Genomic DNA, 121896 nt, shown 5'->3' on the forward strand with positions numbered 1-121896 from the left:
AACTTCGAGTCTAGTGATAAAATACAGCAAGCGTTTATCAAAGAACCTATGTTGCTCGGACCCTCCAAAAATGCTGCCTCACTTGTATGCTTTTTTTGAAGGATCTGACACATAACTGACAGTATTTTTTAAGAGCCCGAGCAACATAGAAAAGAAATGCTACAAATATGAGCAGCAATTATAGAATAACACAAGATATAATTACTTTGGCCACAAATTTAAGGATGCTCAGATATACCTGGCAGATTTTTGCTTAGTAAAAGACATGGTGCTCTGGCTACACTTTTTCTGAACTTAAATTTGGATTCAATCTGTATAGAAGTAAAACAACGGAAATGTTAAAGATGGACTTGTTTACTTTGATTTGGCTTATCACAGATGATATCTTTCTTGAGTACTGCTTAACTTGAGTAATTGTTGATAAATCCAATATTCACATTAGTTACTGCCATTTCAATAGACTTATCCATATTTGGACCTTAGCTGCATGGGAGAATATGTTACTGCTGAACACGGAAAAATTGAAATCTTATATCAGAACACTATGTATGGATGGTATGAACTGTCTAAATAAGAATTCTTGAACAGAAAACTACTAGTTCAGATATTCAAGGGCAAGAAGTACAGGATTCTCTCTTAGCTAGGCCCTAAACTAATGAGGAAGGCCGGAATGTTGACGGGCGTCTATTATATTGGATTTATCTAATAGCCCCCATTTTGGGAACGTCTAGTGCTAAAGTCACTGAATGAGTGTCATTGTGCTATATGATACAGTAAGACCAAATAGAAAAAATGGTGTTAACCTAAAATAAACAATCCAGTCTATCCAAACACTGTATTCACAAAACAGTAAGGTACAATAAGATACAGTACAAAACGATACATCATTGAACGATGAGAAACAACAATCCAAACAGAGCGAAAGAGCGTAATAAAGGGTGGATGGAAGGAAAAAAGAAATGTTATTAAAAAGTACTTAGATAATACTGGTGTACTGCTTCAAACATATCAAATATATTCTTCTACTCTTCAACATACCATAGAAGAATTACAAGTTGACGTTGCATTTAGCAGTGATCATGAGTGGTGGTCTTAGCAGTCATATATTGCTTGGAGAGTTGGTACTAAAGAACAAATAACGGAATTTATGTGAGAATATTGCAGCAGCCTTGTATGTTTGTTGTTGTTTTTTTTTTTTTTTTTTTGGTAGAAAACAACAACTTTTTATGTCACCTTATGAACATTGTTATGGCATTTGAACTAATGCCCATTGCTAAGAATCATGTAACATTGACAAAATTGAGTATTTGCATGTACAATTGAAGGAATTTTGACAGGAAATTGAGTTTTGCTCTAATTCTATTTGAATTTCATTTATCTATATTTGCAGAAAAAGACAAAGTAATGGATCCACCTCCATTTTCAAACTATATATTAATCTTATTAGTGACTGTAGAATTGTATGTTGGAGTAATTGAAAAGTGTTCCCTTTGACTCAATTCCAGGTGGATGAAATCAGCCTTCATGTAGTATTAGACAAGAAAATAAAATTTAGTATTTTGTTCACTCTTTCTTTTATGAATTACTCTTAATTTGAGTAGAAAAGCAAACAGATGAGACATGATCCCATATATACTCATTCGAGAAAAAACGAATTATTAGCACCAACAGAGGACTTTGGACTGGATGGACAATATCAGGTCAAAGTGGAAATAATTTACAACTGTAGCAAGTCTCACTCGGTATAAGAGTTAAGTTATATACATTGTCACAGAATAGAATTTTTTAGCTATTAAGTCATTAAAAACTATTTACAGGTAATTTTTTTTAAAATGTGGGATTTGGAATCTTAAAAGTAAGGCAAGTTACGTACTTTAACAGATACAGTAAACCTGATGATGTAAAAATTTCATATACTAACGTTATATATAACTTAAAGTCGAGAATTAATTGATCATGAGTGCAACCAATCAAGAAATCAACTGTGATTCAAATTCAGAAAATTTTAATAGTTCAGTTGATTACTACTTGTAGTTAAAGGTTTGATTCTCCATCTTCCCCTTTCTTAACCCATGTATAGTAAAAAAACAAAAACAAAAAAGGAGTTAGTTTGGACTTCTTAATGCTCAGGATTGCGAACCATTAAGATTGAACTCTTTTATTTCTAACAATGGAGTCCAGATCAGCTTGCGTATATCTCAAATATTTCAACTTGTACCATTAAATATTATTCCTATTTATTTTAGGGAAAACAACATAAAATACCCCTAAAATGTAAAATATTTACCCCTATGCTCTCTCCTAACCTAATTTCGCTTAGGTTAGGAGAGAGCATAGGCGGGTAAATATTTTACATTTTAGGGGTATTTTATGTTGTTTTCCCTAAAAAAAAATAGGAATAATATTTAATGGTACAAGTTGAAATATTTTTTTATTTTTTTTTTAAGCGAAATTAGGTTTTTATGAGAAAAATGTGTCTTTCAAATCAATGAACATGATACCATCTCAGTATATTTATATACCATGTTGGTATCATAATTTGGGGGCATTTCGGGTAAATAGTTTCAGGGGCATGAAAGTAAGAGGGCTATGGGCGGGTAATTATTTTGTTTTCAGGAGGCAGCGACGTTCTTTCCCCTTTTTTTACTAGTCCGGTATTGGCTTTGTACTTTCTTTAAAAAAAAATTATTAAGTGTTTATTTACTATGTTATCCATATTAACTATGCTTTGGAATTCTAAATATGATTATTACTCCCTCCGTTTTATAATAACAGGTATTTTTAGTTTGAGCATGCACCTTAAGAAAACTACTCACTCCTAGAAAGTAAAAATTATATTTACTAACTTACCCTTAATCAAATGCCTTGAAAAAAAGTAGCTCGTTCATGGTGTCTTGGTTATATATAAAACTCCAATATTTAAATAAGGGTAAGGTTGGAGAGAAAAAATTAATGTCTTCTTGATTTTGAGAAACACCATTTATTTTGAATCAAAATGGAAAAGTAAAAACATCACTTATTATGAAACGGAGGGAGTAGTACTCTAATTAGTTTGAGAAATTTCTATTATATATAAGTGGCTAAGGAGGAATAACACCACATCAAATGCTTGTGCCAAAAGTTGTACAACTTGTAAACGCAATGAATGCTTGTACCAAAAGTTACATAACTTGTACACTTTACCCAACTACCTTTTTATCCCACGTGGACATATGTCATAGTACTTAATATTTATTCCCTTCTCATGTATAGACGTATGCACTTCAATTTTAATTCCCCGACATATTTATTTTCTCCGTGCACTTTTACTTGTTCACTTTTGACTTTTCACATTCTAGCTGAATATTTATTCTCTTCTCATGTATAGACATACGCAAGTTCAATTTTAATTTTCCTAGACAAATTTATTTCGTCCGTGCACTTTTACTTGTTCACTTTTGACTTTTCACGTTCTTTGAGTGTTAATAAATGAAGTACTCCTTCGTCCCATATTACTTGGCCACATTAAACGCCCAAGGTGGACAAACACAGTAACAATAAGTTGTACAAAAAGCAACTGAAATTGTACGCTAAGCAGGGACTAACATGTGTACATTTCAGAAGTTGAACATTAATTTTACCTCTTGTGTGTTTACTTTTTAAGTCCCCACGGGTTCGCAGTGTCTTAATTGTCCTTTCATTTCCTTCATTTGGCATATACTCCCTCTGTCTCAATTTAAGTGTCTACGTTTGACTAGATATGGAGTTTAAGAAATAAATATAGACTTTTGAATCTTGTGGTTCTAAATTAAAAATGTGTATAATATAATAAAATATCCTTTGAATCTTGTGATTATAACTTGACATGTAGGATATTTGAATTGTCAACTTACTAAATATAAAAAGAGGCGGACATAACCAAAATAAGATAAATTTTAACAACAATTGAGAAATTAAGGGGGGAAATAAGAAGAAATGAAAAAAAAATATAGAGATTCACTGAGGAGAATCGCAGTATACTTTGCAAAATATACAAACCATAAAAACTAACTAAATTGAGTAATCAAATTAATCATGTTGGGCTCAGTGCATCGCACAGGCATAGTTTGCCAGTAGTTACTTAATAATAAGGATAAAATTAAAATTAATAAATAAATCTCTCTTAGTTTGCTAAACTAGATAAGTAGAAGAATTTTCTTTTAATATATCGTACTAAACGAAAAGAAAATAAGAGGACTAACCAGCGAAAAAGATATTTAAAAAGTGTAAAGGACTAATAATGATTTGTCTTTTGGAGAGGACTCAAAAACATTAAGGGCTTGTTTGGAAAGCCACCCAGGTAATTGGAATTGGGTGTAATTGAGTGTAATTACAAAGTTTGACTTGTTTGTTTGATCAAGTAATTACACAGTTAGGTGGGAATTGAGTGTAATTGAGAGGGTAAAATTACACTCTCCATATATCAAAGGAAGCTATATATTGGGTGTAATTATATATACTGTAATTACTTATATACTTTTTAGTTTGTTTATTTTTTTTAATTTAATTTATTTTAATTTTTAATTTATTTTATTTCTATTATTTTAATTTTTTTGATTTTTAATATTTTTTATTTCTATTATTTTAATTTCTTTTTTATTTTTACTTTTTTATTATTTTTATTTTTTAAAATGTATTTTTCTTTTTATATTATTTATTTTTCATTTTCTTTCTTTTCATTATATACCTTTATATTCTTATATATTGCGTGTAATTGCTATATAGTATTTTTTTATTTTTTTATTTTATTCATTTAAGATAATCGTGTTATTATTCTAATATTTGAAACTACACCTCTTAATATTGGAAAGAATGAGTTATTATACAAACTTGACATATATATATATATATGACGTTATTAAAGTAATAATATATATGTGAATGGGGTTATAGACTTATATTTTTCCTTTCTTTTGAATTATTTAATTAAGTTATTATAACTTACCTATGTAATGTTAGAATTTGACATAAAAGTATTATGTTGAACTTTTTCTTTGGATTTTAAATTTAGGTTATATTTTCAATTTTAAGTTATTTGCTTTATATTGCATGTTGTTTATTTTTCACTTACATTTGATGGATATTTTTTGTGTCAAACATTTGAATAATGTTATGGCATTATATTTATTAATATTATTTTTTGTCAAACATCAATCCATGACGTTCTCACAAAAAAAGTCTTCTTTTAAGTTTTATAATTAATTAAAATTAAATATTAATTTGAAAAATATATATCAATTATTTTTGTTACAATATTAGTTACAAATATATGATTATTAATTAATATATTTTTAAGAAACAATGTGTTATTAAATAACTAATTTAATATCATTTATAAAGGCAACATTTTTAAAATATTAATTTTAAATTTTTTATAATTAAATTTTATTTTTAAATTAAAGCGATCGTGTAATTACACTTGTGCAACCAAACAAGACGCTTGTAATTACAATGTAATTACGTTATGACAAACAAAAAAGTGTCGTTGTAATTACCACCGTGTAATTACTAGGTCTTTATGTAATTACTACCCTAGTAATTACACCAATTCCAATTACCAGGTGGCTTTCTAAACAGGCCCTAAACCTAAGTTGAATAACTTTTCCGAAAAGCAAACATTTATGACTTCAAATCAGATTAATCCAATACGTAAATATTAAAAATCATTTACCCAAAAAACTTTCCAAAACCAAATGTATTAAGGATTGCAAGTTCTCGGATTGAGTTCTCTCCATAAATTTCTCCATTTTTAGAAGTTCATCTTGGATTAGAGACACATGTTAGCATGCATTATAATTAATGGCTAAGATTTAATTGACTAAAACAAGGCCCTAACCATGATTAAATAATTAACACTCAACTATCCATAAATGTATTAGAATATTTTCTCTCTCTTCCTATTTATTTTTCCTACTAAAGTAAAATATATTTTCTAATTTACCCGATTATTTTTTGCCACTTAATTTTTCCCCCTAATAGACCCATTATTCAATTGGTGATATTTTTCATTTTTCAATTATGATACTTACTAATTCACATAATATAGACCCCATTATTCAATTGGTAATTGTATATTTAGAAAGAGTTGTCTATATTATGAAAAATATCACCATTAAAGAGTTATAATGATTGAAAAAAAAAAGATGGAATATTAAATAGGAAGAGAGAGAAAGTATTTTAATATATTTATGGATAAGTTATTAATTATATAAACTATGGTTAGGGCTTTTGTTTTAGTCAATTAAATCTTAGTCATTAATTCTAACCCATGCCATGACATGCTCTAATCTAAGTAGTAATTGGGGAAAATGGGAGAAGGGAAATGGAAGCTTCAATCCGTTCCACGAGAATAATGATTTTTCTCTATTCCTATGTATACACACTCATACCTTAAGCCTAAAAAATACATTCAGCAATAGCAAGTTTACTCATGCTTAATACCATCCTAGCTTTTGGTCAAGATTTCTTTTTATGAATCAAATGGAGGAGAAATCAACAACGTTGAAAACTACAAACATTGATTCCACAAAAATGAATCAAATGGAGAAATCAGGTATTAAGGATAAAACAAGAATTGATTCCACAAAAGAGTCTAAGTACAATCTGGCATTACAGATCTTATTACTTGTATTAGTTGTAACACTCGGTGTCACTCTAGCTTTTCACATGTTCTATGTTCATGAGGATACTGCGGTGCTTCATGACCCCAAGTTCCGAATTGAGATGGTGTCACACTCTTCATTTTCGGTATTAACTGATGGTAATGTTGATTTTGCACGATCCTGACAATTGGAACCTCACTTTCTCAGTGCTGAACCCTAACAGTAATTACGATTTCTATCACGATGATCTCAAGGCTAGTATATCCTACTACAACACCCTTCTTTGGAGCGCTAATGTAGCTGGTAAATTCTATCAAGATGCAAGAGCTCAAACCTCAATCGATTCAACGTTTGGAGCTTTGCCTGAGCCATATGTATATTGGATTGGTACATATATCGCTGGTGATTTTGCTTATGGTCAGACCACAACATTTTATGTAAGCCTAAATGGAAAAATTGAAATAAGTGATCATAAATCACCTTCTCACAAAAGTTGTCGAGAACTCCACGTGTCTTGTGATAGTTTACGAGCTGAGTTTCCAGAAGATGCTCAAATTGAAGTTTTAGCTGTTGATTCAAAAGCTTGTGCAGTTATCTCTCAAGATTCCAAGTTGTTGATTGAACAAAAAAGAATGTTGATTATCACGGCAGATCATTTGGAGAGTAATTAATGGAGGCTTCTTGCACGTAGGGATTTAACTTCATTGTCTCTTTCAGTTCTTTTGTGTTTTTTTGTTAGTGTAACGTAAACCCGTTTTAGTAGAGAAATTTATGCACATTGCAACCAATTCCTCCGTTCACTTTTACTTGTCCACTATAGCAAAAATAAAAATAAATTTTCACTTTTACTTGTCCACTTTAGCATATCAAGGAAAGACGAACTTTTTTTTTTCTTTTTCTTGTTTTACCCTAAAAATTAATTACTCATTTCTAAATCATTCTCCAAGTTCAATAAGACTATACACCAATTAATATGAATATTATAATAAAATACATACTTCGTTTATTAATTCTTAAGAGGCGTGCAAAGTCAGAAGTGGATAAGTAAAAGTGAACCGAGGGAGCATTTCATTAGTTATCACTAAAGATTGAACTTTATCAATTGAAGTTCTTCTGCGAGTTCCAGAATGGCAAAGTTTATTTGAGTGGCGCTGGCTGCATTATGAGCAAGAAATGCATTCCAATAACGTATCTTATGAGCAAGAAATGCATTTCAATAACGTATCTTATCAAATTGAATAATACAGTTATAAATAGTCATGCAACCTAGGAAAATTTGATTACTACTACTACTACTAAAATTTTTTTAGCTCAACACCCGCCAACTCCTCTGTTGGTGGCCTGGTCACTCCACGCGAGGAGTTGGGTGGCCTGGTCACTCTACGCGACCAGCGCTACGCCACTTCCAAAGGCAAAATTTGGCCTGGTCACTCTACGCGACCAGCGCTACGCCACTTCCAAAGGCAAAATTTTAGATCGTAGTTTGACGACCTATCTTCATAAGGGTCTTTAGTCTTTTGATTAGAGTATGAGTCAACCTACCCATCTTATGGAAGGCAAAATTTTAAATCATAGTTTGACTTCATAAGGGTCTTTAGTCTTTTGATTAGCGTATGAGTCGAACTACCTATCTTCACAAGGATCTTTAGTCTTTTGATTAGACTATGAGTCGTAAGAGAGTAGAACTTAGGAAAAAGATACTCTTTAGCCTAAGTGAGTTTCTGTTGCATAGCTACTAGCAAGGACAACCATGCCAACCATTGGAACCAGTAGCGGAGATACCTCAAGACAAGTCAATTCACATCCTTTCGCAAGAAAACCACACTGTATAAATAGGCTAAAAAAACTTATATGTTAAGACCCCCCTTAACAAAAAATTTGGCTCTGCCCACAACCCAAAAGCAGAGTGTCTGGGGACTTACCTAGACATGCAAAACTTGAATAGCGCTACGGACTCCTGCCTCAACCGGTCAAGAAAACCCTTGCACTTCAACATTTAGAGCAAGGTAAAGGCATACGCACGATAAACACAAATCCTGCTAATTCATTTGTAGAACAAGAATGCTGCTCACTAAGATATATTTCAAAGAGCATCAAACTTTTTCGTTGTCTCGTCTGTCAACAAGTGATGGATATAGCATATTACAAGGATCAGAATTTTTTTCCTGAGGCAATTTCAGAACGTACATTACGAAAAGCTAATTTACTTGAGAGCTCTATTTAGTCGACAAGCAGAGAGTAAATCGTCCGCACTAGTTTAGGATAGATGTTGCAGAGTTACTAACTCATCATTTCTGCAACTATCTTCATCTCCTGGACCCTGACATGCAAATAATTACATTCTTATAAGCAAAATCATATATTCACTTTTGAAACTTGAAAATAACGACGACTGCCAAGTAATGAACGTTTTAGGTATAAATACCAAATTCACTTGGGTTGCTAATCACAAGACAACTGAACATAGAGATTGATGCATTTCAAGATACTAATTCTTAAAAAGAGTAGACAAGATGTTTACCCCCAGCCTTTTCTCGGTCAAAAAGATGTTGGTTACAACCTTCAGAATTGACGTCTGGGTGGGCGAGCTTCAGCAGGGCTAACACGGATGGCCCTTCCATTTAGGTCCTACACCATAAAGTTTAACATGGAAAAGCAATCAAAAGCACGATCAATAAAGTAGTAAGAACATAAAGTAAGATACATAATTTAGCAGAGTAAGAAAGACTTACAACACCGTCCAAGCTTTCAATTGCACTGTTGACCTCCTCAGCGGAACTGTATGTTACAAATCCAAAGCCCCTTGATCTGCCACTATCTCTATCATAGACTACTTTAGCATCGACGACCTTTCCTTGCTCACTGAACAACGTCTCTAGTGCTTCTTGGTCAACACCCCATGCAAGGTTTCCTACATAGACTCTATTGGAGCTGTCCATGCTTCCCCCACCCCTGCTGCCTCCACCGAAAGAGGAGTTGTCTCTGAAAGAACCCTCCCTTTTGGGTGGTGGTGGCCCAGAGTTCACCCTCAGTGCCCTCCCCTCAATTTCCTGACAAAAAGAATCAAAACATTTGGTTAGTGTCTAAATCAAAATCTAAACTGGTCAGGAACTTCAGCAAAAGAACTTTTGCATAGAGAGATCGTTAACAACAAGAAGTTTTAGGTTCCACAAATGATGGTTGAGAATGAGAGCTGAAGATAATTTCAGCGGCAAATTGCCAAAATGTTACTCCCTCCGTCCCAATTTATGCTAAGGTGTTTGGTGGCACGGAGTTTAGGAGAAAGAGAGGACTTTTGGAACTTGTAGTCTAAGATAAATCATAGAAATTTACGTGGCTATAAATCATTTCATTAAGGGAAAAATGGGAAGTTTGAGATTATTGTTACCAAATATAGAAAGATATCATTCTTTTTGGGACTGACTAAAAGGAAGAGAGTGTCACATAAATTGGGACAGGGGGAATAATTATTAAAAGGGAGTACTGGTCTTCCATTAAATAATTTTAAAAACTGTAAACTGAACACATCAGTTGAATTCCAAAAACAATTTAAGATATCCAAGGCCATAGGAATTTAAAACTTCTGGGAATATTTGGACATGTGCATTAAAGCATAATATATCCAAGAAAGATAACAACGAAAAAGACTTTACATATCCATTAAATTGTTGGCAGGCAGCTTCAACTTCCTCTTTTGAGGACATTGTCACAAAGCCAAAACCTCTGCTTCTTCCTGTAAGCTTGTCATAGATAACCTGCAAAAATTAGCACACAATAAGATAATCAGATAAGAACCTTAAATGCTCAACCATGATTGGTTATTCAACCATTGCCAAGCAAAATTTCAACTTAACAAGTTCATTAGCTTCCCATCAAATCCTTAACAACTTAACAAGTACACCAAAACATCAATAAGGCAAAACAATTTCCTTCTATAACACCTAAGGCCATACTTCCCAAGTCATAAATAAAGTTATCCGTGAGAACCTTATTCTAATTGTGAAAGCAACCTAATCTTAAAGTTTAAGTTGTTAGGAGAAGACACTTTTACTTACTACTCTTAGATATGCAACTTGTCCTCTCGTGTACTCTGATAACATGTTGAATTGCGTGAACATCTTATCTAACAGATTAAACTGTCAGACATAGCCACTTTAATGTGACTACTTTTACATTTGCACATACCTCAAACATTCAAAATTCACAAGTAAACTTATTCAAAATAGCCAAACAAAACGTCAACTTACCTAAACAAACAAACCCCACAAAAAATATTAAATCTTTACTACTTCTTGGTTAACGAAGACCTTAAACATTCAAAATTCACAAGCATAGTCACTCTCAAAATAGCCAAATAAAACCTCAAATTACCTAAACAAACAAACCCCACAAAAAAAAATCTTCATATTACCTCAACCATCTCAACATCTCCAGCTTGCTCAAAAATCACAAGGGTAGTTAACTTTAACATAGCCAAACAAAACTTAAAATTATCTAAAACCCACTAAAAAAGATTAAATCTTTACTACTTTTAGGTTTCCACATACCTCAAACATTCAAAATTCACGAGTAAACTTACTCAAAATAGCCAAATAAAACCTCAAATTACCAAAACAAACAAACCCCACCAAAAATATTAAATCTTTACTACTTTTTGGCTAAGAAAGACCTTAAACATTCAAAATTCACTAGCATACTTGCTCAAAATAGCCAAACAAAACTTAAAATTATCTAAAACAACAAAAAAGATTAAATCTTTACTACTTTTAGGTTTGCACAGACATTAAAGATTCAAAATTCACAAGGTAGTTACTCAAAATAGCCAAATAAAACCTCAAATTACCAAAACAAACAAACCCCACAAAAAATATTAAATCTTTACTACTTTTTGGTTAACAAAGACCTTAAACCTTCAAAATTCACAAGCATAGTTACTCAAAATAGCCAAACAAAACCTCAAATTACCAAAACAAACAAACCCCACAATAAAAAAAAATCAAATCTTTTTATTACCTCAACCATTTCAACATCTCCAGCTTGCTCAAAAATCCCAGCAAGTGCAGCACTATCAACATTAAATGGCAAATTACCAACAAATATCTTAAGGTCAGGATTGTCATTTCTCTCTTCTCTTCCATATATAGGAGCATCATCACTCAAAACCTCATCACTTAAACCTTCATTATTATCAACTTCTTCTTCAATTTGGTCAAAATCAGAAAGGGTAACTTTAGGAAGAAAACAAGAATCAGAAAGGTTTCTTGAAGTGGACAAAGAAAGGTTTAAGGAAGATGGTGGAAGTGAAAAGAAGGAAATTGAAGCTGTTTGTGAAGTTGGTTTAGGGAGTGTTTGGGGTGTAAGTTTAAGGAAATGAAGTGAAGATGATGAACAAGCCATTGGAGAGAAGGGGTTTTCAAGATAAGGTTTTTTTTTTTATTTTTTGAAGTGAAAGAATTGGGAAGATAGGTGTGTTGTAGATATGGGGATATATAATGTCAAATGTGGATATTTATTTTTACTTGTGTAGAAGAGATGTGATGTTTTGAAGAGATATTTTGGGTCCATAATAATGGATATTTTTAAGTTTGAGTTTTTAGAGGATTAGGCCCATGGGCCATGTTTGTTTGAGGCCTGATATAATTTAGGTTGGAAAATTTACATAAAGGGTAAGCGATCTAGTTTATCGGAAATATATAAGTATATAATTTATCAAGTTATATAAGTAGTGTATAGGTATGTATATTATATGTACATATAGGTATGTATATTATATGTGTATTTAGGTTGGGGTGTTATCTTCTTGTTTTTTGTAAATTTTATGTTTCTGGTATGGGAGTTGAGATCATAGCATGTTACGCGAAAGCATCACTTTCTTTGTGGTGTTGTTACACTTACATTGTTGTCTGCCTAGAAGAAAAACTCGCTTTGTATGTCGCAGTTATTTTTTGGTCAGTTATTTCATACGGTCAAATGCAACAAAAAAAAAATGTGTAGAATCACACTACTCACGAATTATTGGTGTGCTTCCTACTCGCAAAAAAAGAAAGAAGAGCCACAAAGTTCAGTTCAAATGCGATTGTTAGCAACATGAAAGCAGATTCCCTAAAAGAAAAACCTCGTGAAGATTCAAGGGTGAACAATTGTCCAAAAGAAAAACCTCGTGAAGATTCGAAAACAGAAAAAACTTATTCGCACTTGGTGTTTACACCAAGTCAATAAAAGCATGGCATGTGTTTAATTTGTACATAGACCTGGAGCACTTAACCATAATTAATTAACATTCATTCTCATCTCATTAAATAACTTTATAATACTTAATAAATTTGCACGATTTGGTATAAACACTTGTTCCAATAAATATTTACCTAGCTTCTTTTGGTCAGTAATCGTATGTATAAATGTGATTTTAACAGAACTATTAAGCCAAGAAGTTGATTAATGTTTACGTTGAACAATAGTACTAATATTTAAATGAAGTGAAACTACTTTTTGGGGATTGTTTATGTTATTTGTTCAAAGGCCTCTCTTAGGACCAACTTTTTTTCTTTCTTGCTTTTTTTTTTTTAAAAAAAAAAAAAAAAAAGTTCCAACTAAATGTAATGAAACGGTTCCAGTCTGTAGTTTTTTTTGTTTTGTTTTTGGTATTTCAAAGATAAGAAAACAGTTTCCAGTTGTAGATTATGTAACTTGTAGCGTTTCACACTAATGATAGCCATATGGGATAGGAAAGCCAGTTGCCACTTGCAAAGGCACAGCTGCAACCTGTTTGAAGAAGCCAAAAGACAACATGGGATAAATGGACCACAGATATCTTTCTTGATTCAAATAAAGGACTTATGGTTGGTACTGCACCACATAGAGACACAGCTTTCACACAACTTCATTACTCAAATTGTCCACAAGTTTTTAACTCTAGTTGGCATTTGCATAGAGATAGACACAAGTGAATCAATACGGATTAAGAACGTAACTCAAAGAATGTAAGAGGATATCAACTAATTGGGATAAAGATTTGGTCATTATCAAGGTAAAATTTACAAATAAAACTTCAAGACATTATCACCGAGTTTCGCTTGTAAAAATTGAAACTTCATTAAGTGAGTATTTTTCAAAAACAGAATCAAGAAATGCTCAGAGGCATTATTTTTTCGTCATTATTATTGCACTTGCCTTAGAGCAATGTTTTTCAAGATTTTAATTCTGGTTAGAAACATGTATGCCCATGTAAGGATAAAGTTATAGAGAATCCTCAGTCTTCCTGAAAACAACAAATTACTCTTATTTATAGCCTAGTTGTCCAAGCTTTTGGAAAGCTAGAAGCTAGAAGCATTTATTCGAGAAAAGAAAAATAATACGTACTACTTTTTTTGAAATCTGTGTTTGGCCAAAGTAAAAATTTGCTTTTAGACAATGCAAAAGCAAGTTTTTCTACTGTTCTCCCTTTGCTTATACGGAAAAGGCTCAAATATGCCATCGAACTATCGAAAATGACTCATTTATGCCACTCATCAATAGTTTGGCTTATTTATTCCATCGTTGTTACCAAAATGTCATGTCATTTTTCATTATCGTCGGTTTTACAATACCAGATATGATACGTGGCCTCCAATTAGAGGTTCATGTTGTTTAATTAAACCAACCCAATTTTTAATCCCAAATTAATTAAAAATCCAACCCATTTTGTAATGGCGATGACATAAATGAGCCATTTTGTAACGTCGATGGCATAAATGAGTCAAACTATTGACGAGTGGCATAAATGAGTCATTTCTGATAGTTCGATGGCATATTTGAGCCTTTTTCGTTGTTTATATGTATCTTATTGATTAAAACCCTTAATAAATATTTTTCAACTTACATTTTAACTATAGAAATGTAAAAACTTGCAAGGCTTTCTTACAAAATATTTAAAATCCTTCTTTTGTTCAAACTATACTAATTCCAAAATGAACCTTAATAATTCCTTTTTCATAATTTGACAATCATAAGCAATTTTTGGAAACATTCGCTAAACACAATCTGTTTATCAAATACTTTTAAAATTGGTCAAACATAAACTGTCATTCTCCAAAAGTATTTTCTCTAAAAGCTACTTTGACAGAAGTGGTTCTCAAAATAAACACATTTTAGAAGTTTGACCAAATAGACGTTTAGTATCGGAATTAAATAAATCTAAATAAACATATGTAAAGTATCGGATTCACATAATCAACCTCAATTAATTGAATTTGAGGCGTAGTTGATAAATTTGATATGATATACATAAGCAAGTATACCGGATAAGAGAAGACAAAAAGTACAAAGTAATAAACATGCCTCTGTGTGCATGTTATGTTTGTATGCATTTCTTTTCATGGCTTTTAGATAAAAACTGGACATTCTGCTCAGACTGTCCAAAGATACAATCAATACGATTAATACAACAACAACTACACCTCGGTCCCAAACAAGATGGGGTCAGCTACATGAATCCCCACTTCTACATTTAAGCTCAATGCGATTAACATCTAAATGGATGATTCACAATCCAGAGGAGGCTGCAGTTGTTAGATCACATTCCATTTGATGTCAACATGTAAAATCCCATCTTTAGAATTGATGAGATGGTACTTCTCGTTAATACGTCCATTGTAGATCACATCCATCAGTTGGATATCTACATAGCCAAGCAACTCCTACGGACGAAAAAGGAAATTAAAATGCAACAAAAATCAATTTTTGTACTCAACAATTGGAGTAATGATTAGTTGAAGAGATATGTCGATGATGGTTCATTTACCTTAGACCGAAAACCAAATCTTCTCTTCTTGCTCTTGACTTCAATATGGATTAGGTCCTTTAATGGAGCCTCTTCCAACATAAACTGGAATTCTTCTTCCCATTTCGGATTCCAGGTTTTGTTCATTGCCTACAAGTCGTCGTTAAATAAAGGTTAAGGCAACAGAAGCAATTCAATAAGATGGTTAATTAAGTCCTTTTTTTTTCTTGTTTCTTCTTGAAAATGAAAAAGAAACCATCCGTACTCTCATAACTCAAGTTGGATAACTTTCAAACCGTTCATCCAGAGGCGAATGTAGTGCAAAATCACTTCAAGTTTCAACATATATTAAATTTTAAACCCATGATTTCAAAAGTACAAGAAGTTCAGTTTTAAGAACCTTCAAGGCTGAACCATTAAGTTCAAATTATGAATCCGCCTCTGTGGTTAACTGTAAATAAGAGTGCAAGAATCACCTTAGTTTTCTTTTTTTCTCCTCTAAGAACAACCACTGCATAAGGATTGGTATGGTGCTTCCCTTCAACATCTTCTGCAGCGATAACAGTAACCAAAAGCAAACCTGCTCCACGCAAGGAAATGTCATCCGAAAGGCTTGAAATACTCTCCTTTCTTTGGTGAAAACTCAGAGGTCCGCTAAACTTTACACTATCTTCTTGGAAAGGAATGAAGGACATCTCCAACATAATTTGGCCTCGTGGCTTCTTGTTCTGAGGGTCATTTGGTTTTGTGCTATGGACCAAATCAAGAATTAGTTCTTTCTTCTCATATGGGTTGAGCATTTTCAGTGGCACTACTTGCATTCCCAACTTGTCATGTGCCCCGATCTGTGAAACAAAGTGAAAATTAGGAAACAATGGCTCTTACTCTTGATGAAAATTAATCAAAATCAACAGATGAAGCGTTTCTAGTGATTCGAGTTTTTAAGGAGAGAGTTGCAATATCTTTTTTTGAAATGTACTTGTGCTAACCGAGTAATCACTATTGAAAAAACAGGAATTAGCACAGGACGAATTCCATAGCTAAACAGCAAATCCGTCATTAATCCTATTTGACGAAAGATCAAATTATCATAAAATTTTGTTAGCTATAAGCAATTTAGCGACAGAATTTATAGCTAATTCAAGTTTTTTTAGTGAATTTTGAACACCAAGTTGGCAATAAACGTAACCCTTTGCATTTTACTCCTCCAAGGATTCAAACTGATGTGAACTAATACTTCTTCATAGTACGCAAAATTTGATGTCATATCTTTCTAACTACTCTAGTTTTCAAAATCGTAACGCTTTTGTACCAAATTCCATATATTCAAACATTGTACTCTTGAACTCCAAGCAAGTAAATGGGGGTCTTTTGAAATTTCATATGGATGGTGTACATAACATAGTTCCCTCTCAGCAGAAAATCAGAAACCAGAATTCTAGCCATCAGAAAAAATCTACGAAAAAGTTCCATAGCTTTAAACTTCAAGATGATGCCACAATATCATGAGAAGTCAAGATTCTTACCTTTTCCCAGTCATATAGATGCAGCTGCAGAACTTGAGCCTCGGGATCCTTTACGGTCAATTTGAAATCCTCGTCCCACACAGGATTTAGAGTGTTCATCTTTACAGTAGTCTTCTTGGCTGGAAGCCTGTCCCCACCTAAACTGAGTTTAACATAAGGATCTGATTTACTCAAAAAGTCCATGTTCAAAAGTTTCTGTGCTCTCAGAACCTTCACATGTAGTATTCCAACAGGCTTCTTCACAGCTCCTCTATTAAAATTACAAAAGGCTAATGTTAGCAAATAATGAACAAATTTGAGCTACCAACCCAATACCTTAAGGTTGAACCACTTTGGATGCGTTTTGATATCTGATAGGGGAGACATCATATATTTATGAGACTTCATCTAAATCTAGAAGATCTCCAAAATGTTGCCGTACCCCATATTGGATCCTTCAAAACTACACTACTTTTGAAGGATCCGACACGAACTTGTCGACATTTTTGAATAGTCTGAGCAACACAGAGTGACTCGATACGGTGAGTTCATAGAGGAAGCGTAGAGTTTTAAAAAGGCAGAGACAGAAATCAGTTGCTGAAATCAATTTTACCCGAAATTGATTTTAATACCACTTGAAAGAATCTAAAAATTCTATCCGAAAATTTGCAATGATTAGAGGACACTAAAATCTTTATAAATCCCTTTGGATGCCCTTGTATATTTGTTGCATATTTTAACAGTAGAAATTTTGAAATTTTGTAGTACACAAGGAATGGCAAAGTACATGAATAGTTCTTTCAAACACATGGACAAAGAAAAAAAAATGAGGAAGAGAAGAAGGAAGACAATTTCATTTGAGAAACCCAAAGGTTAAGAAATTGTGTTAGGCTATAATCCTTATATTCATTGAAACTACAAACAACGGTGCACAAGTATCACGACATAAAAAGTGCAAGTGGCTCTCAGGAATTAGTCCATTGCCAATATTTGGACAGTACATTATTGGACAACTTACATTGAACTGTCAAGAATTGGTATGTCAAGTGTTTGTGGCCAGAGGTAAAGCCTGGCGACTTGCTTGCTTATAGTTTCCTGCCACCAAACGGATATGGCCAATTAAAATTAACTGAGAAGGGTAACGTATAAAAGACTCCTGTATGTTAATAGACGGTTCATATCTAAAATGGAAGAGATAGCTGCAAATTTATTCAGATCTATGTACTTTTGAGTGTATGTAACCAACAATGGCCAAACTGAGCTACAATGGTATCATAATGTTTAAATGTTTACAAAGGAAAACTAGGTATAACAGACTCATCCGAGAGCAATACCTCCTAAGCAGATAAATCATGCTAATTACCTCTTTTTATAAGATTTTAAGGTGCACTTTCGACGATTATTAATCTGCAGTCAGGAAAGCACTCAAGCCATTTCTATAATGTACAGTATTAAGTATTCCTATCTTACTATAAAATTAAAAGACTCAATGTGAATTTACATCTCATTGTGAACAGATATCTTCCAGCTTATTTAGTTTCTTTAGGAACTGTATTGGATTGGGCTGTCGGAGTAACATAATTAACTCAAATTGTAGATGTTTTTTGTGGCAGCGCCAAGTTGAAAGTGTTGTTCAGTAAATTCCTTGATGCATGCTAATGAACTCACTTCTGCATATCACACATGGTTTTTGTTTCCTTGTTGTTACAACAGTGGTGTTCCGGCCAGCTTGCGCGCACCTCGACTAATTCCACGTGATACCTGCTACCTCCCACCAACAACAGGTATCAGGTAACTCTACCCACCAAGGCTTAGACAGATGGGAAGAAATCATTTCTTCATAGGTAAAAGAAATAATCTTTTTGATTCAATCCTTGGATTCACAGATCAAATTGGCGAAAGTTCACAGAAATGATTACAGTATCATATGAGCTTTGATCTCTCTCTCTCTCTATATATATATATATATATGCAAGCTTAGCCATTGGAGCTTACTACTTAAGAAGCACATCTAAAAGAGGAAGTGTACCTGAACAAAATGGTGTAAACCAGGGATTGCCATTAAATCTCCTCCAATTACTTTTAGCCCAAAGTCTACCTCTGGCTACATGTATGATTGATATTTTTAGTTAGAGAAGTTATGCAGAGTCAATTACCAGATTATACATTGCAATTTTCAACTCATCAGCAGGATTGAAATTGTTGAAAGCCACAGATATTTTGCAAGCTTACGTACCTTCTTCATCAATGATACTATTATGCTTGAAAAGCACGGGAAGGTTGGGACAAAAGGCTTCAGTGCTGCCCTTGCTGTAGCAGCCATTTGGAAATCGACCAACTGAAATAAATACAGCAAACGTTGGTAAAATTTCTCATTACGAGTTACACTATTAACATCACCCCAAAAGTTCAGTAAAAGTTCGTTCTCTATGTTAATTTTATTGTTCTTGAAAACACGTCTCATTGAAGAAAATTAATTAATCGTAAGATACACTAAAAACAATTATCTGTCATGATCTACAACATATATAGCCTTGTGCCTAAAAGATCATCCACGGATATTAAGCTCTATTAAAGCAATCAAAAGAAATGATGTAAATCAGAAAAGTTACACAAAAGCAAATTGCACAACACATTTATTTGACGATCATGTCAATCTATCCTTCATAAGAGGAACAGAAGGGAAACTAATCATACCTGTACCGAGATTTGTAGAGATAATAACTTCAATGCCACAACTATATTTGGATTTCCAGCCCATCTGACTGCAAACTCAAATACTAGCTCCTTTTCATTGGAATCATATATTTTAATACCTGCCAAATTGATCGAGATATTATAGATGATGGCCTGTCACAACATTTCATGTGCTTGATGAAAATTGGTGCTCACCATGCAATCTAGGAGGAATTGTTCCAAGAGTGAGTTGCTCAAACTCAATAGATTTAATCTGATATTTGCCAATATACTCTGCAAAAATAGGTTCGCATGTGCTTTTAATAATTCCACAAATTGCCTGTAAAGGAAATAAAATCAGGCTACACTATTTAGGCATGCTGATATACTTCAGACCATTTCCATGGCACAAACAAGAATAGATTCCAAAGATGATATGAATGATATGTCGGAAATACCAAGTGAAGAATTCGGAATTACCTTGTCAAGATAAGGCCACATATTGGCTATAAACTCATTGAACCAGTCAACCTACACAACGATATGAATAAAATCATTACCTAGATAAGATTTTGACTTGGGATATTAGAATGAAAAATTTTAAATTCAGAAGAAGGACAGTGCTTACCCGCTCGTAGTCTGGATTCATCACCCATAATGGGAGTTCAGGTAGAAGATCAATTAACGAGTCTGGCTCGATTTCATCAAGTGGTGTACCTTCTGGATAATCCTGGAGAATTTGTGTTCGAGAAGTTCAGTTCAGTTTCAAATAAGTTGGTTGCCATTTGTTAAAACTTATATGGGAGCAGAAATTTGCTCAAGATGTATCTCTTTCAATTTTATAACATATCAACATGTCTATCTGCACCTTACATAAAAATACTGGATATAGGCGGATTCAGGGAGCGTTATGTAGGTTCAACTCAGTGGCGGAGCCAGAAATTTATACAAGGAGACTCACAAGTAGCGAATTATGAACCCCTACCACTTCACTAAATTTTCTCTTATATCAAGGGAATTCAACAACTCATATATGACCCAAAAAATCGTTTGTTCCCTATTTTCACCATTTAAGTTATCAATAAACCAACCTAGCTTCGCCATCACTATTACATGTATCAAAAAAAAAATTGTGACATTTCAGTTCCTACAGCCTGTGTATCGATTATTTTTTATGTAGCAAAATAGTCGATTCCATCTATTATAATAAAAAAGAAGACTCACAAGGTTTAACTGAACTCATTACTTTGGACTCTAACTATGTGTACGTAAGAAGAAAAAAACTAAAGACGAACATATGATAACATCCACTCATTCTGAATTCATTGACTCTAGATATAGTGAATCGCGCTATGATCAAAGGTTCATCTATGATACTAATTGAATTAAGCTACCAATTTCTAGTGAAACATCATTCAAGACAACAACAACATATGAAACCAGAACAACTACAAGAAAGTATGATAAGCAAAGTCATTCTAGCTGAAATCTTCATCACATGGTTACTGTCCTATGATGATCAAATAAACTTTAAAAAAAAAAAAAAAAAAAAAAAAACAACTTTTCATTGGAATGTGAAATAGTATAAATATAGAAAAGAAGTGCACGTACCTTAACATCTCTGGGCTCGAAGTATATGAACAAGAAATAACCTGCAACCAAACCTATAGAAATTCCAACTCCAAAACCAAAAATTCCTAATAAACTTCCAAGAAATCCCATTTTCTTTGATCATTCACATAATTCAACGAACCCCATTTCACCAAATATTAATAAGGAGCATTCAAACCAAAATCCATTTTCTGATTTCCATAATATTGTAACATGCCAGCCATGAAAATTATAAAGAAAGAGAAAAATGTGAAAGAAAGAGATTTTTTTGTAGAGCTGGCGCTTTGATATTGACGTTGAGATTTGAAAGCGTTGATTCGTTGAAATTATCAACATATAAAAGATCAAAAAAATACAAGACGTGGCTTTATTGAATACTACTTGTGCTTAAGTTTCTTGTTGCACATGGCAAACACCACAAAATAGAATTTTGACGTTGGGCCCAAAGACTTAACAGCATTTGAAAATGTTGCTGTCTTTCATAAATAATCATGCAAACTTTTTTTCTTTTTTCGATTTTCCACCCGATATTTGATATTCATTTTGAGACTCGATTAATTTAGAAAATTCCATTTTAGAGGTAAAAAGCATTCTATCAAAGGCAATGTCATTTTCAAGGCTCGAATCAGAGATCTCTCATTAAGAATAGAAAAGTATTTAACGCTTCGTCGTAAATCACCTTACAACTGCTAGGAAAATTACTATTCCCTCCGTTCACTTTTACTTGTATCCACTATGAACTTTGCACATCCTTAAAAAAAAAAAAATATGAAGTGCTTATTTTTTATAATACACATATTAATTGGTGTATGACTTCTTAATGAATTTGAAAAATGATTTAGAATGAGTAAGTAATGCTAAGGGTAAAATAGAAAAAGTAAATTATTTTTCTCTTAATATGAGAAAGTGGACAAGTAAAAGTGAAAATCTATTTTAAAAATAGAGTACAAATAAACTAAACGGAGGGAGTAGTCCATTTGTCGTATACTACCATATTTCTCTGTCAGAAATAGCCAATATATCACGGTATTACTTTTAGATGGTTAAATATCTTTTTCTAATATAATTAAATAAAGAATAAGAATTTGTTCTATATATTTTTAGTAGTCTCTGAATATGACATTTATTTCAAAAAGATTATTTGGGAGTATACAATCGATTCCATGAAACTTTTCGGACGGAAAATTAATTAATATTATCCGCAACAAATCTTAGGATTGAAGGCTTCTTTCTTTTGTTGAATCAAGAATACACACTATCATAAGGGTATTGTGGAGTGATAAGTACTTTTCACCCTTAATCAGTGATTTTAAATTTGAGCCTCGAATCTAAATTGACTTTCATAGAGAACGTTTTTCCCCCGAAGTATAACTTCCTGATATGAATTCGGATTAGTCGAGTTACAAAGCGGATGCCAAACGAAAAATTAAAAAAATCATGAAGTATTGACTAGTTGCTTAGAAGGGATGATCAAAGAGAATTAGCACGGTAGTTGAGTGGACTAAGTTTCCTCTGGTACATTCGTATCTAGAAAGTCTGATTTTTTTTAATTTTTTTTTTTATGATTTCATCGTGGTAGTTGTTACTCTTGTAAAAGCCAAAGTGGTTAGCCTATCTTGACAATGTCTGGTCCTAAATTTTTTTGACAATTTTTCTAGACAACTGTTAAATTTTCTTGTGAATTTAATAAGTTTTTATAAATAGTTTTTAATGATGATATATGTCGACGTGTATTTATATCCACGAGCACATATGATAGATAAAGTAACTTATAGCCTGTTTGGTCAAGTTTCTAAAATCAGCTTATTTTAAAAAGTGTTTTTTTCAAAAGTAATTTTCAAAAAAGTATTTTTAACTAAAAGCAGTTTATGTTCATTAATTAATTTAAAAAGTATTTTTGAGCAGCAATTAGTGTTTGGCCAAACTTTTAAAAACTACTTCTAAGTGTATTTTTTATCAAAAGTACTTTTCAAAAAAGTGCTTTTGGGCAAAAAAAAAAAAAAAATTTTAATGAAAATCAAGTCACATTTTCCAAAAACACTTATTTTTAAAAGTTTTCAAACACCTCACTTTTTTAAAATAAGATCTTTTAAATTAAACTTGGCCACTATTATTCATAAACTTATTATAAGTGTTGTGATTGATATTTGAAAAAATCTATAGGAGTTAAATCACTTCACCATCCTTTTGGAAGACTTCATAAGCTTAATTATTATTCTTGTTGATTATTAAATTCGTAATTATAATTGGATTGTCCTTTCTTTTCTTTTCTTTTTCTAAAGTGGCATGTCTTAAAACACAACACGTTTTTCTTTATAAATCAGATTAATTGAATCAAGAAGAATTAGTGGAAGAACAATGGGGCCCAAAAAAATAATTGTATAGATGAACTTTGCTCTTAGTCTATTTTTCAAATTTGTCGTTTTTACTAATTCGGCAAAAAAAAAATTAGGAAATGGTCATAACTAGCCAACAGTAGAAAAAATCTAAAAACAGGGTAGGATGGACGGAGAGGAAATTTCTGTTTTTCCTTCTCAAAAAGAAAAAAAAGTTTGATTTATGATTTCGAAAATATATATTTTTTGATATCGAATTAATTCAGTGAATTAGAGCGAGTCAACTCGATAAATATCGGGCAAGCAAAATAATTTTTTATATGAGATTTCTTATATTTTGACTTTTGAACAATGTAAAAAATTAAACTCATTTGATTGGATAAGTTTATAAGGGAAACAGTGCAATAGGTCAAATAAGGTCTTCCAAGTTCATAATATATAGGTTCAAGACTTTTACTTTTTGAACTTGTATTTAAGGATAATGGAACTACATATTGCAGTCTTTTTAAAACCACGGTTAGATATGGAACCCCTCGATCTATAAGTTGCCTCTCTAATCTATTCGTTATTATATTATAATATGAATAATTATTGTTATTTTTTTTGTAATAAAAATATCCATCTTTACTTTGATCAATTTAATCTCATTACATTCCCCCTTATCAAATGATATAATTGTATTGTCAATAATGTTTGCTCTTTTTCAATATCCTCCGGTCTCGCTTAACTATTGATGTCGATACCATGTTGTGCCATTTTGCCAAATCTGAATAAAATCTTATATCTTATCGAGAAAATGCTATTACTATAATTAAACCTTCAATTTTAATAATAGTGAACTATAAAATAAATATTATATTTAATATAAGAACTGAATTAGAATCCAAAACAATACATAATTTTGTATGTATTATTGTAATAATTTTGTAATCTTATGATATAATATCAGTTTCATGAATAACAGCGTAAAAAATGTTCAGCACATGGTTTAGTTTATATCTTTTAAAATCTTTGTATCATCCTTTTGTTGTTCTTCTTTTATATTCATAGAATTAGATTTGCAAAATAAGGTAAGATGAAAATGAGAGAATTATAATTTTTAAAAAACTAAATAAAAATTGAGAAATTCACTTTTAAATATTTTATAAATAAACGGTCAACACATAATTTAATTTTCTATGTATTTAAATAATATTTTTGTGCTTATACTATAATCTTAATTTCAAGAATTCAAAATATAACCAATAACAAATAGTTACGGGAAAAAATATAAAAAATAAGGCTATCGTTCAGAAGACTTGCACTATTTCATAGCAAACCACATAATCCATCATCCCTAAAAAAAAATAAGAAATAAGTGATAGTCTTAATCTGTAGTTCGCTCTATTTAGACATTTTTAAAAAAACAAATCTTTAATCAAGCCTATTTTCTTATATATATTCCTCCAAAAAACTCTACAAGTCCAAATAATAGTCTTTTATTTTATAATATATATACTTTTTTTTGATAAATCCATGAAGATAACAAACATATTCCTCCAAAAGAATGATATCATCAAGAGGAACCCAATCACATATACCTCTCCACTTGAATTGCAATGAAAATATTCAACTACATGTGCATCTTGAAGATACATGCATATAACTTTCTGTTAAAATGTCTGAAAGTTTCACTGCTAATAAATCATACATATTCAAGAATGCAAACACACATAATTTTATAAGAATAAATTAATATAATATATGTAATAGATAATATGCCAATGCTTTTGATCTTTGTGGGTTTTTCAAATAACATTCTCAAAATACGAACAAATAAGTTTATGTCCAAGTATTACTATCGCATTCAACATTAGGCCAAAATAACTACTTTAAGCTTTCAAGCTTTTCTAAATTAGCGCACTCTTACAAAAAAAATAAACACACACACATTTATTACGGACAAAATGCATCACATATTACAAATAAAAATAAAAATGAAAGAGAAAATTCATAGCAGTAAGAACATAGAAAATATGAACCTCGGTGGACTTGAATTGAACTTTGAGATCATATCCTTTAAGTGCCAAGAAGATACATATGCTCTAGAATTCACAATGCACAGTTGAAGCAATACCGTGTGGATTATATAAGGCTTAGGTTATTGTCTTTTTAGTTCCAACCATTACTACATGATTAATACTACACATTCAATAAAATTAATTTAAGGGAGAGGAGAAGAACCATAACATCTAGAGAATTTAGTAGAGACTTTAAGGCTGCATATTTATTTTTAATATAAGACAAAGTAATAGGATGAGTTTAAGAAAACAAAAACTGACAAAATGTTATAAATAATACAATGTGCAAGATGTAACATTTGTCATAATTAAGAAATTATAAAGAGAGTTAAAAGAATGACTTTTGGATTTTTTTTAACATAGCATGTAAATAGAAAAAAATGAGAAAAATTCAAAAAAAAGGAGCAAAAGATAAATAGGAATGGTGGTATAGAGATGGCATACAGTCTAAATATATACTTATATTCACTATCTTTCAACTAAAATCGCTTTTTAGATTCACGGACACCTCTTGAAAGGAAAGTACTAAAATTTTAGCACCTTGTCAAAAACCACGTAAGTGTTTGTCTAAAATTGAAGTGACATCATTTTCTAAACTTTGAACATAAAAGGTTATACTTTTCTCGAAAGTAATTTTTCGCAGAAGTTGGAAACCATGAGAATTTGAAGTTGGAAATAGCTTAATTTATTTTGCGATTAAGTTTACTTTTTTTGAAAATCTATATTTTTAAAATTATAATTTGGTTAATTATTTCAACTTTAACTACAAATAGAACATTTCAAGTTGAAAAACTAGTTTGACAAATATTTTAAAGGAATAATAATTTTTTTTACTCACAAAACTTCAACGCTTCTTTTTTGAAATTCATATATAAACAAAACTCAAACTTCTAAATATCTTTTTTCAATCTCTTTGCTTACCTACCAATTACCAAACAATAAGTTAGAAAACCAATGTATTCCCTAAAAAACAATTGTACGAGGGGTAGTCATTTGCACTTTTGGCCCTCTTTTGTGTGAAAAACATTTTTCTTTGTACGAGGGGTAGTCATTTGCACTTTTGGCCCTCTTTTGTGTTGGTCTTTAATTTTTTCCCTTCAAATCAAACTAATGCATTAAAGTAAGACAAAGACAGTTGTGCATCATAATATCAAAGTTATCAGGGCTAAATTTATTCGTAAATTGTTTATTTTTTTTTTTTATAAAGAACTTATGCCCTGTTAGGCATAAGTTCAATTTTGAAGGACATAAATTAAAAAGCAATCCATTTGAAGGACAAAAATTAAAGACCAAACCATTTGAAGGGAGAACCGTGCAATTACTTGAAAAATTTGCGCGGATTGTCATAATTAGGGATATTAATACCGGACTAATAACTAAATAATTTTTTAACTAATATAGTTACATTCAAATCTTTTGCCTTGTATCAGTTTATTTTTTGCCTTAATTTTGTATGAGGGATTTTTCATTTAAAAAAATTAAAGACCACCCCAAGATAGGGACAGTCGTGCGATTTGCTGTAGTAGCTCCATTTAAATGAGTAGGCTTGGTAGCAAAGTTATCAGGGCTAAATTGTCCCAATTGGATTCATTTTTTTTGGCTGTATTCTTTTTTTTTTGCGGATTTTCTTCATTTTTGTGTATTTTTTAATTTTTCGTTCTTCAAATACATGAGTGCCAATATTTGTGTATTTTTTCCTTACATGTGTGATAATACCCCGAGGTTGTAGGTTCGAACCCCAACCAGTAGCAAAACTTAAAAAAAAAAAATCGCAATCCTTCAGAGATTTTGCAAAACTGGTTTGATTGGAAACTTAAATTTTGTCTTTATCAAATAAGGATAAAAGTTAAAAAGACCACCAATTTGAGGGACAAAAATTAAAGACCACCCCAGCGAAGGACAATCCTGCAAATTATAGGGCTAACTCTTACTAGCTAAGCAAATCAACGGCCCACTTCATCATCCTCCATCTTAAAAACATATTATGAAAGCCCAATTCAGAAGTACAAGAGATGAGATATAAATCTTCTATAATTGCTAAAAAGATTGTGCGAAATACAATTTTTAGATAAAATTGCGACTCCAAAATGACTTTTATAAGACATTATTACATTAAAATATATCCAAATTTTCCTCTTACAAATTATGTATGGAGTTTCCTGTTAACTCACTTCCTTGAGGAAAATATCCCATCAATTAATTTCTGTTCTGACGTTTGAACAGTTTTTTGATGAAGATTGAATTTTAGTATTTTACTTAAAATGACATATACAATATTAATCTCTCCGTTTCAATTATTTGTCGTGGTTACTAAAAATAATTATCTCAAATTATTTGTCATTTTAGAAATACAAGGTACAATTAATTATTATTTCTCATTTTACCCTTAATAGAATTTTGTCATTAATGGAAATGACACATAAATAGAATGAACATTTAATGGAGAGAGATTATAACTTAAACATAAATAAGAGTAAAGTAGTCAAATACCCCTCCTAATTAATTTTTCTTAAGGGACGTGTAGAACAAAAAAACGACAAATAATTTGAGGCGGAGGGAGTAGCGTTTCAGATTGTCTTTCAGAAACAACCTCTCTACCTCCACGAGGTGAGATAAGGTCTGCGTACACTCTATCCTCTCCAGACCTCATTTGTGGGGTTACATTGGGTATGTTGTTGTTGTTGGAGTAGCGTTTGAACTTCCAATGTAATTTTGACACTTAAAATAATAGTATCGTTTGATTGTAAACATAGATAGCTAGTAGCGATTCCATTGTATTTTGATAATTCCGATTCATAGTTTTCTGTGCATTTAGAATGTTGTGAAAATATTAAGAAAAACTTATCAATTTGACCTTTGGATAAGACCAGAAGAACAAGAGATCATGTCCCTCTCCATTGAAAGCTCCTAGTGCTGCAATTATCACCGGTTTAGTGACATTGGATTAGTTCGAGAATTAAATAAAGTTGCAAAACAATTAGGTCAATACCTATTTGTTGTGATTAATTAGATGTAAATAAGTGGAAACAAAAACCTAATATAATTTCCCTTTTTCCACTAGTGGCGATACTATATATTTACATACTATGGACATGAGACGAGTTTATGTACATAGAACAATAATCCGTGAGAGATCATATAGCCGACTCCAATTTATTTGATTCCAATTTAATAATAATAATAATAATAATAATAATTATTATTATTATTATTATTATATTATTATTATTATTATTATAAAAGTTTCTTTTAGCAATGGCTAGTTAAGATCTTATTTGTTCAAAATAATACAAAGCATATGAGCATGTGGACGCCCCACCCCCTCTCTTCATTCTCTCCCCACCCGCTCAAATATACCAACCCAAAATACAATAAAGAAATTGAATAATTCTTAAAGTCCGTGTTTTTTGGAGTAAATGAAGTCCAAAGAAGAGGAATAAAATAATCACTAGAAGTCATCCATTGTACATTTTACATTACAATTTCAAATAGACAATGAGTGTCTCCTAAGTCAGAACATGTATAATACAAAAAGGGCAGCTTGTTAAGGGAGGCAGAGCCAAGATTTAAAATTTTTAACTCTGAAATTTTAGTTAAAATTTGAATATATATATATATATATATATATATATATATATATATATATATATATATATAGACACACACAGATATAATTAAGTTGGATCAAAAGTTTCGAGTTCAAACCGAACCAATAACCTCGACTCTCCCTCTTTACTGGTAGACAAAGTATTCCATATTCACATCAGGAAATGGAGAAGGATCACCCTAAGGAGGTGTAATAAGACAAGAGAGGAACCATGGGGGTGGGTGCGAGGCGTTTATTTGAACCCCTTCGAGGGAAATATGTATAAGGTGAAAATATTTTTTTTATGTATATAGTAGATGTTAAATTTCCTTGACTTCTTAGTGTGTTTCTTTTGTCATATTTTGAATCCATTTACTATAGATCTTGACTCGTCACAAAATATAAGCAGCATATTCTGACGCAAGTATCTGATTTCACGGCTCAAACTTGTGACTTATAAGTCACACAAATAAAGTTCTACTGCTCTGAGGCTCTTCCACACAAGACCAGAATGAGTATAGGTGCAATGCAACCAATCATAAAATGAAACAAAACTATTCAATATTCACTAGAGAAAATTTGTTCGAAACCCCAAAAATCTCAATCCAGTAGCATATGTTTAAAAAAAAAAAAAAAAAAAAAAAAAAGTTACAAAACTAGGTTCTTGGAGCTATCATGTTTGGTCATAACGGCATTTAACTGCCCAAAAGGGATGGATTAACAGTAATTTAATTACTACTACTTAGTTTTTTAATATTTATAAAGAAACATTTAAGTTATAGAATCAGAGTTTTCTGAGTTTTATAGGATTTGTTCACTAAAAGGTTCAACGGTTCAATGAACTTGGCTTATTTTTGTATACTTGGCCGGTGCACTTAACTAGTCTTTTGGATGTAATATTTTATACTATTTTGTGTCCTAATAATGTTAAATCATACATTAAATTATACTATCAAATTGTATTGTTGTTTGGATGTAATGAAAAGCCAATGTGTTGATTCTAGCATGTGCGTAATAGACAAAATCCAAAAAATAAAAAAATAATTCGATCTTGTGATTTAATAACAACCTTATGAAATAAAAACCAATTGCTTATTAATTAAGCATTTTCTTTTCTTATCTTGTGTTTATTCGCTCTTTGGGTTTAGTTAATCTTAAACCCCATGCATTTGGAAATGTTCTTCTTACTCCATCCTTGGTAGGTCAATGCTTGTTAAAATATCAAGATTATCTATTGATTTTTTTTAACTTAAATAAATAACAAATGTGTTGACTTTAATATGGTATATGCATGCAAGACTTTGTTTTGGGGAAGATACTCGGATGCATGATATGAAAAAAGAAGACATGGAAACCATTGTGCTGAGGAGTTTAAAAACAAAATCAATTGAAAGTGCATAATGACTCTCTTGAAATTATTAATTTGTTATATACAAACTCTTCAAGATATACTGCTATTTTACATACTGTAAATCGTTGATCGATAAACCAGCTAGGAGAGCCGAAGATTAGGCACTCCTTCAGAAAACGAAATGCTAAATATAGACATATATAGGTTAACAAACATGCAAGTTTGAGATGAAAAACATTGTGTTAAAATTATTTAGAAGTAGCTATTGACTTTACTCGAATTATTAATTTGTTATATACAGACTCTCTACTATATACGACTATTTTACATGACTGTAAATCGTTTATAGATGAACGTAATCGGCTAGGAGGGCCGGAGATTAGGCACACCTTCTGAAAACAAAATGCTTAAAATAGACATAGGTTAACAAACATGTAAGGTTGAGATGAAAAACATTGTGCTGAGGAGTCTAAAAACAAAATCAATTAAAAGTGGATATTAACTCTACTCAAATTATTAATTTTTTATATACAGACTCACTACTATATACCGTTACTTTACCTACTGTAAATTGTTGATAGATGAACGTAACTAGCTAGGAGAGCCGGAGATTAGGCACACCTTCCGAAAACAAAATGTTAAATATAGACATAGATTAACAGACATGTAAGGTTGAGATGAAAAACATTGTTGGGTAGTTTAAAACAAAAACCAATTAGAAGTGGACAGTGACTCTGCTGAAATTATTAATTTGTTATATACAAACTCTTCACTATATACTGCTATATTTACATGAATGTAAATCGTTCGTCAATGATTAACCACTAGAAGCCGAAGTAGGCATGCCTTCCGAAAATAAAATGCTAAATATAGTTGATCTACTTCCAATTAAGAGGGACTTAAAGAAGATGTTATAAAAACTTATGTTAACCTATTTTATCCGTTAATGTCTATTTTACCAACCCTACTAGCCTATAGGGTGGGTACGTACTAATACAAATTTAGTTTTAATAAAAACAAAATCGATTAACAACTTAACTTGATTAAGCAAACATATCCACTACAAATTTTGAGCCCTTACCTTTTTTTTTTTTTTTTAAACAGTAGAGTGTGTGCAAAACCGTCAAGAACTATCAATTCTAACCCAACAAACTTTGAATTGGAACCTTCTTTTTTCTCTTTGTTTCTTTCTTTTTTATTTTTATTTTTATTTCTAGTTTGTGGCAGTTGCACGTAGTCTCTCACATTAATATTCTCTTTCATATTTTCTTTTGGCTTCTTTTCTTTTTGATTTTTGAAACTTTCTGTGTGTTAAGTTGTAAGATAGTAACAACTAATTATTTTATAAAGGGAAAGGTTATTTTTTCTATAGATTTGGTTAAATGAGATATATAGTGTGGCTGAGGTAGGAATGGTGTTAATTTAATAATAATATATGCAGAATATACGAAAATCATTTCCACATGCTAGTAGATGTAAATCTACAATAGAGCACAGAAAGAAAAGTTAGCACTCATACTCTAATATAATTAAATTATTTTAAAAGAACTTTTATATAGTGTAAACTAAGTAGTGCCTTTTAAAATCAGCTCAAAGTTATAGAATATTAAATAAGATCTCATCGAGGTCAAAGTTGGTTGAGCTTGTGTAGAAAATATGACCTTAATGTAATATTTAAGTTTACCCACTGTATATTTATAATATTTTTATTATACGTGTGTAATCTTAACCATTGTTTAAAAAAAAAAAAAAAAGGTGTAATTGAAATTGTTACAGAATCGAAAGAATCTTGAGTCAACGTTTAAGTATCATCAAGATAATAAGATATTTTTCAAAAGAATTTCCTTTTAATTTTTGAAACTCACAATTAAAATTTGTGAAATGATAGTTTAAACTGTTGATCTTATGCATGAGAAAAGACATCGAGAACCACCAAAAGTTGTAGTATGGTCAGTAGTGGTACGTAGCCTTCCATCTTTAATTAGAGGTCTTGAATTTGAGCTATAAGCCTAAAATCATTTTTGATAGGAAGCGCTTTATTTTCAAAGTAGAATTTTTCGACGCAAATCTTTATTAATCGGATCCAAATTAAATACCAAACATCGAGATGAGGGAAAGAGAGTATATTATAATCTGGATCAAATATGATCCCTTAGCTAAGACTGGACACTTTTCTCTAACTGATAGAAATTATCCAAATGAATTCTTACAAAATCACATACATTGCACGTATAAAGCAGGTGAGTCGTGATCGTAACAAAACTGGTTTGATTAAAATTTATTTCCCTCCTGTGGGTAAGCAGCTCGGCAAGACGAAATTACTTTTGTCTGCTATAGTCATTCGTTGTCATATTTGCCTTTTACACGTAAAAAGGAATAAAAAGAATAATTTGAATAAACTATATATTTTGTATTCTTTAATCTAAATTTAATAAGGTTATTCTTCCTTTAATCACATTAATTTCTTTCCACTTAGTAACAAAGGTGATAATTAAGTTTATCTTATTTTTTTAAAAATAATAATATTTTAGTCCATTTTTATTTAATAATTATGATAAGTAAAATAAATTAGAGACTACTAATATTTCCAAATCCATTGGCTAATGCTCTCCATAATCCATAAACCAAAAAAAAAAAAATACATTAAAAAGTTTTTTTTTTTTTAATAAGAGAAAAGATAAAGAAAATGAAACTATCTTTGTTCACTCCTCTCTCCTCTCTCCCTCGCATAACAATAAGACCCCACCCGCTTCCTTAATGCACCCCCTCGTTTGCCCCCCATTCATGAGCTTTTGCGTAGTTTATATAAATACAATTATATATATAAATAATTATTTTTATTCTATCCATGAAAGAGTTATCACATTTTATAATTATAGTTTATTGTGACATTTATATTTATTCGTTTTGGCGAGATGAAGATTGTACATATATAAACAAGTGATATCTGAAGAGAAGTAAATAAGATTTTCATATTACAGATTTTCATATTACTACTATATATATAGGGAAAACTTAGGGATATCCAAAGAATTTCCAATTTTTTTAAAAGGTTAATTACTTTTAGGTCCTCAAATTTTTTGTTTTTTTGAAGAGACATATTATAATCTAGGTGATAGCATCAATTAATGATAATTCGCATTGACGGCCGTCCATTCTGGGGGGGGGGGAAGTGCTCCTCCAAAGATTTTTTTCCATATGGAATTAAACCAAAATTACTAATCCAAGTTAAATTATATATTTGTTTTAAAAGTTTATTAACTATGTATAGATTATTTATTTAGAGCTAAATAACTTTAGAAAATTAGGATACATAACTTATAAATGTCAAATTCGCTCCGCATTTATTTAAATAAATCATCAAAATGGAAGTTAAAATATTAAAAGTGCAATTAAAGTTTTGCTTTCATATATTGAAAATATATTTATATGAAATTTAATTATTACTAACGTAATTCTGTGGGACTACAATAGGTATATATTTGTACACCTGTACTAACACAAATTATATTTCTTTAATTAAAATATCTATTTTTATGCATATTTTCACACTAGTATTATAAATATAGATAAATGGATATCCAAAGACAAATAGGTTAGACTTTCCTCCAAAGAGACATATTATAATCTAGGTGAGAATGAAACTGACCGTTACTGTTGGAATTAAACCAAAATTACTAATCCAAAGTTATTTAGGTTCGACATTTGGTATTTATTTAATTAATATCTAGTTGGAATTTATTTATCTAATTCATATTGGAATAGATTTTTCTACTCCTAATCTAGTTTGATTTTCTAGTATTATAAATAGAGGCGCTCTTTCACATATTTTATTGTTGTGAGATACAAGAACTTTTGAGTTATTGAGTAAGCTTCCTACCTCCTCTCTCTAGTTTGAAAATTTTTCTTCTATATATCCATTGTTGGGTCTTTCACTTGTGCTTATATTATTTCTTTGAGTATTTTTATTTTATTCAGTTACAAATACATATATTATATATTTACAGAAGAAATAAATAATCCTAGGACATATATGATTATTGAGCTAAAATTAAACTCTTTTTATCAAGCTAATGGGAACCTAAATGATCCTTACAAAATCACGAACATCGCACGTCTAACGCACGTGACTGTAATAAAAAGAGTAGCTTGATTAAAAATAAGATTCTTATTCGGTAGTAACAAACAAAAATTAAACAACATTTATTGAGATACACTGATAACTATAGGTTTAGTGGACTTTTCTTAAATTTGTTTTAGTTTTTATACTTATTTGTTTCTTGATGTAAAGTGTCATATATTTAAACAAGTGATATCTGAAGAAAAATAATCAAATAAATAGGATTCTCCATCCGTTATAAATATAAACACCTAATATCCTAGGAGAAATAAGTAAAAATTTCTACTTTTGTATAATATATTTTTTCCTTCAATTATCATTGGACCATGTATTCTCATGTAATTACACAACCGATTGATTAAAGAAAAAAATCTCTCAATAATCCAATCAATTTTTTTAGGACTTAAAACTCATTATAGAAAAATAGAGAGAGACATGGAGAGTAGGACAGCGATATTAGGATAAAGAAGATGAGAATCCACCACCACAATCCACAGATGTTTATAATATATATACCTCAAGGGTAAATTGGAGAAAACACATGCTAAACAAATAAATATCTTCAGCCCTAAGTCGGTGAATGGGTTGAATGGACCGTGTGGGCCGTGCGAGGCTTGGATCAGGCAGAAATGAGATGTGGCTCAACAATTAAGCCTAGAAAGTTAGCGAAAGTTAAGTAACTGCTTGTTCTCTACGACAAATTTTTTTTGAAGTTCTACAGATCAACTAGACGTTTCACTATGGAGCATCTTAAATTAATTTTTTGTTTTAATGTAAAAGAAATGTATCAATCAAAACATCGAGAATATTTTGTATTAGTGAAGTGAAACTCCCTCATCTTTTCTCTCTCTCTCTCTCTCTTCGAGATAGCTTTAAAACCCCATCCACCCACCCAAAAAACCCAAATTTGGTAGCAACTGGAAAAAAAAATCAAACAACCTCTGTCTAGATATACTGATAACTATAGGTTTAGTGGTCGATTAACTTTTCTTAAATTTGTTTCAGTTTTTATACTTATTTGTTTCCTGATGTAAAATGTCACATATTTAGACAAGTGATATATGAAGAGAAATAAATAGGATTCTCCATCTGTCATAAATATAAACAGTTGATATCCAAAGAGAAATAAGTAAAAAATTTCTACCATTCAGTGAACAAGCCACCAAACGGAACTACTTTTGTATAGTATATTTCTTCCTTTAATTGGCATTGGACCGTGTATTCTCATGTAATTACACAACCGATTGATTAAGCAAAACTCTCTCAATTATCCAATCAATTTTATTTTTTTAGGACTTAAAACTCATTATAGAAAAGTAGAGAGATACATAGAGAGTAGGACGGCGATATTAGGGTAAAGAAGATGAGAATCCACCACCACAATCCACAGATGTTTATATATATATATATACCTCAAGAGTAAATTAGAGAAAACACATGCTAAACAAATAATATCTTCAACCCTAAGTCGGTGAATGGACCATGTGGGCCGTGCGAGGGCCTGGAGCCAGCAGAAATGAGATATGGCTCAACAACTAAGCCTAGCATACTCTAAAAGTTAGCGAAAGTTAAGTAACTGTTTGTTCTCTACGACAAATTTTTTTTAAGTTCTACAAATCAACTAGATGTTTTACTACAGACCAACTTGATTTTTTTGTGTTTAACGTAAAAGAAATGAATCAATCAAAACATCAAGAATATTTTGTATTTTTTTACCTCACCCTAGGAGCTCCCGCCTTTTTTCTCCATTGGTGACTCGAACCCACAATCTTAAGGTTGGACGTGGAGATGCTTACAACCTGAATATTATTATTTTATCAAATTGAAGATAAATTGAATTAAATCTTCAAATTATATATAAACAAATGATATGTGAAGAGAAATAAGTAGAACTTTCCATCTGTTATAGATATAGACAATGGATACTCGAAGATAAATAAGGAAAACTTTCCTCTAGGAGTAATTATGGCCTAAATGAGAATGAGATTGACCGTTATCAATATAGAAAAGTTATATTTGTAGAAATAATTAAGTACTATTTTAACCTTAAACGATTCATGAAGGTACAGTATAATCTAGATCACATATGATCCTTTAGATAAAACTGGCTAATTTTTGTTCGACTGATAGGAATTATCCAAACGGATCCTTACAAAACCACATACATTGTACGTATAAAGCACGCGAGTCGTGACCGTAAAAAAAAATAGCTTGAATAATATTTATTTTCCTCCTATATATGAGAAACTCATCAAAACGTAGCTACGTTTCTGTTGTACTTATTCCTTTAATGTTTTGTTTGGTAATAAATTATATTTATTTATTAAAGGATAAGGTAAGTAACCATTACAGAGGGGTGCATACCACTAAGGTTCCCAAATTTAGCAAAAATTATTACAAATAAAAAAACGTTTTAGTAATTTAATGTTCTTCTTGGTCTCGTTGTCGCATTCCTTGCAACCAAAACGGTAGATCCCTCAAAAAGACTTGTTGGTTGTTTGATGATGATTTTGCTCCTTGCTATGAAAAAATGTCAGCCACTTTGTTGCAATCCCTGAAGTTGTGTCGGATCCCTGAAGCTATTCCTTGTACTTTGATTTAATAGATGTTCTCACCTGATTATACAATAACTGAATAAAAGAAGCAAACTTCCACGGAAAATATTGTATGTTTAAGACACTATTTAAGAGTGTATTTGATTGCGACACAGACACATGATTATCATGCTTTTTACAGTATTTTGTCATGTCTTTTATACTGCTTTGAATTGTTGTTCTTGTGTCGAGAGTCTACCGGAACAACTTATCTACCTCTCAAGGTAGGGATAAGATACAAATACACTCTCCCTACCAAGACCCACTTTGTGGATTTCATGTTGTTGTTGTACCCTCCATTCCATATTATGTTGTTGTTGTATTATTTTCGTCGAATTTGAAGATAGACTAAATTAAATCTTTAAATTATATTAGACAAATAACATGTGGAGAAAATAAATAGTGTTTTTCATCAATTATAAATATAGACAACGTATTCTGGGAAACTTTCCTCCATTGATTTATCTAGATGAAAATGAGATAGGTCGTTTCTAAAATAGACAAGGTATATCTGTATAAAAAAAAAAAAAAAAAAAAATCAAGAAGATCTATTATAATCTAGATCAGATATGATTCCTTAGCTAGATTGGACACTTTTTTTTACCTGATATATAGAAATCATCCAAACAATATTTGGACACTTTTTTTTACCTGATATATAGAAATCATCCAAACAATATTTTAACAAAATCATGTACATTGCACGTATAAAGCACGCGAGTCGTGATCGTAAAAAGACTAGCTTGATTAAAATTTATTTCCTGATGTGGATGATCGCAACTCACCAAAATTAGCGAAACACGATCGAAATCAAGAAGAGGTTCCATCACAAAAGTTACTCAGAGACTTGCTCTCATCAGCAACAACTGTCGATTCATGAACAATCTCAAAACTATTCAGCTTCAATTCACCATCATTAGCATCATCGAGCTCAAATTAGGACAAAGAAAAAATGTTGCAAGCTGGAAATGGACACAACTTTGATCTGCAGCAATGGGACTTTTGTCATGACCCAACTCGTGGGTCGAGTAGGCCACTCACACTAACCCTCTTGGTGGGCGAACCCTTCTCTTAACCCACATTCATTTTAAGCATACCAAAAAGGAAATAGATTTTTTTTAAGCAGTCTCAATATGTAAATAAAATACTAAGTGCGGAATACTTATACAACATACCCAAAATCTGATCTAAATACAGTACAAGAGCCACTATAAACTACATAAGAGGTTGAAATACTTTCTCCAAACAGAAGGACATATATCATAAAAGAAAAGTTTTCCAGGTTGCGAATCTGGAACATGGCTCACCCTGGAAACTCGTACAAGAAGCCTCGGGAATCACTCATGAGGGGCTGACGTGGATCCTGTAGCAAACTCAGCACTCACAAAAGAGTACAGCAAGGTAGCATCGACAAACACATGTCTTGGTAGGTATCATAGGCCGACAATAATTAGTTCACATATATGAAGAAAGAATCAACAAGTAGACATATAAGCAATCAAGAAAGTTCACGAAGCAAATCAACAATGAGATCAACTCAATATCAATGCCATGTAAAAATCAACAATGAAGAATGGACGTAAGAGTGAATGCCTATGCAATGCAATGCACTGGCCAAATACCTCAAACCTGTACACACATGCTACAGACGGAAACCTCTATGTCTCAATAGCCATGACCCATGGGGGACCCGCAGAGTGCATGTACACCCTCATCCTGGAAGAAACTCGTGCAGCGAGTATAACACATTTCGCTCCGATAACAACCTCGGATCACGAATTCTCATCTCTTTTACACAATCCGGCAAAGACCTCGGATGTTCCTTTGTCTTACTTATCATCATCAGTACCAAGTCACAGTTCATATCAATGCATCGTATGAAATGAGAGTGTATGCCATGCAAGATATCATAATCAACAATATATCATAATCAAAATCTCATTTGTGTCTTATCATAAGCACACATCATAGTTCAAGCCTAATCTCATGATTCTTCCTTTTTCCAATGATAAATAATATAACAAGAGAGAGATGAATGCAAACTCAAGTCACAACATAGCAAATAAGGCGACAAGCCCAATCATACAACAAGGCGACAAGCCCACAAACCACAATAACCAACCTAATAGAATTCCATCCCAACTCCATACCTGAAAGCCTAGCATGCTTTCCCCGTCAATATCTAACTTCTACGTATGCTTCACTAATTAGAGTCTAACCGAAAGGTAAACCGTAACCTACCTCGATCGGCGGGTTCACGAACTATCAACACGAAGCGCTTTTGCCATAGGAGAGCTTCCGAATGTTCGAACTCTATTCAACAACGCATTCTATATTAGAAAAGAAGACTAACGATACCTATATTGCAACAATACTATTCGAATCGGAGGTAACCCTTTTAAAGAGGAAAATCGGGCCCACAATTTTCGAGTAAAAATTGGTTAATCAACACTTAGGAAGTATAATACTATCCCTCAATTACTAGCTAAGCTCAATTAATCGTCAATTCCAACATTTAATTAAAAAACGCCCAATTTAGAGAGAAACCCTAACTTTCCATATTCATAATCCAAGAAATTTAAAATGATTCAACTTAGTAACTACTGAATCTAAGAATTCCTGACTAGATTAAACAAGATTTACCAACAAAAACTCATTTCCAAAGCATAATGATTTTAAGATGACAACTTAGAGTTTACAACTCACTTTCCAACTAACCCCTTTAATTCATCATAGATTCTAACTTAGACAGTAAATAAACATAAATTAGGGCCAAAGAAACTTACCCAAAGATGATTCAACTCTAAATGCACTTCTAATCACCTCTAGAAGTCTCTAGGTATCCAATTTAGTGAATTGGAGAAGAATGGTTTGAAATGGAAAAATAAGGGAATTTTGTTCAGCGGTTCCCGCTTACACGGAGAAGAACCTGCTTACGCGATCCCGCCTCGGCGAATAACCGTCCATTGAGGCGGACCTCATTAATTGACTTAGCACTCGCGTCTGCGGGCCGAGTCTCCCGCATGGGCTGACTCGTAGAGGCGGAAACACTCTCGCAGAGGTGGAAACACCACAAAACTAGAAAATCTGGTTTCGCAAGTTTCCTCAAAACCCGAGCATCCCCGGGACCTCCCCGGATACAAACTGAACATGCAGACACATGTAAAAACACGCTACGAACTCAACCGTGACCTCGGAATCTTCAACGGAGGTCACGCCGGCTCGATCGCCCCCGACGGCTAAAACGAGTTTCCCAACCAAAGGTACAAAACGCTCCCGAATGCCTCGGGAATCAAACCAAACATCCCACCAAGTCATAATCGACCCTCCGGACCTTAGGGAATCGACGGAATTCCCAAGAAGGTCTATTTACCCAAAAGTCAACTATTGGTCAAATATTTTCACTTTAAGGTTCTAACTTCTTCACATCCTATCAAAACTAGCCCGATGACCTCGGGAACCGTGTCGCCCATCCCTGCGAGTCGAAAGCACTCTAGCGCGGCTAGGGAGAGGGTCAACGGGGGAAAAGGGTCAAAACGCACGTAATGACCAAACGGGTCGTTACAACTTTACTTTCTAATCTAGGGGTTTTTAGCTTTCCTTCGTTATTTACTAGACTAGGATTTCTTTTTTGGTTTTGTTGCAAGACATTATGTTTTTATTGTTTATAAAATAGCCCCTTGAGCTGTAATTTTTTAAAAAACTAAATGAAATTACTTTTGTCCGATACACTTATTCCTTGTCATATTTATCTTTTACATGTAAAAACGAATAAAGGGATAATTTGAGTAAATTATATCTTTTTTTATTCTTTAATCTTAATTATTAATATTAAAGTAATAATAAAGAAAACGAAACTGTCTTTTAGTTGTTCACTCTTCTCTCTCTTCTATAACTTTTAACTCACATTAGTGAAGTGAAATCCCCTCATCTCAAAATAATAAAATAAAATACATTGATACATATAAAATGAATTATTTTCATTTGACCCATGAAAGAGTTATCACATTTATGATATTTAACTTTCTTGAAATCCGTTGTAATATTTATTCTTATTCGTTTTGAGGAACTGCTGATTGTGTGTGTGTGTCTATATATATAAAAACAAGTGATATTTGGAGAGAAATAAACAGGATTTTTCTTATGTTACAAATATAGACAAATGGATATCCAAAGACAAGTAGGTTATAGTTTCCTCCTAGGAGATATATCATAATCTAGGTGAGAATTAAACTGACTGTTATAATTATAAATACTATATCTATAGCAAAACTAAATAAGCCTAAGCCATAATAGGGGTGACGTTTGGTATTTTCAAAGTTCGGGTTCGGTAATTCGGTAATCGGTAATTGAAAGTAGATATCAAATATCGAACTTTCAAACTTCGGTTCGGTACGGTATTCGGTAATACCATATTGAAGTCAAATTCCACCGTATTACATTACAAGAACCTCACTGTATTTCAGAACTCAACTCAGAAGAAGAAAGATTAAAACATGGATAGCCGCTTTAAGTTGGGACACACAACACTGAGTCTTCCTTGCAAAACTATTTTACTAGTAAAAGTGGTGGTGTGCACTAAATTAAAATTAAGTTCTGCATAACCAGAAGCCAAAGAGATATACTGTGCAAATTACCTCTAAAAGAATATTTCGATTCACAAAACTGAGTCCAAGACAGTTTCTTCAATTACACACTAAACATAATGACTATGGTGTGAGTAAATAGAGAACTGAGAAGTGAGAAGTATAGTGGGCGTTTTTATATAGAGAAGAGTAGTAGAAGAAGGGTTCTTGAATGTTATACAGAGGAGTATGGTGGGTGTATTGTATATGCTGGTTTGGTTTGGTTCCTTATTTTGGCTGAACTTATGATGGGCATTGATGCATGGGCTATTATTAATGGCCTTTAATTTAGAATATTACCAAATTCGAACGGTATTATTTTGTAAAATCGAATATGAGTATTTTTTCCAAGACAGTTTCTTCAATTACATGCTCAGCCCTACATATATGATCATTGAGCTAAAAATAGACTCTTCTTATCCAGCTAATAGTAACCCAAACGATCCTTACAAAATTCACAAGCATTGCCCGTGTAAAGCACGCACGTGACTGTAACAAAGAGAGTAGCTTGATTAAAAAAGATCCTTATTCGGTAGCAACATATATAATTTAAACAACCTTTTGTCGAGATATATTGATAACTACAGGTTTAATGGTTGATTAACTTTTCTTAAATTTGTTTCGGTATTAGCTTTACATCAATAGTAATTGCATTCTAAAAAAACCTAGTTTCGTTTGGATCTTGAGAATGCTGAGAAGAGAAAATTCAAATGACTCACCTTGTTCACTCGAGAGGTCCTTTCTTGTTGTCTGGACAGATGATAGGAGTGTGGTTGCAGTCTGTAAACTCCTTGGTGCTATGTGTTCATTTGAAGTCACTGATCTCGAATGATATTAAGACTTTGTTACATTTCTTAATCATTTAATTCTATTGAAACTCATTATTTAAATAATTAAGATTAAGACGTTCATTGTATAGAAACAAATGATTACTCCATTGTATCCAAGCTTGGAGTGATAGGTTGGTATTTTGATTATTTTAATCTTTGACTTTTGACTAGGTTAGTGCATTTAATGTCTTTACGGGTTTTATGTGATTTAAAGTGATCAAAAACCAAGTAAAAAAGATGTCAAATTGAAGAATGAGAGAAAAGTGGCTAAAAGTGCAAAAAATAGCCAGATCTGTAAATAGGATAATTAGGGGCTTATTTTGTCATATTTTGACTTTCGAATTATAAGAGGAAGATTGAAATTTCCCCCATCTTTTGGGAGTCTCGAAGCTAGGGTTCATCAAGTACACCATTGGAGGGGAAGATTGATGCAATTTAATGATAAATTTCTTAAACCTTTCTTCAATTCCTTGTTTTGTATTGAATATTTAAGAGTGCAGTATTTCATTCCTTTACTTGAAACCTGTTTATAGAAATATATATTGTTAAAGTTTGGACTGAAACTCTTATTATGCTTATGTATTGAATGATTTTTATTTCTAATGAAAGTGGGTCATTGTTTCTTTAACTAATCTCGTTCTTTAATCTTCTTAAGAGATTAGCTAACCCTACCTGAGCTCGGAAGAGGTATGAGGTTGGGAAAGATTAGTTAACAAGGATTTGGGGCTTTTAACCCATCTAATAACTTGAGCTAGGAATAGGAAAGTTAACTTGAGGTTAAATTGATTGTGCTAACTACACACTCTAAGGCTTGGAAGAGCTTAGAGTGAAATTTATTGATTTATTTGGAAGACTTTCAATGAGATCTTAGAAATCATTACCTACTAGCGTGAACTTGCTCTTAGTTGTAAAATCGTGAAATACATTGGATCGTTACTTGAGTGTAAATTTTCTTGTATCCAAGCTTGTGGCCTTTGATCATTTTAATTGCTTTCTAGGTTAGTTTTGTCTTTGTTAGTTTTTAAATCAAAAACCAAATATTGAAAAAGTGTTTGGCTTAGCGTAGAAAGTGATAATTCCTTACTTGCTTGATCGCCCAGTATATTGTTCCCTGTGGGATTCGACACCGACTCATAATTGGGTAAATTATATTGCATACGGCTGTGTACACTTTCTCACTTTGAGGAGTGGATTTGGACGTTACCATGGAGTGCAGGAGGGTAGAATATGCAAGCCTACAGCTTGGAGGTATATAGAAGTTTTTATGGAAGACCCTCTACGAAACAAATTACAGCAGTTATGAAAAAAGGAAATATGATAGTGAAGAAAACATGACAACTAATAAGGAAAGCAGTAAAGAACATTCAGAAAAGGAACAATAATAACAACGAAATAGTACATTAATCGAAACACAATAAACAATAGAAGGTAACAGTAATCAAAAAGCAAGAAACTACAAGAATAATGCTAGGACTATGACAGACACGATGCTCCAGACTATCACCAAGCCTACCCTGCCAAAAAGCGAGACAACAACTTACCCCTAACCTTCTACCCTAATCTACAATCTCTATATCCTCATATATAAGGTCATGTCACGACGTGCATCTCTCGAAGCCAAAAAAGATAAAGAGCTAAGCACTATTAGTTTCTTCAAACAAATAAGAAAACCAAAAAAAGTATAGAAACTACATCAAAAGAAATTACAAAGAGAAATAATAAAGAAAAATGAAACTATCTTTTAGTTCACTTTTCTCTCTCTCTATCCCAATAGTTTTTGACTCACATTAGTGAAGTGAAACCTCCTCAACTTTCTCTCTCTTCAAGATAGATTTAAGAACCCCTGCCCACCCCGTAATACACCCCACCCCAAAGCTCTCCCTCCATTAGCTTGATACACACACATATAAATATATGTTGTATAAATATTTATATATATATATTGTTTCTCTTTCTACAGTCCTCACAAGTCACACACCATAACTCCCCATCTCTTTAGGATATAACTTATTGAATTTGAAGATAAACTCAATTAAATATTTAAATTATATATAGATAAATGATACTCTATTTGGAGAGAGATAATAAGAATTTTCCATATGTTTTTGATAGACATCGGATACTCGAAGATAAATAGTGCTGATACCTAAAGCGTAATTCCCCCTAAACAATAAAATATATTCGTGGGGAGGAACGTAGTTATATATAATCTAAAAGATAATGAGATTGACCGCTACCAATTTAGACTTTTTTGTCAAAGTCACTTCTTTTTTTGTCTAACTCATTTCAATATTCTTATTACTTCAATCGAAGTTCTTTTATATTTGAGTAGAAATAAAAAAATAATGAAAACAATTTAGACAATTTATATTTAGAAATTCTTCTAGAAGGTATATGATAATCTAGTTCACATATGATCCTTTAGCTAAAATAGGACAGTTTTTTGTTTACAGATAAGAATTATCCAAATAGATCCTTACAAAAGCACGTGCATTGCACGTATAAAGCATGTGAGTCGTAATCGTAAAAAAGAAACTAGCTTGATTAAAATTATCTTCTTCATATTAGTGAGCAACTCACCAACGAAGCTACTTTTATATGTTGTACTTATTTTTTCACTTTTGTTTTTGGTAATAAACGATATCTATTCATAGATCAGAGAAGTAGTCATTATATAGAGTGCATAACACTAAGGTTCCCAAGTTTAGCTAAATTATTACAAATTAAAGAAGAATTTTTTTAGTAATATAAGGTCCATCTTGGTCTTGTTGTAGCATTCCTTGCAACCAAAACAATGGATTCTCAAAAGGACTTATTGGTTGTTTGGTGATGATTTTGCTCTTTCCTGTGCCAAAACGCCAACCACTTTGTTTCTATCCCTGAAGTTGTGTTTGATCCCTGAAGCTATCCCTTTAACTCTGATTGAATAGATGTTCTCATACGATTATACTATTGACTGAATAAAAGAAGCAAACCCCCCAATGAAAATATTGTGTATTTAAGATATTGGTTATTGATGGTGGTGATTGTCGGTAGAGATTGATGATTGTTGTGGTAAGGTGATTTGTGGTGGTGATTGTAAGTGTGGCCAGTAATGATAATGGCTATTACAGATATATTTAATGACTTGATCTAAATAACTAAAATTAAGATGTTCATTAAGTGCATGGAGACCTTAATATCTCCCAATCCATTGGCTAGCTTACCATAACTCAATAAATAAAAAATAAACAACAAAACAAAAAAATACATGAAGCACATTAAAAGAAATTACAAAGAGAAAACGAAAATGAAACTATATAACCATAGCTTTTGACTCACATTAGTGAAGTGAAACCCCCTCACCCTTTCTCTCTCTTCGAGATAGCTTTAAGAACCCCATCCACCTCACCCCAAAAATCCATATTCGGTAGCAACTTGACAAAAACTAAACAACCTCTGTCGAGATATACTTAAAACTATAGGTTTAGTGGTCGATTAACTTTTCTTAAATTTGTTTCTATTTTTATACTTATTTGTTTCCTGGTGTAAAGTGTCACATATTTAGACAAGTGATATCTGAAGAGAAACAAATAGGATTCTCCATCCGTTATAGATATAAACAACTGATTTTTAAAGAGAAATAAGCAAACGTTTCTATCATTCAATGAATAAGCCACCAAAACGGAACTACTTTTGTATAATATATTTCTTTCGTTAACTATCATTGGACCATGTATTCTCATGTAATTACACAACCGATTGATTAAAGAAAAAATCTCTCAATAATCCAATCAATTTTATTTTTTTAGGACTGAAAGCTCATTATAGAGAAGTGGAGAGAGACATAGAGAGTAGAACGACAATATTAGGGTAAAGAAGATGAGAATCTACCACCACAATTCATAGCTATTTATAATATATCTCTCAAGGGTAAATTGGAGAAAACACATGCTAAACAAATAAATATCTTCAGCCCCAAGTCGGTGAATGGGCTGAATGGACCGTGTACGCCGTGCGAGGACCTGGATCAGGCAGAAATGAGATGTGGCTCAATGGTTAAGCCTAGCATACTCTAAAGGTTAGCGAAAGTTAAATAACTGCTTGGATTCCAGCTTCACTAGATTCAGCAAGCAGCATCGGGAGGATTTCAACAACCAAAACCCTCAACAACAGCAACAACCACAGAATCGGAGTTCACCGATCAATGAGAACTCACTGTTGTGATATTTTAAAGATTTGGCCACATAGACAGCAAGTGTCATGCCAATAATGTATGGTGGCATCTTCTTTGATGAGTGTCAAAGACACTAGTCATTTTCTCAACACTTGAAAAACACTATAAATAGCCCCTCTAACAGCTTCAACCTTAGACACCCCAACATTTTCTCTTCTTCAAGTATTTGTCCCCAATATTACTCTACTTTCTCATATCTCTTTGTTCAAATTTTTTAAGAAATATTTCTCTTTTGTCTAACTTGCTGGTATTAATTTAATTTTGTTGATTTTTGTATCCTCTAACTATAATATTAGAGATGGGCATGTTTAATGCGAAACATTTGGCATTCTTGAAATAGTTTTTTAGATGATCTTTAAGACGACTCAAGTCATATTTGCTAAACATATTATTGTAGTAATATTTATTTTCAAGTGTTGTTATTTTACTTTGCTAAATATATAATATTTATTATTATTATATATATTGGTTTTATTTTGTGGTTTTCAAAACGAAACCTTTATCATTGTACTTATTCCTTTTAACTTTTTTTGGTAATAAATTTTATTTATTTATTTATAGATAAGCTAAGTAATTATTGTGCAGGAGTGCATAAAACTAAGTAGGTGTTTGGCCATAGAAACTGAAAACATTTTCACTTTTTTTTGAAATTTTGAAGTTGGAGTTGTGTTTGGCCATAGTTTTTGCAAGTAGTAATTTGTTGTTGAAATATACTTTTACAACAAGGTTTGGTTGTGAAAAAAGTGAAAAACAAGATTTTGGTTGTTTTTCAAATTTCATTTGGAATTTTCACGGTCAAACACTAATTTTTGAAAAAAGTCAAAAAAAATCTGAAAAAAAATGAATTAATTCTTATGGCCAAACGGGTCCTAAGGTTCCCAAATTTAGCTAAAATATTACAAACCAAAAAAAAAAAAAAAATTTAGCAATATTTGTTCTTCTTGGTCTAGCAGTAGCATTCATTCCTCAAAAAGACTTGTTGGTTGTTTGATGATGATTTCTATCCTTGTTGTGCAAAAACGTCAGCCACTTTGTCGGATCCCAGAAGTTATTCTTTTCACTTTGATTGAATAGATGTTCTCACTGTACAATGACTGAATAAATGAAGAAAATCTCCCAATGTATATTTAAGACACTATTTAAGAGTAATATTATTTTCGTCGAATTTGAAGATAAACTAAATTTAATCTTTAAATTATATTAGACAAAACACTATGTGGAGAAAATAAATTGAATTTTTCATCTGTTATAAATATAGACAACGTATTTGGAAAAACTTTCCTCCGTGGATTAATTATAATCTAGATGAAAATGAGATTGGTTGTTACTAAAATAGACAAGTTATATCTATAAAAAATTCATGCGGTATGTTATAATCTAGATTACATAATCATCCAAACGATATTTTACAAAATCACGTATAATGCACGTATAAAGCACGCGAATCATGACTGTAAAAGGACTTGCTTTATTAAACTCACCAAAACGAAATTACTTTTGTCTAATACATTTATTCCTTGTCATTTATCTTCAACATGTAAAAACGAACAAAAGGAAAATTTGAGTTAACGATATATCTTTTTTATTCTTTAATCTTAATTTATTACTATTAAAGTAATAATGAAGAAAATGAAAGTATCTTTTAGTTTACTCTTCTCTCTCTCCCATAGTTTTTAACTCACATTACTGAAGTGAAGCCGCCTCGTCTATTCTCTCTCCAAGATAGCTTTAAGACCCTACTCACCTCCATAATTCACCCCCTCCTTTGTCCTATTCATGAGCTTTTTCTCTAGCATATATAGACACAACAATATATATAAAATGAATTATTTTAATTTGAACCATGAAAGAGTTATCACATTATATGATTACAGTTTATCAGACATTTAAACCTTTTTTAATCTGTTGTAATATTTATACTTATTCATTTTGAGGAGCTGCAGACTGTAGATATATAAACCAGTAATATTTGGAGAGAAATAAATAGGATTTTTCATATGTTACAAATATAGACAAATGGATATCCAAAGACAAGTAGGTTAGACTATCCTCCAAGGAGATATATTATAATCTAGGTGAGGATGAAACTGACCGTTACAATTATAAATATTATATCTATAGAAAAAATAAATGTAACATCCCGTAAATCCGAATTAGGTATGAATGTATGAATCTAGTATAAAGGTTATATTTTAACTATACGAATCTATTTGGGATGAACTCCGGTGACAAATAGTCGTTTTGAAGTCAAACCAAAAAGTAAAGTCTTAAGAACTCAAATTGCCTAAGTCAAATTCCGATGTGGTACTTATGGCCTGTTTTCTGGTACTAACGTTAGGAATTTGTGAAAATTTCCTTCTTGAAAGTTGTAGCCCTTTGAAATACCTTTCCAACGGCATATTATGGGGTCAAGGGGACATCTGTACAAAAAGTTATGGCCATTTTACTGAAGGATTACAGAGCAGTCCGTTCACTGGTCATGTTATACGAACTTGTTATACGGCCCATATAATTTTATATGGACCGTATAACTCGTCCTTACTTCATGAAACTTGAAATCGACGTTCTGTTGTCAGACATGATAAAATATGGTCATATTATACGGACCGTATAACTCGTCCTTGCTTCATGAAACTTGAAATCGACGTTCTGTTTTCAGCCATGATAAAATATGGTCATATTATATGGACGGTATAACTTTATACGGACCGTATAATATATCCATATAATTTCCGCCTCACTTTTGTATAAATTCAAGTCTTGAGTTCTTTTATTTCATTATTCACAATTCTAAGCCCTAGCAACAATCCAAAACATCAAGGTAAGTCAATCCAAACCCTTCCAACTCAATTCTAACATATACTCTAATAATCTAAGCAAGAAATCATTGTTCCTAAACTAGAGTTTTCAAGAAAACCCATCTCAAGGTTCAAGAATTCAAGATTTTGGAAATCTTCTTCAAAGTTAAAATCTTTAATTCAAGTTTGGAGCATTACCTGTGTATGTAGTTACTATATACGTGTGGGAACATCATTGTTCTTCCCCACGCCTCAAAATCCATAAATTATAATTCTCTACTAAACCTAGTTCTATACCATGCTCATGATAACCCTAGGTCCATGGCAATGATTATATTATGTATGAATTGCTATTATTCTATCATTGTGTTCTTAATAACTCCATATGATTATTGAGAATCAGTCCGTAATCCATGAAAACTCATATCTTGTATTCCATGGGTTCTTGCATGCATGTTTTAGTTAAAATGGTTATTTCATGAAACCACGTTTACAAGTTATTTCATGATATCCATGTACAAGCAAGTTATATTCATGAAAATCATGGGCAGCAAGTGCCACTTATTTTACATGTTCATGTTTTTGGGAGTTGCATTAATTACTGAGAAGGCTTCAAACAGCCTGAAACTACGTAGCCACCGTAGGATGAGGATTGCTCCACCCATGCTTAGGACGATCTCTCATAATGACTGGATCCTTTCATAATATTATTAAATCTCATGTCCCTAGCAAGGTATGAGTGTTCTGCTGGTAGGACGCAAGTGTACTCAAGGCACCATGTTGTCGGTTATATTTACTGCTCTCCCTACTCACGATACTTTACACATGTTATATATGTATATGTACTCATGTTCATGATCATGTTTCAGCTCAGTCTCTGTTATGTTATTTTCATGTCCCATGTTAATTCTTTCAGTTGCTTTACATACCAGTACATTCAATGTGCTGACGTCCCCTTTTATTGCCCGGGGGCCTGCATTTCACGATGCAGGTACTAATTTACAGGATGACGCATCTGCTCAGTAGGACAGCATTCGTATCAGCTTATTGGCGAGCCCCATCTCATTCGGGGTTTAGTCAACTCTTTATTTTATGATTAGCTATGCATCTAAGGTATGCTGGGGGCCTTGTCGCCGAGTATGTTTTCCATGTTCAGACTTATGTTAGAGGTTTCATAGACTAGATAAGTCAGTTATGTCATGTCACACTTTCGAGTCGTATAGCCATTTTGGCTCATTCATGTTATTTCCGCACTCATGTTTAAACAAGTATTTTGATTAAGTATTATGACTTATTGCATTTTATAAAGGCTCATCATGCATTCACGTTAAATTCCGCTCATGTTATGCCTCATGATGATTCAGCAAGCCATGTTGCTCGCTCGGTCACATGTAGTAAGGCACCGAGTGCCGTGTTTCGCCCAGGCTATGGTTCGGGGCGTGACAATAAATAAGACTAACCCATATATGATCATTGAGCTAAGATTAAACTCTCTTTATCTAGCTAATAGAAACCCAAACGATCCTTACAAAATTCGAGAACATTGCATGTGTAAAGCACACACGAGACTGTAATAAAGAGAATTACTTGATTAAAAAAGATCCTTATTCGGTAGCAACAAATATACATTAAAAAACCTTTGTTGAGATATACTGATAACCATATGTTTAATGGTCGATTAAATTTTCTTAAATCTGTTTCAGTATTAGCTTCACATCAATATTAGTTGCATTCTAAAAAAACCTAGTTTCATCTAAATCTTGACAATGCTAGGAAGAGAAAAATCAGATGACTCACCTTGTTCAGTTGAAAGGTCCTTTCTTGTTGTCAGGACAGATGATAGGAGTGCGGTTGTAGCCTGTAAACTCCTTGGTGCTATGTGTTCATTTGAAGTCACCGACCTCGTTTTTATCGCTCACATTCATTATATTTTGTGAGCTTCATTACATCTTAAAGTAATGTCATACTTAATGCATGATGAGATGACAAAATCCATGAAATATTACTCTACGCGCTCAAGAAATCCATGAGGGCCCTACAAGAAATTTGAATTTCATGATAATCAAAGCGCCAAAAGGAGAATTTTTTCCCTTTGTTTCTGTGGGATAGGAGAGCATTGGCATTTTCCTTTTGTCTGCCTTTTGCTGTTGTATTTTCCTTTCATTACAGGTTGGATTACTTCCTTTGAGCCGAGGGTCTATCGGAAACAACCTCTCTACCCACAAAGGTAGGAGTAAGTTCTGTGCACACCTTACCTTACCCAGATCTCACTTGTGGAATTACACTGGATATGTTGTTGTTTCCCGATATGCAAAGTGTTATACATATTTAGATAAGTGTTATCCATGAGAAATAGATATGATTCTCCATATATTACGGATATAAACAACTGATATCCAAAGAGAAAAAAGTAAAACTTGTAAGATAATTAATTCATAGCCATAATAGAGATTAAGACACAATTATAAACATAATCTTGAGACAGAATAAAGAAAGCGTAACATTCATCTCCATTGTTGGTGTAGCGGTAGCAATCAACGGTTAAGCCTAAGACTAACTTCCATGATCCACTAACTATCTCGACCGATAGGACGTCAACCACTATACCACGTATTCAAAAACATAATATGTTAGGGTTTTCTCATAGCTAGGGAGGGGGATTGACCTAAATTTATAAAGAGTGCCTACCCATCATAGGCCAATAGTTATTGGGCCCAGCTTATCCACACACATAACAATTTAATATTAGGTCTTTTATTAATCCACCACTTGAGCCACGTCACTATCCTTTCAGGCTATAACCAATTAACATGAGTCCAAATTCCAACAAAACTTTCTTTCATTCTATAAGAAGCCATCAAAACAAAACTATTTTTCTTTCTTCCATTCAATAAGAAGCCATCAAAACGAAAGTACTTTTGTGTGATATATTTTTTTTCCTTTAACTTTCATTGGATCATGTATTCTCATTTGATTACACAACCGATTGAATAAAGAAACAAAATCTCCCAGTAATCCAATCAATATTTATGATGTCTATACATTTTATATTTTTAGGACTTAAAACTCATTATACTCTAAAAGTTACTGAAAGTTAAGTAGCTGCTTATGTTCTCTACGACAAATAATTTTTAAGTTCTGCAGTTTAACTACACTTTTCACTCCTCATCACAATTTACTATTTAAAAAAAAATATTTTCTATTTTTAATATAAAAGAATCGAACCAATCAAAACATCGAGAATGCTTTATATTTACAAGACTATTTAAAAGTAACACTATTTTATCGAATTTTGAAGATAAATTGAATTAAATCTTCAAGTTATATATAGAAAATGATACTCAGTGTGGAGAGAAATAAGTAGAATTTTTCATCTGTTATAAACATAGACAAAGGATACTCGAAGATAAATAAGAAAAACTTTCCTCTAAGAGTAATTATAATCTAAAAGAGAATGAGATTGGCCGTCACCAATATAGACAAGTCATATTTATAGAAATAAATAATCATTTTCTTCAAGAATGTATATTATGACCTAGTTCACATATGATTCTTTAGTTAAATTGGGACAGTTTTGTTCGAATGATAGGAATTATCTGAACAAATCCTTACAAAATCACGTACATTGTATTAAGGGCTGATGGTCGTGATTATCAGTAGCGATTTATGGATTTTGTTGTCAGGTGGTTGGTGGTGATGATTGTAAATGGTAGCAAGTGATGGTGGCGACTATTGTAGTGGTTGGCAGCGATAGTAGGTGGTGAGAGTTGATAATGGTTGGCAGCAAAAATGGTGGTTGGCAATGGCGGAGGTAGCAGTACATGGATGAAATTGGTGAATTATAATCTTTGTAGAAATTCTTAAATAAACGCCTTAATAATATTAAGACTTTGTTACATATCTTAATCATTTACTTCTATTCAAACCCATTACTTAAATGATTGAGATTCAAACATAGAAAACCAAACAAACTTAATGACTGTGATTTAAATAATTAAAATTAGGACGTTCATTGTATAGACACAAATGATGCCTTAATCTCTCCCAAATTCATTGACTTGCTTTCATAACTCAACAATATACCCAGTAAAATTTCATAAGTGGAGTAAAAGGGTATGCAAACCTTACTCCTATCTCATGGAGGTAGAGAAATTGTGTCCGAAAGACCCTCGACTCAAATGCAGCAAATCAAAACAGTTATGAAGAAAAGGAAAGATGCAGTGAAGAGAACATGAAGCAGTAAAGATCATTCAGAAAAGAAACAACAGCAAAAACGAAATAGTGCGACACATGAAACACAATAAATAACAGATGATAACAGTAATCAAAAAGCAAGAAACTACAAAAATAACGCTAGGACTACGACATACACAGTGTTCCAGACTACCACCAAATTTCCCCAACCAAAAAACGAGACACTGCTCAACTATTCATTAACCTTTTATCCTAATCTGCGACCTCTATACCTTCCTATGCAAGGTCACGTCACGACGTGCATCTTTCGAAAACAAAAAAAGGACAAAAAGCTAAGCACTATTTAGTTCAATCAAACAAGAAAACCAAAAAAAAGAAAGTACATGAAAAGAAATTATAAAGAGAAAAGATAATTATAAAGAAAATGAAATTATCTTTTTAGTTCACTTTTCTCTCTCTATCAATCTTCCTATAACTTTTGACTCACATTAGTGAAGTGAAACTCCCTCAACTTTTCTCTCTCTTCAAGATAGCTTTAAGAACCCTACTCACCCCCTAATCCACCCCCCTCCATGAGCTTAATATATATATATATATATATATATATATTGTATAAATATTTATAATATATATTCTCTTTCTACAGTCTTCACAGCTCACATACCATAACTTCCCATCTCTCTAGGATATGTATTATGTAGATACAGGTTCTTTTTTATCTTTGTTCTATCTATATCACTAGGGGTTTCTTTTTAGTATATATATAGATATTAGTGCTTCTGTAAAAGCCTCTGATCTGAACTCTGTGCACTGAAATATATATAGAGAACAACAACAAAGAAGGAAACTATTTTACAAGGTATAGAAAAAAAAAAGGGATAACCCTAATGGTCTATAGCCACTTGTCTATATTTTTTATGACATGTATGTTATATATTATTATTTCTTTATTTTTCAGTTATGGGTATGTTTAGTTTTATGTATAGGGATTATCTGTTTTGAAATCTTGAAATTTTTTTTTTGGTCTTTATAGGTCAAGTTTATATCAGATCTTGGAAAAAAGAAATCTGTTTTTTTAGCTTGTTGTTTTGATTTCTTGAGATGGTTTGTCACAAAAAGTATTGTTTTAGGTTTTTTTTTTTTTTTTTTTTTTTTAATTTAAGATTAATTTGATGGTTTTTTTGTTTGTTTGTTTGTGTAATGAAGATCTAGATGGTTGTAGAGGAGAAGGTGTTTCATTTGTACTTCTCTTTCTTTTCTTGAAAAGTATTACTTTTGAAGTCAAAATGAAGTTTTTTAATTTTGTTTTTAATTTTATTTTAAAACTTGTGTGTCAAAATGCAGGAGATTTTTGTTAAACAAGCATGATTAGCTTTAAGATGCCAGGCTGTAACTTGTACATTTGCTTCCCTTTTTTTTTGGCAAGTTGACTTTTGTTTACTTCTAATTAAGTTTTCTTTATTTTTTGAGATATATGAGTAATGTTGGGTTGGTTTATAATCTCAGTGAAGGTTTCTTTTTTTTTTTTTTTTTTTTTTTTTTTGGGGCCATTTTTTAGGTGATCCATGTTTCTTGCACTACAGGACAGTGTTGATGTATTGATGATATGTATTAGGTTGTGAAAGATCCAATTTTGTTCTGTTTGGTAGTTTATGCACTTCAGCATTTTTGTCTTCTAACTGGTATTAACATATATACTGTTTTAATTTGATTATTGTTGCTTTCTCCAGCTGTGTTTAGTGTCTGATTCTCATGGTTGCCTAGTTTTTTTTGTATCTATAAATTTTGGACATTTGCCTGAAGTTTTGGTATTCTACTCTTTCAGAAATCAGAATAGGCAATCGGGTTGTTAGCGGATGCGAAAGCATTTACTGTGGTGAATTTAGCAGCTTGAAAAGACTATCATCGTTATAAGGCGCACTTGTCAAATTTCTTGTTTGGAGTTGGTTGATTTAGCAGCTCGAAAAGACCATCAGCATAGTAAAGTGCACTTGTCAACTTTTTTGTGTCCATTGCTTTCGGGTGCTAACTTGCTTGCAGTTCTCCAGAGATTACGAGGGGTTAGGTATCTGGCTTTATCCGGCTGTGTGGGAGGAGCTTCACTGATTGGCATTGTAATTATTGAGCTTGTTCATGTCAAACAGGTTGCTTAGTAATGTGGTTGTGCTAGTTGACTGAATAAAATTATGGAATCTGAAACTCGGACTATAGATTATAGGCAGCAGTCCAGCATGATTCAACGGATACTTTCTGCTTCTGTGCCGATGCTGCTGATTACAGTTGGCTATGTTGATCCTGGGAAATGGTCTGCAATAGTTGATGGAGGAGCCCGATTCGGGTTTGATTTGATCATGCTAGTACTCTTGTTCAATTTTGCTGCCATTCTGTGCCAGTATCTGTCTGCTTGTATAGCCTTGGTTACAGACCGAGATCTTGCGCAGGTAGTGTTCTGTTCTTTCATTGGATTTTTTAACTTTTGATTGCAGTATCTAAGTAGTGATGGATCTTAGTGAAGTCGAACATGCATGGATGTTGATTCTCCTGCTCTTGTATGTTCCATTTAGAACACCCCTAGCAAGGACAGAGTAGTCTTGAAACATGATCAAGAATTGCGTCTTGTTTCTGTGTATGGACATCTAGGGTGTGTTTGGTATGAAGGAGAATGTTTTCTTAGAAAACAGTTTCAGGAAAAAAAGTGGATTTCTTACTTATTTTCTTGTGTTCATGTACGTAAGCAAAAAAATATTACTCCCTCTGTCCCAATTTATGTAATGCTTTCCGAGATTCAAACTGCATGAACTTTAACCAACATTTTTTGATGTAATTTTTCACCAAATTGATATGAGAAAAGTTGCAACTTTTACTACTTTTCATGTAGTTTTTAAATATAGAAATTTTAATCATTGAGTTAATCTAATCCAATTTAGCTTCAAAATTTAGCGAAAAGCGAAAAGTATCACATAAATTGGGACGGAGGGAGTATCCTAAAAACATTTGTATATAATCTAGACAAATACTATGGGAGGTGGGGGTGGGGGTGGGGGGTGGGGGTAGGGGTGTAGGTTGGTGGGTATGGGGGCTACGGAGGTGGGGGTTAAAGATGAGGTGTGTTGGAGGGTGGGGAGGACACAATCAATGTGGAATGCCACTTGTGGAACTTGTTTTCCCTACTTCTACTAGGGAAGTCAGTTTCCTCATTTTTAAGTAATTTGTTTTCCAAGATTTTTGACTAACCGAACATGGGAAAATTGGTCCTCTATACTGAACACACTCTTAGTGTTTTTTTAGGGGACAAATTCTGAGCCCTTTTATAGGTTGTTAACCCGCGGAGAATATTTTACCGCTGATATCAGAAGCTATATGTACAATACAGTGGAATCCTTGTGTGAAAAAGATAATGCCATGATAACAAGCTCCACTCTGCGGTAGTGTCTTATAAGTTGGCTAACACTATTGAGTGGAGAGTACTGGAATGAGCATGTGAGTTGACCAGTTTTTGGTTCATTCCTTTGGCAACTCTAGCTATTCAGTTCGTCCTCCTTCCATTTTTCAACACACTGGTTAAGAAGAATGCCTGTAACAAACTTGCAATTTTGTTTACCTTTTAACTTCTGTTTAAATTGTTAGCTTGTATTTTGTGTAACCAATGATGTATAATAACTCTGTTGTCCTTGATGTTATCAAAGATTTGCAGTGAAGAATATGACAAAGTTACATGCATATTCCTAGGAATTCAAGCTGAGGTTTCGCTGATTGCTCTGGACCTCACATTGGTAGTTTCACTATTTCATTTTGTGTACACTCTGGGTTTCTTTTGAGATTATGGCCTTTCCTAGCGCATTAACCTACAACCACTTGATTCTGATAATAGGTTTTGGGCACTGCACATGGGCTTAATGTTGTGTTTGGAATTGACCTGTTTAGCTGTGTTTTTCTGGCTGCAACTGGTGCCATTTTGTTTCCACTGCTCTCTTCTCTCGTCGTAAGTCTTACTACTAACTATCCTCGTGGACTTTCTTGGATTCTTGTCTTGTAGTTCTAGTATCTCATAAATGATAATGACGTCAAAATACTATGTCTAGGACAATGGCAGTGCGAAATTCTTATGTATTGGCTGGGTTAGCTCTGTACTGCTCTCTTATGTTTTTGGAGTGGTCATAAGTCAACCTGAAACTCCATTCTCCATCGGTGGGATGCTGAATAAGTTCAGTGGAGAGAGTGCATTTGTGTTAATGAGTCTTCTTGGAGCAAGTATTATGCCTCACAATTTTTACCTCCATTCTTCTATTGTACAGGTGTCGCTTCTCTCTCTCTCTCTCTCTCTGTCTTTTTATATATATGTGCGTGTGTATATATAAAAAAATAATCTGTACTTGCAGAATAGAGGTGTGCATTGTTGAGTGCCAGTGGCATGCTCATATGTCTGTAACATAAAAAAAAAAAAAAAAAAAAAAAAATGTAACTTGGACTTCAATTGTTAAGATAACTATTGGTATTCGAAATTGGGCCTTGATAAATCTTTTACACAACAAACTGGAGAACTCTAGCTCCTGAGTAAAGAATTTGGCATGTATGATTTGTTTACTGATGTTGAACATGTGGATTCTGTATTTGCTTCTATCTTGTGGTTGTCGGTTATGATTGCCGAACTTACTGCTCATCCTTGGGATTTAAGATGGCTGGACCATGATCAATTCAGTTGCTTAGATTGATTCTTTTGAAGAGATCTGTTGAAGCAATCCATGTTTCTGAAGCCTCTATTATTGTTAAGCTTTTTATGCCAGGGATCATAACGTTTATGGTTGATGAGTTTATTTCTTCAGGAAAAGGAAACCAAAATACAACAAGAGAGTTTCTCTCTCCTTTTTTCCCTTTTGGGTGGGGTTGGGGGAGTGATAAGGTCATAGTGCACGTTGGAAATGACCTTGCGTTGCTTTTTTCCCATGTGTACCAAGTCTATCTGTATTATATATGTGTAGCCCAAGAGCCATAAGATCCAATATTACCAGGGCAAGGTACATAGGCATGATTCCAACAGTCTAAAAATGTGAAATATGTTCAGACATGCTTAATGCTCAATGATGTGTCTTTGACATCCCTTGTGAAAAAAATAATGCGTCTTTGACATTACCGGTGCATGTGGTGTTTTTGGTGCGGCTACATTACTTCCATGTTTTAATACATTTGTTTTTGGATATTGAGAAAGATTTTTAGAACTTCCCATGTTTCATGTTATTGTATGGTTTTCATTAGTCTCAGTCATTATCACAGCTTAGAAATAATTCTTAACTCGACATCATTTTGGTTTTATGACTCCTAGCTACTTGTGTTGGTAAGATCAATACTAGACTCTCTTGTTTACCTCTATATAAATTCTTTTTTGCAGCAAGGTAAGGAATCAACAGAACTTTCCAGGGGAGCTCTGTGTCAGGACCATTTTTTTGCCATTGTTTTCGTATTCAGTGGCATTTTCCTTGTCAACTATGCCGTGATGAATTCAGCAGCCAATGTGTCTTACAGTACTGGACTTTTGCTGCTGACATTTCAGGACGCATTATCATTGCTCGATCAGGTTGGATTCAAACAGCAAAAGACGGTTATTGACTTTTCTGATTTAGAGATGTTAACGATATCTTTTTGAATAATTGACACAGGTGTTCAGAAGTTCAGTAGCACCATTCACCATAATGCTGGTTACGTTTATTTCCAATCAAGTTACACCACTAACTTGTGATCTTGGTAGACAAGCAGTTGTGCATGACTTATTTGGAATGGACATCCCGGGCTGGCTTCATCATGTGACAATCAGAGTTATTTCTATTGTTCCAGCCCTTTATTGTGTATGGAATTCAGGAGCTGAAGGCGTATATCAGTTACTAATATTCACACAGGTTGTGGTTGCTCTTGTGCTTCCGTCTTCTGTCATACCCCTGTTCAGAGTTGCTTCTTCCCGATCAATAATGGGCATCCACAAAATTTCTCAGTTAATGGAGTTCTTATCTCTTGGCACATTTATCGGCTTACTTGGCCTGAAGATTATATTTGTCATAGAGATGATATTTGGGAATAGTGATTGGGTTAATAATTTGAAGTGGAATGGTATTGGGAGTAGCGTGTCTACTCCATATGTTTTTCTCCTCATTGTAGCTTCTTTATCTCTTTGTCTGATGCTGTGGTTAGCAGTTACTCCGCTGAAATCTGCAAGTTCCAGGTTCGATGCTCAGACATTTTTGCAAATGCCTATGCCCGAGTCATATCCCGAGCGTAACCAACTTGATGCGAGTAATACTAACTTTGGTCTAGAAAGGTCCTTCCAAAAGCAAGAAGGTACATTTCATGTCGAAAAATGCGATCCAGATTTATCAACTTCAGATCTTGATCAAATCTTGCCCGAATCACTCTTGGATTTTGAGAAGGTCCATCATTTGGCTACCATTGACGAGAGCAAATCTGAAATGACATTTTCAGCTCCTGCTGTCAGTCATCCTGAGATATCTTCCGCAGCAAAAAGTGTTGGTAGTGAGGTATCTGATGTTGAATCTGTGGATACCAGTGTCGTCACTACTGAATCTGTGGATGTCGTAGAGAAGACACTCAGAATTGAAGGGGAGATGGAAAATGACAGGGATGATGGAGATTCGTGGGAGGGGCCTGAAGAGGCAACTAAAGGAGTATCTGAGAACGCTCAATCTTTTATTTCTGATGGTCCGGGGTCATACAAGAGTCTTGGTGGCAAAACAGAGGACACAGGGAGTGGTACAGGAAGTTTATCAAGATTAGCAGGTCTTGGTCGTGCAGCTAGGAGGCAGTTAACAGAAGTTCTAAATGAGTTTTGGGGGCAGCTTTTTGATTACCATGGCGCGGCCACACAAGAAGCCAAGTCCAAGAAACTGGATATAATACTTGGTCTGGATTCAAAGATGAATCCAAAACCTTCCCCTTCATCATTAAAAGTAGAAAGCAGTGCGTATATTCCATCTGGGAGTGCAAGAGTACCGGAGTCTCTGATCAACTCGAATATGTACTCTCCCAAGCAGCAGCAATTTGCATCAGGCATTATGGACTCTGCTAATAGAGTACCAAAGGAGCCAGGTTCGATGTGGTCTAGCCATATGAAATTATTAGATGCTTATGTGCAACAAAGTTCCAACAGCAACATATTTGACTCAGGTGAGAGGCGCTATTCCAGTATGCGGATTCCAGCGACATCTGCTGGCTATGATCAGCAGCCTGCTACTGTGCATGGATATCAGATTACTGCTTACCTTAATCAAATTGCAAAAGAAAGAGGATCTGATTATCTAAACGGGCAACAAATGGAGTCACCATCTCCTCGTTCCGTATCATCACTGTCGTCATCAAACTATGCCGAACCGTTCGCTCGTTCTTTGGGGCAAAAACCTCAGAGTGGAGTGAGTAGTCGAGCACCACCTGGTTTTGGAAATGTCCCTGTAGCCCGAAATAATTCCATGCAGCAGCCCGTTAACACTTCTACCACCGACCTTAGCTCTACCGAAAACGCCGAGAGCTTAGCTGGCTCAGCCAACTCGAAAAAGTATTACAGCTTGCCTGATATCTCAGGCCGCTATGTTCCCCGCCAAGATTCTTCACTCACAGACGGGAGAGCTCAATGGTACAACAATTCCATGGGATATGGACAATCTATTGGTCGATCTGCTTACGAACAAGCCTATATGAGTGGTTCACTAAGGACAGGTGGTGGTCACCAGAGGTACGAACATTCTCCTAAAGTCTGTAGAGATGCGTTCTCCTTGCAGTACAGCTCGAATCCAGGGACGGGATCTGGATCCCTCTGGTCTAGACAGCCTTTTGAGCAATTTGGGGTAGCTGGTAAGCCAGATATTGCTAGCGGCGATCAGGGAGCCATGCAGAATTCGTCCGCTCAGGAGAGCATGTCTACGGTGGATTTGGAAGCTAAGCTACTTCAGTCATTCAGAAGTTGTATTGTGAAACTTTTGAAACTGGAAGGATCTGAGTGGTTATTTAGGCAAGATGATGGGGCTGATGAGGATCTTATAGATCGGATTGCTGCAAGAGAGAAATTTCTATATGAAGCTGAAACTAGGGAGATTAGTAGATTGACCAACAGTGGTGAATCACAATTCTCTTCCAACAGGAAACCTGGTTCTGCCTCAAAACCTGAAGAGATGGATTACACCAAGTTCTTGGTGATGTCAGTTCCTCACTGTGGAGAAGGTTGTGTTTGGAAAGTAGATCTGATTGCAAGCTTCGGTGTATGGTGCATTCACAGAATTCTCGAGCTTTCACTTATGGAAAGTAGGCCAGAGCTGTGGGGCAAATATACCTATGTTCTCAATCGTCTTCAGGTAAACCCTCATATCATATCTAGCTTTTTTTCGTTAGTTCTTCTGTTTCATGTTTTTAAATTTCCATTCTCATTTTAATAATACTTCTACTGTTAGTAACTATTATCCAGTCAAGTGGATAAGATTTCTATTTCTTTGGTTCTTTCAATATTTTTATATTGAAAAGCAAATTTTGAGCATCATGAAGCATGCTTTTTGGTGTTAGCCTGCAACCCTTCATGAGAACAACAACATACCAAGTGCAATCCCACAAGTGGGGTCTAGAGAGGGTAGGATGTACGCAGACCTTATCCCTACCTTTGTGTGGTAGAGATCTTTCACTTCTGCAACCCTTCATGAGAACCCTCTTTAAAGCTTATATTGCGTCGCTAAGGCACAATAACCGTATTTTATGTTAGATTCATCGTTGGACCTTGTTACCGTGCCGAAAAAGACATTATAGCGACTTTCCTGGTCTTTCCACGTTTGTTTTTAAGGTGGGTTAAACAAGTGGTAAAAGCATTATTCTCCATGTAATGAAATTTTGATCTAGTTTTTTCTGTATGCGATTTCTTATGTTTATGCTTAAAAACTTATTTATTCTAGGGGTCTCTTGGTTAATATTGTCCTTTCTTGGAACAATGGGGTAGTGCTCTAATTGAGTTGGTCTCGACACTTGGGAAATGTTTTACATTAGTATATGTGTTATTTGCTCCGACCCCTATAGTTTGCCAGTGTAAGATTGTTTTATCATGTATCTGATGAATCATTTACCAACTTCAGGGCATAATAGAACTGGCATTTTCGAAGCCCCGTTCTCCAATGAGCCATTGTTTTTGTCTTCAAATTCCAGTTGTCCGCCAGCAGCAAAAGTCAAGCCCCCCTCCAATTTCAAATGGAAACTTACCGCCACAAGCAAAACAGGGCCGAGGAAAATGCACGACTGCACCAAAGCTCATAGAGATGATCAAAGACGTGGAGACGGCAATTTCCTGTCGAAAGGGACGAACAGGCACTGCAGCAGGAGATGTAGCTTTCCCTAAAGGGAAAGAAAACTTGGCATCTGTCCTCAAACGCTATAAACGTCGACTATCCAATAAGCCAGTAGGAAACCAGGAGGCAGCGGGTGGAGCTGCTGGACCACGCAAAAGTACGTTGTCGCCCTCATCAGCTCCTTTTGGTTTGTAACGCTTGTTTCTCAGTTCATAGCAAACCCTTGTTTCTCAGTTCATAGCAACTGACCAGTGATCGATCACCATTGGTAAAGACTTGTGCTTAGTTGCTATGAATTTTCTCTCTCCTTCCCCACTACACTCCCTTGTATTTCCTCATGTGTATTTGAATCTTTGCAGCTTATTCACCCCCACCCCCCTCCCCTTGTACCTCAGTCTTGTATACATAGGATAAAATGTTGTAACGAGGTTAATGTAAAACTGTAGCGGTGAAAAATGAAATGGGCTAAAAGGCGGTAAAGGATCTTATTGCAAAATTTGCAGTTTTCTCCCTTTTTTCTGTAGTGCCATGTTGAACTTTAGCCTTTGCTGAATTACTTTAAGATCAAAAGCTTATTATATTACTGCTACCTTTTTATGTAATGGGAAAATTAGTTGCTGCATATGTAGTTTGCTTGCCATGTTGAACTGACAGCAATTTGACACTGCCAGTTACTTTTAGGCAACAGCTTTCTATCTGGACCTCTTTTTGTGATGGGACTATTAGTTAAGTACAGATGCTAGGAGTTTTACAGTAGCATGTAAAATAATGTTTACCTGATTAGCAGAGGAACTAAATTTTTTACGAAGGGAGTTAAAATATAAATAAGTATGCAACAAAATAGGTGGGGAATTCAACGTATAATATACATAATCTTTTTTGCCTATCTAAACGTTATTTTCAGCGAAGGGTAAAAATATATTTCTTGGGGACAAAGGTTGCTCTGCCATGTCTCAGTTTTAATTTATGTGATATTGTTTGAATCAACACGAAATTGAAGAAATAAGCGAAGTCTTTTAGAATTTATAATCTTACACTTAGACATAATATAAGATGAACACTGTTAAGTTAATTATTCTCTAATTTAAGATGAATCATTCTCTTATGAGACGAATTAGAAGAAAAAGATGTCACGTAAGCTAAAGTGAAGAAAATACAAAAGGTGTGAATTATTGACTGGGAAAAGGGGGGACAAGGACAGCCATATTCCAATATATGGTAATTGATTTTTTGGTGAATTCATCAGCATTCCAATAAAGATCTGTTGTCCTTACCGCTTTAGTTGAACTTAGGGGTCGGTATTAGAGTAAATAATATATTAGCTTAGATTTTATTTAATTTTTGTTTTGTATTTTCAATCTAGGTATAATTAATATCTGTAATAGCTATATACCCTATTCAATATTATTTTTTATATATAGTAAACCTATGTATGATTAGTACCAGTACTATTTCTATTTTGATGCACCCTATTTAGTACTATTTCTATTTTAATATACCCTCTTCATTTAATAAACAAACCGAATAGTCGATACAAAATAATGTCATCATAACTAATCCTAGCATTACTAATAAACAATATTAAGTACTATTCTTATACACTCTATCAAACGACCCCTTATTGTGATCATTACGGGTGCAGAGGCAAGATTTATAATATAGTTTATGTGTTCGGTAAATTTTAGTAATTTATTTTTGTTTTAAAAATATATCAATATATACAAATTATCTATTTCATAATTACGAAATTGTTCTGTCCTATATTTTAGAATTTATAAATTTAAAATCCTAAATTTATCCATGTCTACAGTATTAGTATAATTAAATCATCAAGTTCAATATAAACTAGTGTGGTCCCTCTGCTTAGGACATCAAAATGTCAAGCCATGATCGAAGAAAGACATGAGACAAAAGCACATTAGAGGTCGCTTGGTAGCTGGTTAGGAGGTGAGTTATGCAGATATTAAATACTGTATAAGTAATATCATGTTCGTTAGTTGGTTTTATGAGGTTTGTTATTCATGTATAAAATTGGTATAGTGTTGGTTTGCAATTTACAAACTCGCATAACTAACACATGTATAAATTATGAGGAAATCTATGTATTATTGTATGTAGGATATAAAAGATGAAAATTAATACTACATGAATAACTAATACCTACATAACTCTAACGAGCTACCAAATGACCCCTAACTAGTGAGGTCCCAATTTTTGGTGGACGGAACATGATGAGTGCAATCCAATGGTTGATATTTCACCCCCTTAGTTAGAGTTTTTTTTTTTTTTTCTCAAAATGAAACCTTTCCTGATAGAGTACTTTATTTTCTTTCATAAGTCACTTCGATTCGAATTTAATTAATCTGAGTCAAGAAATTTATATGTTGAATATTTAAACTTTAAAGCAAAAGAAAAAAGTTGAGTGTATCGTGGTCTAACATCATATACACGTAAAAAGTTGTGTGCCAAGCGTGTACCTATCTTTTTCATTCTTTATTTTTTTTCTATTGCATTATTGCATATATCACTCTCAATTCTCCTTTCTTTCTGCAAGCTTCTAGCATTTACTTCTCAAACTCTTTTCTTTCCTTTCTGTTTATGTGAGTTTTAGCTTTGTTTCGTCGACAAGAAAGATCGATCCACAAGTAGTTTTAATAGACAAGGTATGTATTTCTGAATATTAAGATGTCGTCTCTGAAATTTAAATACCGGATAATTCAGACTATTTGAATTTAATTTGCTCAGCAAGTAAATGTGTATAATTTATCTTTATTTGAGAATTAATGGATATATATTTTAAATAAAATATTAATTGAATACTATATTCACAAAATATTTGTGAAAAATATTATTCATGATTGTAATTTGTATGGTTAATAAAATACATTAAAAGATTAGTGGTGATAGCAACTGACGGTACTGGTTAGCGATGATGTTTGTGAGTGATTATAATCTATGGTTAGGCATAGATGGGCCAAAGGTGATGCTTGTGCAGTGGAGGTGATTGTTGGTGATGATCAAACAGTTATAGTTATACATAGTAGAAGTTGTTGATAAAGGTGATTGATAATGATAATAAATGGTGATAATTTGATAGTAGATGTGGTTAATGGTAGTCACAACCAATAGTAGAAGTAGTTAATGGTGGAGGTGATTGTTAGTAATGGTGTCGATGGTGGTAATTAGTGGCTTGTGTTAATTTTACCTGTAGTTATTGGGTGACAGCTAGTGATGATGATGATTGACAGTTCATTAGTTGTTGGCAGAAGCCGAAGATAGTGGTTGTGTGGTGATATTGAATAAAGTAGATGTAAAAGGTTTAAACACTATTAATGGTTTTAATAGTTATTTGAATAATTCTGATATATTCAGTGCAAATGTGACATAGGGAAAAAAAGAAGCAAAATCTATTTAATAGATGGAGATCTGAATGAATCAAATTTAAATTCGCTCAAGTGAAAATGAAATTAGAAATCATTTAAAATTTCATTAAGAGTGTGGCCTAGTGGTCAAATTTACGTCTCGATTCAAGTTCAAAGAAAAGCAAAAATCTTAGGTAGTCTGCAGTAAAATTAGTAAAAGCGCGCAAAATGTAGGAAACACCATGGTTATAAAATAAAACAAATAGACGGAGATCCAACTAGGTGCTAATGTTTAATGCTCCAACAAAATTTTGCCGACTATATTTGCTCTTGTATATGCCCTTTGATTTTACAAGGGCATTGGTTTAGTTAGTAAATTGAATAAATCAATTGATGTGTTGATAAATTGATTTTTGTGTCAATGCAGGAGGCAGAAATTGCAGTAATCAAACTACAAGATGTATGTACTAGTGATTTCGTTGCCTTTGATTATATTGGTCTTGATAATAGCCATTGTTTGTTACCTGTGTGGAAGGTCATGTTAGAAATGATCAAAGACGTTTGGAAATTTTCTTTGTTGTATTTGAATTTATACAAGTATGTAGAATAAAAAGTAAAATCATATCTAATTTTTCTAAATTTTATTATCTAAGAAAATAACTTTCCAACTAACTTTATTCTTTACAAATGCTAATATGCGCTGAACACGTGAGCTGGAATTAGTATTTATACAGGTGTTTTTATATAGCTATCCACTTTGTTCTTTCCCACATTTCTCCTTCGATTCATTCTTGATTGTTCTGTCCTTTTTCGATGTGTTCAATGTGTTAGAAAAATAGAAGAATATTGATACTGAATATGAATTAAAAACAGTAAATAAATTATTATAGACATTTTGTGGTGGCATGCCATTGTATTGATAGTGATTTCGGTTCAATAGAAATACAAATTGTTGCAGCCGGTTGCTCCTCAAGATTACACAATTACTTTTAGACACACACTCATGGCTTAAAGCTATATTGGTTATTTGGTAAATCTTTTCTCCTTATATTGAATTGTGCTTTATTAATCTTGTAAAGAGCTAATAAAAAGGAATGGTCTTGCACACATAAGAAATATTGTGACAAGGCAAAACGGGTAGATTTACCCCCTACATGCGCGCGAGATATATATGAGGTCTAATTCAATTATGTTTTTTTGAACCTATCATAAAAGTGTCCAAATTCAATGGATAATAGATAGAATATGTCCGGGTACGTCATGATCCCTCCAGCTTTTGCCCTATATAAGCAACACCATTTCTGAGCATTTCCATAATCCAATATTCATTCATCCTTTCTTCTTCTCTGAATATTTCTCTAGACAATTATTTTGTGTAACATCCAAAGGGAATTGACGTTTTCATACAACTATTAGATATTATTGGCATAACTTTAACCAAAAACGTGGTAGCATAATTTAGCCCTAAAAATATTGGCACTAAGTAGCCAACTTAAGGAAAAAGGTGCCTAAACAATAGGATGCAATTATTCTATTCCGTTATTTAACGTATATCTTTAAAATTAGGGATTTTTTTTTTTTTTCTTATTTGATTACTGGAATCCCTAAAATTAGGGATCCAATTTTTCATGTTATCCCTTTTTATTTAGAGTAAATATTAGTTTAAAATACTCTAACTTTTTTTTTCTTATTTCACGTGAGATATCCCTAAATTTAAGGATTCAATTATTTTGTTTTCCTTATTTCATATTTATGTCAATAAAATTTTATCTTTAACTCTTCACAATATATACCAGAATGTATACATGTTACTTCACAATGTACATCAGAATGTATACATGGTACTTCACAGTGTATATTACTTCACAATGTATATCAGAGTGTATACATGGTACTTCACAATGTATACCAGAATGGATACGTGGTACTTTACCATGTATACCAGAATGTATACATGGTACTTCACAATATATACCAGAATGTATACATAGTACTCTTCTTCTATATAGAATTTCCAGAATGTATACATGGTACTTCACAATGTATATCAGAATGTATACATGGTACTTCACTATATATATATATCGAATGTATAAATGGTACATTTCTTCTCTATCGAATTCCTAGAATGTATACATGGTACTCTTCTTCTCTATCGAATTCCGAGAATGTATACATGGTACTTCACAACATATCATGGTAGATTTTTTATTTTGATTGGACAAATTTAAGAAAAAGGAAAGAGAGTGAAAAAGTGGAGGAGAGATACATAATAGTGTATAGATGGAAGAAGAGAGAGAGAGAGAGTGAAACTTCTTGGAGAGAGAATGAGGAACTAAGAAAAGAAATTGAAGAGCAGGAATGAGGGAAACTATAGTATGAAGAAAACAGACGTGGAGAGAGAGTGAGAAAGTGGGAGCTATTTTTTCTCAAAAATTTATGGATCATAATGTGCTAAATTATTTGAACCAAAACATGTATATTGGCCATTTAATGCCAGATTATCAAAACTTGGCTAACATATGTCAATTATGTGTATATGTTAGCACCTTGTGCCAAATTCCCAAATGGGGAATAAGGAGAAAAGCTCTCTTCCTAATCAATAAGAGACTTTTGTCTTTCACATCAGAGAAGGAAGTGAGATAGGAAAAGAACCCACAAGATTCTTTTTACTCTTTACATTACAAAAGAAAGGTTTAATGCCAACACAATGTTATTTGAAAGTCAGGTGCTTTTTGGACAATAAGGTCCCAATGTTTCTTCTTTCTTCATTTGGTCTTTTAAGCTGCAATTCATGAGACTGTGAAGTTGATTGAGGAGTGTTATATTCACAACTGGTCAAGGGGTTGATGGTGAACATTCATTTCAATGCTCATCATGCATTACTTCAAAATGCTTTATTATGGCTCCTCCTCCAATTTCTTGTTGGATACGGAGTAAAAGAAAAAAAGGAATGAAACCCTTTGCCAAAAGAGTATAGTTTGTTTATCTCATATTCTCACCGCCCTAATTTACTTGACGCTTTTGCTATTCGTGATTCGAATTATCTGAACTTTGATCAATATTGTACAAATTATTCTTTCATCATATTGTCAGGAGAAGAATTGCAACTGATAGAACTTTTTGTATAATTTTAATTAACTTAATTTAATCTTAAATTATTGAGTGATCCAATCCAATCTAGATTTAAAGATTAGTTCAATTGGCTTGCAAATAGAGAAAAATGTCACATGAAATCAGGACCGAAGGGAATAGAATTATATCATGTTGCACCCTGTTTCTTGATTTTGTATTTATAAAAATAAAATTACTTCCTATTACTTTCTCCATCTGTTCCCATTTATGTCATTCGCCATTGGATACAAAATTTAAGAATGAAGTGTGTGTATATATATATATGTATGAGTGAGAGAGAGAGATTAGAAATCATCTCGTTAAAGATAAAAAAATAAAAAATAAAAATTAAACGAATTATTTGAGTAAAACAAATTTAAAATAAAAGTAACATCAACTAAAATGAGAAGAGCATAAACGGTATGAGTGATTGTTTGATTGATCAGGACAAGGACAACTGTATTCGAATATATGGTAATTACTGTTATGCCCTATTTTGAACGGATTAAAACTAGTTCACACCTTATGACTATGTTTTCTCTGGTTTTGCAAATTTTCAGTCGCCACCTAATTTTAGAAAATATTAGGAAATCATTTGTAAAAATGTAAACTCCATTTTTTAGTCTTTGAAACTTGTGAGATTACAGGTAAGGGTTTTATTTACCCAGAGGGAAGGTGTAAGATCCTCGAAAAGTTTATTCGAAGACAGTCTTTAAACTTAGTTTAATTGACGCTAGAGGGGGATTATTTATCTATTTCTTATTTATTATTACCTATTTTAAGGAACTGCTAAAGGAACTAATTTCCTAAGACGATTCGTACAAATAGTAGTCTTAAAGTCATTATAATCATGTAAATAAAAATGTATGCACGTATAGAAATGATTAGTGAGAATATATTTATGCACGTATGTAAAAAAAAAAATGATATATTTAAAAAAAAGTATTTTAGTATGCATGAGGTGTAAACATGTGTGTGTGTGTGTCTCTCTCTCTCTCTCTCTCTCTATATATATATATATATATATATATATATATATATATATATATATACATACACACTTCATGATTTATTTTCGTATAAAATGGTATAAAAATGGGAGGATTAGTATGTATGCATTTTATTGAGAAAACAATGTATATTATACGATATTTATATCGATGTAAAAATAGTATATTATGTTTTTTTTAAAATCACTACTTGTGATATGAGAGTAATATTTATGTGTACACATGATGAAAAGATGATTAAAGGAATTGCCGAAAATAAGATAGCATATATATACATGTACGTAAAATGTGTACCTTATAGTCTTGTAAAATAGCTTGGGCCACTATACTTAAGTACACTTTGTTGTTTTTCATAAGATAGCATATATATATAAATAAATGAAAAGATATCGAAAGGCGCGGTCAAAATTTTAAAAAAATAAAATAAGGAATAGCAAGTTATATATATATTAAATATGTGTATGCCGATTATAAAAGTTTGCCCATTGTATGTGCCCCCACCGCATAACTTTGTGAAGGAATTATAAAAGTTAGCATAACTTTGATAATTCCTTCACAAAGTTACGCCACTATACGGATCCGGTAAAATGTGTAATCTTAAGTATCCCTAAGATACTCGAATTTTTTTTTCAACTAAATAGTTTGGCCTGCTCATGTTAATATTAAAAGAAAACAAAGTTTTCTCATGTTAATATTAAAAGAAAACAAATTCTGAAAAATGTTTGAAACCATTTGGTCTTTCAGATCAATTAAAAACGTTACCACCCCATTTTGAAATCCTGCACTTTTGAACTTATTTTGGGCCCAAACCAATCTGGAGAAACGTGAATCTTCAGCAGTAATGGTGTCATCCATTTGTTGCCTCTTCATAAAACTAATTGCGACTTTAGAAAAATGAGACTAAAAACAGTTGCTTTGTAAAAGTAACTTCAGTTTACTACTTTGTGAAAGTTTATTTGAAACCTGAAAAAAAAAAGGTTTTCACGCTTAGTCGATGTTACCAATCCACGCACAAACAGATAATTAATGTCGCTACAAACATCAATCCATAAAAGTGTTAGTCAAGATACGAACAACACATGTATATAAATCCACGCAGAGACATAAAGTTTAAAGAGAAGAAGGACGGAGACTCTTGACACGAACGAAGGACGCTAGACACGAGCAAAGGAGGCTGCTACTGGTTTCTTCTTTGATCTAGGCAGAATTCAGAGTTGCCATAACTCCAAACGCTCTGAAGTATTGCATGAAAAAGAAAACAAAAGAGAAGAAAAGGATTAGCAGCGATCTTAATCACAAGCACAAAACTAGTTAATGAAAATAATTACACAAAAATCCTACAAACAAGTTAAGAAAAGAAAAAAAAATCTTCAAGTCCGAACCAATAGCAAAATTATTCTCTGTCAAAGGTCCCTGGAGTCCTATCGACACGACTTCAAGAAACAAAGAAAAAAAAAAAAGGACATGCTTGCAAGATTCCAAAACAGTGGAAACAATCATATTAGAAGCTAATAAGTTTAAACCAAAACCAAGAGAACCTTTCAGGTAAGCTAAAAAACTCTTTAGAAAAGATTAAACCAAACTAACAACTCATCCTATTTGTTCATTTTACTTAGGGGAAATAAAACACAGCTGTGAAATAGAAGTAAACATGTCTTGGATTCATTTCAGAGTCTTTCAGGTAAGCCTTAACCCAAACTGAAACAAATGTTCAATAAACACTACAAAGATTTAGTAAGCAAAAGTGAATCATTTTAACTATGACTAAAAAAAAAAACATGACAGATCAGTTTTTCAAGACAGAGTTTCAAACAAAGTGGGAACCACATAGCCTTCTGTTAATAAAACCTCTACATCAATTAATTTTGAATAAAGCAAGGCTAGAGGACTGGTTCATGGAAGGCATAAAATCCTACAACAAACATAGAGGTGTAACCAGTTATATTCAGATGCCAATAGTTATCAACTTATGCAGGACTTTCCATATTCGTTCAAGCTAACTAAACCAGGGACAACATTAACCTTTAAATGCCCTCAAACAAATGATGTTTCATGCTCATATCCAAATGAAAGTAAAACAGCTACTTGACACAGACATTTTAATATTGATCCATACTAGAATTAGTTTTGAAGACCTGAACAAAGGATCAAACATGATTAAAGTCATCTATAGTCACATCCTTAATGAAAAAAGAAAAAAAAAGTTATAGATTGTAGACAGATTCAAACCAACAGAAGCAAAACAATTATCCAAACCTATATGTAGATTAGTATTAAATACAAACAAATAAGGACATTTGTTTTTGAGGTTCATGATTTATTTATTTTTTTACATGCTGATTTTACATGGTAAAACAGACCCTTAAGAGGTGCCACAAACAGATTTTAAACAAGAGACACTGCTATTTATGTATTCAGCAAGCTAAACGATCTTTTTCTTTAAATGTTAATAGATTGCCACAACTATGTCATGCTTGTTTATAGCAAATAAAGTGTAGGCAGATTCAAACAAGCAAACTTCTACAACTGCTAAGAACAAGAAAACAACTACATTTTAATTCTGTAAACTGAGAATGAAACGAAGGGAAGTTTTCATACGTGTCCAGATTCCAACTCAAACAATAATTACCCCATCACCTTAACCATGATACATTATAAATTTCTACGGAAAAGAAGCAGGACTTTTATTTACTTGAACGTACGAGAAGACAACAACAAACAAATTCTAAATCTGCATATAAGCACATATTATATTCTCACAAATCAGTAGATTTCCCTTTTCAAATTCATAGCTTCTATCGGTCATCCTTCACACTGATTTACGTTAGAAATAGGAACATCATACACTAAAGAAAATGACTAAAACAGAGGATTAGCCAAGCGACGAGGTTAAACACATATTTGATGAAATTAGTCGTTTTACACTAATTTATAACAAACAAGGAGAGAACACATTCCAGCCGACTAAACCAAATAAACGACGAGAACACTTGAACGACTACATTTCTACTTTTACAAAATTAAAGACGAAGTGAAGACGAGTGTGATTACCTTCTTCATGACAGCGAACTGAGGCTATTGTCGTCGTCGAGTCCTCGAATCCGCTCGAAGTAGTTCTTGTTGTTGCGAACAGTAAAAGAATGAAACCTAAGTATTTTGTAGCTTTTCTTAGCAGAGAACTTAGACTTTAAAATAGGATTTTTTTTCAGATAGCCAAAGCTTTGAAAATAGTAAGAAAAATGGGGATTTTCTCTCAATCAAAAGCCTAGTTCAAAGGGAATTTTCAGCCTTCAAACTTGGTTATTTTTTCTTAGCCAAGAGAAGGTTGTATTTATAGCATGGAGTTGAGACCTCAGTGGCTTCTTCAAGAAGCTGAAATTCAAAATTCAAATTCAAGGAAAAGAGGGGGAAATATATGGGAATCTTAAAGAGAGGGAAAATGATGAAGAGGGTCTGAATTCTTTAACTTTTCAGAGTGATTTTGAGAGGAGAGAGATCCGTTGGTGCTCTGTTTTTTGAAGAAAAGAGGAGAAAGGGATGAGGTTTTGACAGTGGAGAGATTTTCTTTTGGTTAAAGGGGAAAAGGGTCGTTTGGTTAGGGCTGCTTGGTTAGAGGAAATAGTTACTGATTTGGGGGACTTAGGGGATTTCTAGTTTAGGTGGATTGGAGTGTGTGGATGAATTGAGGTGGAATAGGAGTTATGGGCTGCTGATTTTTGTAGAATAGGAATAGGATTTCGCCTAAGTTTTAGGTAGATGAATTATTTTCTCATCCCTTTTTACTTCAACCAATTAATTAAAATATGCTTCTTTATCTTAAATAATTCCCAAAATATATGCCTATATAAATTACAGTACCAGTAATTTAATACACGTGTTTAGTTTTAAAATAAAGTAAACGATGATTAATATAGTAAGAAATAGTATTAAAGGAGAAATGCCAACGCTAATATCGATATAGGAATATCAACACTATTTTTGAGTGATTTAATTGTAAAGAATGCGTTTTAGTAATTTTTAATTATAAAAATATGATGTTTGGTAATTTTTAGGAAACAATAAAAAATGTTCTTAATTTTAGAGAAATAACATCTTAAAAATAGCGTAATAATTAGTGAAAATATTCCTAACTCATTTTGGGGAATTTTCAGGACTAAGAAGCATAGTGAAATTAATTAAACGAAAAAGGAGGGCCAAAATTGGGTGTCAACAATTACAACTGGATTTCGAATTCAGAACCTAAATGACCCAAAAAAAGACCAAATGAACCGAGATAAAAAAAAAAACTGTTACCAAAGTACCTTCACCGCTGTAAATTACTGCGTTATAAGAGTTAACCGTAATGGCACGGTGCGTTATCCTATAACGCAATTTACTGCGTTATCCTATAACACATGAAATTCCTGCGTTATAGAAGTTAAATAACCGACCATCGGCTTTCTTCCCCACCACTGGTCCCCCATCCCCATTTTTTTAAGAACAAAACGCCATCAAAGGCAAAACAACGTGGGTCAACATTCCAAGAAGGGCCTTTTCACTTCAAATTTTATTCCGAAAGTCAAGATTTTCGGTATATTCAAGTCAAGGAACAAGATTCGAAGGTTGAATTTTGAAAAAAAGCGACATACAACTCGATTCAAACAACCCAACAACAAGCTTCGATCAAGGTATTTTACTATAAACTTTCTAATTATTTTGTTAAATACATTATTACCTAAGAATGATTAATGTTTCATAGTCTCTAATTTCGAAAAATGAATTGTTTTTGGACTCATAGCTTTCCACTGGCAGTTTTCGAACTGCCAGTGTTATTTTTTTTTTCTTGTTAATTTATTATTTAGTTAATTGATTATTAATTGTTTAATTAGGAAAATATTGTAATCTCCTATTATTTGTTAATTGTATTTATTTGTGAAATTGTTTATCCCATGTTAATTGTTAATGTGCTAATTAGTTATCTAGTGTTAAGTAATTTTTAATTAATTAAGTAATTTTTATTTAGCTATTAATATTAAAAAATATAATACGACATAATTCTCATAGTTTACAAATTTTGAATAACGAACGGTAAACTAAATCCTTAGTTTAAGATTAGTTATTTAACATAACTTCCCGTTAAATAAATTAGCTATATAATATAAACTTTTATTTAAGAAATTAATTAAGTAATTTTTAATTAGATATTATCATTCAAAAAATATAATACAACATAATTCTCATAATCCACAAATTTTGAATAAAGAAGGACAAACTAAATCCTGAATAACGAATAACTAACTAAATCCTGAATAGCGAAAGATAAACTAATTGTTTGTGAATTAACATCATTAATATAATTTCCCTATAAATAATTAGTTAGTTAATATAATTTTTCGATAAAGGATTAGTTAGTTAACATAATTTCCCTCTAATTTCAAGAATAATGAATAATTTAGTTTGTATAGATACGACACTTCCATGGATCCCAACATTCATCTGGGGCCATACGATAAATCAGTACTTGCTCTGCAAGATTATCATAGGTCCGAACTATTATGGGGTGATGTTATACAGATGGGGATGTTGCTCCGTCCCCATAGGCTAGATATAACGTAGACTCTTTTACGCGAGCGCCCCCTACCTCCCCGCATCTTAGAAATACTGTTACGGGGCGGTATCTATCACTGCGACTTTGTTGGTCAGGTACAGCATGATCGGGCTCTTATGACGGCCATGGTTGAGCGGTGGAGGCCGGAGACATACACCTTTCATCTCCGCACTGGTGAAGCCACGATCACGCTCCAGGATGTTGAGGTCATGTTTGGATTGCGAGTAGATGAAGATCCATTATACAGTCGGGTTGAGCCTCCTCCTGGTAGGACTTGGACAACAGAGTTGACTAGGCTCACCGGGTTCGTGCCTGTGGACCCTAGTGTTATCTCGGGACAGAGTCGAGTGAGGATTAGTGCCCTCTGCTAGTATTTGCATGACTTGCCTCCTGCTCACGACGGCACTGATCAGGTGGTTGTGGATCGTCATGCCCGTTTGTACTTACTCATTATATTCGGGAGCATCATGTTCCCGAACACATTAGGTGCCTTTATCAGCTTACGGTATTTGATCTTCTTGGAGGATCTGGACAGCTTGGGAGACTATAGCTAAGCGGTGCTCTTTTGGCGTACCTCTACCGATGTCAATGCAGAGGACACCATCTAGTGGACGAGCCCGATAAGGCTGCTCTCGTTCGAGCCCAGCTGCAACTCGGCTCGCCCGTCGCTTCATCCCAATCGTAGACACCCGCGTTTATGAATGCGCGCCTATTTACGGGTATACCTGAGTCTTCATCTCAGCAGAGCCAGAATAGGTACCTCGGGATATGTGATAACATTGGGCTGGTCTTAACGCATCATTACATGAGGAGCGGCCAGTAAGAAATGTAGACGGTCCCAGGTTTCTTGATTTCTCGAAGTTTCTTATCTCGGTTAGTATTTAAAATATCTATTTAAAACATTAAATTACTTATTTTAAATATATATGGTACTTATTATTTTATAATTTTTCATAGTTTAGGATTCCCCGACATTAGGTCCATCAGAGCCACCCACTCAGGCGTTTTCTCATGAGCCTACAGAGCCACAGGTGGCTTCTCATGAGCCTGCCGTGCCACATGTAAGATTTTTAGTAAAACTTAATTTTATTCAATAAAAGTTGAATACTACTTTTTTTTTTTTAACATTTAGTTGGACCTTGAACAGATCCACCTCAGGAGCCTACTCAGCTAACGGTCGAACACATGTTTGATTTTTTAACAAACGTTAATGTATTCAATATAAATAAAATTGGTACTAATTTTTATATATTTTCCAGATTTATCCTTCGGTGCCTTCGGTCCCGTCTCCCGACGAGGATGATTATGTTGAGGTCCCGACTCCCGATGTGGATCAGCCCATCAGACAAGACATTCCGAGCGTACCAACGGTACGAGATCCCAAGAAGAACCACGTTATACTCAAGGGTGCAAGGGGGAAGGGAAGAGCGGATGATCATGGCTTAGAGCACCCTGTTATTAAGAGGAGAAAGGGGGATGGGGACGATGGCGAGGGCGGTGGGGATGGTATTATCCTTAGGTCTCAGGATAATCTCAAGCATACCACATGTGGGACCTATTCACGATATATGTAATTAAGTTCTATAGTTTAAGTAAATATTATATTTTTTGTGAATCTATTTATATTTATTTATAAATATTATCTTAGTCTTTATTATCGTTTATAATTAACTCGTGTAACATCCTAAATTAATTATAAAAAAAATCGTGACATATTTTAAATAAAGTTACGCATTAATTTAAAAATAACATGCTTAAATTTAAACCCTAAAAATTTATAAACTTAAAGCTAATGATAACAAGTTTTCAAATAAAAACTTACTTCGAGCACTTTTCAACCACTAAAACAACGACCTGAACTTTTGCGCATCCTTGATGTATTGAGCCAACATTATTAATCACACAAAAAAAATAGTGTTCTATATAAAATATTGATGTTCCGGACTCTCGAAGCATGATTAATCTATGACCAAAGTACGGAAAATGTGTGAAAATTTAAACGAAAGAGAGTAATTAACCCAAAAAAAAAAATATATCAAGGCCAAATAATGCAGCAAATTCCTGCGTTAAATGATATTATTAACGCAGTAAATTCCTGCGTTAAGTGAGTTAACTGTGCCGTTACAATTAACTCCTTTAACGCAGAAATTTCCTGCGTTAAAGGTGCCATGGTAACTCTTTTTTTTTTTTTCGGTTCAACTCCTCTTTTTTTGGGTCATTTAGGTTCCGGACTCCTGGATTTCTTTCGGTGATTTCATCAGCATTCCAATAAAGATCTCTTATCCTTATCGCTTTGGTTGAAGTTATGGTGATCAATATATAAGGTTATAAATAAAGGCGGAGCCAAAATTTAGAGTCGATGAGTTTTGATTTTGCCACTCAGCTAATAATAATTATAATTATATAATTTTAATTAAATATTTATGTACATTTAATAAAAAATTTAATACAATTGTAGAGTTTAAACAAAAACTATTGAATTTAAACCCGTAACTTAACACCTCTATTCGGTCCTATATAGGGTACTAGTGTGGATGTGTGATATGATAAGGCTCATGGACAATTGTAAAATTATTTTATATATAATTACAATTGTAAGCAGGGGTGACTCAAGGGTGAGGCTGGTAAAGCTTTTGTTTTAGGCCCTCAACCTTTTGAGGCCCCAAAAAATTTAACCGATGAATTTTATGGTTTAAGTTTCTCTTAGATAATATTGAAGATTGTAAAAGAAATATATATATATATATATATATATATATATATATATATATATATATATATATATATATACAAAAGAAAGAAAAAAACACTATCTAAGTTTTAAGAGCAATATTTTAAAACTATGAAGTAAACTACTCAAATCTTCATATTATTAAATAAAGTTTTTACAATAACATCCTAGGTAATGTTTTTAAAACACATGGGTAATAACTTATTGACTTGAATTGACCCTCACTAATATAAATACTAATGTTACTATATGTCATTTATTTACAGTTTTCTTTTTTTTTTTAATGTAATTTTACCTATTTAAAAATATTTATTGTAATTATAATATTTTATGAAATACTAAAAATAAATACCCATGGGGCTTATGTTTATGCATTTTCCAAAACTAAAATTTGTAACATCATTTAATGTGATAGCTGAACCAGAATACTTCTGTTACTGTTATGTCTGTTGATGACGACACTGATAATGCTGAGGATGTTAATTTTGGTGCCATCGAAGAGGATGAGGAGGAAAGCAGAGTTGCTGAGCAGAATGTTGCTCTATTACTAGCAGCTGTAGGGGGTCGAGGCGCTGCTGTAGGGCAGCAATGCTTTAGGAAGTCCTTAATAATAGCACAAGCAACTACTGAGGAGCGGAGAGTTGCTGAGAAGAATGCTGCTCTATTAGCAGCAGCTGTAGGTCGTCGGGGTGTTGCTGTAGGGCAGCAAGGCTCTAGGAAGTCCTCAAGAATAGCACAAGCATAAGCAACTGCTAAGGAGTGGAGAGTTGCTCAGCAGAATGTTGTTGTAGTACCCGCAGCTGTAGGGGCGCGAAACCCTAAGAGGAACCCAAGACGAGCATCAGCAGCACCAACTGCTGTGAAGCAACACCGTGGGACAGGTTCGGGCATGAGATGCTGCAGGGAATGCGTTTGCGTCGCTCGGGCTTGTAGATGTGCACGTTTCCCGGTAAGTAACTTACCAGTTATAGTACCATCTTAAGAATTTCTTAGTATTAACATAATTTACAAAATTTCTGAATCAGATTGTTCGAGATATACAAGCCCCCATCCGCGGTGAGAGGCGTTGAGCATTCGTTGAGCCAATTGGAGGAGTATTTTTTGGTTTTAGAGACTCGATTTTCATTTTCTGTTCTGTATACAACAATATGTAGTACTTAAACTTTGATGGATTTCATTTCTGTTTTGCATTTGCAAGTGTGGATCTAGAGGTGTGTTTTTCTTGAGTAGATGAGACTCTTATCACTTCTTGAATTAGATGAGACTTTCATCAATTCATACATTGTAGTGTTAGGTTAGTGCTCCTCTAGTGAATGTAGGATTAAAGTAAGGATTAGTTCTTGATCTCGTCAATTGGACCTCTCTTGAATGTATCCAAGTTGGTAATTCAAGCATGAGTTCAAGTCTCTTCTCTCTTGGATTGTGATCAATTACTTGATTTCAATCCCTTCTTTCTTCTATTCTCACCTCTATTTCTTCTATCAAATCTATCTTACTTTGTGTTCTTTAATTCCGCGTTTATCATTAGTCGAATCATATCATTTGGTATCAAGAGCTTGGTAGAAGAATTGTTCGATCACTTCTTCATCCTTGGTTCTACAAAAAGAAATAAAAAAAATATATATAGAAAAATTCGAAATTCTTCAAAAACCCAAAAAAAAAAATGCATTTGTTTCATTGATTTGACACTATATTCTTGTTGCCTAGTGTTATTTGAGTCAAATTTCAAAGTTTCAAGTCAACTGGATCATTTTTTAGTCACCTACCATTAATGGAGTTTGAAGGTGGAAGATCTTAAAGGTGGTCTTGAAGAAGAAGAAGAGGAAATTGGGGCTTGAAAATTATTGGGTTTATTTTTACTAGTGGAGGTGAGCCTAGGTTCGAAATCTGGGAATTTTTGGAGTTGATTTGAAGGTAATTGACAATTTGAAGTTCTTGGTGTTCTTGAAGAACTTTAAATCCTCATAGAGAAGAAGAAACAAAAGGAGTGTGTTTGATCCAAATTAGTTTAGGATACAAATCAAAAGTTGTTTGTTCGGCAAAAAGGGAAAATACTAGGTTCGGTGGACCCCTCAAAGGAGCAAGGGACGAATTAGCCCAAAAAAAAAAAAGAAGAAGAAAATTTTAGCCTATTTTTGAGCAAAAAAAAAAATTAGCCACCATGTTAGCGCTGAGGTCAGCAGGCGTGGCAGCAGTCTGAAGCGCGTGGAGGCCAACTTCAGTGAGTTGTTTGCTCTGTTTTTGCCCTATTTTCAGTCACATTTCGCCCAAAATTCTCCTGGGTTTCATTTCTTTAATTATTCTAATTAATTATCAACGAGTAATTAATCTTACTTTTTGTTAATTAATTCTTGAATTTCATTCCTTTTCATCCCAAATTCTTCCAAAAAAACTCTAAAGTGTTGAAAATCTATTTGTCTTCTTTCCTTCTCGTTTCTTTAATCCCCTAAGCTAATTAATAATTAGTAATTGTTTTTACGTGATTGTTAACTAGTTTTTGAGTCTGAAATTCTTTCGTGCTAATTCATTTTGAGCTTTTCTCGTTTGATTTCATCATGAATTGCTCTACTTTTGTCCATTTGCTTTGATTGTCCGTTCTTAGTGTCACATAACTTCCACTCCGAACCGATGCTTGGGTACTAATAGGAAATAGTTTGAGATTGTAGGTTCTTGACGAGTTTAGGTACAATCCATTGAGTGAGAAAAAAAGGCAAGAATGGTGAGAACAATAGAGTGGTGCTAGCCAAGCACAAACGAGTGCAAATACGAGCGTTAGTGAGGAACTCTTACTAATAAATTTGTTTACTCGTTTTGTAGGTAAAAAATAGGTTTTATAGGGAATCGTGTCGTGTATAGCCTCGGATCCTTGTGATGATGACATGGGAGGCTATGACCATGGTGAGGATGGATCTTATGAAGTCGATGATCGTCAATGCGGCTATGAACCGTATGGTGAAGAGTACTACTACTCCAGGAATGACTATGAGGCCAATGGTTCCCATGGATCTTATGACGAAAAAGGAGGAGTAGTAGAACCGTATGAGGACGACCATGGTGAAGATGAAGGTTCCTATGCTACATACCATGAGTATGAGGACAACGTGAGGTACAACACTTATGCGCTTTCTTTGTGAATCAATTGGTGTTGAATTTTATGGGAGTGAAAGTCGTGATGAACTTCATGGTTCTTGTGATTATATGCCTTGTGAAGGGTATGACCATGTAGATAGTGATATTGCATCTGTTGAATATGAGAGATCTTATAGCAATTATTCATATTCATCGACTTATCCTAAATCGTATCCTAGTCAAGGTGGTATGTATGCGTTTGTTTGGGGGAATGGAGGTAGTCATATGAGAAGAGGAGGCTTTACATTGCCTACTTGTAGTAGGAAGACGTATAGTACTTATTACCCTCATGCAAATACGACTTACTCTTAATATCATGCAGGAATGTTAAATAAGGGGTGCCTAGTCCTGAAGTCTATGTTAACAATGAAGTACCTTGGTGTGATGGTGGATTGAGTGTTGTGATTAGGGATCATCCTTTTTAGCATCATGAATGTGATGAGGTGTGTATGGCTCAACTTGTATAAGAAAGAAAATACCTATTCATTGCAAGGGGCAAGGTTGAAGGTAGTGTTGGGTCTATGGTCATTGATGATGATAGTGACATTAATGTGGTAAGTTCTACCTTAGTGGAGTATGTGAAGTTGCCAACTCAAGACCATTACCAACCCTATAGACTTCGAATGATGCAAAATTGTGTTGAATCAAAGGTTTCAAAGCAAGCTTGGGTAAAGTTTCGAATTGGCAAGTACTACGATGAAGTACTTTGTGATGTCCTAGCCTGGGCATAACACGATACTCGGTGCCTTGCTGCATGTGACCAATCCAATCACATGGCTTACTGAATCAACATGGGGTATTTACTGATGCAGAATATAATATAACATGCATGGTGAGAATGAAGCATAGGTTAAGTAATCATTAGTCTGAAATTAAATGAAAAATGTTGAGCCAATACTGGCTATACGACTCTGAATATCTGACATGACTTAACTGAACTAGTCTAGTCTATGAAACCTCTTACATAAGTCTGACTGCTAAACTGTTTACCGAGACAAGGACTCCCGGCACACCATTACTGCATAACTGATAATAAATAAATAAAGATAAAATCCTAAATGAGATGGGGCTCACCAATGTGAGGTACGTCCAAGGAGCACGGCCCATGCATAAATGCATGGCCCGTTCATATTGACGTAAAAAGTACTTTTACCGTTCCAAGGGAATCCAACCACGTCCACTCTTGGTTTTTGAGTCTCTAAGCATAAACTTAACTTGGTTATATTTTTTTACATTTTTATTGGGCTATACCGACTCGAACCGTAGACCTTCTCGGTAAAACAGATCAAACTTATTATTATTTATCTCCTCCTTGGGATCATTCGTCCTCGAATGATGGGTCATGGTTAAGAATATGGTTGGACATGGATTGAATACATGAATGTGAAGAAAACATGACATGGAACATGGGAACTGAACTACATGACATGGTTTCTTGAAAACATGATCACTGAAACATATGGGTACTAAATATATGAACGTGAATCTGAAACGTGAGACATGAATACGTAAGGGACATGACATGGATTCGGAAGGTATTTACCTTGATCGTTTTCTGCTTGTTCTTCAAGCAAATGAGGATACCTGGATTTCATGTCCTCTTCGGCTTCCCATGTATCCTCTTCGACTTTCTGACTCCTCCACAAGACCTTTACTGAGGCTACTTCTTTAGTCCTCAACTTGCGAACCTGACGATCAAGAATAGCCACTGGGATCTCTTTATAGGTTAGGCCATCCTTAACCGTTATAGTATCAGTAGGAACAACCACGACGGGTCTTCCACACACTTTCTCAACGTGGATACGTGAAACACTGTGTACACGGCAGCCAACTCTTATGGCAACTCAAGCTCATAAGCTACTTGACCAACCCATCGCCGGAATCTATAAGGTCCAATATATCCGGGACTGAGTTTCCCTTTCTTGTCAAACTCATCACACTTTACATAGGTGAAACCTTTAAGAACACCCTATTATCAACTTGAAACTCTGAGTCTCTGCGCCGCACATCTGTATAGGACTTCTGGCGACTCTGAGCCATTCTCAAACGCTCTTGAATCAACTTGACTTTCTCTATAGCCTGATAGACCAAATCTATTCCCAACAACTCTGCTTCACCAACTTCAAACCAACCAATGGGTGATCTACACTTTCGCTTATACAGAACTTCAAATGGTGTCATCTTGATGCTAGCATGATAACTGTTATTATAGAAAATTCAATGAGTGGCAAGTGATCATCCCAACTACCTTTGAAACATAGGACACATGCTTTCAACATATCCTCGCAGTCTGAATATTACGCTCTGCCTGGCCATCTGTCCGAGGGTGAAAAGTTGTGCTGAGGTTCACCTTGGTACACAATCCCTTCTGAAAGGATTTCCAGAAGTTCGCAATGAACTGAGCGCCACGATCTAAAATAATAGAAACTGAGGTCCCATGCAATCTGACAATTTCATGAATATACAACTTGGCATAGTCTTCTGCTGAATATGTGGTCTTAACTGGCAAAAAGTCGGCTGACTTAGTAAGTCGGTCCACAATCACCCAAATCGAGTCATGTCTTCGCGATGAGCGAGGGAGACCAGATGGGTATAAATTATTCATGTAATTTTAATATAAAAATATAATATTTTAGAAATAAAACATGAATAATTTATATCATATTCTCTCACTTTTCTAACAAATCTTGCAGGAAAAGAATACATGAAAAAAAAGAAGAAGCAAGAACTAAAAGCCAATAAAAGAGAATGCATCCATGACAACTTCACCAAAGACTACACAAAGTCAAGAGAAACAAAGTTATGACAAATTCTCACCAAAATTTCATGATAAATTGCCATGCCAATTTCTCAAGATTGCATGATAATTTACCATGCCAATTTCTCATTAAGGAAATATTATTATATTGAATTTCTCTTGCAATGTCGCTCCAAGACTTCTAGGAATTTTTCTATAAATAGGCATATGTTTTGTAGAAGAAAAAAAAAACAATCTTTGATCCTTTTTGCATCCAATAGTGAAGAGGACACAAGAACTAGTCTTGGTGTCTCTCTTGGCTCTTTCTTGTAGTAAAAAAAAAAAAATTCTCTTAGTCTTTATTTGTATTTAGTTTTCTACTCCATAATGGAGTAAGTTTCCTTGGTTGGGATACTAGATGAAGCTTGATGAAGCTATTATAATAAATATCTTTATTTTATTATCTTCTTATGTTGAGATTTTCTCTTTATCATCTTTATACACCAAGGTATATATCTATTATTGGATATAATTATATCTCTTTACAAAAATCTTTATCTTGTTATTTTATTTCTTATTCGGGAGAAGAGAACGACTTAAACAAGTTTATTGATTTAAATGATCTGTATCCTATTTCTTTTAGTCCTAATTCTCGCGGAGGGATTAACTCAAATAAGTTATTGATTTACATGATCTTTATCTTATTTCTTTCAGTCCTAATTCTCACGGAGGGATTGACTCAAATAAGTTTATTGATTTAAGAGATCTTTGTCTAATTTCTTTCAGTCCTAATTCTCATGGAGGGATTGACTCAAATAAGTTTATTGATTTAGCAAAAGCTAATCGAAAGAGGCTTTTTGTTCACTTGGTGCACTCAACTAAGATAATTCTTGTTTGAAGCCATTACTTTAATTGGTTAACTACACTAATCGAAAGAGGTGTTATTAATTAATTATTGTTTAATGTCACTAATTAATTGTCAATAAATTAATAGTTTAAGCGAGAGTGGTGCTATTAACATATTGTCGTTATGTGGAGTGATTGTATTAGAAATGAGAAATCATTCTTTAAACGGAGAAATAAGTAATAAACTTTTGATTTTATTATAATAATTTTATCTTGCCGATTCAAAATATCCCAACCTCTATCTTTTATTAGAAAAATCCAAAAATATTTCTTATTTTATTATTATAATTTTCAATACTTTTGAACAATTCTCTTTTCATCAGTTTGATCCTCTCAAATAGTAACAAAAATAATACAAATTTGTAGCCTAGGCGGTTCCAATCTCTGTGGGACGATATCTAAAAATTTACTATAATTTGACAGAGTACGAGCAGAAAATACCTATGCACATTGGTCTCGTCAAATTTTTGGCGCCGTTGCCGGGGATTGGTAAACATCTACTTCAGATTAATTATTTTATTACTACTTTGAGATATTTTTTTTTTTACACTATATATTCAAGTATTTTGTTTCCTAGTACTTGACAAGCGTTAGGGGACTAAAACTTGAAGTCATTATTTACTATTATTATATTGATATTAATAATATTATAGTATTATTATATTATTATTTTTAGTATTATTATTATATTATATTATTATATTAATATTATTCTATTATATTATTATATTAATGTTATTATATATTATATTATATTATATTATATTATTAAATTAATATTATAATATTAGTTATATTATATTATTATTATTATTACTATATATATTATCATTATTTAACTATCTTCTATTTTTTTTTTCTAATACATAGCAAGTGTTGGAGCAAGACTTGAAAAAAATATTTATGAAAATATACTCATTCCATGCACCTTCAAAATGAATCTTAATCAACCACGTAGAAATCTTTTTCAAAGTTAATGTCAGGTGATTATCACTTGTCATCTTTGTGGTGGGAACCATCATACATTGAATTGTCAATGAGTCATTTCTGAATATGAAGATGATTGTGAACTCTTTGATGAGTTCTCATATGGTGATTCCGAGAAATCAAAAACATTGAAAAATTACCAATTAGAATTAACCAAAGGTCAGTTACTTCTGATTATTGTGGTGAAAATCACCCCTTACCATGAATGTCAAGGTGTAACACTTTCTCATATGGTGGTTCTCGGAGACTGAAAGACCTTGAAGAATTGATTGATAAAATAAGTCAGTGGTCTGTGATTTTTGTGGAGGCAACCACCAAAGTTTTGAATGCCAAACAGGTAACACAATCTCATACGGCATTTCTGAAAAATTAAAATACATTGAGGAATTAATGAATCAAAGGTCTGTTAGTTGTGAATACTGTGGTGGAAGTCACCTTAGTCATGAATGCCAATCAGATAATCCAATCTTTTTTGATTCATTTTATGAACAATCTCATGATGCTTCTAGTTCTTACATGTATAACGATTTTTATAGGTATAATGGCAATCCGGATTGCAATCAATACCTAAATTCTATGTGGAATCAAAGCAACATGAGTCAACCACCTCAAGAGGAGAACAAAAGATTTGAAGAGATTTTGTATATCTATACGAAAAAGATAGAAGAAAAACATGTGCAGAATCAAATAGCCATGATGCACTTAACAATGCAAGTAAATCACTTGGTAAGCATTGTAAACTCCTTAAATTTTGGTGGTGAACAAATAAATGACATAACATCATGTGAGAATGAATCAACTCAAGATGATGAGCCTTGTGAGAAAACGGTTATCACTCAAGAAGAAGGTTTAGATCTACTAGAGATTGCTTACAATGAAGATTTGGTTGAATTTAATTCAACAAATGATGAGTGCATATACGATTTTTTTTATCCACATAAATTGATTAATTTTGAAGAAAATAAGAATGAAGAGGTCATAAGCACAAATGAAATATCCTTTGATCGTTATTCTTCAATTTCTTCTAAACATTATAATTTTGTGGATTTTGTTATTGGAGATTTTCAGGAAAATGCATGGAATGATCTTCGTAAAAAATGCAAAATAGAGTTAAGGAAGATCATACACAATTATTTGACTCCTCAAGACAAGGAAAAAAAAGAACGCTATGTGCGAAAAAGAAAAATATTTTATGATATTCATGGTCAAATGAACTCCACGAGGAACCAGAAAAAGCGAAAAAGAAAACTCGATTCACAATTAGGAGTGGAGTACACAAGTTCTCGGAGAAAAAAAAAATATTTAAGGGAGAATCTTTACCCCTCTTGTTTTTAAAGTATGTGTCATGAGGACATGACACAATTTAAGTGTGGGGGTAGAAGAAAATATTTTTATATGTGTAATGTTTTTCTTCCTTTTATTCTTTTTTCAAGTTATATATTTGATTTTTATGATTATTTTTTGAGTTTTTTTTTTTTTGTGTCTTTGCAGTTTTTTTCCTTCAGTTTTTATTTTTATTTTTTATATCTTCCCGTAGCCATTGAGGGTGAAGCAATGGAACCCTATAAGTCCAGTAAGAAGGAGTGAAAGTGCACTTGATTAATTGAGTTGGTTAATATCCATATCAATGTACAACTAGAGTACAAAATGATAGCCTCTGCAAAAACAATGTGACTTATATAGGAGTAACTCCATAGTGATTGGCATACCTGAATGACTGGTTAATCAACCGTATTTTGAACAATTTCATTATTGGCATAGGTAATTTTCTAGTTTATACTTGAGCTAGGCTCTGAAAGTTAACAGAGTTAACAAATGAACTTATTGCACACAGAACGTGTGTGGTTGCAGTTTCTTTCAAACTTTCTTCTGCAGTTGTATATTTGAAAGCCAAAAAGATTTTCACTTTATTTTAATATTGAATAATTTAATTTATTATATAAAAATATGCCTCTTGTAAAATGCTAATATATCAAAATAAAATTCTTATCATCCAATGTCAAATATATATTTTTTATATTTAACTCATAACTTCCTTGTTTGTGAGTTTATTTTTGTGAAGGAAAGAACTAATTGTTGACACCCGATTTTGTCCCGTCTTCCCCAAAATACTTATTCACATTTCTAGTATTTTCAGCCATTTAAGAAATAATTATTTATATTTTTACCATAATTATTAACTTTTATTAATACTGGCGTTTTGTTATCCTGTGTAGTCACTACTGTTATTATCTTTTATTTTATTATCGTTACTACTACCACTATTATCATTATTATTATTATTATTATTATTATTATTTTATTACCGGCATTATCATAATTTGCATTTTAATCATTTCAGCATTTTTACCACATTATGCACACGCATCGCACTTGTTTTCGCAAAATCAAATAGTAGCGTTGACTTTTAAAATATTATTACACGGCTACTACGAGTTAATATAATTTTATTTTTTATCTGGGCACTAATAAACACATACTTTTGTACGTTGGCACACGGAGGTCATTTATGCAAATTTAGAAGCCCAAAATAGCACAAGAAGAAAATATATTTTAGCCCATCCACCCAAATCAACTTATACTCTTTTGGGCCAATTCATAAAAAATCAGCCCATTACTTTAATACCCAAATCAACCAGCCCGTGTAAAATAGACCCAATCCGCGCCCATTACCCGTCTGACCCGACCCGCTTTCTTTTTCAAATGAACCACTAGGGTTCTATCCTTTTCCCTTCAGCGCCGCTTCCCTTTCTCTCCCTTCTCTCTTCTCTTCGTCCGTTCTCTCTCTTCCCTTCCTCTCCCCTCACCGCGTCTCCCCTTCGACGAAAATAGCAAATCACAGCCCCCCTTTCGCTCCCACAGTCACTGCATGGCTGATTTAGGAAGAAAAAATTAATGCTTCGTACCCCTTTGACGGAGTCAACGTTTAAATCAGGTCGTTTTTGTTTTCTTCTTCTTTTTTCGCGGCATTCGAACGTTTTAATGGTTTTTCGTCCGTTTGTGAAGCGAATCTTGCTTTATCAGTTCTCTTTTTATTTTCGGGTACAATGGGTTTTATGAGTATTGTCTCCTTCTTCGTTTTTTCTGATCAAGATCTGGCATCTTTAACGTTTGATTTTGAACGGGTGTTGACCTTAAATCCCGCCCAAATTTTTAAAACCCAGCAAAAAACCCTAGTTGATCCCTATAAATAGTCGTTTTGAGTCAGTTGAAGAGGGAGGTTTTTGAGCCGCCTTGAATTCCCAATCTTGGTTCTTTTTTAGCCGTAGGAATCCCTCCAGAAATCAAGTTTGAAACCCCCTAAAATAAGAGTTCTCTAGCTGCTTAAATCCCCTTTGAAAAGGTAGTTGATAATTTTCGAATATCGCCCTAAAATACTAAATCTCGTTTCGTTTTGCATCGGGTATTCGTTTGAATTCGAGCATACGCAAATTTGCCTTTCGAAGTGTTTCGAGGTAGATCGGAGACTCGAGGCCTCACTTCGCTGCACCCGAAGAAGGTATTACACCTTCCATTAGTTATTTTTTTTTAGTAAATGTTTGAGTGCTTAAACTACTTATGTGATTCGTTTGATCAGTTACGATTTAGTTCCTGTTTGTATTGGTTTTAGTTGTGTTATGCATGTTTGAGCTTAGATTAATCCTGTGTCTAGTTCTGTATGTTATTCAGTTCTATGTCGGGTATCAATTTGGATTGATCATGTGTTTTGTTAAGTTCACATTGCTTATTTGTTCTTCATTCGATTAGTTCCGTATATTAGTTCGTGGTTTGCTAATGATGTGTATGTGCTTACCTTCAGTTTGTTCCGTGATGGTTCATTTTATGTTTTGTTTTGATCAGCCATATGTATTCAGCTTATAGCAGTTTAAGTATAGTTTGTATGCTCAAAAATGATTGTTCACAGATTAGTCCAGGTCTGTAGCTACTTAGCTGTGCCATACATGTCCAGCTTTGGCTAGTTATGCATCAGATAAACCTGTGGTTTTACCTGGCTATGGTAACAACGTCTAGTCTAGGTTTATTATTATTCCACATACTAATTTAGCAGAAATCCTGTTGATACAAGTATGTATGCTTATTTAGATATTTTAGTAGTTTAATGTAAATGTTGTTTCAGTTTGATGTCTCGTTCATATTGGCTTAGCATAAGCATAGTTACCCTTTTGTGCCTCTTTAGTTTGTTGGTCTCAGTTTGACTTGAGCCTTGTTTTTTCATTTACATCATGGTAATCTAACTTGTAATATGGCAATCACTTTTCTTATTTTTGGTTAGAGTATGTTGTTAAGGTCAGCCGGTAATTAAGAAATGAGTTTAACATGTTGGACTAAGTCATAAACCTCTATTTTGAATCTCATTTATCTATGCTAGAAATGCCAGCCCTTTATCCATCTTCTTGCCTAATATGATGTGACTAAAGTCCCTGTTTGTTCTATGATAACTCTGATGAGTGTTTAGCATTAGCATGAGCTTGTCTGATCCACTTAGTTAAGTGTATTAGTTTAAGTTAAATATTAGCCTGTTTCCCTTTTGCCATTTTCAATTTGGTTGCTGTTGTAATCTATATATAGTCAAGATATTAGCATATAGTTTGGCTTTTAAAATGGTTTGGAGCTATTCTTTGAGATTTCAAACTGATGATGGTTTTAAAAGTGTAACGTTGGTTTCAATATAGTTTGTTTAAATTTCTAGTCTGTGGCTGTTTTCTTTTAAGAATCTATACTGCTTCTGTTAATATCAAGATCCGCCCTTAATTGGACTTTAAGATCCATGACCATGTGAATTAGTCTATTTGCTTCTATATGGTGCTCAGCTTGTAATCTATAAGTTCTGTTCTGTGTCTTTGTTTGGATTACTTCTATGTTCCTAGGCATGTGAGTCATTTGAAGCTGGCATGAACCTGTTGGTCATGATATCAGTGTGCTGCACTATCTGCTCTTACTTGTCCCCTCCATACCTGATTTTTCTGTGGCCTGGTATACTCCCAAGTATACATAGTATATAAACCTTATTCGTTGGTCGTATACTAATCCGTTTCTTTTCGTTTTATGCATGACCATCCCACACGGGCCCGAGGACTCGTTTTTCTTCCGCGCTCGGTGTTGGGCTAAAAGCCCAACATAATTTCCTCAAGTCATCTTCCAGCCTGGGCCGAGGCCCATATAACAGTAGCAGCCCACAACAATACAAAGAAATTACTGGGCATAAGCCCAATAGCAGCAGATCAGCGGCCCAAATGGGCCAAGCCCATTTTATTTATTTATTCCTCTATTCTTTTATGCATTTAATTTGTATCACGTGACTAACATTTTGTTTGTTTAGATAAACCTTAGTGAAATCAGTAGGTTTAGTGTTAGTAATGGGTAGTTAGTTTAAGGAAGACTAACAAATTTCATAAGTTTATTTCTCTTTTCACATTAATATTATTTATAATGTCTAATATTTATTTTATTGGGAATAATTGATTTGCAAAATGACGTGACTATATATTTTTTAGTAAAGGGAGTCATATTTTTGCTATCATAGACATTTCAAACGTCATATATATTTTATAAATAGCTTTTCAAATTTGGAGTCAATCACGCATCATCTTATTTAAGCATAGTTAATAAAAAAAAATAGCATTAGTATTTAAAATCATATCAATATTTATAAATTTATTTTAAATGGCACTTTGGAGTTTCCTTTTATGCAAATTATTATATTGTCTACAAATCTCTTTCTAAATGGCATTTTTATTTAAAGCCTAGCAACTTTTATAAGTTTTATTTTAAATGGCATTTAAAATCTTCTTTTTATGCAAATCATTATATTTTCTCTAAATCCTATTTTAAGCAATATTCTTATATTTTTCTTAAAAACCTTAGCAACACTTCTTAGCTCCTTTTCTTAAAATTTCAGGCATCTTATTTAGCTTTAATTAATTAACCTAAGTTTGATCGGATAACCGTAGTTAACGGATTCTAAAGGATGCCTAACCCCTTCCTTTTAGAATAATCTAGAACCCTTACCTAGAATTAAAATTAAGCAGACCATTAACGGAGGTTTAGTTAGGCTTTACCTTAGTTAATAAATTAGGTGCCCTAATTCACCTTAAAATCAATTAGGTGGCGACTCCTTAAAATAAGCAAAAAATAGGAATCTCCAATATGTTGTACTCTAATTTAACCCGTTTAAATGGGGTATAACACTAATATCTTCAATCCTTGGCAGGACTTTCTGAGATTGAGAAGCATTACGATCAAAAGCAAGAAGAATTTACAATCTTTATTCTCGAACTTGCCCTGAATGTCTTTTGAGGCGAAATCCTAGACAAAACTGATTTTTAGAAAATGAATTAGGCTTTCTTTGTTTACCTCAGTCTTTTCTAAATATCTCACCAATTAAAACAAAAAATCCCTAGCACCTGTTTGAAGCCTAAATATATTCGTTTTTTTTTCCACCTAAACCAGCACAAATTTAAATATGCAACTCCATGCTTATGATTTGAAAGTCCTTTTTTCATAAAATAAGTTTGGAGCTCGTTTTGAAAAAGAAACAGAATTAAAAAAAAAAATGAAAAAAAATGGTGGTGATTATGTACAAAACTCTAAGTATATCAAGAAAAAAAAGCATCAACTAGAAAATATGTGAAAAGTCTGTTCTGAAAAAAAAAAATTCTGCTCCAAAGCCAGAAAAAGGCAAGTCACTACAAATATAACCTTTACCCTATCAGCCTGAAGCCAACATTACAAGCCCAAAAAGTCCTAAATGATTTTAGAAGTCAGTGTTTGGTCTACATTAGTGGAGATAGACATAAAGGGCAAGCCAATGGACAAAAAGATGAAGAATATTAAATGCAGATGATCGTAAAATTATCAATTTCAAAGAAGTCCCGAAAAGAAAGAAGGTGAAGCTTTTGTCGAACAAAAATAAAAGCAAAAACAAAGTGAAGGTTTGATAAATATGGAAATTATAAAGTTTGGAAGCATGATAGATTTTATTTGATTAAATTTCCATTTTACGAGAGTAGCCATAATTTTAAAAAAAAAAAGTTTTCCTTCAAAATTCTTTCCTCGAGGATGAGCAAAAATTCAAGTGTGGGGGTATTTGATGGGTATAAATTATTCATGTAATTTCAATATAAAAATATAATATTTTAAAAATAAAACATGAATAATTTATATCATATTCTCGCACTTTTCTAACAAATCTTGCGTGTTAATACATGGAAAAAGAGAAGAAGAAGAACTAAAAGCCAAGAAAGGAGGATGCATCCGTGACAACTTCACCAAAGACTACACAAAGTCAAGAAAAACAAAGTTATGACAAATTCTCACCAAAATTTCATGATAAATTGCCATGCCAATTTCTCAAGATTGCATGATAATTTGCCAAGTCAATTTCTCATCAAGGAAATATTATTATATTGAATTTCTCTTGTAATGTCTCTCCAAGACTTCTAGGAATTTTTCTATAAATAGGCATATGTTTTGTAGAAGAAAAAGTTTTTTTTCTTCTACAGATGCAGATGAAGGGACAAAAAAATAGACATAAAGGGCAAGCCTATGGACAAAAAGATGAAGAATATTAAATGCAGATGATCGTAAAATTATCAATTTCGGCAGAAGTCCCGAAAAGAAAGAAGGTGAAGCTTTTGTCGAACAAAAATAAAAGCAAAAACAAAGTGAAGGTTTGATAAATATGGAAATTATAAAGTTTGGAAGCATGATAGATTTTATTTGATTAAATTTCCATTTTACGAGAGTAGCCATAATTTCAAAAAAAAAAAAAATTCCTTCAAAATTCTTTCCTCGAGGACGAGCAAAAATTCAAGTGTGGGGGTATTTGATGGGTATAAATTATTCATGTAATTTCAATATAAAAATATAATATTTTAAAAATAAAACATGAATAATTTATATCATATTCTCGCACTTTTCTAACAAATCTTGCAGAAAAAGAATACATGGAAAAAAAGAAGAAGCAAGAACTAAAAGCCAAGTAAAGAGGATGCATCCGTGACAACTTCACCAAAGACTACACAAAGTCAAGAGAAACAAAGTTATGACAAATTCTCACCAAAATTTCATGATAAATTGCCATGCCAATTTCTCAAGATTGCATGATAATTTGCCATGCCAATTTCTCATCAAGGAAATATTATTATATTGAATTTCTCTTGCAATGTCTCTCCAAGACTTCTAGCAATTTTCGGTGAGCTAGTGGGATTCAAGTATGAATTTGATTTTTCCTCGATCCGGACTTATTACCGTGATCAATTCACTACCAGTGCCCATGTGGCCCTATAAATAGGCATATGTTTTGTAGAAGAAAAAAAACCCAATCTTTGATCCTTTTTGCATCCAATAGTGAAGAGGACACAAGAACTAGTGTTGGTGTCTCTCTTGGCTCTTTCTTGTAATAAAAAAAAAATATTCTCTTAGTCTTTATTTGTATTTAGTTTTCTACTCCATAATGGAGTAAGTTTCCTTGGTTGGGATACTAGATGAATCTTAATGAAGCTATTATAATAAATATTTTTATTTTATTATCTTCTTATGTTGAGATTTTCTCTTTATCATCTTTATACACCAAGGTATTTGATATTAATTATATCTATTATTGGATATAATTATATTTCTTTACAAAAATCTTTATCTTGTTATTTTATCTCTTATTCGGGAGAAGAGAACGACTTAAACAAGTTTATTGATTTAAATGATCTTTATCCTATTTCTTTTAGTCCTAATTCTCGCGGAGGAATTAACTCAAATAAGTTATTGATTTAAATGATCTTTATCTTATTTCTTTCAGTCCTAATTCTCACGGAGGGATTGACTCAAATAAGTTTATTGATTTAACAAAAGCTAATCGAAAGAGGCTTTTGTTCACTTGGTGCACTCAACTAAGATAATTCTTGTTTGAATCCATTACTTTAATTGGTTAACTACACTAATCGAAAGAGGTGTTATTAATTAATTATTGTTTAATGTCACTAATTAATTGTCAATGAATTAATAGTATAAGCGAGAGTGGTGCTATTAACATATTGTCGTTATGTGAAGTGATTGTATTAGAAATAAGCAATCATTCTTTAAACGGAGAAATAAGTAATAAACTTTTGATTTTATTATAATAATTTTATCTTGCCGATTCAAAATATCCCAACCTCTATCTTTTATTAGAAAAATCCAAAAATATTTCTTATTTTATTATTATAATTTTCAATACTTTTGAACAACTCTCTTTTCATCAGTTTGATCCTCTCAAATAGTAACAAAAATAATACAAATCTGTAGCCTAGGTGGTTCCAATCTCTGTGGGACGATATCTTAAACTTTACTATAATTTGACAGAGTACGAGCAGAAAATACCTATGCACATTGGTCTCGTCAAGAACTATTATAAATTCCGTGTTTATCATCTCCCATTTTCAAACAGGAATATCAATATTCAGGGCCAACCACCAGGCCTCTGGTGCTCGGCTTTCACTTGCTGACAATTGGGACACTTAGCTACAAAATCTGATACATTCTTCTTCATATCATTCCATCAATAAATTTCCTTAAGGTCATGATACATCTTCGTAGAACCTGGGTGGATGGAATACCTGGAATTGTGAGCTTCTAACATAATTCATTCTCTAAGCTCATCAACATTTGGAACACATAGCCTGCCTTTGTACCTCAAGGTACCATCATCTCCCCTTTGTTCGAAAGCCGTTTTCTTATGTTTGTGAATCCCCCCTTTCAGCTGCAATAAGTAGGGATCACTAAACTGTTTCTCCTTCACTTCGGCCACTAGGGAGGAATAAGCTCTGTTCTTAACAACAACTCCACCATCTTTGGAGTCCAAGAGTCGAACTCCTAGGTTAGCTAAGTGGTGCACTTCCTTGGTCATAATTCTCTTATCTGCCTAAATGTGAGCTAAACTTCCCATAAAACGCCGACTAAGAGCATCGGCTACAACATTCGCGTTCTCTGAATGATAGAGAATATCCACATCATAGTCTTTAAGCAATTCGAGCCACCTCCTCTGCCTGAGGTTCAACTCTCTTTGCTTGAAAACATACTGCAGGCTTTTATGATCGGTGAAAATATCAACACACTCCATACAAATAATGACGTCATTTACTAAGTGCAAAAACCACAGTTGTCAATTCCAAGTCATGAGTCGGATAATTCTTTTCTAGCCATAAGCTGACGGGATGCATAAGCTACAACCTTACCATACTGTATTAAGACACATCCAAGACCGATTCCCGAAGCATCACAATAAACTACGAACTCTTTGGTTCCCTCTCGTAGTGTCAGAACTGGAGCAGAAGTCAACCTTTTTTTCAACTCTTCGAAGCTTTGCTTACACGCATCTGACCATTGAAATTTGACCTTTTTCTGTGTTAAATTAGTCAATGGAGCTGAGATAGAGGAAAATCCCTCTACAAAATGTCTGTAATAGCCTGCCAGACCCAAGAAACTTCTTATATCTGAAACTGGGGTGGGTCTGGGCTAATTCTTTACGGCATCAATCTTACGAGAATTAACTTTCACACCTTCACCTGAAATCACGTGGCCCAGAAACGCCACTGACTTGAGCCAAAATTCACACTTGAAATTTTTTGCATACAACTCACGATCCTGAAGCATTTGCAACACTATTCTGAGATGTTCTGCATATTCAATATCACTATGGGAATACACTAAAATATCATCAATAAACACAATGACGAATAAATCAAGATGCATCTTGAAGACCCTATTCATAAGGTCCATGAAAGCAGCTGGTGCATTTATCAACCCAAATGACATGACAAGAAACTCGAAATGACCACAATGAGTTCTGAAAGTTGTCTTCTGAATATCAACTTCCTTAACCTTTAACAGATGGTATCCTTATCTGAGGTCAATCTTGGAATAATACTGGACACCCTAAATTTGGTCAAATAAATCATCTATTCTGGGAAGAGGGTATCTGTTCTTAATGGTGACTTTGTTCAACTAGCAGTAGTCAATACACATGCATAAGGAACCATATTTCTTTCAGATAAACAAAACTGGCACACCCCAAGGTGAGACACTTGGCCTAATAAATCCCTTGTCAAGAAAATCTTTTAACTGGGCTTTTAACTCTTTTAACTCTGCTGGAGCCATTCTGTATGGCGGAATGGATATCGGCTCAGTGTTTAAAGTAGATCAATTCCAAAGTCTATCTCCCTGTCGGGAGGAACTCTAGGAAGATCTTCTGGAAAGACTTCTAGAAACTCATTAACAGCCTATACGGACCGGAGAGTTGGGGTCTGGGTATCTGTATCCCTGACTCGAACTAAGTGATAGATATACCCATTGGAAATTATTTTTCTGGCTTTAAGATAGAAAATAAATCTACCCCTGGGTACTACTGAATTACCTTTCCATTCTATAACTGGTTCATTAAGAAATTCAAATCTTACTATTTTGGTTCTTCAACCCACTGTGTTTTAACATGAATCTAACCAATCCATACCCATGATTACATCAAAGCCTACCATTTCCAACTCTGCTAAGTCGGCCATGGTTATGCAGTGATAGACTAAAATTGGCCAACCCCTATAAATACGTCTAGCTATAACTGAATATCCAACTGGAGTGGACACTTCAAAGGGTTCATGTAACTTTTATAATTCTATCCCAAATTTCTTAGCAATAAATGGGGTTACATAAGATAGGGTGGATCCTGGGTCAATAAGGGTATAAACGTCGAAGTGAAAACTGTTAGTGTACCTGTGACAACATCCGCACATGCCTCGGTATCCTGACGACCTGCTAAAGCATACAAGCGGTTTCGACCTTCGCCTGCATTGCCAGACTTAGCTGCACCATGGCTTGACTAGGCTTTAGAATTTCGAGGAGCTGCTGAATTAGTGGACTGAATCACGCTATCATCGGTACCCTGTCCCGCTAATGGACAGTCCCTCTGAAAATAGCCTCGCTGGCCACACCAATGGCATATATCCATACCCATGCGACACTCCCCTGGGTGTCTCTTACCACACTTGCTGCAGATTGGATTATCATAAGTCTTCTTACCGACACTAGCCTGAGAATAAGGGTAAGTTGGCCTCAAAATTCTGTCTCTTCTGATCATTTTTTAACTTTGGGGCTGAGGCACTGGCTGCAGATGGAGCTAGTCCTGATGATATGTTCTTGAAGAATTTCCTGCCTCCACCTCCCCCATAACTGAAGTTACCTGTAGACTTAGCTCTTTTATTAAACTCTCTGTGTTTCTCTTTCTGAAGAGCTTCTTCCTCTTTCATTTTGTCCTCAATACCCTGAACAAAAGTGATCATCTTGGTGATAGTCATCGTCCCATTCTGAGCAGCAATATTTGCATCACCATGTAAGTGGGGGTATAAGGCCCAACACAAATCGCCTAACTAAGGCCCTCATATCAGAGACCATATACTGTGCATACTTAGCTAAGGAAACAAACTTGAGATAATACTCATTCACACTCATACCATTCTGCCTAAGTCTCAAATTCGTAGGCCTTCCCCTTTCTGACCTCAATCGGCTGGAAGTGGTCAATGAAATCATCTACAAACTCATCCTAAGTTGTTGGGGATGCATCTTCCCCGCGAGATCGTTCCAACGTCTCATACCAAATATGAGCAACATCCTGCAACTAATAAGCTCCCAACTCTGCTGCCTCTGTCTCGATAGCATGCATAACACGAAAGACTTTCAGAAGCCCATAGATGAAGTTTTGCGGATCCTCCGCCTTAAGAGACCCTGTGAACACTGGAGGCTTCATATTCAGGAATTCCTTGGTCCTAGAATTGTCCGGCTCTCCACTAGAACCTGTGCTAGGAGTCGTTTCCTGATGTTGAGCCTAGTTAGCAACAATTTCGGTGAGCAGCTGGATAGCTCCCTAACATCCATGTTAGTAGCACTGGGCTACGGAGTAACTGTAGGATGGACCTCCACAAGCCCTTCTGTACCTGGGGTTTCATTCGGGGGCACTGCATCTGGTGCAAGCCCCTGAGCCTCGGTGTGAACTTTCTGAGTCTGAGAGTCCTTAGCAGTAGCCCTTTGGCTAGTAGTTGACGTCCTTCTGGAGTACTTGCTTTTCACATGCATTGTTTGAAATACGTAATACGCATGAGTTAGAAGGATTCCTGAAAGCATAGTTCTAACTGCACGAGCTAGAGTATGAATGAAGTGAGACAATCCTAGATGTCTTCATGGTCAACTTTTTATATGTATGGGCGCCACACACACATAAAAGTGACCCCACCGAACACTGTTTCATAGACTCCCTAAGACACTTGAACCTAGGCTCTGATACCAAGCTTTGTCACTCCCCGAACCATGGCCTGGGCGTAACACGACACTCTATGCCTTGCTACATGTGACCGAGCGAAGCACATGGCTTGCTGAATCAACATAGGGCATGTATTGATACGGAATATAATATAACATGCATGGTGAGAATGAAGCATAAGTTAAGTAATCAAAGTTTGAAATTAAATGATAAATACTGAGCCAATACTAGCTATACGACTCTGAATATCTGACATGACTTAACTAAACTAGTCTTGTCTATGAAGCCTCTGACATGAGTCTGACTGCTAAACTATTTACTGGGACAAGGCCCCCGGTATAGCATTACTGCATAACTGACAATAAATAAATAAAGATAAAACCCGAATGAGATAGGGCTCACTAATAGCTGGTACGTGCGAAGTCCTAACCAGCTGATCCGTCGTCCTATAAATCTGCATCATGAAATATAAGCCCCAGGCAAATAAAAGGGGACGTCAGTACATTCGAATTGTATTGGTATGTAAAGCAACTGAATGAAATAAGCATGACACATGAAATAGAAGAACTGAAACTAAAACTAAATATATATAAGCCGAGCATATAATACGAGTATATATATATAACATGAGTAAAACATTTTACGTGGGAGAGCCTTAGTATAACCGACATGGAACCACCACGTGAGCACGTGGCGTCTGATCTTTGCCCCATCAGCTAAGTCATCTCATACCTTGCCGGGGTACAAGACATGAACATGACATGAATGGATCCAATAACCCGCAATGGGTAAACATGAAGGAATCGTCCTAATTGGGTTGAGCGATCCTTATCCTACACTGGCATACGTAGTTTCAGGTATTAAACCTTCTCGGTAGTCTGTACAACTCCCAAAACATGAACATGGATATAATTGTCTTAATAGCCCATGACTTATATAAACATGATTCGTGATTGTATTGTAACATAAAGATAGATATGTAGTACATAACTTGTATGAAAACATGGAAGCATGTAGAAGTTCATGAAAATAAACATAAAAGTTCATATCTTGTATTTAAGAACCCATGGAATGCAAAATATGGGTTTTCATGAATTACAAACAGATTCTCAATAACTGGAATGGAATATTAAGAACACAATAACGAATTAATCATACAAACATGGTATATCATAGTACAGGTACTTAGGGTTATCATGAACTCGTCTAGAACCTTAGTTTTAGTAAACTTTCGTATAATCATGGAAGAACGTGGCGTGGAGAAGGACAATGATGTTTCCACACGTGGATAGAAACCCTACATACCTGTTAATGCTCCAAAACTTATAACTAATGGTCTGAACTTGGAGAAGAATCCAAAAGCCTTAATCATGAATCCCTTAGATGAGTTTTCTTGAAAACCCTAGGTTAGGAACAGTGGATTCTTGTTTAGAAATCATGGACACGTGTTAGAATTCACTTGAAAGGCTTGGAATAGGCTTACCTTAGTGTATCTTGATGGTAGGAGGAGAAAAACTTCATGCTAGGGCTTGAGAATATGAAAAGTGGAATTAAAAACTGAAGTCCCGAATTTATACTATTTGCTGAAGCGGGGAAAGTACGGGCACAATGTACGCCCGTACAATATTTTACGTCCCATACAATCTGGGCGTACCTCATGTGTCAAATTTCAGAAACCATGATTTTTATTCTGTGAGGTACGTGATGAAGTACAGCCCGTACTTTAAAGTACATCCCGTATAAATTGTACTGCCAAGAAGTACGGCCCGTACAATAATGTACGACCCGTATATTCAGGCCGTACTTGGAATGCCAAATTCCAGTGATTCTGTTTTCTCTCATGGGAGGTACGTCCAAGGAGTACGTGCCGTACATAAATGTACGGGCCGTACATATTGACGTAAAATGTACTTTTACCGTTCCAAGGCCAACCACTTCCCGTCTTAGTTTCTAAGTCTCGAATCATGAGCGTAATTTAATTAGGAGGTATGAGGTGTTACAATTTTAGGCTCATATTTATTTATTTTTTAAAAAGGCTCATATTTATTCTTGAACCGTTAATTCCCCTTGTCCCTGCCTTTATAGGCTATACGACGCCTGTGTTAATATTATTTTCTCCCAATTTTAATCTAAGTGACAATGTCAGTGTTTCTTTGAACTTCTATTGTAAATTGATTTGAATTCATCAATCATCAATACCTTGAGAACAACTTGAGTTTCACAGGGGATAATGATAGTTATGTCAAGAGCACTGGGAATCACTGCAAAGAAACAAAATAGAAAATTGGAACTCACAGTACTCAATTTTTGCGCGGGTTTATTTTGTAAATTGGGTTGGTTTAGCGAGTCGGATTTCATTTGACTAGACTTAAATCGGAAGAAAAATAATATCAATATAAGAAATAAAAGTGGGAACAAAGGAAATTAACGGTCCAGAGTAATATGAGTCCAAGTTGAATGATAAAGATCATATATTTAAAAAGTATAACGAAAGACAAAATATAATTTTTTTTCTCAGAATACATAGTCAAGTTATAATTACCCTCGAATATTGTATGTCGACGAATATTTAAAACGAAAGCAAAAGAAGTGTAATGTGGTGTTTAGGTGTTGTCGTGACAAAGAAGGAGCCTCCTTTAAGAGCATACACGTAGAAAGTTGAGAGCATCGTGTGTTTGTCTGCATGTCACTTCATGGAGTCCTATCTTTTTCTTTCTTTATTTTTCTTAAATTCATTATATATTATTATGACTCTCCACCACTCCTTTATTTCTTCAAAGCTTCTCAAACTCTTATTTCCTCTTTCATGTTTATGTGAGTTTTGGAATTTATTTCTGTCGGAAAAAAATTCAACAAGAAAAACACAACTCAAAGTAGTTTTAGGTAGACAAGGTATGTATTCCTATTTTCTTTTGTCTATGGAAAATTAAACTTTCTCTTTTCTTAGAATTCTAATCCTTTTCTCTTTTAGTATTAAAAGTTTTTTTTAAAGGTGTCTTGACCTCGGATATTTGGACTTGGGTTTGGCGTTTGGGGATGGATGGGAGGAGTTTTGCAACTTAAAAAAAAATATATATGATACATGAATTTGAACAAATATTTGATTATTAGTAGGTCACATGAACGATATTTGAAAAAGTTGAGGTTGAAAAATGGTGTTAGAAGTGAAGTTGTGTTTGGATTTTTATTTTATTTGACAAAAAAAGGTTAAACAAATATTGATGTTTTGTGAATGAATAACATTTCATTTGTAAAACGGATCAAATTTAAATGGTCCCTTAATTATATCTCGTTTCTAAGATCTCATGATTTAAGAATATTATTTTTAGCCTTTACATTTATTTTATTTGAAAATTAATGAATATGTGATTTAGATAGAAGAATAATTTATGTTATGGTCCTGAATTATTTGTGAAAATATTGATTCATGATTTTTTAATAATTATTTGTTGGATGAAATACATAAATTAGTGATATAGCTGGATAGTACTTAGTGATGATGTTTATAAGTGGTAGCTGTTTGTGGTTGTGCATGGGTGGGCTAAGAGGTGATGTTGGGGCGGTAGTAAAGGTGACTGTCAGTGACGGTTCACTACTAAAAAAATCACTATTTTTCCACTGAAAAATGTTCGTGCCTATTCCCATTGAATGTCGGAAGGAAATTTTTAAAAAATTTCAATGTTTCACTAAAAAATGTTTAGTGTCTATTCCCTGTCGGTAGGAAAAATCTAAATAGTAATTTTTCACACAAAAAATTATCAAGTTTCCCAATGTTTAAATGAGAATCCGCTTTTCATGCATTTTCTCGATGAGCTGGTTCATTGTCCCAGTGAACTGGTTCGTGGGAATGAGATGAGAAAATCATGTTTTATAGCATAAATTTTTTACTGAGACTAAAAAATGTTGTAGTGGTTGGAGGGTGGAGATGGTAATTGCACGATATAAGTTGGTGAGAACGATTGATGGTAGTGGTTGGTGGTACATGTGTTTAATGGTAGTGACAATCAATAGTAGAGGTTATTAGTTAGTGGTGGTGGCTATGATATTGGAGGTGATTGATGGTGATGGCTAGTCACTTGTGGTTGTAGTTAGTGCTAATTGTTAGCCACAGTGGTTTACGCCAGCTGGCGATGTTGGCTGACAATGAAAGTAATTGGTTGTAGAGGCTGGGTGATAGCTGTGTGATGACTGATATAGTTATGATAAAATGTCACTTTAGTAAGAATTGTTGAGTAGACAAACATAATGATTTTAATACTAGTAATATGAATGAATTTGAGATCTATCTTACAATTGATTTGTTGATTAATTAAAAGAAAATTGTTTATTAATTTTGTTTTTGTGTCAATGCAGGAGGCAGAGAGAATTGTAGAACTAGAAGATGCATGTACTAGTGATATCGTTGCCTTTGGCTATATTGGTATTGATCATACTAGCCATTATTTGTTACCTCTTTGGAAGAAGAAGGGGTCGATGGTGATTAATTAATTATTCAAAATGCTTTATTATGGCTCCTCCAAGCTCTTGTTGGATACAGGCTAAAAGAAAAAGTAAGAATGAATGGAACCCTTTATTTAAAGAGTATAGTCTATCCTAGAGAGCTTCCTTTATATTTTCTTGTACCCTGTTTCTTGATTTTGTATTCGTAAGAGTGAAACTATACTTTGTATTGTATATTGTGGTGTCTCGCAGAATGCGTACATACTAGATTGTTGAATCTTGTTGAACCAGTAAGATACTTAACACGATAATTTCAATATCATGTTTGGACACAAAATTATAAGAGATTAATATGATAGAACGGCGTATCTATTTGAGCCATAATGAATAGCAAAATGGACTGGAAAAGTTTCAAGAAATTCAATCTATTTGGCGTGCCGTTTGTTCAATTTTTCTTGGGCCTTAAGACACTTAGGTCTTCCTCCCTACTACCCTTCTATGTAAGACGGCGTCAATGGGAGAGCAATCTCACACCTATTTTTTTTTTTTTTATCTCTAAAGTGATAACACAGAAGAGTCAAGAGGTGCCTTATATGTAGGGTTAGAGGAGGAACCTAGCTGCAATGTTGAAATCCTAATGGCATTCATTGTGGGCCTTATTGGATTAAGCATACACTCACCGCCTTATTAGACCCACCAGCACATAAAGTGCACGACCTAATACCAATTATCACACTATAATTGGACACACATTTATGGACTACCATATAATCCGAAATAGTTAAAATATAAAGAAAATGTTTTAAATAATGTAAGCCCATTTTTTAACATTCACGAGGACTCCCCAGGGAGTCACTCATCCTAGTAGTACTCTCCCTCAAGCACGCTTAATTTCGGAGTTTTGATGGAATCCGGTGCGCTAGTGCTGGTATGATCGCATCCAAAATATAGAGCAACTAACGTTGCAAATCATTGCACATCTGAATTACCTCTTGGGTGAACTAGTTTCACCTCAAGATAGCATGATGTGACTAATCAATAATGTGAACAATAATGATGCTCATCATAACACAACCTATGAAAGTAATGCACATTTTATTTCATAAAATAAAAAATTCACAATAACAAATTATTACAGACTCCCACTAACTCAAAGAATCAAAAGACTCTAACACACCCATATTAGTTATATGACGTTTAAAGTTAATGGGTCTGAGACTCTTAGTTAGTGGATCAGCTAGCATTGCGTCTGTCCTAATATTTTGTATAACAATGTCTCCTTGCCTTACCAAATCCCTGACTCTCAAGAACTTAATTTGCATGTGTTTGGTGCCACTACTCAGTTTATTATTTTTGGAAAAGAATACAGCTACACTGTTGTCACAAAACATCACAATGGGTCTCTGAATCAAGTCGACAACTTTGAGTTCTCCAATAAAACTTCGAAGCCAAACAGCTTGCATAGACACACAATAACAAGCTACGAACTCAGCATACATCGTAGAAGATGTGACCAACGTCTACTTAACGCTTTTCCAAGATATGGCACCACCAGCAAGTGTGAAAACGTAACCAGAAGTGGATTTATGATCATCTGTGCACCCGTCAAAATCAGCGTCTGAATAACCAACAACTTCAAGACTGTGAACCTTTCGATATATCAACATGTGGTCTTTAATCTTCGGAAGATATCTCATGACCTTCTTGGCTGCAACCCAATGGTCATGACCAGGATCAGATAAGTACCTACCAAGGACATTCACAGCAAAAACTATGTCAGGTCTAGTACACACTTGTGCATACATCAAACTGCCCACTGCACTAGCATAAGGAATGTCTGCCAGCTTTTCTCTCCAATTCATTTTTGGGGCATTACACCTTGCTTAATTTATCTCCTTTAACTACTGGTATATCGTTAGCCTTACAAGATTGCATATTAAATCTGGAAAGAACCCGATCAACATAAGACTTCTGAGATGACCCAAGAATATTGCGAGATTTGTCATGAATAATCTCTATGCCGAGTACAAAAGAAGCTTCCCCAAGATCTTTCAACTCAAAATTTCTTGATAAGAATTTTTTGGTTTCATATAGCAATCCGTGATCACTACTAGTGAGCAGAATGTCATCCACGTACAGTACAAGAAAAATGAATCTGGTCCCACTGATTTTCAGATAGACGCATTCATCAAATTTATTTTTCACGAAACCAAACGATGACACAACACTATCAAACTTGAGATACCATTGACGAGAAGCTTGCTTCAAGCCATAAATAAACTTATTCAATTTGCACACTAGGTGCTCCGTTCCACTTTCAACGAAACCCTCAGGTTGTTTCATGTAAATTTCCTAAGTTAAGTTTCCATTGAGAAAATGGAATTATTGGTTAAGTTACTATGCTTGTAGATTCTAAGAAGAGTAGTGTGGCAGAGAGACGTAATCGCACTTTGATAGATATGAAAAAGAAGTATGATAAGTCGGATCAATATGCCCGAATTTCTGTGGGGCGAGGCCATAAAAACTGCTGCTTATATTCTAAATCGGGTTCCGAGTAAGGTTGTTTCTAAAACACCATTTGAATTGTGGACTGGCAGAAACCAAGTCTGAATCATTTTCGGGGTTGGGGTTGTCCTGTGGTAGCTAAAATCTTTGATCCGCTGCTGAAGAAGACTGATCTAAGGACTGTTCGTTGTTATTTCATGGGATATCCAGACCATTCCAAAGGCTATTGGTTCTATTGCCCCTCTCGGCGAACTAGAATTTTTGAATCTCGTACGGCTAAATTTTCGGAGTTAGACTTTCTTTGAAAGAAATAATTCTCGGTCTAATGAGCCAGGGGGAGCAGTAGTAGTGCACATGATCTTGCTCCCATGGCGGTAGAAAAAAGGAATGTTCAAGCTGATAAAACACTTTTTGAAGTTTCAAAGATTCGACTTCGAAGATCACAAAGATATAGGAGGTCCGCTATTTCTAGTGATTATCAAGTATATCTTGGTGAAGCTGATTATGATATTGGTCAAATTGAGGATCCGGTGACTTTTAAACAAGCTGTTAACAGTCATGAATCAGATAAATGGCTAGATGCCATGAATGATGAAATGAAATCCATGTATGATAATGGTGTTTGGGAGATATTTGAGTTGCCTCAAGGTAACAAACCGATCAGTTGTATATGGGTTTATAAAATAAAGAAAGACAGTCATGGAAATATTGAAAGATTTAAAGCCCATTTGGTAACAAAGGGCTTTACTAAGAAAGAAGGCATTGATTACAATGAGACTTTTTCACCCATGTCTACTAAAGATGCTTTCAGAATTATCATGGCACTGGTGGCTCATTTTGACCTCGAGCTCTACCAGATGGATGTCAAGATAGCTTTTCTCAATGGATATGGTTATTGTAAAAGATGCACCGGCAGAACCAACTGAGGAAAGTAATGACAAAGAGAAAAATGAATATGCTAAATGGGAAAGATACAACAGGTTGTGCTTAAAGGCCTTAAAGAGGTCAATTGTTGAGCATTTACTGGGGTCTCTACCAGAAACAGATAGCGCAAGGATTTTTTCAGGTCGTGGGTAGTGTTTTCAAGTTTTCAATAATGCTAAATCCTCAAGATTGATAGGTGAGCTAAGGAATTTAAAGTATGATGAAATAGTGAGCGTCCATCAGTTTATTTTGAGAATGGTCTCTATGCAGAATAAGTTGAACTTAGATATGACTCTTCCTAATAGTTTCATTGTTCATAAAGCTTTTTCACAGCTTTCGTCACAATTTAGTCAGATGAGGATTGCTTATAATATAATCAACCAGTCATGGACTATTAATGAGCTCATTACTAAATGTGATGCCGAGGAAGCAAAAGTGAAAAGAGAAAAGGTGGCGGCCACTAATGAAAAGATAGAATATGCTAACATGGTTTCTCAGGCAAAATTTTCAACTAACAAGTTCAAAGGAAAGAAAAAGTGGCAAGGTCCTAAAAAGACTCAGGCTTTCAAAGGAAATGGTAAAAGTGCAAAACCTAACAGTAATGGAAATCAAAAAGGTGTTGATGGAAAATGCCATTTTTGTGATAAGAAGGGTCACAAGAGGAAAACGCCATTTTTGTGATAAGAAGGGTCACAAGATAGCAGACTTCTTCAAGTTTAAGGTTTACAAAGAGAAGCAAAAGCTTTGATACCACATGTAAGATATTTAACACGATAATTCCAATATCAAACATGATAATAGGACACAAAATTATAATAGATTAGTAGGATAGAACGGTGTACCTGTTTAAGCCATAATGAACAACAAAACGAACTAGGTTTTCTCCCTATTACCCTTTTCGTTAAGGCGGCGTCAATGGGACAATAACCTTACACCTATTTTTTGTATCTCTAAAGCAATAACACAGAAGAGCCAAGAGGTGTCTTATATAGGGTTAGAGGAGGAGACCTAGCTGCAATATTGAAATCCTAATGGGCCCACCCATTATGGGCCTTATTGGATTAAGCCTAAACTCACTGTCTTACTAGATCCGCCAGCACATAAAGTGCAGGACCCAATACCAATTATCACACTATAATTGGGCACACATTTATGGACTATCAAACAACCCGGAAAAGTTAAATATAAAGAAAATATTTTAAATAATGTAAGCCCATTTTCTAACAGAACCTCCTTGACGTAACGAAAGATTAAATTTTGTGATAAAGCAGGTTCAGATATTTCTTAATTAGATCATAAATTCAAATCTTAAGTGTGACATTCTTGTAATTTGTAGCAACTCATGTGCATAAGTGTGAATTGAAATAGCAAACTTGATTGATATCGATTTCTAAGTTCTTGTGATCGTGGTGAGATGAATTTAGTGAATTTTACAGAAGTGTTTATTTTTCGATTTGGGAATATGTTACTGTTGAATAGAAGCAACAGACTTAGATAAAAGAAAGGCAAAAAGCTTTTTTCTATTACATATCTCATTGTTCTGATATAAATGTATTTGTATATAGAAAAGAGAAAACCTAGAATTCTATTTTAGGCAATACACATATAAGAGGCAACAAAGGAATATTCCTGTAATAAAATCTCCTAGAATTAAGATCTCTAATCAAGGGATTTGAATCAATCTCTCATTGTCAATACCCCTCCTCAAGTTGGTGCATAGATATCTATCATGCCCAACTTGTCAATCACTTCATGGAATATTTTTCCTGGTACTGCCTTTGTGAGGATATCTTTAAGTTGGTTCATAGACTTTACATATAGAAACTAGATGATCTTCTAATCAAGTTTTTCTCTAATGAAATGACGATCCACTTCAACATGCTTAGTGCGATCATGTTGTACTGGATTTTGTGCTATTTGAATTGCAGATTTATTATCACAAAACAACTTTATAAGTCGTAACTTGCAACTCTAAAATCATCCAGAACTCTTTAGATCCATAATAGCTCAAATAAACCATGCGTCATACATTGGAATTCCACTTCTTCACTTGACTGAGCAGCAACCTTTTGTGTCTTACTTCTCCAGGTAACAAGATTACCTTCAACGAATATGAAGTAACCTGCAGTCGATCTCTTAGTTGAGCGATCTCCAGCCCAATCAGTGTAGCCTTCAACAGTTGTTGCTTCATTCTTTGAGTACAACAACCCTTTTCCAGGAGCATTTTTCAAATACCTTAGGATCCTATGGACTGCCCTCATGTGTTCAGTACTTGGAGCTTGAATAAAATGGCTCACCACACTTACCGCATATGCAATATCCGGCCTGGTATGAGTTTGTTACACCTCAAAATTTTTTTCGTTGATCCACAGTGAATAGGTTAATGAGAAATATGAAGTATACGATGTTTTAATAAGTAAGATATAGCAATTGATGGTTCCAAATGAGATTTGAAAGACATTCGATGTTTGACGAGAAAGTTGCCAAGAGAAGGCCATGTAAGCGATAAGTCGGAAAGAATTTATGAGTAGTAAGTTGATGACAACTTAATGATATGTTGGGGAAGAGTTATAACACCCCTTAGATTGTTAATGAAGTGATAAACAAGTGCTAAGAAGGTTCCATAAGGATTGGAGATTAAACGAAATGACGGAATCAAACTTGGTGGAACAGTGAGTTTCACGGCCAGATCCACGGCCAGCAGAGTGTTCCACGGACCGTGGATGGGTCCGTGGAACTGCCAGCAGAGAAGGCAGCTGGCTGGTCGTGAACTACGATCAGCTCCACGGACAAGATCGGGGGTTCCACGGACCGTGGAACGGTCCGTGGAACACCCGACGGCCGAAATGTTTTAAGTGTTTAAATGTGTTCCCAACTTCATATTTTCATTCCCAACATCTCTCTACTTCTCTCTAAAGACTCTAGGGTTCCATATATGTTTCATGAACAAGGATCCAAAGGAAATCAAAGGTGATTATCATCAAACCAAGTGAATCAAGGCAAGAGAAACCATTAGAGTTCATCAAAAGCAAGAAAATCAAGTGAAGGAAAATCTAGGGTTTGGCTCAAGTGAGGTTTATGCGACTAAGTTTCAATCCTACACTATCCAAGGTGAGTTTTATGATGTTTCCATGTAATATAAAGTGTTTAGAAGATGAAACACTTGGATTACGAAAGAATACAAGTAATGGGTCATGAATGTGTGAATAGTAGCACTTTTGAGTAAACGTTTGGAACGAATGATGACTCTTGATGCTTTATGAATATAATCATGTTATAAATGATATTGAGAGTATGGAAATCGACGTGGTATATGAGTGAACGTATTGACTAGATATGACTATGAATATGGATAGAGTGAAGAGAATTGTGAAATAAGAGTAATGTAGATGACTAAAAGCTATTGTGATGATAATGTGGATGTTATTATTGATGTTTGGGAGTTGTTAGGTAATACGAGGAAAGTCGTATAAATAAAGGAGATGTTGTCCGATTTTCTCTAGAATTAGTCATAAATGCTAAACGCTATCCATCATCTAATATGAGTATGCACTTCAATGAAGGTAGAACGTGAGCTTTGAAGAAGAACGCTCAAATGATAGAATAGTTGCACGAAAGGTATGTAAAGCTAACCCTTCTTTCATAAGGCATGGTTCTTGGGCCAATTGTTCATCTCTTATGAGTCCATGATACTTTCTAATGATCCTAGCTCGAGAAGCTATTAAGCCAATGATGCTCAGATGATGCGATTGTACTAAGTTCTTTATACGACGAGTAATGCTCTAAGGATAGAATGTAATAAATGACGATAGTAAGAAGGCTAAGAGATAGATGTGAGTCAGCATGTACGAGTGCCTATGAGAGGCTATTGTGAACCCCGAGCTTATATGGCCGGGTAGAATATGATAAGTATGTATATATATATGTATGTGTGCCCATGAGTGGCTATTGTGAACCCCGAGCTTATATGGCCGGGTAGAATATAATGAATACGCATATCTATATATAACGACGCACGCGCACCACTACAGTTGGGTACGATTAATAACCCTGAGCCTTGGTAGGGCCAGGCACTGAGCCTTGGTAGGGCCGAGTACGTGAAACACCGAACCTTCGTGGTCGGGTAAGCTATATAATAAGCTATATGTATGACATCTATATGAGTACGAATAAGCTAAGTATATGACCCCTATATGAATACGATTATACTATGTATATGACATCAATTAGAGTACGTCTATGTTAAGACCTTGTGAGTGCCGAGTAAGGGCTACGTATATGCAATGTACACAATATGAGAATGAGTATGAAAGGAGATATGAATATGAGTACGAAAATAGATACGAAAGGTAAGTGAGCAAGGATATGAATGTATGTTTGCGAGTACGAAATAGAAATGGAACGTCCCTATGGAAAGCAGGTAAGTGCTATGATGATGATGCTATTATCTCCCAGCCTATGTTATTTCATATGTTATCCATTATGCTCCCATATTGATATTGATCATGCTTTACATACTCAGTACATTCTTCGTACTGACGTCCTTTTGTTTGTGGACGCTGCGTCATGCCGCGCAGTGGTCGGGGAGACGATTTGATCCATAGCCGTATTATCTCGGGACTACATAGCAGAGCTCCATTTCGTTCGGAGCTGCAGCTTTTGGTATAGATTCTTTTGTGTATATATTCATGGGCACGGTGGGGTCCTGTCCCGCCCATATGTTATGATATGATGCACCCTTCTTAGAGGCTCGTAGACATTGTGTATATGGTTAGATATGTTCGGCCTTGTCGGCCTATATCTTTTGGGATGTTGTTTTGATTGTCTTGTCGACGCATGTACGTTTATATGGGCATAGATGTTTATTGATGCTATAGGTATGTTATTGCCCGATGTGATTAGAATGTGATGTCTAAGTATGTTAAGGGGTACCCGGGTGGGCTAGCACCAGGTGCCCGTCGCGGCCCTCAATTGGGCTGTGACAGAGTTAGATAGATCAACTTTCCCACTAGTCGTTGATAACGAACTTTGTCTGCTAATTCTTTGCTCAGAAGAAATTCCAAGTTGTTGGTTCATCTCCATTGGTGTTTCAGTTGGTTTGCGATCTAGCATTCCAGTTTCTGTCAATAAATCCAATACATACTTTAGCTGGGAAAGAGAAATACCTTGTCTCGACCTTGACACTTTAATACCTAGGAAATATCTCAGTTGTCCTAAGTCTTTCATTTCAAACTTGGTGGCTAAGTACTGCTGTAGTTTCTCCATTTCTTCGAGGTCATCACCAGTTAGTACCATATTATCTACAAATATAATCAAGGTTGTTACCTTTCCCCCATTGTGTTTAATAAACAAGGTATGGTCAGAGATACATTGCAAGTAACCAATAGACTTCATCTCCGACGCAAACCTCCCAAACCAAGCTCTAGGTGATTGTTTTAGCCCATAAAGTGATTTTTTCAGTTTGCATATTTTCTCTTCATGTATGGGTCCTTGCTTAATGCCCGGTGGGAATTCCATGTATACTTCTTCCTCCAAGTCACCATTTAGAAAGGCATTTTTTACATCAAACTGTCATAACGACCAATCTGTATTCACTGCAATTGATATAATAATACGAATAGTGTTGAGCTTGGCTACTGGTGCAAAAGTTTCTTGGTAATCAACTCCATACTTCTGAGCGTAACCCTTCGCTACTAGCCTCGCCTTGTACCTATCAATGCTTCTATTTACTTAAGCTTTACAGTATATACCTATTTACAACTATTCTCCTTTTTTTCTCTCGCCAGCGGAACTGGCTCCCAAGTTGAGTTTCTTTGCAAGGCTTCCATCTCTTCATTCACTGCCTTAGTCCATTTTGGATCCGCCAATGCCTCATACACACTACTAGGAATAGATACTTTGGATAATTGATTAACAACTAGAGCATATGAATCTGATAATCTATGACTTGAGATATAGTTGCTAATTGGATATTTGGCCTTGGTTCTACGATCAGGTTCATATTGTTCTCTAGGGACACCCCTATTTAATCTCAGTGGTAATTGAGAAGTGGGAGAAGAATCAAGAATTACCTGGGTTACAACATCTTCTTGGACATTCTGTGAAAGCCCTTCGCCTTTATGGTGTTAATACGGGATCTTCTGCGACATCTTCATTACTCATCGATACTATATCACTCTCGGATAGATTTGGCAAAGCTGGAGAATCAATGGACTGATCAGAGGGAATCTCTTCAATTTCATGTGTATTCTTACTCAATCTTCCTTGCAATACTTCCAAGTCTAAGAACTCAACTCGTTCCGGTGGAACTCCAGTATCTTTATTGTTTGGACCAAGTGCTTCACTCGCGTTCTCCCCCTGAAGAGTTGAACTGGGAACTCCCCCTCTATAGTAAGGTTCGTTCTCATAAAAAGAGACATCTAACGTAACATGCAACTTCTTATTTTGAGGATCATAACATCGATAGCCCTTCTGGAAGTCTGAATAGCCAACAAATACACATCTTTTTGCATAGGGTTCTAATTTACTTCTTAAGACCTTTGAAATATGGACATAAACTGTACATCCAAAAACTCGAGGTTCAAGGTTCGGCAGATGTGCTATCGTGCAAATTGACTGTAACTTTTGTTGAGGAGTTTGAAAGTCAATAACCCGTGAAGAAGCTCGATTGATAAGATAAATAGCGAACTTTACTGCCTCCCCCCAATAAAACTGAGGCATGTTCATACCAAAAAGAGAGGCACGAACTACTTCCAAAAAATTTCTATTCTTTCTTTCTACCAAACTATTTTATTGTGGTGTATATGTGCAGGAAGTATGGTGTCGTATCCCCAATTAACTAAGATCTTCTCCAAACGAACCATCAATAAACTCCATAGCATTGTTAGACTACCAAATTCAAATTTTTCTTTATTATTGAGTATGCACCATACTGTAGAATTCCTTAAATGCTTTACATGCATCACTCCCCTTGTAAAGTAAAGACACCCACGTCATTCTAGTGCATTCATCAATAAAAGTGATAAAATATCGACCTTTTGAAATAGAGGGGACCCTTGTTGGTACTTAGAATGTATGAGAATGAAAGGTTCTGAACATTTATTCAAACTTAGAAAATAAGGAATTCGATGGCTTTTTGCTACTTCACAAATATTACATTGGAAATTTGAAACATCTAAATCAGAAAACAAACTTGGTCTAAGTTTCTTCAGATAACCAAAAGAGATGTGTCCTAATCTCCTATGCCATAGCCATATTTTTTCTTTAGCCTTCTCAACTCCACTTGTTTGACATGCCTACCCAAATTTATGTTCCCCATTCTCAGTCAACTCCAAATAGTAGAGCTTGCCCCATTTAACACCATAAGCAAGAGTCTTCCAGGTTAGAATGTCCTAAAGATACAAAATAAGGGCCAAAAAGTTACGGTACAATTAAGAGATGAGGTAATTTGGCTTACAGACGACGGATTATTTTGGAGTGAAGGTACCACCAAAACAGTAGCAAGTGTCAAAGTACTGGATAATTCAACAGATCCCTCCCCCGTTATACTACTCCATTAGCTGTAAAAATAACTTGTTGCGAGGATGGGTGAATGGTTTATAACTTACTAGAGTCTCTAGTCATATGATCGGATGCTCCTGTGTCAATAATCCATGTATTTTCCTTAGAAGTGATAAAAAGAACATCAACCTTACCAAAATTACCTGGTTGAGCCATATTGGCAGTAGGTTGTGATTGTTCCCCTTGTGTGGCTAATGCTACTTTGCCAGTCAAGTTCTTCTGTGGTTTCTTTGAAAAATCCCACTATTCTGGATATCCAATAATCTCATACTATTTGGAGTGTCCTTTTTCACCACAATGAGTGCAAACAAAGTTATTTGTTTTTCCAGATGATGGAATACTTCGACTCTTTTGTGTATCACGTTGAACCACCATTCGAACTTTCAGGGACTGGTCTAGAGCTTCCCATGATTTGTCTTTGTTGTGCTTCTCTCCTTATATACGCATAAGAACTTTCCAAATCCAATTTAGGATCTTTTCACAAAATCTCACCACGAACTTGATCAAATTCCAGATCAAGCCCACTCAGAAATATGTGAACTCGAAGCCTGGCCACTATCGAATGTAAATGTACAATTCCTTCCATAGATTTCTCTTGTGTAGCTGTCCGATGGTCAATTTCCTGAAAAATTGCAACGAGTTCGTTATAATAAGTAGACAAAGGTCGACTATTCTGCTTGGTGGTGAAAGACTGTTGATTCAGTTCAAATAAGCGTGTCTCATCCGATCCATCATAGAAAGTTTTTGAGGCAGCTTCCCATATCTCTTTAGGAATTTGCCAGGCGAATAAATCTTTGCATCAGATGTGGGTTCATTGAATCAATAAGCCAACTTCGAACTTTGTGATTTTCGGTAATCCATGTGCCATAGTTTGGATTAGTTGGTGATGGTTTGGTCAATTCGCCTGTAAGATATCCGACTTTGTTTCTTGCTCCAATGCGCATCTCCATTAGTTGTGACCATAAAGGATAATTCGTTTCGTCAAGAATTACAACAGAGTTGTCCTGTTGGACTATGATTTGTGGTGCAAGGTTATTCGATTGGGTTACAGACGTGGCTGGAACCACGGGATTGAAGTTTAATCCTTCCATTCGAAAAGAACAGAAAAAGGATTCGGGGTAAAGGAAAAGAAAATTGCTGCTGCTTCAGAAAAGCTCTGATGCCATGTTGAATAAAAGCAACAGACTTAGATAAAAGAAAGGCAGAAAGCTTTTTTCTGTTTCATATCTCATTGTTCTGATATACAAGTATTTATATACGTAAAAAGAGAAAACCTAGAATTCTATTTTAGGCAATACACATATAAGAGGCAACAAAAGAATATTCCTGTAATAAAATCTCCTAGAATCAAGATCTCTAATCACGGGATTTAATCTCCTCTAATCAAGGGATTTGAATCAATCTGTCATTGTCAATAGTTACTTTTCACTACTCCAACACTTATCCTCCCCTAAAGAAATTACATTTTATCACTAAATCTCTTGTTAATTTGTTGTTCAAAAAATTCTGTCAAGAACTCGAGATGATTTAGGAGGAGAGAATTTATGCTACGACTAAAGTATTAGGTGAATCAAAGAGCACAAAACAGATAAAGTACATATATATGAACCTCTTTGAAAGAAAGAAGTCAAAAGTAAAGAGGAAATGCACATGAACCTCTTCAAAGTGTGAGGTTTGGGAAGGAAAGACCGGTAGAAATTTGACTCCTTAGTTTTCTAAAAGAAGAAACAGAGAAAAGGTCTTCAAAGAGTTTGATCCAGTGGAGGAAAGTGGGTGAAATTATAAGACGCTAGTTCCTATTCATTTTACGCTTTAATGAACTGGGTATAAAAAGTATTGTTCCAAAAAAATTGTCCTACTTTTCTTATTAGTTTGTCCCAAAAAGATTGGCACCTTTCTATATTTAAAAACAATTTAGCTTTATGAAATGACTTACAGCCATATAAATAAGTATCTAAGATTTGTTTTGGACTACACATTTCAAAAATCTTCCTTTATTTCTTAAATTCTGTGCCAAATCAAATTAGGACAATATTTTTTGAACGGAGGGAGTACCTAGTAACGAAAATAATCGGAATACGTATATTTAATGAGAGAAACAACTCAAAGATACTTCTTGTACAAATAGTTTGTCTTAGATCAAGTCGGTTGGTTTCTGTTAAAAGGCATTACCCCATTGAGAGTTCCACTATACTTTATATGTAATTTTTTTGGTGATAAATATGAGAGACTTTGTTTGTACATATGATAATTTTTCTCTCGAATTAAGTTCTACATGATCCATCATTGTATAAATTTATTATATAAAGATCAAATGTGTCCCACCACACTAGCCGAGTATTTATGATTACCGAAGCCAGTAGCCTTTTTTCTTTGCTGTGTTTAATTAAAGGTTAGTAATAAACCGATTCATAGATGGACAAAGGCACTTAAATTGGCCCTACTCCATTACTCCGCAATCTTCATGTCATATTGTCATGTCTGATATTAGTTGTTGGAAAAAAAATTCAAAGTTACCCTTCACATTTGTAATGTTGCCGCTCTAGGCCAAAAGACATCACCCTATTAAGAGTTTTGCTGTGGTTTTTTTTTTTTTTTTTTTTTTTTTTTTCAAATTATCAGTATGTAATTTTGTTCGGCCACTTAACAAAACGATCTTTATCTTTTTCAAAGAAGTAGCTGTCTCTGTCTGTGCGGTTATGGATTGAAAAAAACGCAACCTAATAAATCTATGTGCTGATTATTGATTCTTGAAAATTTAGAAGAGTTTGTCCATACTTTCCTACGTCAAGTGAAGAAAAAGAAAACAAAAGGACAGTTTATAAAATAAAAAGGGACAAAAGAAAAGCTGTCAATATACTCTATATTGAAATCTTTACATTTCAAACACTTCATCATCTTTGTCATCCTCGAACCTTCCACATAATAAACAACCTGGCACAACAAAAACACCTAAAATGAATAACACCAAAATACACTGTTTTTTTCAGATTTTAAAGGATCGGAACCTATAGTTCAGCTTCAGTACGAGGTGACTGTCAGTTCAATTTGTGTTGTTGTCTCAACAAGGTACGCTTTATTTTTCCTTTTATCATACTGTATTTTTCACTCCTCTTCATTTTGGTTTGAATTATTTTCCCTTCTTCTCTCATTTTTATTAGTTTGAGTCAATTCTTTTTGGTATGATCATTCGGTATTCATTGACTAAACTAATTTGGATTTGAGTAATTTGCACAAATAGGTTATTTCAGTGTCACTATTCAAGTTTTCACCTAATTTAAATTAGCTTTCACAACTTACTTACAAGAAATTGTTATCGTATTTTGTAACAAATTGTTTACAAGCCCTAGCGGATCATCAGGACTCGTGCATAAATTTGACCAACATATTGTTTACTTCAAATTTGATTCAACTCGGGTCAAACCAACTCCAAATTCAATATTCAAACTTCTAATACCAGTCTCAACAAATCTAATGGTTAGATTCACTCAATCTTTAGAAATTAAAAGATTCAACCACTGTATATTCTACGACAATCAAGCTCAACATAATCGATCCAGTAATGTGTTAAAGTTAATTCAACCAAACTAATCCAAGTCATTTATAAATAAATATTGAGTCTTCAGTTTCCTATGATATATTTGAAAAGGATGAAAATGAAATAGGAGAAGTTTGACGGATGATCTATATTTACGAAACTTTTAAATATGGAAGCAAAAGTTGAAAAACTAATCTTAAAAGAGAACACCATGTTAAATTTATTTTGTTAATTTACGAATTCGAGACTTTTGATTAAAAGTGGAGGGATCTCATTCATCCCACCGTTCTTAGCGGATCAAATTTCATTGTTCTGTATATTAAAATGGGAGATCATTGCTTCAAAACCATAAACCGACACAAGATTAAAGTCTCGAATTAGGTGGCTACAGTTTAAAGTATAAATAGTTTGTTAGATTCTGTTCACATGTAAATTCATGGTTCACGCCTTAAGCTTTAAAACTGTTGGCTATAAGTCTATAACTCGATATTTACTCTTGACTTGATTCATTTTAGAAATAGTATATGTGAAAAGAATCACAAAATTGTATAACTATTTATCAAGCTTTAATCAAAACAAATTTATAGATTGACCAAAATACAAGGACTTGTTATCTGTAGTTGAAAAATAAAAACATATTCAAAAGTTATTTTAGAGAGTCAATATTTAGGATTCATGACGCTCCATCACGGTGTTGTAGACGAAATTCAGTACAATATCATTGAGTATCACTTATTTTATTTATTTTTCGTTTAAAAAATGTCATGACAATATCTTAAATTTTTATTTGTTTAAGTTCGTAATCCATGACGTTAAAACTCTATCTTAGTATCCTAGACGAAATTTAGGGCACTTTCATGGATTACAAACTTAAAAAAGTGAAACTCTACCACAATATCCTAGACGAGATTCACCGCACTCTCATAGAATTTCACTTTTTCTAAGTTCGAAAAGAAGTCATGACAACATTTTGGATCTTCCATTTGTTTAGATTTGTAAGCCATAAAACTACATGGTGTCTCAGTGTCAAAAGTGACTACTTCTCAACGAGTTTCAAAACAATGGCAATTTTTCAAACATCGATCTGAAAAGTACCCAGTCCATAGATAATTTGGGCCGTGAATTTAAGTCATTCCCATTGATTGGGTCAAGTCCAAGCCCAGGTTTTCAAGCATGAGGGGGATTTCATCTTTGGGCTGGACCTCAGTTTTAGTTAGGCTCTATGCAGCCCACTTTGGTAATGTTGAAAGGTCTACAATATTTTAGGCCTCCAAGTTCCAAGTAAAGTCCATACTTCTTGTTGCTGTCTTAAACCCATTGCTACAGGGGTCATTGGCACCTATGTTACTCAGATTCTTCAAAAATATCAATGGATGTGTGTCGCATCCTCCAAGAATAGTGTATTTTTTGAAGATCAAACATCGGTACGGCAACATTTTTGGAGAGTCCGAACAACTTAGATTGACACTTATGGCCCTATTTTGTACTGGTCTTTAATTTTTGTCCCTCAAGACAAACAATTTTTTCGAGAGGCATAAATTTATTTTCGCATCATTATATCTCACATGACTTTTATCCTTAAAATACTTATGCCCTGCTAGACATAAGTTCGGCTAAAGAGCAAAAATTAAAGAGCAGCCCATTTGAGGGGCACAACGTGTGATTTCTTCATGTGTTTTATAATGAGCTAAATGGACCAAATGTATAAGAAACGCTAGTTGTTAATTAGGTTTCTATCATCATATTTTAACTCTCTCATGCCAACAATTCCAATTACGTATTATCCACTTTCGTTATTTTCATAAGCATCGCATTACCTTGCTGGACTTACCTGCACATGGTACTTACATTAAATCATGATAAGTTAATATAATTTGGTATAAATAATAAATGTGAGTAAATTTTTTCCACACCTCCCAAACGTATGACCAAGGTCGGATGTCATTAAGGATTTTCAGGTTCATCCAGAACCCAATAACTTTAACTCGAACCTTATATACATGTAAAAAGTCAGTAGAACAAATAATAAGAGTTATAAATCGAACGAATTAAATGAGTTGTAATAGAATTCCAAGCTCAAACCCATAATGTTCAAATTATGGATTTGCTTTTGTGTATGGCAGTAGGCTAGAAAGAAAAGGCTATTCCGAAAATCAAGCCTTTACGGCTTTACCCTTCTCCAAGTTGATAAAAATTTATTTGTACCGTCAATACATATAACTTTAGTATTAAATGTAGTCATGTTTTAACATGTGTGCACAATAAATTTGGCAGGAAAAGAGAGCCTTTAGGTTGAAGAAAAACTTGAATCAATGGACTTTGTGATTGTGATTTCACTGCCCTTGATTCTGATCTTCCTCATCGCAGCGCTTGCTTGTTACCTGTTTGGTAGGTCACGAGGCCGCCGCGAAGCCGCCACGATTCCTCCATACTATGGACCGCCACCACCAGCACCTCCTCCCGGAGTCCTTTCTCCGCCACACGGAAAATAGCATATTCTTGTTTCTTATGTTTGCTTCTCAAGATTGTATAGGTCATGCATGTTGTTAAAATTAATTTGAGCAAGTTGTTTGTTTAATTGTATGAGAACAAATAAAGTGTGTTATTGCAAGCACATTTATTTCGTTTCAATCTTATTGAATGTCCACAAAGGAACACTAGCATCAAAGAATTAGCTGAGCATACTTTTTCGAATTCAAACTTCTTTGTTCTATCTAGGTTTCTTCTTGCACAGAAGAAGGTAATTGTTGCAAAAATCAAAATTTTAGTAGTAGGAGATTCCTCTCTTGGTTTTGAACAGGCGAAATTATTATATTTTGGCTCTTTACCACGTGTGATCGATCCAAACATTTTTCTATTATTTTTTAATTAAGATTCAATTAGAAGG

At 33.9% G+C, this 121896-nt stretch overlaps 6 protein-coding genes and 4 long non-coding RNA genes across 15 annotated transcripts in view; 5 read left to right on the forward strand and 5 right to left on the reverse strand.

Annotated features, from left to right (window-relative positions):
* Positions 1–267, reverse strand: part of LOC132058527 (protein CNGC15b-like) — a 3858-nt gene extending 3591 nt beyond the window's left edge. Inside the window, exon 1 of the mRNA XM_059451000.1 lies at positions 239–267. Within this exon, the coding sequence (XP_059306983.1) occupies positions 239–267 (29 nt within the window). The remainder of the gene's footprint in view (positions 1–238) is intronic.
* A 7779-nt stretch (positions 268–8046) lies between these two features.
* LOC132057299 (uncharacterized) lies at positions 8047–8727 on the forward strand. Its single transcript, XR_009415124.1, has 2 exons — positions 8047–8231; positions 8282–8727. It is a non-coding gene; the product is annotated as an uncharacterized LOC132057299 (long non-coding RNA).
* Positions 8668–12091, reverse strand: LOC132057298 (29 kDa ribonucleoprotein A, chloroplastic-like). 2 transcript variants are annotated; one of them, XM_059449836.1, is made up of 5 exons: positions 11634–12090; positions 10274–10375; positions 9353–9670; positions 9142–9248; positions 8668–8940 (listed from the first exon to the last, which is right to left on the reverse strand). In XM_059449836.1, the coding sequence occupies exons 1-4, from the start codon at positions 12015–12017 to the stop codon at positions 9183–9185; spliced, it is 870 nt and encodes a 289-aa protein (XP_059305819.1). In that variant the 5' UTR covers positions 12018–12090; the 3' UTR covers positions 8668–8940; positions 9142–9182. The 2 variants fall into 2 exon arrangements, with proteins under 2 accessions (XP_059305819.1, XP_059305820.1); XM_059449837.1 differs by lacking the exon at positions 8668–8940 and having other exon boundaries at positions 9137–9248; positions 11634–12091.
* A 2728-nt stretch (positions 12092–14819) lies between these two features.
* On the reverse strand, positions 14820–21484 carry LOC132057300 (synaptotagmin-3-like). 3 transcript variants are annotated; one of them, XM_059449839.1, is made up of 12 exons: positions 21171–21484; positions 20188–20289; positions 20040–20090; positions 19776–19899; positions 19581–19699; positions 19120–19221; positions 18913–18987; positions 17902–17978; positions 16905–17154; positions 15860–16223; positions 15400–15534; positions 14820–15295 (listed from the first exon to the last, which is right to left on the reverse strand). In XM_059449839.1, exons 1-11 carry the CDS (start codon positions 21279–21281, stop codon positions 15440–15442), a joined length of 1470 nt encoding a protein of 489 aa, XP_059305822.1. In that variant the 5' UTR covers positions 21282–21484; the 3' UTR covers positions 14820–15295; positions 15400–15439. The 3 variants fall into 3 exon arrangements, with proteins under 3 accessions (XP_059305822.1, XP_059305821.1, XP_059305823.1); XM_059449838.1 differs by having other exon boundaries at positions 15400–15528; positions 15855–16223; positions 21171–21481; XM_059449840.1 differs by lacking the exon at positions 21171–21484 and having other exon boundaries at positions 15400–15528; positions 15855–16223; positions 19776–19853; positions 20188–20276.
* A 32972-nt stretch (positions 21485–54456) lies between these two features.
* On the forward strand, positions 54457–63411 carry LOC132057302 (ethylene-insensitive protein 2.2). Of its 3 annotated transcripts, none has more exons than XM_059449842.1 (8): positions 54457–54587; positions 55706–56321; positions 57567–57653; positions 57752–57862; positions 57963–58175; positions 59267–59452; positions 59535–62228; positions 62991–63411. In XM_059449842.1, the coding sequence occupies exons 2-8, from the start codon at positions 56067–56069 to the stop codon at positions 63393–63395; spliced, it is 3951 nt and encodes a 1316-aa protein (XP_059305825.1). In that variant the 5' UTR covers positions 54457–54587; positions 55706–56066; the 3' UTR covers positions 63396–63411. The 3 variants fall into 3 exon arrangements, with proteins under 3 accessions (XP_059305825.1, XP_059305824.1, XP_059305826.1); XM_059449841.1 differs by having other exon boundaries at positions 54524–54739; XM_059449843.1 differs by lacking the exon at positions 54457–54587 and adding an exon at positions 55473–55495.
* A 1742-nt stretch (positions 63412–65153) lies between these two features.
* LOC132057303 (uncharacterized) lies at positions 65154–67234 on the forward strand. The gene is made up of 2 exons (XR_009415125.1): positions 65154–65863; positions 66990–67234. It is a non-coding gene; the product is annotated as an uncharacterized LOC132057303 (long non-coding RNA).
* A 15460-nt stretch (positions 67235–82694) lies between these two features.
* LOC132057999 (uncharacterized) lies at positions 82695–84173 on the reverse strand. Its single transcript, XM_059450570.1, has 3 exons — positions 84079–84173; positions 83822–83945; positions 82695–82883 (listed from the first exon to the last, which is right to left on the reverse strand). The coding sequence occupies exons 1-3, from the start codon at positions 84171–84173 to the stop codon at positions 82695–82697; spliced, it is 408 nt and encodes a 135-aa protein (XP_059306553.1).
* Positions 84174–102646: 18473 nt separating this feature from the next.
* Positions 102647–104592, forward strand: LOC132057304 (uncharacterized). The gene is made up of 2 exons (XR_009415126.1): positions 102647–102934; positions 104396–104592. It is a non-coding gene; the product is annotated as an uncharacterized LOC132057304 (long non-coding RNA).
* Positions 104593–106002: 1410 nt separating this feature from the next.
* On the reverse strand, positions 106003–106344 carry LOC132058000 (secreted RxLR effector protein 161-like). The gene has a single exon (XM_059450571.1). It carries the CDS (start codon positions 106342–106344, stop codon positions 106003–106005), a length of 342 nt encoding a protein of 113 aa, XP_059306554.1.
* Positions 106345–118074: 11730 nt separating this feature from the next.
* On the forward strand, positions 118075–121640 carry LOC132057305 (uncharacterized). The gene is made up of 2 exons (XR_009415127.1): positions 118075–118540; positions 121284–121640. It is a non-coding gene; the product is annotated as an uncharacterized LOC132057305 (long non-coding RNA).
* Positions 121641–121896: the final 256 nt, after the last annotated feature.

Source organism: Lycium ferocissimum, chromosome 5, assembly GCF_029784015.1.
Source record: "Lycium ferocissimum isolate CSIRO_LF1 chromosome 5, AGI_CSIRO_Lferr_CH_V1, whole genome shotgun sequence".
In the NCBI taxonomy this organism is placed as follows: Eukaryota; Viridiplantae; Streptophyta; class Magnoliopsida; order Solanales; family Solanaceae; genus Lycium; species Lycium ferocissimum.

What these genes read in the sequence shown, in the direction of transcription:
- LOC132057302 (XM_059449842.1), top strand. Translation starts at nt 56,067, where the DNA reads ATGGAATCTGAAACTCGGACTATAGATTATAGGCAGCAGTCCAGCATG. An exon ending in TTGCTCTGGACCTCACATTG is followed by an intron (nt 57,654 to 57,751) that starts GTAGTTTCACTA and finishes TTCTGATAATAG; the next exon opens with GTTTTGGGCACTGCACATGG. An exon ending in TCCATTCTTCTATTGTACAG is followed by an intron (nt 58,176 to 59,266) that starts GTGTCGCTTCTC and finishes TCTTTTTTGCAG; the next exon opens with CAAGGTAAGGAATCAACAGA.
- LOC132057300 (XM_059449838.1), bottom strand. Translation starts at nt 21,281, where the DNA reads ATGGGATTTCTTGGAAGTTTATTAGGAATTTTTGGTTTTGGAGTTGGA. An exon ending in TGTGGCCTTATCTTGACAAG is followed by an intron (nt 19,900 to 20,039) that starts GTAATTCCGAAT and finishes TTTCCTTTACAG; the next exon opens with GCAATTTGTGGAATTATTAA. An exon ending in GTTTACACCATTTTGTTCAG is followed by an intron (nt 17,979 to 18,912) that starts GTACACTTCCTC and finishes GTTTGGTGGCAG; the next exon opens with GAAACTATAAGCAAGCAAGT.
- LOC132057999 (XM_059450570.1), bottom strand. Translation starts at nt 84,173, where the DNA reads ATGGCTCAGAGTCGCCAGAAGTCCTATACAGATGTGCGGCGCAGAGAC. An exon ending in TTCTTAAAGGTTTCACCTAT is followed by an intron (nt 83,946 to 84,078) that starts GTAAAGTGTGAT and finishes CCGTGTACACAG; the next exon opens with TGTTTCACGTATCCACGTTG. An exon ending in TGGCTATTCTTGATCGTCAG is followed by an intron (nt 82,884 to 83,821) that starts GTTCGCAAGTTG and finishes GGTCACATGCAG; the next exon opens with CAAGGCACCGAGTATCGTGT.
- LOC132058000 (XM_059450571.1), bottom strand. Translation starts at nt 106,344, where the DNA reads ATGAATTGGAGAGAAAAGCTGGCAGACATTCCTTATGCTAGTGCAGTG.
- LOC132057298 (XM_059449836.1), bottom strand. Translation starts at nt 12,017, where the DNA reads ATGGCTTGTTCATCATCTTCACTTCATTTCCTTAAACTTACACCCCAA. An exon ending in GCCAACAATTTAATGGATAT is followed by an intron (nt 9,671 to 10,273) that starts GTAAAGTCTTTT and finishes TCTTTTTGTCAG; the next exon opens with GAAATTGAGGGGAGGGCACT. An exon ending in TTGAAAGCTTGGACGGTGTT is followed by an intron (nt 9,249 to 9,352) that starts GTAAGTCTTTCT and finishes TTTATGGTGTAG; the next exon opens with GACCTAAATGGAAGGGCCAT.